Source organism: Camelus bactrianus, chromosome 3, assembly GCF_048773025.1.
Source record: "Camelus bactrianus isolate YW-2024 breed Bactrian camel chromosome 3, ASM4877302v1, whole genome shotgun sequence".
Classification (NCBI taxonomy): Eukaryota; Metazoa; Chordata; class Mammalia; order Artiodactyla; family Camelidae; genus Camelus; species Camelus bactrianus.
In genome coordinates, this window is record NC_133541.1 from 48,001,979 (window position 1) to 48,128,604 (window position 126,626).

Here is a 126,626-nt window from a genome sequence, read left to right on the forward strand (position 1 = left end):
TTTCCTCCTGTTTTAAGCCTCTTTCTTAACCTTGATGCCTCAGATAAACCTGAGAATGCTCAGGAGAAGTCCAGATCGTACAGCAAGTGAGCCTAGACTGAGGGTTTGGAGAAGCCAGGTGACCAAAGAGGGACGATGAGTGGGGTCAGAATGTGGCCCTCACACCCACCACTCACACTGTGCATCTCTCGCTGTTGGGGCCACATCCAGGAGAGCCCAGAACCCTGTTTCTGGACCTCCAGCTCTTTCCTGGGGTATCAGAGAAGGCCTCTTAAGGAGGTGACCATGGAGCTAAAGTCTAAGCAATGAGGAATCAGGTCTGGGAAGTGTAGGGCAGCACATGCCACGAAGCCCAGAATGTTTAGAAACGTAAAGAAGAGCCACATGGCTGGAAAACAGTTCATGGGGTCCCGTGGCTCTAGGTAAAGTTGGAGAGGTGGGCAGGGGCCAGATCAAACAAGACCTGTGGCTTCTGTTGGGTTCCCCTGAATCAGGCCATGAGCAAGGATTTGAATGTAAGTAGTTTATTGGAGGGAGCATATTCAGGGAGCAGGACAGGAGAGGAAGAGAGGCAGTAGAGGGTGTGTGAGTGAGCAGTTTACCTCTGTGGAAAACCAGGCTCAATCCCAGAGGGATCCTCTGGAAGACTGCAGGGCACGCCTCAGAGTTCTGCCACCTGGGGACCTAGAGAGTCGGGGTATTTATCCACCAACACTCGTCCGTCACTGGTTGGGACCTGCTCCTAGCACATTAACTCCCCTGGGCTTTCTGCCTAGGTGAGTGGCAGTCAAAACACCAAGCAAAGAGTTACCAGTGGTTGCAGCAGAAAACTGCCCAAGTACACAGGTACAAAGAGTCCCCAGGAGGTACGCTCAGGGCACCCACAGCACCTGCTACAGCTTTGTACACAAAGGTGAGGACTTTGGGTTTTATTCCAGGTGTAACAGGATACCACTGAAGGGGGTGAAAGCTGGGCATCACTATTTCCCAGTGTACAGCTGAAGATGGTTGTCCTTGCTGCTGCGTGGATTACGAAGGTGGGGGGGGAGGGCGCAGCACAGCATGGGGGTGTCGTTCCTTCTAAAACCCAGTGTAGTTCAAGGTTAAATTGTTCTCCCAGACTTTCTCATAGAGGCTGACCCCAAGCATCCCCTGACTTTGTCCACCCTTCCAGCCATCCTTTCCTAAAATCTCCCTTCCCTTTTCTTTCCCCTCACCTCTGACCATTCAGATGTAGGCTCTTCCAGAAAGACACTTGGCCCAAGCTGTTTCCTCACATAATTGACCCATAAGGTGTCATTCACACAAGGATTAGGTCCTACCTTGCCTCGTGGCAACATTCTACATCCACCAGCAAATGAGGATATGCGGAAAAGATTAGACTTTTAAAAAGTATATGAAGCAGTATTAAGCCAGACAGTCTGGGTTTGAAGCCTGGCTCCCACTTACTTCCCATATGACCTGTGACAAGTTACTTAACTTCATTGAGGCCGTAAAAAGGGGATTAAAATTCTTCCACAGAGAGTGGTGAGAAATACGTGAGCTATTACAGACATAAGTACCTGGTACATCATAAGTGACCAATAAATAAGTGTCCATCACTATCATTATTAACATGTAATGAATATTCAAGTGTGTCCTTACCACAGTGTCCCCTTATGGGGTCACCAAAAAAAAGGTGAAACACACACGCACACATGCGTGCGCGCGCACACACACACAAACACACACACACACACCTTTGTTTATTCTGATGATCTGTCTGGTTTGGAGGAATCCAGGTCAAGATTTTCACCCAATATCCTGAAAAATTACACATTGGCTGTGTGCACTGTTCCCTGAACATCTAAGAAATCATTTGACTTATTGCCTGGGCACTTCAGAACGGCAGCATGAAGAATGCCAAGCGAAATTTAAGGAATACTGAGCAAACACCTGATACTCCTAGAGCTGAAGGAAAAGAGGAGCATTTTGTTCCTGTTTTAAAGCTATTTCAGAGGGAGAGAGCAGTGATCGGGCCTGGAAATGCAAGTGTTATGAGCAAAAACTATGACTATGATGTGAACAATCGGCTCCCACCCACGCTTTCCCATGTAAGTGAACAGCAGGACTTTGACAGCAATTAAAAGCTAATGGCTTGCCAACAATGAGTTTTTCCATCAAAAAGATAAATTAGAGACTATTTGGGATTTGTTTGGTTTTGACTTCCACCCATTCCCCAGTGCCCACAATTTAAAATGGGCCTAACATCACTTTCTTCATTTATATAAACAAAAATGGAAAATTTAAATTACCATACCGACCCACATACAGGTTTACCTTTTTAACAGGTGTGATATTTGAAAAGCTAGGGTTGGGGAAAGAGCTTCTTACTCAACCACTCCCCTTTTCCCTGCCACACCCCATGATTATTAAGCTCAAAGACTGTGAGGAGACACTTCCATAAGGGAGTAGTTTATAGCACATTAAACTTGGAGCCAGAGGATTCCATCTCTGGACCTCAATTTTGTCATCTGTAAAATGAAAATGTTAAATTACAGAGTAATAAGAAGGCTTTGGATTTACATATTTGATGCTGTCAGATGCTACTAATGCAACTCAACCAATGTTTCCTCCCTAAAAAGGTGGAGGGGGGTGCTCCTAAACTTTTCCAGAAAGGAATGAAAGTAAGGGAGAGAGAGTAGGGGCAGGGCATGGAGGAGAGCACAGCAGCCACTCTTGCTAAGAGACCTTCCAGAAGCCACTATGAAGAAGTTACACAGAATAAATGAGGCATCACTTGGGTGACACGATATCCTCCCCTTTGTTGGAGAAATGAAGAGAAAGGTTGATCTTCTCCACCAGTCTAAAACATCCAAGCTTTACATCACATATTCAAGTTCCAAAGTATTTTCAAAGTCATTTCAATACTTGTCAACACTCTCTCTAAGCATCCTTCTGAATATCTAATAAATTTTAGCATCTTCCCCCAGAGTTTATATGTCAGAGCACAATACCTCCCTTAGTGTTTTATTTCAAGGAGTGTTCTGTCTATGCACAGTCTAACATTACAAGGACTGGGGGAGGCAGGGTGGATCATATTTGACAATTTCTTCTACCAGCTCCATGTTCACACAGATCCATCACCAAATTGTCAATTTCATCCCCTGCACCCAAAAAAGCAGAATGTCTTAAAAGATCAGGATGGTCACCTTTAGCAAATTCCCTTTTCTCTCAACAAATGGCCAAAGACAGAGCAGATATAGAGGAACCACCGATACACATCTGAGCTCAAGCTGTCAGCCACACTGCAGCACTGATTATGCCAGCTGTCCCACAGGTGTTTTGCTGCTGCCAGTGTGAAGCGAATATAGGTCAGTGGTTCTCAAACTTGAGTGTACATCACAATCACCTGGAAGACTTCTTAAAACATAGGCTGCTGCCCTCCACCCACCCACCAAGAGCTTCTGATTCAGTCAGTCTAGGATGGGGCCTGAAAGTGTGCATTTCTCACAGGTCCCTGGGTGTCTCATGCTAGTGGTCCAGAAACCACACTTTGAGAATCACAGGCCTGCAGAAGCCTGTGAGTATCTGGTTAAGTTAGAGCCTGCTCATCTCTAAGATCAAAAGAAGTCAGAAAAGGAAACCTGGGCTCATTTTATTTCTTCCTAACATTCAGATGCAATTAACATTTACTGAGTTAAGCAAGGCACTGGGTTAAATGCTTTCCAACACTTTTAATTCTCCCAACAGCCTATGTGAGAGCTATTGTCACCCTCAATTTAAAGAGAAGCAAATTGAGAGATGTGCTACAGAGAGATTAAGAAACTTGCCCAAGACCATAGAGCAAGTGAGAAGAGCCAGAATTCAAGCTCAGGTCTTCAGACTCCAAGTCTGTCAAGTGACCTCAACGATGCTGTAATTTCCAGCCTCTAGAAGGCTGCCAAAGGACTCTGGGCAGAGGTTGTAAATGGCACTGATGGAGGATGCGGAAGCCCTGCAGGAACTGCAGAGGGACATTCAAGGGACGCTTTGCATGCACATCTGGCAAAGTGGGCTGACAGACCAAGCCCATTCTCTGTACCTCAGCTCTGCCAACTGTGAAACCAAAGACTGAAATAGTTGCCACCCACCCCGCAGCTTGTTCCCAAGAATGAGATAAGAGCTCTCAGCTCTTACATAAGAAGCATTTTTCTTTCCAATCCCTCTGCTTGCTGAGTAGTCTGAAAGGCTCCAAACCTTATAAATGATGGGATGCACCTTTACTCTCTTGAACCTATTGCAGTGGTCACCCTGTTCTCCCATCCTCTGACACTGACCTCCCCTCTGGCCCTCAGATCGGCCAGCTGGGAACTCCAAGTTCAAAGCGTGTTGCTAAAATGATGTGCGCCTTTCAGAAACTCCATTTGCTCCTGCAGAGCAACTGATGGAGAATTTTTCTGACAGCTCGGTTGGACGCATTTTCAGGTGTTCCCTCTCCATAACTCGCAGGTCCCTGAGGCAGGTGTTGTGGGCTCTGCCTGCTGAATAACTGGCAGGAGATGTGTCACATCTGTTTTGTAAGCTTAGAAGGGCTGTGTTGAGTCTCATCTTCTTAGAATTAAGACTCCTTTAATGCTTAGTTGGTCTTGTCTAATGAACTGGGGGAAACTCAGGTTCTGAGTTAAAGACCAAACATTCCAGCGAATACCTAAGAGTTGTGCAGTCCAAGTGAGCAAATAAAAGATTGATTTCTTCTGGCTTCGTTGTCTTGGCTCTGTGTCTTGAAGGGATGGCCACCCTCCCTTTTCTTCAATCTCTCCTTGTGGGTGTTTGTTTATTAGCGGAGCAGAGAGAGACCCTGAAAGCATTCCCCTCGCCCTGAAGTTCTGATTGTAATGGAAACAGTCGTCATGGGATGAAGTGCCACTGTGGTTCTCTAATGACTAAGGACAGCATCCCTGAGAGAGAGAGGCAGACAGGGTCCCTGGCTGTCACCACATGGCTTATTCTGCCTCTACTCTCCCGGCCCCGCCAGTGACTAACTGATTTGTGAAAGCGCTTGGAGGTACTCTGAGTGAGAAAGGCACTTTATAGCTGCTTACGACAAACCCTCAGAGGAACAAAAAATCCATTTCATGTACAAATTTCCCTGCTTGACTCTTTCCTCCATTCGATCCCCAGTTAGCTAAATCTTCAGCACCCAAAGAATTAAGCAGACAAAAAAATTCTTCTGATGGCTGGTTCCTGCCAGACAGAGATTCACACACAAAGAAACTAGAATCAATAGTAAAAATGAGGAACAGAAAAGCAGGCAGTTGAGAAGGAGAGTAGCTCTGTGGTCTTTAAGGCATTAATTTAAGACAATTACCAGATCCTAAAGTCAACAAGCTCTGTTTCTAACACTGGCCAGTAATGAGGAGAACTCATGAAAAGCCAGAATCCTACAGTGCAGCCTCTTGGCAACTTCATTTATCACAAGGAAATTCTAATAGACTGATTTTTTTTTTAACCTCTGGTAACTAATCTAATGTACAGACTCAAAAGTGCTGTCAGCCTTTTGTAAATCCATCCCCCCCAAATGTACCGAAGGGTTGATTTGGGATGTCTTGCTGCCCAAGTGGGGCTGAGACTTGCATTCTGGTTTTTTGATTCAGCGTCTGCCTACAGTGCATTTGCTTTTCAATAAAGTTTGCCAGGGCTGCAGAAAGAGTTGAAGGAATATTGATAAGTGAACTAAGCTTTTCTCAAAAGCGGCTTCTTGTAAGTGAACTTGTCCCAGGTTCAAAGTTCTTCCTCTGTTGCTGACTGAACCTGGGGTATCCGTGAATAAAAGCCAGTAAAGTCATTCCTGGGCCTTTTTTCCATGCAAATGTTAAACTCTCTGGGCAGCTGGGATAAGGGAACTACATTCATCCATTTATTCACTCAGTCACTATTAAGTACCTGAAATGCACCAGACTCATATGTTGCAAAAATGCAACTTATTTTTTAACACTAATTGTAATGTTTGACCTGTAGAAATAACTGGTCCGTTGTTTGGAAGCAATGCACCACGAGACAGTGGATGTGGAGAGAAAATGAAGGCAATTACTTTTCTCCCTTCTTTACAGCCTCTCAGGTAAGTTCCATGGAGGGAGAGTTCTGAAGCACTGAGCCACTTTCAGACCACAAGCTACACTCAATTACTTTGGCAACTCCTATTCCATTGTCTTAAACCTAGTATGACACAGGAATAACACATAGCTTTCCAGAACCGTCTATATCCAGAATCCATCTTAATTGCATAGGACATTTTCTAAAATACCTACCTACACAATAGAGAATTTTTTTTAATGAATTTTGAAGACACTTAAAGGTTATCCTTCCTCCCATGGCTGGTCTCTCTCAATCGCCACAGGTGACCAAGCAGGCCCAACATCAGATACCAGTCAAAATAATACAGCTAGTCTTTTCATCTTTTGCAAATTCAGTCAAATGACCATTGTTCTTGTCCTATAAAATACATAAGTATTTCTCATACCCGGCTTCACAGGATTCAAATCTATCCTCCATTGCTGTATACACAAACTAATGCAATGATAATAAAAATAAGTCATATTTGAAAAGTCCTTACTAGTTTATAAAACATTTTATGGTTTACAAAAGCATTTTCTCATTTAATCAAATAATTTTAACATTCAGTCAACAAACACTCAACCTCCTAGGTCTCCCTGGTTCCTCTCTCAGTACTTAGTGGATGAAGCAAGATGTGGTCTCTGCCCTCAAGAAATACAGTCCAGTGGGTGAGAAAGACAAGTTAGCAATAACTACAATATAAGTGCAATAGAGAAATATAAAGGTGTAGGGGCAGATAGAAGAAAGACAACAAACATAGTAAGAGTTCAAAATTTAAACTAGTGTTTGGGGGAGTTCTGTTTTCTTATCAGCTCCTAGACATCAGGAGTATCTAGGTATATGTGCATACACAGAAACAAAATATTTTTGATGGGAGTGCAAGAGTGAGGGTGGCAGCTACTGCAGTAGAAGAGCTGTTGGTGGTAGGAGCGGGGATAATGGTAGGTTCTGGAAGACTTGGGCATTTCTTGGTTAATCAGAATTGATGTCTTTCCTGGTATAGTCCCAGTTCCCAGCCACCCCTCAAACACCTCCCTTCATAGCCTGACAGTCCATCTGTTCACCAGAGAGCCAATACACACACAACCACAGCAAACAACCATCACAAAATTTTAGCAGCAACTAACTATGTGGTAACAAATCATGTGCTGGAGACCTGACAGAAAGTGACCCCTTAAAGAGGTAACTAAATGCCAAGAAAGCAAAAGAGAAACCTTCTGCTCAAACCTGCCTTCGATGATTTGAGTACCATCTATGTGAACCAAAGAGGCAACAACCATTTTGAGGAGGATGAAAAAGCCAGGCAGGGGAGGAGGAAACCAAACATGAATTGAAAGCAGATGACACAAGTCCCTGGCTCATGTAGCCTCACAAGAAAGAGGAAATAAGTTTCTTGCAGAAGCGTGACTATCAGAAAGAAAAAATGGTTATAATAAATCCTGACAAAAGCCAACAAAAGAAAATGTTGGACAACTTGTTAGATAAATATTCAGTAAGGCTGATCCACCTCGCTGCGTTGTTATAAAGAACAGCTAATAAAAGAAGACTGTCAAGGACACTGCAAACATGGAAGAACGAACCAATAATAAGAACATTAATAATAAGGGAGGACCTAGGAATGAAACCAGTTCCATCAAGACCAAAGATGTTGAGCAACCGGCACAGAAATAAAGAAAACAGATATAAGCGCCTGGAGGTAGTCCAAACAAACAAGAACCAAATACTTTTTTGCTCTTAATTTTGAAAAAGAAGACAAGTTTACAGGGTATAAGACTATAAATAAATATTGGCCAGTGGGATCCTGCTTTTCCCTGGAGGCAGCTCCCTTTGAAATGACTTCCTGGATGGAGGGGGTGAGGGAGTTGAAGGCTCCTACCCGCCTCCCTAGAACTCATGGTCCACGACAGGAAGGCTTCCCTCCCTAGCCTTGATGATTTGGGGTTGGGAAAAAACACTGAAAGGAATCCAAAGCTGTGGTTCATTTCATTCTTTCATTTCCTGCCTTTGCCAAATGCTGACAATTACAAACAAATGTTGTCTTCAAACTACTTTCTTCTAGATGAACATCCTGCTCATTTCAGTTGCTTATGTGTTTGTGACTTGAGAAACACTTTCTAAATCCCCAAGGTGACAGGATTTCCACGTAATGATAATGATTATTTAATGTCATCAACACAATGGGCTGCCTGGGCAAATGAAATGCTTGCTGGGTCTAAAGCATTCACTCAAGTGAGGTGAATTAACGCTTTCCAGGGTATCAGACTTCCCATTGGGACCCTAAAGAAGGCAATTCATTACCCAGGCATTCTCCACCCCCAGCACTGCTCTCTACCAGCAAGTTCTTCAGCTGCTTAAACTGTCAGACTTCTCAGCCAGAATGAGGAAGTCCAAGAGAGATAAGAATATGCTGACGGTCCAGGCTGGGTGGATATTTTTAGTCATCTGAAGATAGTCCAGGGGCGATAATCGTCATCATCTTAACCCACGTGAATACAGTCCATCTTTTTTCAAAGCACTTTCATTGCATAAATCATCTCCTTTGATCTTCACAATAATCCCTGAGGTATGCGAAGCAGGTATTATTACAGTCTGCACCTGGCTATGGCAGCAAGAAGGGCAAAAATGGCATGAACGTAAGCCCTGAAGACCCAGGGAAGAAAGAAAGGGTGAAGCAGGAAGAGGGGATAAACTCCAAAACCAGTAGCATCAAAAGCACTGAAGGCGGGGAGGGTCTAGTTCAGTGGTAGAGCACATGCTTAGCATGCAAGAGGTCCTGGGTTCAATCCCCTGTACCTCCATTAAAAAAAAAAAACACTGTGGGTCTGGGACCAGGGGCCATGTAGAGTGAGGACACACAATCGCACATGGAGGCAGAAATGTGAAGAGGCGTCGGCATCTGATTGGATAGACTAGGATATCTACTGTGTAGAACATTACTTTTTCTGAAACCAAAATCAAGAAAGATGGAAACTAAAATGAACCAAGCATCTACTATTTTCCAGGTGTTTTCCTGTAAGATATTAACAGACTTAACCTTTAAAACTAATCTGTGCAAGATAGATATCATCTACCCATTTTTTACAGATGAGAAAACTGAGGCTCAAAACAGTAATGTTATTTGCCCAAGGTCACATATCTGCTACCTGGAGAAGATGAGATTCAGGGACAAGGAGAGAGATCAAGCAAAAGAAGGCTGGGGGTCCTGGCCAGGGATGATTAGCGACAAGCTCAGGGCACATTACAGCATCAAGAAAAGAGTTGAAGAATAAGGAACAGAAGCTTCCTGAGCTCAGGGCTCCTGGTATACTTTGTGCCCTGGAGGCTGGGCTCACAGTGCCTGGTGAAAAGGCATGTCTAACTGAGGGGGAAGAGGTAGTGTAACAAGCAAAGTGGTTCCTGGCAATTATGCCCCTTTCACAGATGTGGAAACTAAGTCCTAGAAAGGAAAGGTCACAAAGCAGTTGGGGAGAACATGCTTTTCTTCTGCAGGAGCAAGAGGAAGGTGCAATGTCTAAAAACACAGAAGTCTTGAAGGATCATGGCAGCCAGCATGAGTTTGCCTAAGGGATTAGGTTCATGCTGATGAAAGGCAGCAATGGTGGATATAGACCATCTACAAAATAAAAACAGACTATGGTTACTGGGGAAAGGGTATGGGAAGGGATAAATTTGGGAGTTTGAGATTTACAATTGTTAGGCATTACATACAAAAACAGATTTTTTTAAAAGTTTCTTCTGTATATAGCACAGGGAACAATGTTCAATATCTTGTAATAACCTTTAATGAAAAAAACTATGAAAACAAATATATGTATGTATATGCATGACTGAGACATTGTGATGTACACCAGAAATTGAGACATTGTAATTGACTGTACTCCAATTTTAAAAAAAAAATTTTTTTTAAAAGAGTAATTGTAAGTGGCAGTAGACCGGTCAGAGCCAACAGAATAAAAGAAGAGCCAGGGGTAGTGGAAAGGAACACCCTATAACTGCTTTGCTATGGTACCTTGGACAAGATATTTTTCTGAGCTTTATCTGTAAAACAGAGTCAATAAAATTCACCTCACGGTGATTCTGTGAGGGTTAAATAATATATTTAAATAATTTATATATTATTAAGCATTTGAAAGAAGTTTTCATGTTGAGATAGATGGTCCTGGAGAGGGTAACATAACAGACTAGAATAGTATTTGGATTTGGAATGATTCCTTCTGTGCATGTAATAAAATATTTCTATTGAAAACCTACTTTCCCCAAACCTCATGAATTCAACCTATGTCATACGTGAGACTTTTGATTCTAAGAAGCACACGAAAGCCATTTCAGCGGCCTTTTCCTTCTGCAAGACTTATTTAATATGTTTCTTCTGACAAACTATGAACCGTTCTGCTTTAAATAAAGAAGATTCCTCCCGGAGGGACAATTCATCAAGGGCAATAACATTCTGCCTGATCCTTATTAGCATGTCAGGGTCACATCCAGGAACAGGACATAAAGCCTTCAACCAAACTGCCTCCAGCTTCTCTAAAAGATTGGCCCAAGAGAGCCCATATGCATTCATTTCTGCAATGACTCCAGGCACCAAAGAGAGCCATTCTCAGGGAGAAGGTGTAGCCATTGTGATTAATGTCATTTGTAGTTTCACCTGCAAAGGTGATTAGAAAATTTCACCATAGAAGTCCGGGATAATTCAGAGAATCTTAGAGTTTACAAGAAATTCATTGGCCACCTGGTCTAACTCCCAACTCTAACTCCACTGATCAGTGTCCTTCCAGAGCTAAGGTGGGGATTCTTTATTCAGATCTAGGTTTGGGGAGGTTATTGCTAGGAAGTGCCCACAGGACTGTTGGATATGAACACAACAGTACCGGAAGCCACTAAGTGACTCATTCAAAATGTCTTCCATTTCCCTAATCCTCTTACTCTATCATGACTTTTCAATGTCCATATTCTATATTAATGTATCCTTATGCACACAACCAGTCAACGCCGTGACAAGCTGCTCAGTCCCCTGGATCGTCTCAGCTTATCCTTGTCCCCATCTCCCTCTCCACCAGGCCCCCTCCACAGGATACAGCACCAGCTCATCTTCCAAACACTAACCCAGTATGGGCTAAGGACACTGGCCACAGCAATAACCTCCTTTCCATGCTGTCCCCACTTGCCAAGTGAGAACAGGGCAGGGCTGAAGTCTAAAATCAGACCAGCTGGACCTGAACTTACCCTGCCCCTGCCCTTCTGTCCCATCACCTGATCTGAGAGCGTTGCTCCGTCATTGGGCATTGCAAGTGGACGTTAGTTTACTTTAGATTTCAAATGGAAGGCTGCCCAGCTACCCTGAGCTGGGAGGAAGGAGGACCCCTAGCAGGACATAACCAGCCTGCAGCAAAGCCAGAGAATCCGAAAGAGGCTACAGAATGACACTTTGGTCTCCCAGCTTTACAATCAGATGCAGGATGCCTGGTGCTTCCGTCATGAAGTTAGGCAAGTGAGCCTATGTGATGCTATTCAAGTGAGAAGCCGGCCTCATGCTCAAATTCTATCCAATAGGTGAGCCAGGAAAATGTCACTGAAAACATTTGGTGGAATTTAAGATTCCCAGTCAGCACAAACTATTAAAATGAAACAAAGTCGTAGCTTGCCCTTCAGTAAGTCTCAATCTTACTGTCGTCTCAGGATTTCCCATGATAGGAGGATAAGGATTATGCAACATCGGCTCCAGGTGACTTAGTCATCATCAGAAGTGGAGAAGGGGGTAAACCTCACTGGCTTATCTCTCTGTCTAAACGCCCTGAAGCAGCCACCTCTTGGCTGGGCTTCACTTAAACTAGAACCGGGTTTTTCTTTTTTTCAGAATGAGTGGCTCTCCACACGAGACATGGGGAGAGGGGCTTGGAGGGTAGGTGGTACTGCTGCCAAGAAGTCTACAGCAGAAACCATCCTCCCCAATTTCACCACTGAAGAGGAGAAGCAATTGTCCAAACACAGCCTTACGCAGAATAAACTGTAGGGCCAAGTTTGCAGGGAGCTGGAAAGCCCAGCCGGAACTCTCCCCGGCGGCCTGAGCAGCCTCTGCGCTGGTAACCAGCAGTTCTCTCCTGCCCCCCAGTGCCCTTGGCTGCCCGAAGTTCCCACTGCGCCCCAGACTCCAGATCTTTCCTCCAAGTCAGCTTCTTCGGTGTCTTACTCCCTCAGGGCACAGCACTGTATTTTCCAAGGTAACACCTAGCTAATCTAATATAATCTAATCTGAAAGAGTTAGTGAGTATTATTGGATTAATGCACTATTACTCCTCGAAAATACAATTTGCATTCCAGAGACACACAGCCTTAAACTGAAGGAGTGGGAATTTCCATTACCCTGGCAGGCTAGGAAGGGAGATGATTTTGCCTGGCAGGCTAGGAAGGGAGATGATTTTGCAAAGGGTGGGAATTTTCAAGCCCAAATTTAAAAACTTGAAACAGCCTTGCCTATTCCTACAGCTGGGAAGGTTTTGAGTTTCATTTTTTTTTTAAAGTTACCGTGTAATCTTCTTTCTAACTCTCCCCACCCCGACCCCCACCACCCCACCACCCCACCACCCTCTAGGACTGATGTGCTCAGAGGCCTCGAGCTTTCTTTTCACCTCAGATAATAATAATGATTGGTAATGCCTGGGCTGTACTTTCTAAGTGGGGACTTTAGAGCTTCTTAAAATAGAAAAAAGAGAACTCCCCAATTATTCAATTATTCAAGTCATCATGCCTTGTAGCTCATATCTCATTGTTTTTACTTTAGTCTCTTTTTGGTAAATTTAATAAGCTACTTCAGAGATATGCAAGAACTCTTAAGAAGAAGCGCTACTACTCAGTGTACACAGACTATATGTCTGTATAGCGTATGATCTAAACCAGTTCTGCCCATCGTCTCACTCCTCATAACAACTCAGTGAATAGACGCTATTATTCTCACTTTTTAAATGAGAAAACTGAAGTACTGAAAAGTTAAATAAATTGGCCAAGGTCACACAGTTGAAAGTGTCAGGGAAGGAGGAATCCCAACGCGATTCTCTGAGTCCAAAGCTTGCCCTCCTCACCACTGTCTTCTCACCGGATACAGGAGGGAGGGGATGGGGAGAAGTAGCAATATTTCTATTGTTTTGAGCTTTTCCGCCTTACAGAGCAGAGTCAGTGATGTTCAGTGTACGGTCTCCAGACCAGCAGCATCATTCAGCAACCCTCAGCAAAATTGGGGGCCCAGGCTAGACTTAAAGAATCAGAAACTGCAGGGGCAAGGCCCTGCAAGCTATGGTTTGACAAACCCTCCACGTGATTCTAATACACACTGCAGATCAAGAGCCCCTGGACTAAGCCATCAGTGCAGATTCTTCAAGTTGTGGGAACAGGTCAGCAGTAACTCCTTTTTAACATCCATTCCTTGAGTAATTCCTTTTCAGCTAGAAACTTCCATGTATTTTTATTGTAACCCTAGAGGGATTTGAACAAATGAACATTGTTGGCACATGCTTGGCAGATGGGTAACACTGTGAATGGAAATGAGGTCATCAGTGCAAAAAATAGTTTCTCAAAATCCTGTAAGGTAGTCTAACAAGACTGGGTGTAAAGGCAGCGTAAAGAGTATTCCTGAGTTCAAAAAAAAAAAAGGGAATGTTTATCTAAATCAGCTCTATCTAATCGGCAACCATTAGCCTGTTTTCTACTTGTGCAAAATCACACAGGGCGCCATGAGAAGCACCAGCAGGATTCACCTGACCAGCATCTAAGCAGCTTTACCTCCCCCTTTCTCTCCATTCTGTGCTGCTGCTTTCTCAAACCAAAATAAGACTGAGGGGCCCCCTTTGGCCTGGGAAAAGCCCACCACGCTGAGGGCCCCTACCCCTCCAGGGGAACAACTGTGGCGGGAGGGCAGGAACACACCTGTGTGTGCACCTGTGCTTAATGACTCAGGGCTGAGAATAGGCCCTTTTCCAAAAAGCGAGTTCTACCCTCAGTTTCTCAAACCCCATATGTCTTCTGTTTCCTTGGAGCTTGTTCAATATTAGCCTAGGTGTACCCTACATAAAAGAAAATAGAAATCCATTGTTCTATCTTTATCTGAAAAAGAAAAATGCTTTGAATTGGTTCTCAACTGGGCTAGAGGTCAGAACGAGGGGAGAACTTTTCTTACCAAAGCTGAGTCAGGGACCTCGACTTCTCAGACCAGGGTGAAGCCAGTCCCGCCCTGCAGGGAGGGAGTTGTTCTGCTGGAAAACAGTTTGAATTCTGTAGTCACGTTGGCCAGCCATGTAATTTCAGCTGGGGAACTAGCCTCTAAGTAGCAGTTCCTAGTTGTGTGACTTTGGGAAATACACTTTACCGTCTTCCAGAACTGTTTTGGAAAGGGGGGCAGGGGAAGTGCGGGGGTCAGAGGGAGCACAGGGGACAATAATAAAATCCACCAGACAAGAATGAAGAGAAATAGCGCATATTGGCCCAACCTGTCCAGATCTACCTCAGGAGATTCTCAATTAACCCCCACTCTGTTCCTCTTCCCCTCCAAAGTGCCCAGGTGGATTTTCACCTGACTTGGTGGGAGCCTTAGCCTCAGAGCAGTCACCGGGGTTATATGGGTTATATAAACAGGGCTTGATAAATAGGGGTTAGTGCGCTGTTAACAAGTCTCAAACAGAGCCCAGGGATCCTGGCAGGAATGAGTGTTTTCTAATCTCAAAATAGAGAACAAGGCCAGGATGCCTCACATCCTAAAGATGGGAAAAGCTCTAATCTTCCAATCTGGGTCAGATCACAGGCCTTCCCCTAAAACCCCTGGGGAACTCGTTTCCTCCCCACAACCCCTCACACATTAGCCCACCCTAAAAACTGACAAAGGCTGTACTCAGTTAATCCCTAAACATTCAGGGGAATGACACAGCAGCCAACTACAGAGGAGAGAAACACCATACTTGGTGTCTGGGTATTACATTTAAACCCTTTCCCGGAGACGTTTAATTTTTTCCCAAAAGGAGAGAGCCCTCTACTGGCAAGTCAACACTCTGTTGGGAAAGGGCCTGAGTCCGGAGCGTCAATCCAGAGTTAGTCAATCGCCAGGGACTGTTTCCTCCTTTTAGGGCAGCAAATGCGTAAGTGATTTCCAAATGCCTAAGTTTTCATCCATGCTAAGAACAAGTATGAATTCATGAAGCTTGATGGTATAAAACCCAAATCCCGTAAGACCGTCTCAGCTGACCTGCTTACAGTTGACTAAAGCAAACAGACAGGATAAAAAGAGGTACAAGAACCTTCCCCCATCTCCTCCCTAATACGTAGATAATCTTCTAGAAATGCTTCACACAGAAAGAGGGCTCTGCTCAGCACACAGGCTGTAAAGACATCACATCAGACAGTCTGAAAGAGATGGCAGACACCCTAAGTAGCCATCAAAAGCAGATGAGAAAATAAGTTATTGCAAGCCTAAACCACAGAATACTATGCAGCTTTAAAAAAAAATGAGGGGGGAGGGTAATAGTTCAGTGGTAGAGCATGTGCTTACTGTGCATAAGGTCCTAGGTTCAATCCCCAGCACCTCCATTTTTTAAAATTTTTTTTAAAAAGTGAGGAAGCTTATTCTATAGCTATAAGGAAAGAGCTCCCTAAATTTGAAAGAAAAAACAAAATACAGAAAAAAATGTATGTAAGACACTGTCATTTGTGTAAAAATCAAAATATATTTGCCTTTGCTTTCACATGCATAAAGCAAAATATTTCTAGGAGTTGGAAGAAACTAGTAACGGTGGTTATGTTTTATAGGATTGTGAGAACTATAGGAATGGTGGACGGGGTGAAGAGAAACTTTCACTTGGTTATATATTTTGATCTTTGATGTGAATGTTTTAATGGGTCAAAACATTAAGCAGGCGGTTTTTCAAATGACAGCCTGCGTGGGCATGTTTTCCTTTACTCAACACTTGAATAGCGGTTACCTTTTATTTACCATTTATTACGTGCCATGCACCACGCTAAATGCCTTAACGCGTATCCATTTACATATTTTACCCTCCCAATCACTCTGTGAGGTAGGAACTATTCTTGTCATCCACATTCTAGAGACAAAGAAACTCGCGGACAAAGAGGTTAAGTTACTTGCCCAAGTTTCCACAGACAAGGCCTCCAGGCAGGCTGATTCCAGAGTTCCTGCACTTAACCCTGAGCTAAGTGGCTGCCCCAGAGAAAGTTTCTACAACACAGTAAAGCTGACAGTAGAGAGTGTTGTAAGCTAAAAACCCAGGGACCCCAGTTAAAAGTTCGGCGAAGTCCTTTACTAGTGGTCTTATACCGGAGCTTTCCATTGACTGGATACACACACATCCCCATACTCACAGACACACACTCATATTCACACACTCACTCACCTATGCTCAGACAGTGCCACAGACTCCTACACATACACTCTTACATCCTCAAACACACTCACGCACGTACAGTCTCATATACTGATACTCACTTTCACACATATTTGTACACTTGCACACAGTAACGGCCTTCTCTGGCTCCAGTCTAACTCCTCTGTGCTACCTGGTGCCCCAGAACATCCACCCTGTTACACTCCAACCCGAGGGTCCAGCCCCCTCTCCTATGCCCATCCTCTCGGTGCATAAACCCTTCCCAAAGGTAACAAGGAGACCCATACTTCTATCTCACCCAATGCATGTATGCTCCAAAATACACTCCAAGCGTCCAATTCAATCTTTCTTCTTGTTCTCCTGACAACAAAGATTTTCTCCTCCTCAGGACCTAAACAAGGAAAGGTTATTTTTCCATTCTACTTATGCTTCCAGCTTCTATGCTTTCCCAGTAAATGAAGAATCTCATGCAATCTGATTTTTGACAAGAAAGAGGTATGACCCTCCATCTCTCTAGGACAGCCTGCATCCTCTTAGGATGAGCATAAGCACCAGCCCCGGAGGACACGGAAGCACTGTGGAAACAATGTGTGGGGCTGCCAACAAGTCATTCAGTGTCCCTGGAGCTCGGACCTGCAACTATTCTAGATGCAAAGCCACCTCAAAAGGAGAATGAGATACAGCATTTGACATACACTCTTTTAGTTCCTTTTTCAGTTCACTCTCACCTTAGAACACAACAGTTCTTAAACATTTGACTGCTGCCCCAGAACTTCCTATTGCTGTACGGTTTCAAATACTGGAGGAGCAAGATACTTTCTACGTGGTAAACTGTCTTATTATACAGAAACTGTAAAATAATATCAAAATTCCAGTCACTCTTCTGAGATTTTTCCACTTATAATAAATAATAACATTAGAAAGTCCTTCATAGTCATCATTTCATTTAATCCTCAGTGACAGTGATGTATTCTTCTTCTCATTTCACAGATAAGAAAATTGGGGTCACAAGAGGGAAAGTAATGGGTCCAAGCGTTGGAATTAACGAGATCTAGGAGCTGAAGCCAGATCTGTTTTATTATAAATCCACCCACACTTAACTGCTCTTTGGGACCCAACTCAAGTTCTACATCCTCACTAGTCCAAACTCTCAGCTCTTGCAAATAAAGTAATCCAGGAGAGGGTGTGGAGAAGAGGGAACTCTCCGACAGTGTTGGTAGGAATGTGAACTGGTTCAGCTACTATGGAAAACAGTACAGAGGTCTCTTAAAAAGCTAAAAATAGAGTCACCATATGATCCAACAGTCCCACTCCTGAGCATGTATCCAGAAAAGATGAAAACCCTAATTCAAAAAGATAGAATCACCCTAATGTCCATAGTAGCACTAGTCACAATAGCCAAGACATGGAAGCAACCTAAATGTTCATCAATAGATGAATGGATAAAGAAGATGCAGTATAAGTATACCATGGAATATTACTCAGTCATAAAAAGAATGAAATAATGCCATTTACAGCGACATGGATGGACCTTGAGCTTATCATACTTAGTGAAATAAATTAGACAGAGAAAGACAAATACCATATAATATCACTTATGTGGAATCTAAAATATGATACATAAAACTTGTTTACAAAACAGAAACAGACCCACAGACATATGAAACAAGTTTATGGTTACCAAAGGGGAAAGGGGATGGGGGAGGGATAAATGAGGAGATTGGGATTAGCAGATAAGAACTACTATATATAAAACAGATCAACATGGTCTTTCTGTATAGCATAGGGAACTATATTCAATATATTAAAATAAACCATAATGGAAAAGAACATATCTATACGTATACAGGTATATAAAAATGAATCATTTGCTGTACACCAGACACTAACACAACATTGTAAATCAGCTATACTTCAATTTAAAAAGAAGCAATCCAAGGGAGAAGGGCTAAGATGGCGGAGTAGAAGGATGTTCACAGCTCACCCTGCTGCACAAATACACCAAGAGTGACAACCCTGGACCTACCCATCCAATCAGAACAACTGCTGGAATTTGACAGAACATCACCTTCTTCAAAAGACAAAATACGCCACAAATCTGGTAGGAGAGAAGGAAAAAAGCAAGAAGGAAAAGCAGAACAGTGCGGGACCGGTCCTGCAGGGAGGGAGCGGCGAAGGAGGACTAGCGCTCGTTCGCTGGGTCTCCCCCTCTCCAGTGGAGAGGTCAAAGGGACGGAGGGGCAACATCCGAGGCTCGGATCTGTACAGAATAGCCTTTGACTGACAGAACGAAGATAAATGGGCACAGAGGGTCTCCACGCCCCCTAGCCCTGGACACAAACCGGCAGGTGGGGGACGGGACAGGCTGCCCGAGGCGGGCAGGGGACTGGGGCCGGCTGTACAGAGGCAGCCCCGGGGGACTGCAGCGGGCTGTGCACCGTGGCTGGGAGTGTATACAGAGCAGAACAGCCTGGGTCCCCCATAAAATACAAAAAAAAAAAAAAAAAAAGTAAAGCAACACTGCTGGTGTGCCCTGGGGGAGGGGCACCACAGCCTTTGTCTCCTCAGCCCCGCGGCGCCATTACTGACGCGTTCTGGGGAGAAGAGAGGCGGGGCTCAGCCAAGGCCACTATATTCCCTGGTGCGCAGCTCCCAGACTGAGGTGGGGTCAAAAACTGAATACATACCTAGGGGCTCCGCAACCTCATAGGCAGGACTGGGATTTGTTTACAGCTCCAGGCAGAGGGGACTGTTCTGCCCTGGTTCCTCTGTGAACTCGGCCTCTAAGACAAATGAACAAGGAGCGGAGCTCTGGCACAGAGCAGGGCGAGGGCTGGTGCGCCCACTTTCTCCGAGACCGCCTCCCGAGTGCGGACCCTACGCAGCGCGGGGGAAAGACCCGCCCACCTACTGCGCACGAGCGTGGCACCAGGATGCAGCGTTGGGATGGGGCACGACCCGCCTGCCTACGGGCACTAGGAGCAGCACAGACCCGAGGCGCAACCGGAGGGCCACTGGAACCAGTGAGTTGAGTTCGCTCAGCAGGCGAGGGCAGGAGTTGCGACAACTGCAAAACAAAAAGGAGGCCCCATTCAACAGCCACGGCAGGCGCTGGCCACTACAACATCAGCCACACCCCCAACCAAAGGGAAGATAGACTAAAGGCATGGAAGGAAGACTTGGCAACCACCCATATTTAAGAAGGACCTCTCAACAAAATTATTCAGGGTGCACAGTCTCCACAAGAACACATCCACCTTTTTTTTTTCTTTTCATGCCTTTTAAATTTTTCTTTTAAACTTTTTTATTAATTTTTTTAATTTGTCTTAATTTGATTTTTATTTCTCTTTGTTCTGTTCTGTTATTGATTATACTCTGTTTTCAAATCTTTTTTTCTTTTAAAATTTTTATAAATTTGTCTCAATTTGATTTTTATTTCTCTTCATTTTGTTCTTTTGTTATTGATTATACTCTGTTTTCATTTTTTTCTTCTTTTAAATGTTTTTAATTTTATTTCTGCATCCGCTTTAGATAAATGAATAAATAAATAAACCCTTTTAGGACCACAATAGATAACTGATACTCCATAATCCATAGTGCCAGAGAGATATTAGTAAAATTAAGAAGCAGAGGAACCACTCCCAGTTAAAACAAGAGAAATCCCCTGAAAGAACAATCAATGAAATAGACCTTGATAGTCTACTAGATCATGATTTAAAAAAAGGAGTGATCAAAGTGCTGAAAGAACTAAAAGAGACTGTGAGTTGAGACAGAATATGTCAAAAGGGAAATTGAAACTATAAAGAGGAGCCAATTAAAATTGGAAAACTCATTTGCTGAGATGAGCTGAGCTAAAGACTGTAAAAAATAGGCTAGATAATGCAGAGGAAAGAATAAGTGACTTAGAAGACAGGACAACAGAGGTCATCCAATCAGAACAGCTGAGAGAAAAACAAATAAGTCCAGTGAAAACAATATAAGGGACCTATGGGATAATATAAAAGCCTGCCAACCTACACATAATAGGGTCCCCAGAAGGAGAAGAAAGAGCAAAAGGGATTGAAAAGGTATTTGAAGAAATCATGAGACTGGATAGTTCAACATACACAAATGAATCAATGTGATAACACCACATCAACAAGAGAAAGGACAAAAATCATGATCATCTCAATAAATGCTGGAAAAGCATTTGATAAAATTCAATACCCATTAATGATAAAAAAAAAAAAAAACCTTGCCAAAGTGGATATAGAGGGAACATATCTCAACATAATAAAAGCTATTTATGACAAACCTACAGCCAGCATAGTACTCAGTGGTGAAAAACTGAAAACCTTCCCACTAAAATCTGGAACAAGACAAGATTGTCCCCTCTCACCACTCCTATTCAACATAGTCTTGGAAGTCCGAGCCACAGCAATCAGGCAAGAGAAAGAAATAAAGGGGATCCAAATTGGAAAAGGAGAGGTAAAATTGTCACTATATGCAAATGACATGATACTATACATAGAAAACCCTAAAAGCTCCACACAAAAACTGCTAGAACTAATCAAAGAATTCGGCAAGGTAGCACGATACAAGATTAATGTACGAAAATCAGTTGCATTTCTTAACACTAACAATGAATCAACAGGAAAAGAAAGTAAAGAAACAATCCCTTTAAAATAGTACCCAAAGTAGTAAAATATCTAGGAATAAATCTAAAGGTGAAACACTTACACATGGAGAACTACAAAACACTGATTAAAGAAATTAAAGAAGACTTAAAGAAATGGAATGATACCCCATGCTCCTGGATTAGAAGAATCAATATTGTTAAAATGGCCATACTGCCCAAGGCAATTTTCAGATTTAACGCAATCCCTATCAAATTACCCAGGACATTTTCCACAGAACTAGAACAAATCATAAACAAATGACAAATGCTGGAGAGGCTGTGGAGAAAAGGGAACCCTCCTACACTACTGGTGGGAATGCAGTTTGGTGCAGCCACTGTGGAAAACAGTATGCAGATTCCTCAAAAGACTAGGAATAGACTTACCATTTGACCCAGGAATCCCCCTCCTGGGTGTATATCCAGAAGGAACCCTACTTCAAAATGACAACTGCACCCCAATGTTCATAGCAGCACTATTTACAATGGCCAGACATGGAAACAGCCTAAATGTCCATCAACAGATGACTGGATAAAGAAGAAGTGGTATATTTATACAATGGAATACTATTCAGCCATAAAAACTGACAACATAACACCATTTGCAGCAACATGGATGCTCCTGGAGAATTCTAAGTGAAGTAAGCCAGAAAGAGAAAGAAAAATACCATATGAGATCGCTCATTATGTGGAATCTAAAAAAAACACACAAACAAAGCATAAATACAAAACAGAAATAGACTCATAGACATAGAATATAAACTTGTGGTTGCCAAGGGGGCAGAGGATGGGAAGGGATAGACTGGGATTTCAAAATTGAAGAATAGATAAACAAGATTATACTGTATAGCACAGGGTAATATATACAAGATCTTATGGTAGCTCACAGAGAAAAAAAAGTGACAATGAATATATGTATGTTCATGTATAACTGAAAAATTGTGGTCTACACTGGAATTTGACACAACATTGTAAAATGATTATAAATAAATAAAAAATGTTAAAAAAAACTTTTCTGATAAGAAATACTTTGTAAATGAATAACAATGATATTAAATTATACAATAAATGATTATATGATCTTTATGCAGTTTTCATAACAAAGATTTTAGAGGGAATGACGCTCTGTCGACTAAGAATGGAAATTTTTGTGGCATTTATATCTTTTAAAACTCTACAAATCTCTCCTTTCTTTTAAAAACTAAGCCTCTGTTTATTGTATATTCAGTGAATTATTATAAAATGGTTCTCCACAGATGATTTAAGAAAAAAGGAAACTGATCTACATTAATAATCTAAATAATTCAGCTTTTTTTTTTTTAAGTGAAATGAGAACTAGACTTATCAAAATTACAACTTCAGGGCTCCTCTTGCTTTGCTAGTCACTCAGTCACTGTGGCCCAGAAGGGCCAGGCATGACAAAGAACTCATGACCAACTCGCTGAGGTAGCACTGCAGGCCCTACATGGGGCAGGGGCGGGCCACACGGGTGTGGTTACAAGGTCAGCCAGTCTTCTCACCTGGTATGAGCACCTCCAGGATCAAAATGCCATGCAAAACAGCCCTTCCAAGTGCAGCATGGGCTCCCACAAGCAGGTTCCATGTCCGGAACCCTTAACTTGGAACCTGGTCCTGCCCAACTCCCCAGGGTGACTTCTCCCCTTCCTCCCTCAACCATTCTCCATCACATTCACCTCTAGTTGTGACAGCCAAAGCACTGGGTGAGAGTCCATCTTAAAAGAAGCCACCTTCACTTCTACACATGCATTCAGCACCCATTCTGTGCCCAGTATCAGGCACCTCCACACTTTCTTTCAAACCAGAGTAACTTTTACACTTAGTTCCCCTCTCCATTTCTTCTCCTTTCCACTCAACCCAGTCATACATATGACGTCATTGTCAGTGACCAATATCCCCAGGTCTCACCAAAACTTTAGTGGTATACGTTCTATAAACCAGGAAGAAAAGAACCAATCTCAATCACCAAGTAACACTTCAGCCCCGCAAAGTTCTTTAGGAAAAGCCAAACTTCCTACATGACTACAAGTCTTACTCCTTTAAGCTTCAAAGCTTTTAGGACTCTCATGGTTTTGAACAGAAATCCTTCTCCATTATAGTTGATGCACTCTGCTCCCTTAAACAGATTACACTGAATTTAAAATCTTCGTGATGACTCAGCCTCTTGCACATCAGTGACTGCCTCCATGGAGGCTGTTGCACAGGGTAAGACCCTTTGCCCATAGATTTACTAGCCCCACACTGCTCTTTTCTGAGATTTTAGTTTTTCTGTTTCTTTCCTTTGAGGAGCTCACTGTTTCTGCTTGCCTCCAGCCTTCCCAGCTCCTTTTTCTAATCCACTGTTTGGAATCCACTGATCAAAATTTGTTGGTTTCAGTGCATCATAAGAGTAGGGTCTGAGGGCCTCTCCCATGAGTAAAATGCCCACCTCAGCTCATCAACTTGACACTGCCTATACTGGCTGCTCTGAGCCTTGTCAGCCCACTTCCTGGTCCTGTGTTCTGGGTAAATGGTTCAAAACAGACATTTCAGAAAGTTGAAGCTTTCATTGTATTTCAATTTATACCTGGGAACTATATTTAAATTAATAACATTCAAATAACCCTTGAAGGAACAAGTGGGTGACTTGACAGGACTGGAAAGCAAAGCCTGGAAATTAAAAAAGAGAGCGAGAGGAAGATTTTTACATTATTTTTTCTTTCCTAGCTGACTGATTGCTCCAAATTGTCAAATATTTACCTCCTCACTTCAACCCTGTTCCATAACCTCAATCAGAGGATAAAAAAAAACCACTCCCAAAGTACATGATGGAAAATTGGAAAAGTTCATTTGGCACTAATATAATAAAAGGAGATAAAGATGATTCCAGACATAAGAGTGGGCATAATGTATTCTGAACTCATTCAATCATAAAAATAAAATTTTATTTTGTTTCAGGACTAGACTGGATAAAAGGGCAAGACTTGTTGCTGTGAAACATACTTCCAGGTTTTCAAGCTACACAAAAACTCTTCTTCAGGGACAAAGTTGTGTTTCCCAGTTGTCTCCTAAGACTTCAGAGCTATTTGTTTTCCCTTTCATCTTACTAAAACGCCTGGTGCTAGCTCTGACATTTTGTTTATTTAATAACATTTACCAACATTTACCAGGTCCTACTACATGCCCAGTGCTTCCCAGGGTATACAGTCACAATAGCCCTTCCCTCAGCCTCTATCTCCTGACTGAAGATAATCAAAGAGTCTCTAGAAATTTTGTTGTCAAATCCTTCCTGTTGGTTCACAAACTATACACAGAGGGCAAAGACAGACCAAAAACAGAGGCACCCACTCCAGATTGGTAGGTGCTGGTTTAAAAAGCAAAGGAACTTCCTTAAAGGCTTGTCTTGGTGGGACCTAATTAAACTTACAAGCTTCTGCACAGCAAAGAAAACCATAAGTAAAACAAAACGACAACCTACAGAATGGGAGAAAATTTTTGCAAACGAAACCGACAAAGGCTTGATCTCCAGAAAATATAAGCAGCTCATACAACTTAATAAGAAGAAAACAAACAACCCAATCCAAAAATGGGCAAAAGACCTAAACAAGCAATTCTCCAAGGAAGAAATACAAATGATCAATAGGCACATGAAAAAATGCTCAGTAACACTAATTATCAGAGAAATGCAAATCAAGACTACAATGAGGTATCACCTCACACCAGTCAGAATGGCCATCATTCAAAAGTCCACAAATGACAAATGCTGGAAAGGCTGTGGAGAAAAGGGAACCCTCCTACACTGCTGGTGGGAATGCAGTTTGGTGCAGCCACTGTGGAAAACAGTATGCAGATTCCTCAAAAGACTAGGAATAGACTTACCATTTGACCCAGGAATCCCCCTCCTGGGTGTATATCCAGAAGGAACCCTACTTCAAAATGACACCTGCACCCCAGTGTTCATAGCAGCACTATTTACAATAGCCAAGACATGGAAACAGCCTAAATGTCCATCAACAGATGACTGGATAAAGAAGAAGTGGTATATTTATACAATGGAATACTATTCAGCCATAAAAACTGACAACATAACACCATTTGTAGCAACATGGATATTCCTGGAGAATGTTATTCTAAGTGAAGTAAGCCAGAAAGAGAAAGAAAAATACCATATGAGATTGCTCATATATGGAATCTAAAAAAAAAAACATAAATACAAAACAGAAACAGACTCATAGAGATAGAATACAAACTTGTGATTGCCAAGGGGGCAGAGGATGGGAAGGGACGGACTGGGATTTCAAAATGTAGAATAGATAAACAAGATTATACTGTATAGCACAGGGAAATATATACATGATCTTATGGTAGCTCACAGAGGAAAAAAAAAAGTGACAATGAATATATGTATGTTCATGTATAACTGAAAAATTGTGCTCTACACTGGAATTTGACACAACATTGTAAAATAACTATAACAATTTTTAAAAAAAGTTTAAAAAAAAAAGCTTGTCTTGGGAGGCTGCAAGACAAGTAGATCTCCACACCCACCCATCAGAATCTGAAATGTTTATAAAGAGCCTCCAGAAGAGAGGGCTAAGAGGAGGGGCTGGAGGATCCCAGGGCCCTTAGCCCCAGAGCCCTACGACCTCCCAGGGCCCATGACCCCACTCACCCTCTAGCCCTTCCCTGGGCAGGCACTGGAGGAAAGCCCAGGGTTGGCATGAGCAGGCCCTCACTGTGTGACCTCGAACAAGCTCCCTAGCCTCTGTGATCTTGGAATCTTCTTCCAAACGGGTGACCTGCTGGGGCAGAGCACCAGGCGCCGGCAGCTGACACTACAGCTCTCCTGGAATTTACCTTCCATCCAGTACTCACAGACCAAGGAGCCGCCCTTCACCCGGCCACAGCCCCCATCATTCTCTCCTCACCTTCTGTTACTTCTGTCGGAATTCATGGTCTCCCCAAACATGCTGAGGTTCCTTGAAGATGCCTTGACAAACCATGAATCCTCTCAGTTTCTTTTTAAGAAGATGAATGAAAATTTCAATAGCATGTACCACAAAAGATCCTCTGGAATTGAATCGAAAGGTATAATGTCCTTGAACAATCTAAACATGGCACAAACTTTAGCTGTAAGTTTCACTGTGGCACTTCGTATATTAAATAACGTGGATTTTACCACAAATGCTCATTTTAAAAAAAAGTTTATAAAGAGGCTTTATCATGATTCAGTCACATATTCATTCCAGACAGTCCCACCAACATCTTACCCTCTCAAGGCTGCGTCCTTGAAGCTGTGGGAATGGTGGGTGGTCAGGGAAGAGGGAGGAGCCTCTAACTGCCTGGTTCCAGCTCAAGGGTCAACTAGTGGTCACGTCCTCTGGATGACCTCCTCCAACACTAACAACTGAACAAAAATACATGTATAATCTTATTCACTTTGGTATCATTTAAAATAGAACATTGGAAAGAATCTAAATGGTCTAAAACAGGAAATTGATAGAACAGAATACGATGTAGAGTCCATAAGTAATTGACCGAGGAATACACTCACCTTGCATTAATAAATGAGAAATATATATATTTTACCAGTAACTATAGCATAATCACTTTTATTGTAGTATATTATTTATTAACATATAGATGCATTTTGGGGCCCAAAGGAATATCCACCAAAATGGATGTCAGAATTGTGAACGATTTTTCTTTCATTTTTGTTTGTCTGTATTTTCTAATGTTTTTCTAAATGATTGTGGGTATGTGAAAATAACAAAAAATTTTGTCACAAAATTTTCTCTAATCAAAAAAAAAGATTCCATTGTCTTGTTAATCACTGCAAACCTTACTAAAGTTTGAGACAGCCACTTCCGAAAACCAAATGCATTAAATCCAGGAGATAGAGACAGAGATCCCAAGACTGAACAGCCTGTCCCTTTAAACCACTGTGCTGTACTGCCATGTGAAACGTGAATGGCTGAAGCCTCCTGCTCTCCCAGACTGAAACAATGCAAGAAGGCCTTTTGGCGTATAACTGCAAATGTTACTAGAGAGCAGATGGTGAATGTACGGAATAGTACCCTAGAGGGATTCTGCCATAAATTTCCAGCAGCAGAAGAATGGGACCTCAAAAGCCCAGAACCTCCCAGAGAAGATAATACTAGCTAGAAAGGATCTACATTCTTCAGAAACCTCAAAAATGCTAACCTAGGAAGTAAAGCACAGATAACTGACCAAATGTAATTGACATCTATCAACTGGTCATTCCTGTATTATGTCTTCGATAAGCATTATAACTCTATGTAAGTATGTAAGTTAGGGGAAAAAAGCCATAGAGACTTTAGAGTAGTAGTTGCTAAACAAAACAATAAATACTGACTTCCCATCAAGATGGTGCAATGAATTTATGCTTTGATCACCCCCTTTATGCTCCAAATATATAATAATATGTGATAACACATAAAAAGACAGAAAGATTCCAGATTCAAAAACAAGATAAACATCTCCACGAAACAGACTTGCAAAACTGAGAGGCAAAATTGAAGCTATATCTGTGCTGGCCAGGAGCTCAGCTCTTTAAGGGTCAGAGAGTTTAAAAAGTTCCACAGATGATAGGGGATAAGGCCCACTACTTAAGAAAGTAGACCGAACAAAACATAGCTGACTTCTGCCTAGAGCTATAACAATGTTTTTCAACTTTTTTTTCATTATTATCCTCCTAATAAGAAAATTTTAATTTAAATTTTCTCTAAAGAGAGAAATTAAATGCTGAGAAATAAGATTTTAAGCATAGGGATGAGCTTTGAAGGGCCACTGTATATAAGATTATTTGCCCTCCAAAAATCAGTTTTCACCTTATTGGGGGCAATATCACCTTCATTAAAAATGCATGAGCTGTAGCTTTAAAACCGACAGACTTAGCAATCAGAACTGAGCCAAACTGCTTATGGCCATTTGACTGATTCTTGGTACTCCACCATCACCATGTGGCAGGAACCCCAACTAGCAATTTGCAGCCTGATTACAGATTAGGGATCTGAAGAACTGTTGTCAGGGAGGGGATTGCAAAAAATGCTGGGCAGAGAGGCAGATGGAGAAAGATGGGAGAAAGACATGTGAAAAACAAAAAAGTCTTATCTAAAATCACTAGTAAACAAAAATTCCAAAACAGTAATTGGTTGCTAAGAAAGAAAATTGACAAAATTAACAAACATGTATTCACTCTGGAAAATTAATTTCATAGACAGCTTAACAAAGACTTTAAATTAGAAACACTGAGTTCTTGGGGAAAAAAACAGAAAGAGAGAAAGACAATGCAGCATAAACACTTTTCTCAGTGGAGGAATACCAAATTTTTCAACACACGTTAAAAAATAAAAAAGAATAGGTAGATATTTAAAGAAGCAATTAGAAATTAAGAAAGGAAATATATAGTAATTGAATTAAAAATACAATAAACTGTAGGGGAGGTATAGCTCAGTGGTAGAGTGTATGCCTAGCATGTGCAAGATCCTGGTTCAATCTGCAATATCTCCATTAAAAATAAATAAAGAAACCTAATTACCCCCCCCAAAAAAATACAATAAACAGGACTGAATTGTTCACCCTTCTAGACAGGGCTAGATGACAGATAGATAAACAGATAGACTGATTGGTTTAAATGAGCAGTTACAAAACATGGAAGATGGATTGAAAAATTCTAACATTTTAATGAATAGGAATAAATTAAAGAAAGTTATTCCAAAAGAATTCAGTTATTTCAGAAGAATAAACTGAAATGAATGATAGGAAAGCAATATTGAAAGAAATTGTTATCATGATTTTCCAGAATTAAAGAGAGAAAATCTGGTGAACCGTCAGATCAGTAGAATCCAAATATTAAGCTTAATAAATACAAAATAAAACCAAACTTGAACACACTGAAGTAAAACAGTAGAAATCAAAAGTAAAGAGACAGTCTTAAAACCTATCAGAGAGAAAAGGCAAATAATTTTAAATGGAGTGACAACTGTACTGACAGAGGATTCCTTATTAGCAAACATAGATATCATAAGTTGATGAAATAGTATCTTTAAAGTGAAGAGAGTTGATCATCTAAAATGTTAACATAAGGGAGAAAATGGGTGAGGTGTATAGGAAAACTCTGTTATCTTTGCAATTTTTCTGTAAATCTAGAATAATTTCCCCCAAAAGTTTATTTAAGTGCAGAGAAAGAGAAAAAAACTATTAAGCTAGAATTTCATAGCCAGCTAATTCATCTGCCAAAGACATGAAAGTAATTCTTAAAAGATACACATCAGCAAGAAGTACAGTGAACACAGAGAAAAGTCATAGGATTACAAAAATTGATGAGCCTAGAAACTGATCCATTTCCTTCCTTTCTCCCTCTTTCCTTCCTTCCTTCCTTCTTTCCTTCTTTTCTTCCTTCTTTCTTTTTCCTTCTTCTTTCTTTCTTTCCTTCTTCCCTTCCTTCCTGAATAACTCATATCATATGCCACCTGATAAGATGCAGTGAGACCATAGAATCCCTGTCATGATAGGTGTCATGTTAGGTGTGTGAACTTGACCAAATAACTCACCTCTTTAGACCTCTGTTCCTTCATATGAAAAAGGAAGGAAGCAGACGAGATAATATCTAATTTCCATTCCAACTCTTAAGTTCCTACTGTTGTAAAACTTATTGAACTAACCTGAATAGATGTCATCATGTTTAGAACTTGGCAAGGAGAAGTGGAAACTCTTCTCCCGATTTAGGTGGCTGATGTTCTTATATAAGCAAATCCAGTATAAGACGCACATTATGACATATATAGTAAAACTCATGAACTTGGACTAGTTTTATAGGGAGTACTGGAAAACTCAAAATTTTAGTTTTTAAAACAATAATGTTCATTCCTTTCAAGGACATACCTGAGTTCAAACTAGGGTAGGAAAGCAATTATATGTAAATGAGTGCTTATATAAATAAGTGCTTGAAAGCATTTTTCCCTTAAGAAAGTGGAACATGCCTCCTCCCACTTGGTGAACACCATCCAGGAGCCTAGCAAAATCTCTGAGGAGTGGAAAAAGCTGCAGGCATTTCAGGCATAGCCCTCACACAGCCCAATCACCGAGAGTATCTTCAGTAGGGGACAGAAATCTCTACTTGGCCACAAGTCACTGCTTCCAGAGGGGTAAGATTAAAGTCATTTAGTCAAGCAGGAGAGAATGGTTCTGTAAAATAACTCAAGCCTTCGTAGGGCAATTCAAATTATCAGCAACCTCATAAATAAATCCAGTCATATCAATATTCAACTGGCAAACCATCAAAAAGTGACATCTGAACGGATCTTAATATACCATTTGGCTTTAGCTCTCAGCTTTTATGCAAAAAGAAACACATTAATTGGTTAATTAGCAATCTTTTAAGGATGGAAGAGCCAATTTGCTATCATTATTTTTACTAAATTTTTATTATCCCTTCAATATATACAGAAACAACTATATAAATTCAAACTATTAGAGTTACTAATAGTTCTGGGAAAGAATGAGTTACTAGCTCACAGTGGATTTTTTTTAATTATGCTTCCTTCCTACAGTAAAAACATATCTTATTATCGTACCTTGAGTTAGTTGGGCCTCTTTCCTCCCCTTCATCACCTGTATCCGGTGGGTCACAAAATCCTGCCAACCGTTCTTTTCAAATGTCTCTGGAATCCAATCCTCCACTCCCATGGCCACCATTCTCGGCCAGGCCTTCATCACCCCATGCTTGGTTTAGCACAACAGACACAGAGCATCAACTATGGCTCACCATGTGTTTCAAAACCTACTAATCAATCTGGTGTGGTAACTCTCTCTCCATCTTTGCATCAATGCAAATCTGAACCATATTCTTTCTGCTCAAGAGGTGTTTTAACCAGGTTCCTGAGACAGGGGCAAGATCTGAGGTCCTCTCCCACAGATCTTCAAGTTCCCACTAATCCATTATTTGACACTACTTTGGTACACACAGTCCTAACCCACCTACCTTACCTCTATACAGCCCACATTCTTCCATATTCCAGCCTTCCCTTCTAAATGATTCTATTAAGCTGCTTGCTAAAACTCAAGTCATACCTTCAGCATTTCCTGCACTAATAACTCCTGGGTCTCACTTGCTGGCCCTTTCCTCTGTAGGCCCTCTAAAAGATGGAGTACTCTAGACCCAGACGTCAGCATTCATCTTCTTTCTATAGTCATTCCATCTCCAGATGATCTCATCCAGTCTCATAAATATCTTTCTACTGACAACTCCCAAATTAATATCTTCAGCCTTGCTCTTTCCTGAGCTCCTGACTCAAATACCCAACTGAACACTCAGAATTTTCCCTTGGAACCAAATAGAGCTTGTCCAAAGGCTTACCCCAACTCAGTAAATGATTATCACCATCTATCTAAGTATTCAAGTCAAAAACTTGGAACTCATTCTTTACTCTTTCCTTCCCTTTCTCTCAACATCCAATCCAACAGTATATCTATCTCTCTGAAATATATCCCAAAGCCAACCTCTGAAACCATCTCTATTGCTGCCACCCTAATTTACGTCATGAACATTTCTCATCTGGACTATTCCCATAGACTCTCAACTGGTAATGAGCTTCTGTCATTCATCCAGACATTCATTCAAAATGACAGACATCATTGAAAAAGACATGAAGGTTCACTTGACATAATGTACATTTAATGAGACTCTATCGCTGTTGGAAGTGATCACCTTGTTTCTTCATTTTCTTGTTCTCTTTCTGTACTTTCCTCTGTGTTTGTCTCCCTCCCTCTTCTAACTCTTTTTCCTTCTCTCCCCCTCTTCTCAATTTCTTCTTTCTCTCTTCCTCTCCCTCTTGTTTTACTGAACAACTAGGTACATAGTATAGTGAAAAATGCTAGGAGTTAGACTTAGAAGGGTTTCTTCCTATGGTCATGGGGAAATACGGCAATTATGACAAAATCAGTTTATATTTCTGATCCTCAGCTGCCTCATCTATTAAATAAACAGATTATACTGGATGGTCTCTGAGGTCCCTTAGAGTTCTAGAAATCTATTCAAGGTATTTATTGAGTAAAGAGCTATGTTCCTTGTTCTTAAAAGTAGGTAGAGTCAATATTTTATATTTCCCTGAGGAGAAAAAAGCAAATTAGTTTTTTAACAAGGCCTTCAATCGATCCTTTTCTATCAGGGGTCAGTGGCTCTCAATAGAAAAAATATACACCTCTCCCTTGGTGGAGTCTAAATGTTCAATATCTCTGTAGTTATTTCTGTCTTTGGGCCCTCCTTGGGACTAGTAGATTCCAACAGTCCACTTAATATGAAGGCTGTCATTTATCAGGCACTTATTGTATTCTAGGCTCTGTGCTAAACCTTTTTTTTTTTTCACTTAATCCTCAAGACAAGTCTACATAAGGTTAATATTAGATTATCACTCCTCTTTTACAGAAGAAACTCAGATGCAAAGAGGCTAAGAAATTTGTCTAAGAGCACACAGCTAATAAATGGTGGAGCCAAAATTTGGACCCATATCTATCTGACTTGAAAGTCCATGCTCTGAAAAATTATACTATACTACCTCCCTCCTGAAATGCTGGACCCCTGAAGTCTGTCTTGCAGGTCTCTAAATCCTCTTGGACTGAAAAAACATGTGACCTCTAATGTCCTAGAGACCACACCCTAGCCTCTACCTGACCCAGCAAGGTCGAGTAGAACAAGAGTTCCAAGAACAGAAACTTCTAATTTTTTCTGGTACTGGCACCAGCCATGTGGGCACTCACATACACTTGAATGAGGAAGGCCATGGTGAGAAGCAGTTTATACAGCTAAGGTTGCCTAATGCACGTTCTGGTGATGCAAATTAAAAGGTTAAAATGAGGGAGAGATTGGTGCTAGGACTAGAGATATGGTCAGGATTCCCACGAAGTCTAATTTCCATGGCCTCATGATCATTTGCAGAGAATAAAGAGAGCTATTGATATTCCTAGAGAATTGCTTTAGAGAATGGCTGAAAATTTTGTTGTAATTAAGACTCTAGGTATTTGAGTGAAATATCAGATCAGCACATTTGTGGAAGAATTTCCTTTTTCAGAATGCATCAAAAGATCTTCAGAAGGAGGACTGAATTTACATGACCCTCTCTTTTTTAAATTTTTTTTTTTTACTGAAGTACAGTCAATTACAATGTGTCAGTTTCTACTGTACAGCACAATGTCCCAGTCATGCATATGCATGTATTTATCTGTTTTCATATTCTTTTTCATTAAAGGTTATGACAAAATATTGAATAGATTTCCCTGTGCCATCCCTTGAGCAACATCAGAGCAGGATCAACTCTCAGGGAATCTTTGGTACCTGAGGAATTTAGGAGTTTCCTGGCCAAGAGGACCAATTGGCAGAGTCTCTGAAACTCTGCCTCTATCCCAACCCCTATCTCTAAGAGAACCTGTGTTTGGGTAGATGGAAAACTCTTGCTGAAGCAGGAGGTTATTGAAGCACCTAGATGGCATCCGAGATGGGTCACTGGTTTGGTGCTGATAAAAAGATGAAATACTGTAGCACCGTATGGTGACATTGTAATGTCCTCAACCCATCCTTGGGATTGGTTGTCTAAATCTCCTAAAACAAAGAGTTTTAGAAGGACCCCCAAAGATCCAGACTACCCTCTGGGATGTTCTTCACTTAGAAAACTATAACACTGGTGAGAAAACAGAGTGAGAGGCATCGGTAGATACGCACAAGGCCAAGAAAGTGGTGGGCAGGAACTCCCGGGAGGCTAACCAGCCCCGAGACAGAGCTCAGTACAGGCAATAGAAGAACAGGTGTTTGAGAGGCTGAGGGTCTCCAAAGAGAGTGTGTGCATCAGCCAGGGCCAGGCCCAAGGAAGGGAGAGAGATTGGAGAGTGGAAGAGAGAGGGCAAGACTGAGGTCCTAATGATGCTCTCTGGCAAGTGCTTAAGGTCTAAAGTATTTGCGATCATCATCCTCACCTTGGTTTTCTAAGCCTGTCCCCTCAGATTGATGTGACCTGGAAAAAGAGAGTTAGAAACATTGTTAAGTATCAGTACTGTATCTACAGAAGAAATATTGATTCTGGATATTTCTCCCTTTTCTTACGCTTCCTTGGGAAGAACATTTTTCCAGCCTGTCTAAGACATGGCACCAACTGAGCCTGTTTCTGATTTATTTTATCTAGTCATCTGCAACACACAACTAAAATAAAAGAACTCAGCCAAAAAAATCCCAATGACAACAGACATGAAATTAAGGTAAACAAACATAGTTTTTCTTTATCTTTACTCAAGAAAGGTAATATTATTGACTCTACCCACCAAAAGAACATTAAGCACTTCATCCCACGGAACTCTCGTTTTTTTCTGCCTTCCTTTCAAAAAGAACTTTAAAATTCCAATTTTCTTAAAAGTATATCGAGACGTGACATTCTAAGCAATCACTGAGAAGTGCAAAGGAGAGTATAATAGCTGTAATTAGCTCTGTTTATATCCCAGACAGACTCACATTTCCCTATAAATATTCCACATGAAAATCTTTGAAAGAGGACCGATTATGCTGAGAGCTTTATCTATATGGCATTTGTCAAAGAAAAAAAAATGCTGCAGTTTCTATTTGAAAAAAAGTATTTCCTGGGATAATGCAAGACAGTACACTTATCAAGGGGGAAAAATGAGGAGTCTTGAGCTAAAATGATAAAGTGCATCTACTTTAAGCTGTAGGCTTCTGCCTCTGCACCCCTAACATACCAAAAATCACAGAGCCCATACAAGGGAGTGCTAGTTCATATTAACTTAATTCCAACGTGAGTGCTGTTCACTGAGGGAATATCAGCCAAAATAGAAGATCTCTCCATCACATGTGCTCTGCTGCAGAAAACGTTCATTGTGTTCCTAACCTTGCAGCTCAAAATGAAATTACTGTTTGAAACTAAAATCTATCTTGCCCTTATAATTCTTACTTAGCATGCATTGCATTCATTTTGTTCTTCCTCTGCGACTTGTCACGTTGTTAATCTTAGTTTTTAAGGGAAGAAAAACAAATTTTTTCAGTGTTCCTGTTTGCTTTCCTATGCTTTTTGCCCGCAAGGCTCTTGAATACAAATGTGGCCTTCAATCAAATTTAACAGAAGAGTTGCATACATTTTGCAATGCTAGTTATAACTTCTGTGATCTGGTCCTTTTGGGGGCCCTAAAAGTCCTACTGATTCAATCTTCAAAAATCGGGTCCTTTGATCAAGGTATTTCTGAGAAAAGCACCCATGTACGTACGTATGGCAGATAGTCCTTGGCAATGGGAACAGGACTGTTTGTCACTGATATGATCTGACCAGTTGTTTACAGCCAGCATCTGTTCTAGTAGGTTACAGCTTCTATCCTGATTAATCAGTGCCCAAGTCATCTCAGCTATTAAATTTTTTTAAATTTTTTTTTTACTTCATTACTTTTTGGGGGGTTAGGTGTTTTGTTTTGTTCTTTAATGGAGGTACAGGGAATTGAACCCAGGACCTCATACATGCTAAGAATGCACTCTACCACTGAGCTATATCCCTCCCTGTTAAATATTTTTTAACACCCTGAATACAAGTCAAAGAAAATCTTTATCAAGTTTATCTATCAGGTCCTTCAAGAATAAAACACACCTACCTACCAGATCACTGATTGATTCGCTCTGGGATTAACTTCAATAGCGCTTCATCAAAAGCTTTATAACGTGACTCCGCCACATCAGAAATGAACAGTAGTTTTTTCACATACCTCCTTAGCTACCCTCAAACCTTCAAAGCAAAGTTTTTGGCAAGACTTGTCCAAATGTACTACCTTCCCTGCCTCACCTTCCATTCACTCTTCCAACCCCATTTCTCACCATTGCATCTCATCTCCCAGCAGCATCCACTGATGTTGCTCCCCTAAAAGTGATCTCAGGAAGTCACCAATGATCTCCAGATTTCTCACTCAGTGAGCCCTTTGCTGTCTAAATCCCATTTGATTTCTCTGCAGTATTTCACCCTGTTGATCACTTTTTCCTTTTTGAAACTCTCTCCTCCCATGCCTTCTATAATATTTTCTCTTGATTTTTCTCATATCTCTCTCTCTCGACCTGATAACCTTCCCCTTTCTCTGCAAACCCCTGAAACATGGTATTCCACAGATCTTTGCTCTGTCCACACCCTCACTTAAGGGTGAGCACATCCATTTCTGCCTCTATATCAATATGCAATACTGCAAAATTAAACTCAATTTTCCTTTCAATCTTGGATTTAGTCTACAACTCCTAGTTCAGCAATGACTCCACCAATCAACCCATCACCCAAATCAGAAACCTAACAATTATTCCTGACTTCTAATTCCCCATTAATTCCCATATTCAATAACTCAACAAATAACTCCAGGCTATTTTACCTTCTTAGTATGATCAGGGTCTCCCACACCCATCCCCTCACCACTGACACAGCTTCAGTTCAGTCCCTAACATTTCTCCCATTTCTCTCTTGTGAAAACAGATCAGCTTCCTAACTGGTCTCCTTGCTTTCTCTTTATTCTCCAAACTGATGCCAGAATTATCTTCCTGAAATGACTTCATACACACACACACACACACAAAATCCTAGGGCTTGCTTTTTCCTATAGACTTCCTTAGTCCTCTGTTCATAGCATTATCCTGACACTTATCATACTGTATCCTAATATGCTGAGAGTTATTTGTCTCCCCAACTAGACTATTAGCCTGTCGAGGGCAACTTCTAGGTCTTAGTGAACATTTCTGATAACATGCTTAATGAAGTAGATGCTTATTTAACATTTGTTGAATGAATTAATGGAAAATGCTACTAATATTAAATGAGAAGACTTTAAGAAGTGAAATGGGAAGTTTGGAAAGGAATATAGAAACAAAGCTGCCTTTATGGAATTTCCCCATGAAAGGTGGAGGAGAGAATGCAACACAGGGCTTCTTAACCTTTTTCGACCACACATCCTTCCGAGAATCTGATGAAAATTAAGGGCTCTCTTCACAGGAAAAAAATACACCTATACACATCACACACAATTCTGCATACAAATTCAGGTATTTTCCCTCCAGATGTCCTAAAAATCCGTAAATCTATGATGCCACAGGGCAACATTTGGGATTGGATCAGAGTTGGATGTGTCTGGAATGAGAATCTGTTCCAGAAAACAGGGAAGTTTCCCTACCTCACATAATACACAAAACTATACAGTAGATTCACTAAAGGGATAAATAATTTTTTAACTACAAAATATTAGGGCATTGGTGGTATAGCGGTTAGCATAGCTGCCTTCCAAAATATTAGGGAAAATATTTTTATAATGTTGGAACAGCTATAAAGTTATTAAGCCATAAGGGAAAGGACTGACAAATTTGACAACATAGATCTCTGAACAAAATAGGACACTGTGGATCAAGAAAAAAGACAAATTTCTAAGTATATAAAACACATGAAGTATATAAAATCTGAGAACCTTATATCCAGAAGCTGCATAAGGAGTGACTGTGAGTCAATAAAATAACAACACAATAGAAAAAAAAAAGGTGCAATGGACAAGGACAGACATTTCACAGTAGAACAAATGCATATGGTCACTTAGTACAGGAAAAAGTGTTCAACCTATCCTAATCAAGGAAATATAAATTAAAACAACTAAGTCATTCCTCTTCATCCACCAAGCTGTGAAAAATTAACAAGATTGATAGTATACAGAATTGTCAAGGATATGGGGAAAATGGAGACTCTCATCCACTGATGGTGGGAATGAAAATCAGTATTCCTTTAAGGAAGGCAATTTGACAACATCTATCAATATGGTGAATATCCATAAAATTCTACCCAGAAATTCCATCAGTAAGCCTCTATTCTAGAGAAACGCTTACACCTGTGCACAAAGAAGCATAAATAAGGATACTCACTGCAGTACTGTTTATAGTAGAGAAAGCTAAATGCCCACTAAGGGAGAATGATACTACAGTTTAAAAGAATGCAGTTGATCTGTTTATAATCTCTAAGACCTATTGCTAAATGACAATACAATGGATCTGACATCATCCCGTTTACTTGAAAAAAAATACACACATATATACTTGGGTATAAAAAGTCTACACATAAAGAAAACAACAAACGGTGGTTACCTCTGGGGAGGGGAGTAAAAATCAGAAGAGATGAGAAGTTAGGAGGTAGGGTTTTATTCTATATTCTTTTAGAGTGTTGGAACCAGGATAAATGGAAGTGGGGCAAATGTTTAAGGGAGATATTCCATCAAATTGCCCAATTTCCTCATTCATTCTGGCCTCTGGAATATCTCACAATTTTGCCTAATTTCTGCTGTTTACAGACACTTCATGTAATCCAGAAATTGTATGTGCTCTCCTAGTCAACACCCGAGCCTGTGGGTTCATGTGGGTGGCCGTCACCAGCCCTGCCTCACGGGGGCAGGACCCTAATTACTCACCCACTGTAAAGTCATGGTGGCATCATATAGAAACAGGAGACTTTGAATCTGTGTTCTGTTTATGCCATTTAGTTTGTTCTCTTTGAGGATTTTGCAGAGGGAACCATGATTCTGTAGAAATGGGTGGTGTTCAATGACAGGTCTATATTTGGTTGTTAGTTAAATGACATTGCTTTCAGAACTTAGTGTGTGGGCTGTTAAAGATGTAAGTTTATGAGAATGTTCTCGTAACCAAATGGGAAATAAATATGATAAAATAAACCAAATTGCTGCTAGTAGATATCACTGTAGTAATCGGCCCTTAATCCTTCTGCATCACAGGATTTAGCCATTAATTTCCCCTCTGGATTTCCTCCAGATAATCAGCTTCCAATCCACAAGAGTTCTTTTCCTCTCACCTCTATTGCCAGCTTGCTTCTGTAGCTCTTGGGAGACATTTTACTGACAATGCTTTAAATGCTTAGGAAGATGTCACCCTCCTAATCTACCCCACCCACTATTCTGTTAATACTGTGGACCCTTAATAAATTTATTTAAGTTATATATATATATATATATATATATATATATATATATATATACACACACACACACACACACACATATATATATACACACACACACATATATATATACACACACACACTTAGGTGTATAGATACACACACTTAGATAAGTGTATCTGAGCTATTTTTCTTTTTTGTTTAATTCTTATTTTTTATTGAAATGTAGTCGATTTACAATGTTAGTATCAGGTGTACAGCAAAGTGATTCAGATATATATAGATATAGATACAGATATATAGATACAGATATAGATACAGATATCGATATTTATATTCAGTTTCTTTTCCATTACAGCTGAGCTACTTTTCAATCAGCCAGATTTCCCCAACGATTAACTCTTCTACTAAAAAAACTGATTTAAATCATTATTTTCAAAAACCTGGATATATGTCATGTACACAAGAAGTATTACAATAATATACGTGGGGATTACACCTTAGCATTAAGGGTATCATCAGGGTTAGCATCTCCTTTTATGAGGAGAAAACAAGAGTCGTGCAAAGTCTTTGCTTCCTGGAATTCACAGCAAAATCTGAACTTGGAAATATTACCAGGTTCATTTTCCACTTTCCTATTTCCAAAACTGATGCCCATACCTGGCTTTAGTACATTCCTATAGTAATCACCCAGGACAGCCCACAGGTTCAGGCCATCCCTGCACTGACGCTCGGGTGCTCACCAAAATATTTGCTGGATGTTGGCCAAGTTCAGCCCAGGCAAGGAAGAACATAGAACTCCAGGCCTTTCACCTTTGTTTCCCCTCCTGGATCCAAGACTTTTCAGGGCAGGCAGGGTATCGGAGGCAGTGCGTTACTATAAAGGCAAAAAGAGAAATGTCCTTTTTCCACATTTGATGCCAACTGATAATTTGTTTTCTTAGTCTATCCCATAAACACAGCTAAACTGTGCCGTGCCAGGAGTTACCCGGGAGGCAGATGAGAGTCCCATGTTGTGTTTACCCAGCCTGCTCAGGCTACAGACTGATTCCAGTGAACGGAGATCCAGTTTGCTTAGTGCAGTTCTCTGCTGCCTCATTTACACAGGCCACTCTGTGCAGTATGTGTTATTATAAGCAATGCACCCACACACCACAGATTTTAATGCATCCTAGAAAGCAAATTACTGTCAATGATAAGTTATATGACATTCCTGACCAAATTAGTTGGTTATTCATCTAAAAACCAACAAACTCAGCCTCTGTTGAACTGTGAAGGAAAGGGAAAAGCATCGAACGATTATGCAGACATTCTATAATGAGGGGTTGGGAACTGACTATACTGGAACCCTCTCCTTGGCACGATTAAACTGCAAAAGGTCTGGAGAGGTCACTCAGTGCAGCGTCTTCCTCAGCCTGCTGCAGACTTCAGGGATCCATTAGCATTGTCCAACGGAAAGAAAAAGATACACACCAAGAAAATGTGTGTCTTGTTACACATTTGACAGCTACATTTTTCCTAGGGCTACTGTACTGGAAGTAGAACAAGATGTCAAGGATAACTTAGGAGAAGTTGAAAAAAAAAGTCCTAGGGATATATAAGAAAGATGGCTACAACTTGAATAAATGATGCAGAAAAAAGACAAAAGGGGGACACTCAGCGAGTTCAGATCACCCCCAACCTGGCCAACACAGGCTACTCACCGGCTGATTCCAATGCCATAGCTGGCAGATGAAGGAGAAAACGGGGTTTGGGAGCTTTTAATCTATTTCCATGCTTCTAATTGTTCTTAAGCCACACTCCCTAGATAGCTTAAACATTAACAGGCTGACGCATTACACTGGGTTAATTATGCTCTTTGAGTTGCAATGGACGGAAATTTCACTTAGGCTAGCTCCACTAATGCGGGCTCACTGTTCAGTTACACAGGGTAATATGTGTGGTGTCCTCTTCCTCTATCTCTCCGCCCCGACTCTCACCATCCCCTTAAGCCCCAATCCAGCTGGCAGAATCTCCCCCACATTTCTCAGTTCAAATTCCAGAGAGTATGTTTACCATCATATTTACTTAACTCCCATTGGTCAGAAGCTTTTCCAGTCAGCTACCTTACAAGCTACTCATGAGCCTATGAACTGGCTGCCCTGGGAGCAGGTGTCTACCTCTCATCCCATCAGCAGGTGCCCATTGTACAAGGTAAGGTTTAGAGCAGCTTCTTTAGCAAAGGGTTATGGACCAAGGCACCTTTTCTCAGAAATCAATGAGATGTGTCTCAACCACATGCAAACTACCACCAAATAGGTAAGCAGAAGTCAAGCATTGATTTGGAGGCAGGATCTTTATAGGAGTAGGACCAGCTTCACTGGCTTACGTGTGGTACACAGGGTCCCTGTGCTTAGAGGGGCCACACTTAGCTTAATGCTCCATTGTGGCGATCTTGACATTCTTAATGATTTTTGAATGGGGGAGGGCCTTACCTTTTCATTTTGCACAAGGTCTAGCAAATTATATAGCTATTCCTGTATAGGGGTTTTTATTGTATCATAAAAAGTGAAAGGAGTTTCATAGAGTTAAATAATTTTGGATCCAGTGATTCTTCTGAGATCATTCACTCCAAATACTCATTTGACAAACAAGAAACCTGAGGTCAAAAAAAAAGGCTGATTGGCTTCCTCAAGATCCCACAGTGAGTACTGGCCATGTCAGACTGGAAACCATTTCTTATATTCTCATTACTCCATGTGGCAGGCTTCCTAGTAGAGAAGACTGCCTGATGCTTGGTCTATTTTGCCAAAATATTTGGTAAACTACTTAAAAATCTCATTTTATTAGGCCGATGTAAAAACACAAATGTCAATCTTTCCTTGTTCAACCTTACATCCTGTTTCCTCACCTATGACTTCCTCAAAATAAATGCCACTGTCAGTCCTCAGAATCTAAAATGAGAGCTGGGTAGAAGAATATAAATTAATAGAAACTCATGGAGGTTTATTTGGTAATAGACATAAAAATTACAATGTTCATACACCTCACTCCACAATTCCATTTCTACATGTAGTCTTGTGTATGCACAAATATTATTGCACACCCAAGACTATTCATTGCAGTCTTGCTTATTATAAATAGCAAAAGGTTGGCAACAACCTAAATATCCATCAACAGGAGACTGGTTTAAAAAAAAAAAAGACGATACTCTGTTACTGCAACAGAACATTGTGTAGCTCTTAGGAAAAAAGAGGTTAATCTGTATTTACTAATATGGGACAACTTTCAATGTGTTGTTTCATGAAAAAACAAGGTACAAAACAGTTTACAGCATGCTTCTCTTTGTCAGAGGAAAAGATACAGGAGTCTCTCCTTCTCTGCAGGAAATAAATTTCAAGACCCCCAGTGGATGCCTGAGACCACAGGTAGTACTGAACGCTTTAAAAACTATATTGTTTTTTCCTATACATCACCATAGATGTGTATGTATAGGAACTATGATGAAGTTTAACTTATAAATTAGGCCCAATAAGAGATTAACAGCAATAACTAATAATTAAACAGAATAGTTATAACAATATACTGAAATAAGTTGTGTGAATGCAGTTCTACCCCTTTTTTCTCTTTCTCTCTCAAAATTTATTATTGTACAAATTTAATGCCTTTTCCTTCTTAACTAAGCACTTAGTTACATTGTGACCATAAGTTTTGCAGTTTGAGGCAGGACAGCAAAATTATCACAGATTCCTATTTTTTCTTCACAATTTCCCAATAGACTAGCCATTCTTACCTAGATCTTAGCAAACCCAGTATCCAATTTTTTTTCTTTACTTATTAAGTCAAGAACTTTCATCTTTTCAACTAAAGGAAGCAATTTACAGCATATCTGAATTGCCAGCATCACTACCCTTTTTTTAAATTTTTTACTGAAGTATAGTTGATTTACAATGTTGTGTTAGTTTCTGATGTACAGAATAGTGATTCAATTATACATACATATATTCTTTTTCATATTCTTTTCCATTATGGTTTATTACAGGATGTTGAATATAGTTCCCTGTGCTATACAATAGGACCTTGTTGTTTGCCTATTTTATATATAGTAGTGTGTACCTGCTAATCCCAAACTCCTAGTTTATCTCTCCCCTGCCCATTTTCCCTTTTGGTAACTATAAGTTTGTTTTCTGTCTGTGAGTCTGTCTCTGTATTGTAAATAAGTTTCTTTGTATCATATTTTAGATTCCACATATAAATGATATCATATGGTATTTGTCTTTCTCTTTTTGACTTACTTCAGTAAGTATGATAATCTCTAGGTCCATCCATGTTGATGTAAATGGCATTATTTCATTATTTTTTATGGCTGAGTAATATTCCTATATATATATAGGAATATTATATATATATATATATACACACACACACACATACACACCACATCTTTATCCAGTCATCTGTTGATGGACATTTAGGTTTATTCCATGTCTTGGCTATTGTAAGTAGTGCTGCTATGATCATTGGGGTGCGTACCTTTTTGAATTAGTTTTCTCCAGATATATGCCCAGGAGTGGGATTGCTGGATCATATGGTAACTATTTTAATTTTTTTGTTTCTTTTTTATATTTTTTTCTTTTTTTCCTTTTTTTTCCTTAATGGGGGGGTAATTTGGGGGTTATCTATTTGTTCATTTTATTATTTTAAACAGAGGTACTGGGAATTGAACACAGGACCTTGTGCATGCTAGGCATGCACTCCAGCACTGAGCTATACCCTCCCCCCAACTTTTTTTAACTTTTTGAGGAGCCACCATACTGTTTTCCATAGTGGCTGCACCAATTTACATTCCCACCAACAGCAGCATTACTACTCTTGCACTTGGGCACGATTATTAAGTAAAATAAGAGTGACTTGAACTCAAGCATTGCAATCCCAAAACAGTCATCTGGTAACAAAGACAGCCACCAGGGCAGGATACGATGAACAAAGGGATGATTTGCATCCCGGGTGGGACAGAGGGAAATAACATGAGATTTTATCATGCTACTCAAACAGTGCACAATTTAAAACTTATGAATTGTTTATTTCTGGAATTTTCCATTTAATGTTTTCAAACCTCAGTTGACCACAGGGAACTGAAACAGAAGAAAGCAAAACCATGGATAAGAGGAGATTACTATATTTAATTATATATCCTATAATTACACACATAGACATATGCACACATGTTGAAGCTATTTGTACATGCACAGAATTTGTCTGGAAGTACAAACATAAAAGAGCAGCTGCCTCGGAGAAAGGGACATGGAGGACTCAGGTATAGGAATGTGGGGGAGATGTTTATTCTATGCCCTTTTGTTCCCTTAAACTTTGTATATCTTTTTCAAAAACTAATTAAATTAAATGAGTGTCTGAAAGAGGACCCCATGACACTGCTAGTATTGTATCATATCTACAATTGTGAGAAACATACCATCACTATCACTTGTTACTAAGGCTTTTGCTAGACTCTTGTACTGAATTTATAGACAAAGGAAAGTTTAAGTAGTTCAATTAGACTAAAAAAAAAAAAAAACCAATTCTCTCTTTCCCCTCCTCTGCTCTACATAAAAAGAAAAATCTGAAAAGTTTTCAAAACCTGCTTAACCCATTGCTTGTTTTGTCATTGGCACAGCTATGTGACACAGTGGAGAAAATGAGAAATGTTCCCAAATCTTCCTTTGGAAACTTGTCAATAGCATCTCCAAAGTGTCCTTCAAACATTATCCACTTATGTTTTTCCAGTGCACCTACCATCACTGTTCCTAAGCACTTTAGCAACAGCTTTATTTTGAACCAAAGCACAAAAGGGGACACAAACCTCAGTACTGCCCTAGTTCAGCAGAAGTACATTTTCCTCAGGTGGCAAAGGAGGTGAGCTTCGTCCTTCCTGTGAAGCCACCTCCCTTAGAAAAACTATGGTTCCTATTTACAAAGCAAAACTAGAGAGCATCTTTTCCCCCACCCCCCAAATCCTCTATTCCTCCACTTTCACACAATCTACATTTATGCAACACACACATGGTAGAGCAAAGATGGCCCCAAATTTTCTGATGCTCCTCTCCTTGGGAGGTGGGATCTATTTCCTTTCTCCTAGATTCTGGGCTGCCCTGTGACTGCTTTGGCCAATGGAGTAGAGCAGTGCTGTTGACCAATTCCAAGTCCAGTCTATAAGAGAACTGGCAGCTTCCTCCTTGTCCTTTTAGAGTCCTAAGCAAGATACTGGGTAAAAATCCAACTGCACTCCTAGGGAGAGCACGTGAAGATGCCCTAAAACTGCATGGAGTAGGAAAGGGGCCCAGAGCCATTCCTGTCAAGACATCAAGCTTGTGGGTGAAATCATCTTGAACCCTCAGCCCATCCCAGCCACCAACCGAAGAGCACCAAATAACCCCTGTCAATGCCAGATGGAGCAGAAGAGCCACCCAGCCGAGCACTGCCCAAATTCCCCACCCACAAAATTATGAGATACAACTAAATGTTTTTGCTTTAAGACATTAAGTTCTGGGATTGCATGTTATGCAGCAATACATAACCAGTATACCACACTATCAACTGTTAAACACTGACATCTTCAAACCTTTCATACTCAAAATTCAGTCTTTCATAAATTGCCTCGAAATAATGGTAGAACCATCTCATACCAGGCAGCCATGGCTAATGGGAGAAGGACCAGGTCCAAATGGAGACAACAGAAGAATCTCCTCCCCAGCACTTCCTCCCCAGAGTGCCAGAGATGGATCTACACGGCCAAGTTGAAGGGCCGTCGCCTGCCACTGAGGACTCCAGAGAATCATGAGCCAGAGTCTGGAGTTTGCCAGCTCACACAGGATCCCCATCCCTAAGGGTGTCCTTGGACCAACCCATCCGTGCCAATGCTCCACCAAACCCATGTCTACCCTCTTGGTGGTGGGATGAGAACCAGACACTCTTACTGCAGCTGTTGCCCTTTCGGGCTGGGCTCAGAGAAGGAAAGCTAAGTCTTGGAAGGAGAGATTCCTGGATCAATTTTCCCAGCCGACAAAGACTGGCAGCTGCCACCCACTCCAGCCCATGTGCCTGTTCTCACCCACCCACAGGGTTGCCAAGGCCTGAGGGAGGTGGCACTGTCAGAAACCATAATTAGGGATTTCATCATATACTTCAGCTCCCTGAGAACAAATTCTTCCTTACAACATGCAAATCTTTTGTTCAACTTTCAAACGTCCAACTAACTTTCAAACACATTGTTGGGAACCCATTCGGTAGAAAAGTAAAGACATCACCTCTTCTGAATTGTAGACATGACCCTGAAATGCAGAAAATGGCATTTCTAGGACTGAAGCAAGAATGAAGGATTTTAAAATAACATGATGAAAGAAGACAATGAGGCTGGCAAACATGATTTAGCAAGGTCCAGGTTGTCCAGAAGGGAGCATGCACAGAGAAGCAATGAGAGAGGGATAGGGGAAATGAAAAGAGAGTCTTCTCCCCTCCTGGTTCCTGGCTTCAAAGGAGGGAAGTCCCATTCAGTATCATTAAAGACCTCTCACCATTGTCTGTATAGACAAATTTAAATGGTGAGCTAACCATCTGAATCATCTATTGTCATAAACCAGAAAGTCTAAATATTACTGGAGAAGGAAGGTGTTGGTTTAGAGGAAAGCTTTTTTTTCCTCAAAAGCCAAAGGAATACATGTTAGGATTTTCCTAAATTTTCTCAATACTTTTCTCTATCACTTACTTCAGGCAAAATATTGAAGGAAAAACTATTTCCAGAGCATTCTTGGGTCGGGTCTATCGCGGCAGAGGAGAGAGGAGGGAAGGGTAGACCCACCCAGATTACCTGTCTGGCTGCTTAGACTGGTCCAGTTTCACTAAGAATCACACAAACCTCTTCATGCCTTCTGCTGTGTTCACCTGACCTTTTTCAATTTCTTTCTCCTTTCTCCATTACCCTCAGGGAGTAATCTAGCCATTCTGGTTTTCTTTGCATGCAAAATGTAACAGTTCTTTCTTTCTTCTTTCAGATAAAGGCAGTCTTGGGGAGGGGGAAAAAAAGAGCCTGGCTTCTTCAAATTAGCTCTGAAATAAAAGTCACTGCCAGATGTTATATAAAAGGTGACGTAATCCTAAAGTACTTCATTACATATGCAGCTCTGCTCTTCAGCCCAGGAGGAGTTTATTACATTTTGTCGATCCCATTTTCTATACCCACATCATTTTTACATAATTTTTCCTGCCTGACAGACATCTTCACATTTTCACAGCAACCCATCAAGATAGCATTACAACAGCACAGGGAACCAGGTTAGCCGTTTACAAATAATGGTGCTAATAAGCCAGATTTGTCCCTGAGATACAAATCAGAGGTAAATGGTCTATTCATGCGTGTGAGCAGCACATCTATTTTAGAATAATAGGGAAGAAAGCAGAGCATCGTTCCAGCTGACACCGTGTTCTTTCAGAACAGGTACCAAATCTATTCTTCAAGTAGGAAAATGGGGAAATGCCAATCTAATCTTAAACTTGCAACTGTCTTCCTTTTCCTAATAAATTCCTGGTTCCTAGTGAAACAGATAGCCATGGCAAATGCATTATGATCAAACTTCCTTCCTTTTTGGATTGGCACAAAATTTGGAAGAAAACGTATCACTTGTACCAATGCAATATCTAGCTACTGAGATGCTTTAAGTGCAAACACTGCGAGACACTTCCGCCCACTCCCCAGGTGCTAAGCATCTTTCCCCTCATTCCCCAGGCACTCGGCGCCCCACTGCCCTCTGATGGTGAAAAGCAGCAGTGCAGGCTGGACGCTTCTTCGAGGAGGATTAAGGGCTTGCTGGAGTGAAGAGCCCAGAGGGCCTCTGCCTTAAGATCAGTGTGAGAGGCCAAGAGTACACACAGCTCTCAGCTAGTCGGAAGTGAACGTACCTGATTCAGGATTCCAGTGGAATAAGAAAGTGCCCATGATTCCCACTCCAAGGAAACATACACTAATGCTATTCAGCTTGAGAACCTTTTTCAGTTTTAAAGAAAGACTTTAATTATAAATTTAAAATGAACTTTATGGTTTTAAACTGTAATTACAAACTTGGGGTGACAGAGGTTCTTATTCCTTTCTAAGAGCAGGATTTGAATATGGGACAAAGAGAGACATGAAGGTTTTATAGAAGAACTCTGACCCTCCTCTGTGTCCTCCTCCCCCACTGCCCAGGAAACAGATATGGATCTGTGGATAAGTGGCCCCCAAGATAAATTTATTCTGTTTTCTGTTTTTGCCCAAGGTCAGCACATTCCTGAGCTCTACAAATAATTTGCTTCATAAATCCAAATTTTCATTTCCTTTTTTAAGTAATTATTCTTTATGTGAAGTTTATTCATGCACATAGTATAAAGAGGCAAAAAATTCTGCAAGTCTCATTCCAAAAAACACAGCAGTAGTGGGGAGGGTATAGCTCAGTAGTAGAGCGTATGCTTAGCATGCACGGGGTCCTCGGTGTGATTCCCAGTACCTTCGTTAAATAAATAAATAAACCTAAGTACCTCCCCCCCACCAAACAAACAAAACAAAACAAAATCAAAAACAGCAGTCCCCACAGTCCCTACCTCCTGTTTCCTGCTCCCAAGAGGCAACTGCTTTCAGCAGTTTTAACTCAATCATTTACTATTTACCTCCATGTTTCTAAACAATATGTGTATTTTGCTTCTCCTTGATATTTCAGTTTAGGCATTTTATGTTGACTCTGCACTATGGAAGATGATTTCATACACACACACACACACACACACACACACACACACACACACTCACACACACCCCACCCAGTATATTATAATTTTTGTAAGATTTAAATTCAATATTTACAGTACTATGGCTATTAAATTCTTGACTGCTAAGTCATGTGGTGTGTTATATTTACCTTCCCTTTCCTGAACAAGTTCTTATTTTCCTTGGAGTTTTGAAAAAAAAAAGGGGGGGGGCTTTTTTTCACATGCTAAGTTTTCTATACATCTATTGTATGCTTCACAGAGCTGCCACAACAAAGTACCACACCCTCAGTGCTTCTAAACAAGAGAAGTGTATTGTGTCACAGTTCTGGAGGCTGCAAGTCTGAAATCCAGATGTCAGTAACGCCATGCTCTCTCAGAAGGCTCTAGGGGAGGGTTCTTCTTTGCCCCTTCCCAGATTTTGGTGTTTGCCAGCCATCCTTGGCATTCCTTGGCTTGTAAGAACATCTCTACCTTGATGGTCACATGGCCTTTTTTCCTGTGCGTGTCTGTGTTTTCACATGGCATTCTCCTTGCTCTGTATGTCTCTCTCTGTATCGCTTCTCCTCTGTTATCAGGACATCAATCATCTAGGATTAAGAGCCTACTCTATTTCTGTATTATCTCACCTTAACTTACCCCTTCATTACATCTGCAAAGACTTATTTCTAAATAAGGTCACATTCTCAGGAACCAAGTGTTGGAACCTTAATGTATCTTTTGGCGGGAACTATTCTACCTGCATTTATCTTCACGAATGTATCTCCAAACTTTGTCCAATGGTCTAACTCTCCTCTGAGTATATAAACATTTTCTATTTCCTTTCAGGTTTCATCTTCTGCGTTGATTCACAGTCAAATGGGCTTTCCCTCTGTGACTGACTATAACTTGAGGTTCAAGTGCAGAAACAGTGCGTGTTCCTCTCTCAACAGCCTCACTGGCTCTACAGGGTCACAAGCCCATCTCAAACCAACAGTTGCAGGCAGGAGAACGCTATGTGCACAGTGGCTTAAGCCTGGGTCAGATGCTCCAGCCCTGGAGCTGGGAGTGGGGTCAGCTTTATTTAACTACATGATCTGAGCATGGGGAAGAGGTGGTTCCACAAAGGGTAAATAGATTCTGGTCACCAGAAATAAACCAGTGTCCACTATAGTGTGTTAACAAGCACTGTATGAGGTGTCATTTTCCCCAAGCCAGAACGCAGACCTTGGCTGTCTAGGGAATTTTATTATCTCTACTCACTCCATGAAGGTTAAGAAAACAGAAAAGAAATTGAACAAAAATACATTTAGATCTACAGTTTATTCTTTTTCTGCTTTTATAGGAATTGGTTTGGTAATATCTAAGGGAAAAATGCATGTCACTTTAATACATTTTGACATGCTAAAATGTTTGGGGAGAAAGTATTATTCCAAATACAAAATGTCCTACAAATGGAAAGAAATATCCTCTGGTCAAATCCTCATGATTTCAAATAGAATGATGCAGAAAATAAAAATTCCAACCAGGCAAGCAATAACCATCCTGTTGATAAAAATGTTCTCCTGCTGAGATGCCACAAGAAGCTTTCTTCAAATGCATTTTCACACTACACTCTAGTTGTCCGAAATCATCTGTTCCCATCTCTGAAGAGTTTTGAGAACACCGGCCTCATTCCCCCTCCACCTTACAACATCTGCCTCTGTGAAGGAGTTCAGAAACTTTTAACTTTGGGTTTCCTTTTTATTCGTTTCCTTATTAATTTGTTCTACCTTTGACCAAATTTTCTGTACTTTTGAACTACAGATCACAAACTTTAGCAGTCATTTTATTCACTGAAATGGATTGTTTGAGCCTTAGAATTAATCTTTTCCAGTCTGAGTGCCTCAGTCACGGCAAACACAGGCTTAAAGACATAAGACATAATGAGACAAGAAGGAAGGTGGGCAGGACACAGCCATTAAAGGAATGACACAGTAATGAGCACCAAGATGGTGGAAAAGCAACTCCCAAGAGACCTGGAAGCCCACGATGGCAGGAGATTCCACCTCCAGTGGACTTGGAGCTACATTATACACCCTGTAGTGTACTAGCCTGGTGAATGACACACCCACAGGTAGTTCTGAGGCTGACCATGAAAGGTCAAAGAGAGGGCAGTGGCTCAGTTCCTGGGAATCCCTGCCCTTTCCCCAAAGCAGTTGGAATAATCCCCTCACTTGTTAGCATATAAAAGCTAGCAACACTGCACCTCAAGGTCTCTCTCTCTCTCTCTCTCTCTCTCTCTCTCTCTCTCTCTCTCTGTCTCCCTCTCTCCTGCCTCCCCTCTCTCTCTCTCTTTCTCTCCCCCTCTCTCTGGCTTTCTGTGTCTGCCTGTCTCTCTTTCTCTCCCTTTTCCCCCGCCCCCCATCGCCGTCTGAGAGGCCCGCACTCTGTCTGTGGAATGTGTATCTACCTTTACTTTAGCCACCCCCAATGCGTACATCTCTCTAAATAAATCTAATTTTACTCAACTGTGGCTCGCTCTTGAATTCTTTCCCGCACAATGCCAACAACCCAGGGACTCAACCAAGACCTGGGACAAGGCCATCCTCTCATGCTCCACATTTTTTTTTCCTGTATCAGTAAGACAACAAAATCAAAAAGAAAAAAAATGGAGCAAATAGGAAAAGGTGGTGCTGTGGTTAGTTTTACATGTCGACTTGCCTGGGTTACAGGACACCCAGATGTCTGGGTAGGCATTATTTCTGGGTGTGCCTGCGAGGGTGTTTCAGGAAGAGATTAGCATTTGAACTGGTGGGCTGAGTAAAGCGGACGGCCCGCCCCACCGTGGGTGAGCACCACCGAACCCACTGAGGGCATCCATAGTACCAAAAAGCAGAGGAAGGTTGAATCCTCTCTCTGCCTGAATGCTTCAAGTGCGACATCAATTTATGTATTATCTCCTCTTATATATCCTATTGATTCTCTTTCTCTGGAGAACCCTGACTAATACAGATAGAGTCAGGAAAAAAAAAAAAAAAAAAAAAAAAAACAAGAAAAAGAAGGAAAAGAAAAAGAGAAGGCCAGGAAAACAACAGAACAAAGAAAATGGACCAAATAATATAAGCTGGGAAAAGCCCTGCCCTGGGTATGAGGACTTGCTCTATGGACCGGCTGCTCCATAACTCACTGCCTAGCCTTGTTCACCTGTCTGGGGGTTATCTCCTGGGACTCCAGTCTCCCCACTAAGAGGAGTGACCTGACTCATCTCTTGAGTCCCTTCAGTTCTAGCACTCTGCCACTGTGATTCCTCCATGGGGACCACCCACTCATTCAACACTCACATGATGGGTGCCTACCTGGCAGAGTCCTCCCTGGATGAAGATGACAAGCATCTCATTGTAGGGGCAGTTTTAAATGCAGCCTTTGCCAATAAAGTCGTTTTCCGATTTCTGAAATCAGAGGGAAGATCCCAGCGGGATGGGCAGCTAAGTGCTGGATGTAAAGCTGCCAAACCATCAGGCCCAAGGGAGGCGCTCTTGGAAGAGCATTTCCTAAAAATGCAGCATTTAAAATGACACATCTTGACATCCCATTCCCAGAACCTATTATTTCACCTCCTATGGGATTTTAATGGTTGAAAAAACAATAAGCTTGCTATTCTAGGTGATGTTAGCAAAAGACCTATTTCCCAGACCAATGCCCTCAACCAATCACCAAAGCGAAGATATATACTCTTTTAGGTCTTATTTGCCTTTCTGTTTGCTGCTGCCCTACATGTAAGCAGATGAGATTTTACAGTGCGATTAGTACTGAGAGATCTGGGCCAGCAGTGATCTTCAACCCTAGGACATTCAAATCACCTAGAGACGTATTTTTTTTTAATATAGATGTTTGGCCCCCTTTCCTAAAATTTTTCATTTAATTGGCCTATTGGGGGAATCCAGACATCAATCTTTTTTAAACACTGCCCAAGTGATTCTAATGTGAGGCCAGGATGAGAACTAAGGGGTTAAGAGGCTGCGATGTTTCCAGAGGGTTCAGAGCAGCAGAGAACACCTCACATACACATGCTTTACATTTTCCATTTTTTAAGCCAAGAATTCGTAGCAGAAGGGAAATTCCTCCCACAACAACTGTAGAGGCTGTATGTTTTGGTCTGGCTTGCCTCTTGCCTCTTGCCTCTTGCCTCTTGCCTCTATAGAGCTTGCAGTGGGTACAGACAATCCCCAAGACAGCAAGTGTCCTACCAAGGGTAAGAAAACCAGCAAATTTTTGCCAAACAAGTGCCTTTCTAAACTTGGGGCTGACATCGCCATTTCAGAACTTACACTAATGATCTATACACCTCCATGTAAGGGAGTGAGTTCCAATGCCAAGCAGTTCTGGGGCTATAATATATCCATCATCAAAGCCACATCTTGGGGACTGGAGAAAGTAGAATCAATGTCTGTCTGTTCCTAAATCTTAAACTTTCTCCAGTATTCTGAAAAATCTGTCTATCCATGGAGTTTAAAAGAGCTATATCCACAGTTTGAGCACTATCTCACAATTTGTTGTGGATTTTTAAAGTAAGTCATCTGTGGGGATCTAATTTGGTGCAGCCAGTATGGAGATTCCATTAAAAAACTAAAAGTAGACTTACCATATGATCCAGCAATCCCACTCCTGGGCATATATCCAGAGGGAACCATAATTTGACAAGATACATGCACCCCAATATTCACAGCAGCACTATTTACAATAGCAAAGACATAGAACCTAAATGTCCATCAATAGATGAATGGATAAAGAAGTTGTGGTATATTTATACAATGGAATATTACTCAGCCATAAAAAAGAATAAAATAATACCATTTGCAACAACATGGATGGACCTAGAGATTGTCATCCTAAGTGAGGTAAGCCAGAAAGAGAAAGAAAAATACCATAAAAGATCACTTATATGTGGAATCAAAAAAAAGACACAAATAAACTTATTTACGAAACAGAAAAAGACTCACAGACATAGAAAACAAACTTATGGTTACCAGGTGGGGAGGAGGTGGGAAGGGATAAATTGGGCGTTTGAGATTTGCAGATACTAACTACTATATATAAAATAGATAAACAATAAGGTCCTACTATATAGCACAGGGAACTATATTCAATATCTTGTAGTAACCTACAGTGAAAAAGACTATGAAAAGGAATATATGTCTGTATACGTGTGACTGAAACTTTATGCTGTACACCAGAAATTGACACAACATTGTAAATGGACTATACTTCAATAAAAATAAATAAATAAGTAAAGTAAATTATCTGGCTTCTATGGCCAACAATGTTCACTTTTTGAAATTCAGCAACAATAATTCTCCCTAAATGTACCATATATTTAGCCCATACAATATTTCAAGCACTATGTTAGACACTAAAATATAGTATATCTAATCCACAGGAAAACCTTCCAAACAAACACTGTTTTCCCATGTGTACAGACGAGAGGCCTCATGGCTAGTAACTGTTAGACCTGGGACTCAAAATCAGGTCTGTCTGGCTCCAAAATAATAGTCTTCTCACAATGCTCTACTGCCCACAGAAAATCTGTTGGAAGATCAATAACTGTAAGAAAACAACGTAAGAAGGTATTTGCATAACAAAGAGCAGGATTACCCCCAATGTTCTCTTACTCCCTGAACACTGAAAGGCATTCTTAAGTCCCAGATTTCCCATCCTCAACCTCATTAAAGTCTTTAGAGCCTCTGAGTCCTTTGAGAATGGAAATACTTCCTGATTAATTTGCAAGATACATTATAAAGTCACTTCTAAACCATGTGTAATCAGGTGCTATAGACGTTTAATCAGTGTGGTTGGTAGAGTGACAACTGGAAGGTCCAAGAGACAGATGAACATCTGTTTGAGTCAATGGGGGAAAAGACTTCCTAACAATGATGCAAGTTCTTATGCAGATTGGGCTCCTTGAGAGGGAAAGGGAACTTTGGGCAGACACCAGGAACACTTAGTTAACCACATTCAAAGCACAATAGTAAAGGAAAAGCCCAGACACACTCAGCCCCTGCCCTCGCACAGCCTTCAGTCTAACGCTGGGAGATAGGGACGGATTAAATAATCCCACAAACACGGTCGTGTGCAAAGTACCATGAAGGAAAAGCACGGGGTTCTGTGACAACATATATATTAGGGACCTGATCTAATTGGGAAGCAGGAGGAAGCCATGTACAGCGAAGAAAGACTTCACTGAAAACTTTTCTTTTTCTAGTATGAGTTTACTGTTCCCAGGTTTTGAATCAATGACAGCTAGGTGTGGTCTACTCTGCAAACTCCATCGTAAAGCCACCAACCCAGCCCATAGATCATGGACATGAGCCATGAAAATTGTAGGTACCTGCTGACTCTTCTGGTCACCTTTTCTTCTAGGGTTTAGATTTCGAGGTTTTAGTCCTCACAGCATGGACCCAGTCACCTTCCTCTTCCTCCCTACTCTTCTTCTCATCCCCACTCTTTTACACCCAGCCTAATAACACAGACCCATGGGCTAATGGTAATTCTCCCATATCTTCCAAGACAAGGAAATTAGAATTTTTGCCAACCTTTTTAGAACAAAGATCTCACTCCCCACCCCCAGCACTCTACAAGCCAAGTGAATTGACTGAGGTCCTAAAATGTTTGACCAGCTACACTCGTTCACCCAGGGATGTCTTAAGGAAGCAAGGAAGAGCAGGACCATAACAGAAAAGCCTTGTTCGGTAGGTCATGCAAAAATTGGAGAGATCTAATGGTTTGAATATTTAGATGCCATCAGTGTTGGCCCTTTTCATTGAGACAGTCTAGTCTTAAAGAAGGACTGTCCCTTCTCTGCTATTAGTAGTCAGCAGCCAACTTGCCATCCCCTCCAGAATCAGGAGAGGCTATTATCTGTCTCCTGGATTTAGTGAAGCAAATAGAAGTTTGATTTCTTTTCAGATAAAAGAGATGATGCAAATGAGAATTTTATCTTGCATGGAAGAGTGACAAAGTAGGAGAATGAATCCTACTTGATTACAATCTTCCATCATTCTGATTTTGTAATTACTGAATGGAATCAATCAGCTTTCAATTGTTACCTTAGTGAAAGATTAAAACATCATTACTTGTCCTACATATTTCACACTTTAGCAAATTTTAATAAACGGCATGCATGAGAAATGGTTATATTATCTTTCATGATATTGGGATGCTAATGACATTTCTACTGATTTTAATACATATTTGTTGGTCAAAAAGAGTCAGATTCCAATGAGGCATGGCATCCTATAATCAACACTAACAAATGAAGACCACTGAACACTGAAATGGCCCAAATGAAATCATTAATCAGGAATATCATAAAATAATTGCCAAAAAAAAACTAGGGAGGTCTTATCTTCCTAATGAACATCTTTTATGGTATATTGATTCATTTATAACTGTTACACATTGGTGATTTCTCTATTAAAATATTTTTAAGGAAGTATATAAAAAGCACTTTGAAAAGGCAACATTGGGAGAGCACCAATTTCTTAATAGAGGGGCATACAGGCATCTCCCCTAAAAGGTGAAAAAGACTCCTGAAGATTATAGAATACATTCAACTCTTCCTTCCTTAAAACAATTCAAGTCTGAGAATTTCTTAGCCCAAAAGTGGGAAGGACCATACAGAGCTATCAATAACATAGAACAGAGTAGTAGTTAAAGGTGAGGTTTCTGTCATTACACATCATGGCTTCAAATGACTTTGCCTGCTTCACCTCTTTGTACCTCGGTCCCCTCATCTGTAAAATGGGGGTATAATTGCAGTCCTCACTTCACAGGGCTGGTCTCATTCTGAGGTTCTGGGGGCCAGAATTCCAACACATACACTTGGTGGGGGACACAATTCAACCCCTAACATCAATGAAGAAATGAAGACCCAAAATGGATAGTTCGGTCATTTTAAAAGAGCAGGACTTAAATCCAGCAAATGGTGAGAATTTGCTTGATGTGTTATACAAAGAAATGTGCAAAATCCTTCTTCTGAAATTCCAGACTAAAGCAGCTCTGGGTGTGTCTTTTTATGAACCTCAAATTCAGTCCAGATTCATAAATCCTTGTAGAAAACCCAAGCCAATTTGGAAGTTTCCGACAAGCTCCAGAGGCTGAATGGATCAGACAGAATTTCACTTGGTATTTAGGATTATTGAGTCTAACCTGAAACTTAAGGCAACTTCATGGAACACAAACTCCTTACAAATTGAATAGAAGCCAATACGAAGGGCTCATGGAGCCATCTGGACTGTGTGCTGAATAGTGAGGTTTTCCATCTCAACAACATAGGGGGAAGGGAAAAGCCAGGCTGGCAAGGTCTCACCATCAGCAGCTCTATAACAGTATTTGTGTCTTGTGTGAATTTGAATGATTTCATATAGTGTGGACACCGAAACAATAATAAAGTCTTACTTTGTGAGCAAAATTTAAAACAATGTGAGTCTGCTTCAGGATGAAAATTTGTCAAAACTTGCAAAATTTCAAGATGCACAGGCTGAGTGACTTGCAAACTGAGTGTTTATTAACAGCACAGGAGGTGTCGCTCTGACTGGTTAACTGAAATACCTGCAGCCTTTAAGCCGCGGGCGCTATCACACATGTGCGTCCAAAGCTCCACCGGGGGTTTTAGTAAGCCATTGTGCTCCCACTCTGAATTTGACAGTTGCTAAGAATTAAAATCCTTTGAATAACAGTGCCATCCAGGGGTTCATTTAAGGGATGGCCCTATTTCTACAAAATACACTGGAAAATCAGTAGCTCTGGACTAGCAGTTAGATGTGACAAAAAGCTATGGAAGCGGTCCAGATACCAACCTCAGTATACCCTATGGTGAAATTAGAAGTGAGGACTGTGTGAAAGATGGAAGATTAAGAAAACAAAAAGCAGTTCAAGCAAAAATAGGTCACAATCAGTGTGGTGGTCTACCCTTTGAAAATACATCCCCTCCACTTTATACTTATCCCAATGGGAAAGTTAACCCTAAAATGTGAAGAATTCTTCAAAGCCTTCAGGAATATGTCTCTTGCATTAAAGGCCACCACTCTGTATTTTTCTAATAATTTTATTGAAATATAATTTATGTAACATGAAATTCACTCCTCCTAAGTGTACAATTCAGTGATTTTTAGTAAATTTTCTGAATTATAACCATCATCATAACCTAGTTTTGGAGCATTTTTATCATCCCAGTAAGATTCCTTATGCCCATTTACAATGAATCCCCATTCCTACCTCCAGCCCCAGGCAACCACAGATCTACTACTTATCTCCTTGGAGTTGCCTTTTCTGGACATTTCATACAAATGGAATCATACAATATGTGGTCATTGTGTCCAGCTTCTTTCACTAAGCATGGTGTTTTGGGGGTGCATCCACATGACAGCATTTATCAGTACTCTGTTCCTCTTTATTGCTGAATAACATTCCATTGTATGGATCCTGTAGCTGCTTTTTGGTTCAAGTTTAGATGTCCCCAAGGTATAGCCACATCTTACTGTGTGTGTCGAATGTGATTATGAGTATATGTGGGAGACAGTACCCAAATACGGCCACCGCCATCTCCCCTCCCGGTGAACACTCCTCACATTGAGAGGTGGAGTCTGCTTCCTCAACTCCTCTCCCTAGAATCTGGGCTGGCCTGTCACTTGTCTTGTCAAATAGATGTAGCAGGAAGGACATCATAGGATGTCTAAGCCCAGTTAGGAGAACTGACAGCTTCTGCTTCCTTCTCTGAGAAGCTAGCCATCAGGCTGTAAAGAAGTTAGGGCTGGGGAGGCGGTAAAGTTCAGTGGTAGAGTGTGTTGTGTGCTTAACACGCACGAGGTCCTGGGTTCAATCCCCAGCACCTCCGTTAAAAAAGACAAATAAGAAGTAGTTAAGGCTAAACTATTGGATGATGAGACATTGCAGAGAGAGGCTCTCAACAATCTGAGGCCATCTCAGATGTTCCAGCGCCAGCCAAGCTCCCAGGTGATCGCAGTTGCTTGAGTGACCGCAGTTGCACAACATGGAGCAGAGAAAACACCCAGCTTAGCCCAGGCAACCCATATCATGAGAAATAACAAATGATTGTCATTTTAAGCCATGGAGTTTTGAGGCAATTTGTTATGCAGCAGTAGGTAACTGAAATATTATGATTTAACGAAAGTCTTTCTCTTCCATTTTTTTTGGGGGGGGGAGGTCATTCAGTTTTTATTTTTTTATTTTTAGTGGAAGTGCTAAAGACTGAACCCTAGACCTTGTACATGCTAGGCACATACTCTACCACTGAGCTATACCTTCCCCACTCTTCCACTTTAATTCTTGTTGATTTCGTTCTTTTCGAGTTTTCACAGTTGTATTCTACAGAGATTTCTCATGAGTCTTAACTTTAACATCACTTCCTTGGCTATTTGTGGTACACTGAAGAGTTTTATGTCAGTCAACCTGCTTGCTAATATTCATATGCTGAAATACTGAAGCAAATTTTTTTAAATGCTCTGAAGAGAAACACCTGGAGAGCTTTATAAAAATGGATTCTCCATCCTCCTCTCCACTCCCTCACCGTGATGGATAAGGCATCAGTATCCAGCTGCTCCCATAACAGTGTACAAGTTAATTAAATAATCTCAACAGGAAAGCTGTTTCAATAACTCAATTAAGCATTTCCTGAATTTTGATTAAAGGAAAATCAGTATGTCAAACCCTGTGTATAAGGACACAAAAACTATCAAACTATAACCCTTACCCTTGAAAACTTTAGAATCTGGTTACCAAAAAAAAACTCATGTCAATATGATTATGAATATGCTAGTATGACTTAACATTCAGTCAACCTGCTCTCCAAGTTGCACAATTCTAGGGGGCACCATTCACATAGAAAATAACGTGAACGGTGTCTCCTTGGAGCTGTTTAACAGATTGCACTGGAGATACAAAACTCAGTTATTGTTACATATCAATTATGTCTCAATAAAATGTGGGGAGGGGAGGGAATGCCCCCTTCACCTGTGGAGGGCCATCCCTACCCCAACCCCATGCATTCAGTCCCTGAGTTATTGTCTCCAGGCTGGATAACCAGAGGACCACATCCTTCTGGCCACAGTGACTGGCTCAGGGATGAACCTGTGATGCAGTCTGAGCCAAGGAGACACAAATGTCTAAACTTTTGCTGGAACTGTAGGAAAGATACTCTCCTTTGTCCAACTGGATTTAGAGCTCAGAATGCAAACTTAGAGCTATTAACAACCATTGTGTCACCTAACAGGGAAACCCTGTCTTAGAAGAAAACATTGTACTCAGGAAAAAGAACTGGGAGCTGTCAAGAGAAATTGGACCCTGATAGTATCAACTGAACATCTCTTCCAAGACACACTGAAAGCTAGTTTCTGTTATGAACTTTTCAATTCTATGAGCCAAAACACACCATTCACAGGCACACACACTCAGAGAAAAACATATACCTTTTATTATTTAAGTTGGATTTTCTGTTACTTATAACACATTTTTTCTTAGAAGCGTGTTTTTCACCAATAAAATGAGGATGGTACTTGCTATCGGGAGTTGGTGGGGTCTGAGTATTTTGGAAAGCATAGAGCCTATTCACACGTAAAGCGTTATTCCTACTAACTTCCTCTTTTCTGCCCCTGCCTGAGTTCCTTGCATACTAATACTCTGAAACATAAAACATAATATAATACCAAAAGAACATTTTCATTACTAGATATGCCTATTCTGTGTTCAGGGACTTCTGATCCCATCTGTTCCACAGTATTTTTCATATTATAGAATTCTTTGAAACCAGATCAGCAAAGTTCTGTTTCAATGAACCGTTTGTTCCCCAGGCCACGAAAATAGCTTCTGCAAATAAGATTCTATGTTAAAAATGATGTTTGTGAAAATGTTTTACCTATGATATATGCCAACGTCCCTTGGAAATGAAATTGCCTAGTAAATTTGTTTTTGATGTTTAGTAAATTTTCATTACTGCTAATTAGTTAAAGTCGGAGTTCCTTCTGGCTTCTTGATCTTGGGATGTGCTGCTCAGAAAAGACAGAGTCATGTGGGCAACCAACAATGAGAGCCCTTTGGTCTTTATTCAAACAGCAGATTTTCTTGTCTATAATCAACTGCTCATTTTACTTCTGTAATTCTCCTTTTCCTTCATTTCTGCTTCTCCTTCCTTTTCATGACTCTTAATCCAGCTTTGAAATATGATTCTTTGATTTGATCCATCTGCAGTATTTATTCCTCAAAGCCATTATCAATGCCTTTGCCGAAATTCATCTGATGCCTGTGAACATTAGAAGACAGACGTTAGAAGACAGGGAGATGTCAGAGGACAGGGAGATAAAAAATTAGCAAACAGAAACAATATTTTGGTATGTGAATTCTATCTCAATAAATCTGTTTCTTAAAAAGAAAAAAAAAGAAAAGCAATGAATTAATACTGACTCAGTTCCCTAAAGAACTGACACAGAGTCACATACTGCTCCTCCCCAGAAACAGTGTCCAGGGTTCATTAGCATGAAAGATGGTGACATCCTTCCCTTGGTATCCAAATAAAACGCAGCAAACTCTCTTTCAAGTGCTACAAGTGAGGCGCATGGAATCACAGTGAACTGATAAAGACATTTTATCTACCAGCATTTAAATGTGCCCTTTAAAGACTAAAATCAATTCCAATGTCCCTATTTCTACTCTGGTAGTACATATGTGTACATATAGCCAACCAACCATTAAGAAAGGAGCTTTGCATCTTTCCACGTAATCCAAAATGATGGCAAATTATGATGTGGTAATCAAATCAAAACCTTACAAAAGAAAATATATATGGACTGGATATATTCAGAGCTACCTTCTTTTTAAATTTTATTTTCCATTAGTTATGTTTTATCCCACTTTGCCGGTGTATTCTCTTTGTAATTCATTCTCTAGCTAGGCTGAACTTACTGCTACTTAGAATGGCAGATGCGACAGCAAAATGATGATGTCACCCTTTAGCCAAATTGCACTATTATTACAGAACTGCTTGTACTCTCATTCATTTATCTCTGCCGACATCGCTCCCCGGGAAGGTTTTCCGGGCAGATGTGAGCTCCCCGGGCAACAAAAGTGGTGGAGAATGCACATTCATTTTAAAATCCTGAGAGGTAGAATTTAGTAAATCTTGACATTTTAGAAATATATTCTGAATAAAGGAGACATCTAATGGCCTCAAACCTGTTCTGATTGAAAACCTCAAAGACTCTTGAGCATAAAACAACCCCCAAATTTATTCTCATTACAGAAATATTTTCATCTAAAAAGCATGTTTTGACCCACAAAATTATCATGCAGACTAGTCTCTTTTGTAAGTAAATGCATATATGCTAAGAATTGACTTTACACTTTAGTTGTCATTTGATTTGGAGTTGGGTGAAAATTAGTAAAAGATAAATAGGCAGGTTTCCATTAAGTGCACAAAAACAACTTCAAAATATAATGCAGACATTAGACATAAAGGAAGGAATTGTGAATCGGGAAAGCAAGTAATGAGAGAAATGGTATAAAAGAAAAAGCAACCCTGGAAATGAGTGTAAAAAGAGAGAGGAAAACTCAGGTTCATTTCAGGGATGCTTTCCCCCATACCACTCTTCCTCCTTTCTTCCCTGGTTCTGAGGAGCAGTAGGTAACTTTTTAAAATATATTTTCTCTTTTGTTTTATCTTATTATAATATAACCTATGCACATACCTGAAATTCCAATAGTACACAAATGTATACAAAGAGAAGGAAATCTCTCTCCCACTCCTGGCCCCAGCTCCTGAGTACCTGCCTCTCCCTCACCTCCTTCCTGAATGTCTTTATTTTTGTGTGTGTACCATGGACCCCTCAGCTATCTGATGAACCTGTGGACACCCCTCTCAGAATAATATTTGAAAATATGTACTTCCTATCAAAAAAAAAATGAGAGAGAAAAAAATAAAATACGTAAAATGAAGAACAGAGGATTACAAAGGGAACCAATTACAAGGAAATACGGTTCGACCATGACATCCTTAGGGATCCACGGACTCCAGGCTAAGAGCCTTTGCTCTTAGAGTTCCCATGCATGTGCAGTCATACGTATGTGCCTATCTATCCTTTCCCACAAATGGCAGCGTGCCTTCTGGAGTGGGTGCTGCTGGAGCTCTGCCCAGATCCCCTGTACAGCCAGGGCCTCCATGCCCCAAGGGCTGTGAGTGTTGGCAGCTGATGGTTCACAGTTGCCCCTTCCACAGAGTCTCCTTCACCCCACCCCCGACCCTGTGGCACACCAATGCAGGGGTACAAATGGTGGGATCGCTCTCTGGTGCAATGCCCACTCCAGTGCTCCATACGGGATCAGGCTAAAGTTGACGTCCACAGCCTTAGTCTTTTTTTTTTTTTTTTTTTTTAATTACTTTATTTTGGCAGGGGTGGGGGAGGTAATTAGGTTTATTTTCTTTTAGAGGAGGTACAGGAGATTGAACCCAGGACCTTGTGCATGCTAAGCATGCGCTCTACCACTTGAGCTATACCCTCCCCCTGCTTAGCTTTTTCCCCTGCCCTACCCCAACCCCCTCTCCCCTTCTCCTGGGAGCCATCCCCCCTAAAAGCACAAAAATCCCTGTTTCAGTCTTTGCTTTCAGAAACCCCTACTCAAGTCACTTATCTACCATCCCTTTACCTTGGCTTTTCCATTTATTGATTTCTTGGAAGAGATTCCATATCTGTACATAAGGATCTGTCGCATTCCCTTAACAGCCACAAACTAATCCATTAAATGGATTTACCATAATTAATTTAGCACACTTCCAGCACAGTCATTTCCAATAGTTCCTCTCTGGGAACTTAAAAATCTAATTTTTACACACTTAAATGTAATTACTGGCTTACCACATTTTAAGCACAGACGGTCCCCGATTTAGGATTTTTCGACTTCACAGTAGTGCAAAAGAGATACACCATTCAGTAGAAACCATACTTGGAGTTTCGAATTTTGATCTTTTCTTGGGCTAGCGGTTCATGGCCAGATACTCTCTCCTGATGCTGGGCTGCAAGCTCAGCACCCAGCCAGCCACCTGAGCCCAAGGGTAAACAATCAACACACTTACAACATTCTCTGCCCACGCAACCACTCTGTTTTCCACTTTCAGTACAGTATTCCGTACATTACATGAAATATTCAATGCTTTACAATAAAATAGTTCAGAAGATTTTGCCCATCAGCAAGCTAATGTAAGTGTTCTGAGCACGTTTAAGGGAGGCTTGGCTAAGCTGTGATGTTCCAAAGATTAGGTGTTTTGTTTTTGTAGGTTAGGTGTTTTAAATGCATTTTCAACAAATGATATCTTCAATTTATGATGGGTTTATGAGGATGAAACCCTATCGTAAGTTGAGGAAGCTCTTTTAATAGTTGCTGAGGAGCCTTTCTTCAACTCCGTTAGCTACAAAACTTTAGAACCTTGCTATCTTTTTGGACTAAAGCTTTGTTCTCAAAGCAATTTATATTTAAATTTGACAAACTGTAAGGACTCAGCAGGCTCCTAGCCCTTGCACCAATCAGTCCCCACAGCGCCAGCGTCTGTAGCACCAGATCAAGGAGCAATCTCCATTCTAAACAGGAGAACAACTAGGACCTGCAAATGCTTCCCTTGGACCCGAGAATCGTTGGGCCTCACCACATGCCTCACCGCCAGCAAGAGGAGTAGGTGCTCCCTGAAGTCTGGTAGGAAGGCCCTGGATCTCAAGCCCTCACACACCACTCCCATCCAGGAATATTCCTTCCCAAGGACAGAACAGCCTAAACCCCTAGGGGTAAGAGAGGCGTTTCATCTCTGCTTCTCCAATTGAAAGGTGGTTCGCCCCCCAGGGTAGTACTTGAGAGTGATTATTTGAGGCTGACCCTCACCCATTGAAGAGCCTTCCTGTATGTTTTCCCACAATGTAAGTTCCACTTCCCCGGCACCAAAACCAGAACTCACTTTTCCTGCCTAGCAGCTGCTCACAGTGTGCATCATAATAAACCAAGAATACAGCAACACAAGGAAGCACATGCTGCTCAAAACGCTCTTTCTGGTCAGAATGGAAGGAGTGGCTGAGAGCCCTGGAGATCCCCAGCCTGGGAGTGGCAGCAGGGTCTCCGCTGGATTCATTTAGCAGGGTATATTCTGTTGCTCACATCTAAGAATTAAGACTGATCATTTACTTCACACTTTCTCTTTTCTCTTTCCCTCATAGGCTCCCCACTCCTCCAACCATAAAGAGATCCTTGATTTCACTCAAAATCAGAGAAATGCAAAACAAATCAAGAGAAATATTGTTTTCTACCTACCAGACTGGCAAAGATTAAAAAGTTAAATGAACTACATTGGTGGGAACACAAGAAAATGTACTGCCGGTGGGAGAATAAACCAGTACAATCCTTACAAAGAGAACTGGGCTATGAACTATCAACTATGAAACACAAAACCCTTGACCCAGCAATTTCACTAACAGGGATTTATCTTATAGATCAGAGGTGAGCAAACTTTTTTCTTTAAAGGACCAGGTAGTAAACAGTTTAGGCATCCAGGCCAGATATCACTGCTCCAGTTACTCAACCGTGCTGTTGTAGCTTTCATGCTTAAGGAAAGACCTTAAAGAAGCAGGTGGGCAGGGCTGTGTTCCAACAACACTTTGTTTACAAAAACAAATGGCACATCATGGGGGAGGGTATAGCTCAGCAGCAGAGTGCATGCCTAGCATGCATGAGGCCCTGGGTGCAATCCTCTGTACCTCCATCAAATAAGTAAATCTGATTACCCCCTCCCCCCACCAAAAAAATAAAAATAAAAAAGAGGCACCTAGAATTTGGCCCGCAGGCTGTAGACCCGCTAACCCCTCTAGGTACCCTTGAATAAAAAACAAAAACATGTATACTGTATTCTTCACAACAATAGCCTAAGAATGGAAACTACTTTGATGTCCATCAAGAGAGGACTGGATAAGTAAATTACAACACATCCATTCAATAGAACACTTGCAGCCACTAAAAAGAAGGGGACAGTTCTATGAGCACTGATAAGGATTAATATCCAAAATTTATCAAATTTTTAAAAAGCAAGGTGAAGAGCAGGGTAGAATATACTTCCATGTTTTATAAAAAGTTTAGATACATACATATATATATATGTATATGTATATGTGTATATATATATATATTTGCTTAGCTAAGCATAGCACATAACTGATGGACACAAAAGAGACTGGAAAGGGGAATTGGGTGGCTGGGAGATAGGAGCCTTAGGGAGACTTTTTTCACCATATGCCCTTTTATACCCTTTGGATTTTATACCATGTGCTTTACCAATGAAGAACAAATATATATGATTTAGTTTTTTTTAATGCATCTGTTTTTTTAGTATTTAGTTTTGAATCACCAAGTACAAACAGGGAAACAAAGCAGGGCTCCAGACAGCAGATCTAGCTATTTCCAAAGTCCCCTCTCGTGCCCAGAGGCTGCAAGTCGCCCATCAAAGAGCATCACATCAGGGATCAGGAGACCTGGCTCCAAGTCCGACCTCTGTTACTGACTCTCTGTGCTGTGCTGGACCAGTCACCTCGTGTCTCTGATCATCCCTTTCCTCTTCTGTAAAATGGAGGCAGTAGTGCTATTGAGCTATGGGATATAAAATAATATCACTGTTATTGGAGAAATCTCTTAATGTCTCTGGGCCTCTTTCTTGATCTGCAAAATTTGAAAGGGGACAAAATGAGCCTTTAACTCTCAGATACATTCTTCCTTTAATAAACAAAGTTGTCATTTACAAGAATTCAGGCAGAATTGTGAACTTGGCAAGCCAGTGAGGATCTCTTTTTACTTATCTCAAAAGAGTGACTTCCAAGTCCAAAAAGAAAATAAGAAATATGTTTGCACTTACAGATCCAGTCCAACCTGGAGATGGGAAAGGGCTGCCTTCTTCTAAGGACACCACCTCTCCCTTCCTTGGCCCAGCCCACCCAGCAGTTGTCAGCCAGGCAACTTCTTTTTTTTTTTTTTTTTTTTTTTTTTTTGAGCTGCCACTAGGTACAGAACAAGCTCTACTGGAAAAAAATTCAGAAATGTCACTTCGATGGATATATTCATAATGTCAAACAGTAGACCCATGAGGGCTGGCAGGACAAAGAAATGGAGGGATCGTGGTCTAGGGGGCCAAACAGGGAGGGCTCCCTGCCCCATCCTGACTTCCAGCCTCTGCTAAGAGCTATCATTTGTATTGTTTCAGGAACTCCAGGCAGATGACAGAGTGATGACAAGGAAGAGCAGCATCGCACTATCTTCCTATTTCTGAGAATTTCTGGTTATTGTTAAACAAATGTTTGGAGACGTTAAACTGACAGGAAAGAGTACTCGTGTAGTGTTACAAGGTGGCAAACATTATGAAATCTTTTCAGAAAAGTTCAACTGGATGAGAGGGTGCTGATGTGAAAACCAACAGCACTCAGCACCATCTCAGCTAGTGGAAAACCCCTTCCCTTCCTTCTGCATTTCCGTGGGCTTGGGAGCAACGACCCAGCCACTCTGAAAAGAATGTTGCAAAGACTCTTCGTGTCCTTGGCTTCAAAGAACATTTTACTCTTGAATAAACCACGTTCACCCTCTCAAGCTTAGAACCAAGGCAGCCAATCAAATCTAAGACATTTCAGCAAGTCACAGCCTCTCCCTGGACATGCAGAGAGCCTGGTGTGGATACTCCCCCAGGTTATGGGCTGAGACAAGGGAGCTGGACGTGGGCCTTAAGGCAACAGAGGGAAATGGGGGTGGGCTTTCAAGTGGGAACTATAGAAGTGCACTTTCTCTGTGAGAAGTGGGAGGAAGACACAGGACATAAAGGTTTGGTAAAAATTGTGGTGGACTATGGGGCAAGTAGAAATAGGATGGAAAAGAGAAAGGGAAGAAAAATAGAAAGAGTGAATTCAATGTAAGAACTTGCCAAGTACCTACTCTGTGGGCTGCCGACTAAAGAAAGCTTCTTAGTCAGGGGGGACTTTGTGCTGGAGAAGAACCGGCAAGCCCTGACTGGGGGGTGGGGGTGCTGAGGAAGACCATTCAGGATCAGCCTGAATGGTGAGTCCCCTTCATTCCCTCACCAGTCCCAGTCCTTCCCCAAGCTCCCCAGAAAGAGCCATTGTCATAAATTAGGTTTAGTCTTTCAGCCTGTGTTTTGCTATACATACGTGCATCTATAAACAGCGGATACCATTGTTTGTGTGGTTTTTGCTCATCATTGGAAACAATGGTAGCATCCAGTATACATCTTTCTGCAACTTGTTTTTTTTTTTTAAAAAAAAAAAACGTATAATTTCCTGATATATGTTGATCTAGTTTATTCATTTGAACCCCTCCATATCATCCCACCATATGAACGTACCATGCTTATTTATGCACTTCCCTATGACAAACAAGTAGCTATGTTGTCAAACCCAAGTTCGTGTGCCCGATGCATAGTGAGGCCAAACGAACCAAATCATGAGAGTTCGGAGCAGAGAAAGTTTATAAAAGCCAAGCAAGGAGAACGGGCGTCTCCTGCTCCAAAGACCTGAACTCCCCAGTGGCTTCTGGGCAAGGGTTTTTAGAGACAGTGTGAGGGCAGAGGGTAGAAGGATGCTAGGTCAGCTTGTGGACCTTCTTCTGATCGTTCGGTGGTGAGGTAACAGGGTGATATTTCCAGAATCTCAACCTTCCAGTTCCACCCAGGCTGGGATCTCCATGCTTGTGGTCAGCATGCAGTCACCATCCTACACCTGTGGGGTGGGGGTCCTAATCTCTCCTGAACAACTCAAAGATACGCATCAGATTTTTATCTGTATCCCTTCAGGAGGAACCAGGAGTCCTGCGACTTCAGCCCTAATCATCAACAGCTGGAGTCTGCTCTCTGGAACCAGAGACAGGCCCAGGAGACTAAAGGCACTTTTCTCCTACAAACAAGAAATGGGGGACACGGAGAAGTTTTTCTCCCTGAGAAGGCCCCACAGGGTTCTGCTCAGTTTCTGTTCCCCTTTTCTTATATACTCCTCAATCCTGAGGGGAACAGAGGCAGGACAAGAAAGGGAATGAAGATTTGGATACAGAGGTTAATCACAAACTCTGCAAAGAAGCTCAGTTGTAGGGGGAACACCCAGTTTTCCTTCTGCGTTTCTCCTTTACTCTCCATGACTACCACACTCACACTTCTGATGCCACACATGTAGGGGTTTCCTGACAACCAGCAAATTCTCTATGACACCAGATGGATGCCCTACAATTCAACTCAGTTTGGACACTATCTACCTGGAGAAAGCTTCAGATGCCACAGGTTAAAGGCTCAGCCCCACAAGATTGCAACCCCCCCCCATGCCAAACACAAGTAATGGATCCCCAGATCCCCACAACATCTGTCTGACTTGGCTACACATTAGGGGTTCCCACAACCTCCTCCTCCTTGGATTCAAGTACTTGCAAGAACAGCTCACCAAACTCAGAAACACTCATGTTTACCAGTGTATTAAAGGATATGATAAAGGATACAGATGAACAGCCTGATGAAAAGTTACACAGGGTGAGGTCTGGAAGGGTCCTGAGCACAAGAGTTGGGGTGCCTTACCCTCCTGGTATGTGGTTGTATTTACCCACCTAGGAGCTCCCCAATCCCCACACTCTTGGGGTTTGTAAGGTCTCCTCACGTAGGCATGGTCAATCATTAACTCCATTTCCAGCCCATCTCCCATCTCTGAAGAATGGGGGTGGGGCTGAAAATTCCAAGCTTTAATCAGGATTGGTCTTTCCGGTGACTAGTCCCCTGCCACCCCACCTCTGTCCAGGAGCCTCATTAGAAAAAATTTCAAGGGCTTCAAGAGCCCTGTGTCAGGAATTGAGATAAATTCTACAAAGGACCAGTTTCTAATTAATTCTTTGGGGGTAGGGGTTGCTGGGGGAGGCAATTAGGTTTATTTTTAGAGGCAGTACTGGGGATTGAACCACAGACCTCTTCCACTTGAGCTATACCCTCCCTGACACCAGGACCAGTTTCTAGAAAGTCTAAGAATATTTCATCACATGGTCCAATAAAACCTAACACAATAGAAGAAGCTCTCCTCAGGCTTGTTTTAAGCATTCTGTGTCAGGCAAGGTCCCCTTGCCCCCCAAAACAGAAACAGGTAGTACATTCCAATTAGGAAAATTGGAAGAGGCTTTACTAACAGAGGGATTAATTCCAAAGGGGTGTGTGGGTATAGGGGAGCCATGAGAAACAGCAGCAATTGTGCCACCACCATCCCCAAAGAGGTAAGGGGAAGGACAGCTTACCTAAAGCTAGAGATGTCACTGCTAGATTGCACGATGCTCAAAAGCCAACACTCAAGTATTGGTTGGAAAGAAAAGGTTGCTTTACTCAGGAGGCCGGCAACCTGGTGAGATGGCGAACTTGTGTCCAAAGACCAATTTCGAAGACTCTGCTGGACCATGGAAGTTTTTAAAAGGAGAATCACTTGGGGAGGGGTCAGAATGTTGGTCATCTTCCACTGTGTTTAGACTTTCTTCTGATTGGTTGATGGTGAACTAAGAGGATGGTGTTCCAGGAGTCTTGTGCTCAACCTGAAGTCACCATCCTCCACTTGGGTGGGGCTCTTAGTTCCTGCAGAAGAACTCAAAGGTTACACCTCTCGAGGAGGAACCAGGGCCCTGCCCCATTGTTGCACTATTGCTTATGGACAGCTCCTTCTTTGTTTCTGCATCCCCTCCCTTCCCTGATTAGCCACTGTTGAATCTGCCCTTTGGAACTCAAGGAAGGTCAAGGAGGCTGAATGAAGCCTACTTCCTACAAACGAGAAAAAGGGAACACAGAAAGGACTTGTACCCGGAAGGGCCCCACAGGGCCCTGCTTTGTTTCAGAAAGAAAAAAAGTAGTAGACAGTGGGCCACCCAGAAGAGAGCAGTGACCTTCTGCTGAGGGACACAGAAGCCCCTGGCAACCTCACAGGAAGAAACCAGGAAGATAAATGCCCTGACCCCACGTTCCTCTCTCCCTCCTTCCCACCTCCTGCAGAAACCCAGAGAACATAGGTGCCTTTGATGTTATTCACTCAGGACAGCCTCACAGGACAGAGAAGGGAATGGAGAAAGGTGGAGAACAGATCTAGATGGCACAGTGAAGAAATCCAACCCCTTTGCCCAGCCAGACAACTTTGGTTTCACCCCAGGTGTGGGCAAGACAGATAATTCAATAAAAATTTATAAGGAATTTTGAAACATTTTTCTTCTTCCTGAATGTGAGTTTAAATCATGAGCTGCTAAGCCAAAAGCTCCACTCTAAACTCTACAAAGCATAGACCACAGTATACCAACCCAATAAAATGCCATTTAATAAAGATCAGAAATGTTGAATAACTCACAATTTCTTGTAAACCCAAGTGCCCTACTATAAACACTCAAATGTTACAGATGACTTCTTGAGATTATATAGGCATCATAAGAACAAGAAAAGTGAAAGAATAATAATAGGGACAGACACATAGTTCATGGAACGTTTCTTCTGTTTTCCATCTTTCACCTCTGCCAAGGAGAAAGATAATTGGACAGAAAATAGTAGAACAAGCATTCGGATGAGAAACCTAAAAATCCAAACTGGTGGAGAGACTCTAAGAGAGTACCTGGATTCACTACATCAGCGCAAACCTCTGACAAACTACATCCCAGCTTACTCCTGGAAGAACTTGGGGATAAAACGAGCTGCTGTTTTGTTATCGCAAAAGAATCTTAGAAACCGGGGCAGAGATGGACGACACAACTCTCAGACAGGTTGTCAAACATCACTTTGAACATAGAGAGAGGAATGTGGAGCACGTAAACATGCCTAGGAATCAGGAAGGACAAGTCAGGATTTAATGAATTCACAGCACTTCCCTCCTGGCCCATACTCTGCCAGACTAGTAAGTCAGAGAAAGCTGTCGACACCTGCTTCAGCATTTGAGCTCTGCATTTGACAGAGACCTTCACCTGGTGAACAAGATGGAAGAAGGTAGCCTAGATGATCACAAAGACAGATGCTAACGATGAATTGGTGTCAGCCTGGAATCTGTAATGCCATGGGATTCTGTCTTAAACCTTTTTCTGCTCTTCGAGTAAATAGCTGAGTATACAGCAGGTTTCCTTCTCCTCTTCTTTGATGGCTGGAGAGGTAACCAAATATATTGAATGGCAGAGTGAGGATCCAAAGGCCATAAAAAAAATTTAACAATAAAAATCTTTATTAAAAAAGAAAAAAATTTTCTATTGGAATAAATGTAAAACCCTACACTTGCATTTTTTAATGCATAAGAACAGAATCAGAAAAACATGACCAGGCTTCCAATTAAACACGATGGGTTTTCTCCCTTGTTTTTTATTTCTTCACTCTTCTAAAATCTACCAAAATGACAGTAGACAATTTTTTAAATAAAAGTACAAATCACAAGAACAAAGAGAATGAGAGAGGAGAAATAGAAGACAAGAGATGTGGGCAATCATTTGAAAGATGGAAAGCAAATAGTAACTCATTCAGCAGAACCCACCACCAGAGTGCCTGCTAAGATAGATACCAATGAGAATGAAGCCTGTTCACCTCTAAGAACCCTGTAAAGGCTGAGGACCAGGAGGTCTAGTGCTGCAGAAGAGAGTGGTGACACAGAGTGAGACACAGATGTACGTGAACATAGAATGAGGTGCTTGGCAAGAGTGTGTTTCCATTCACTGAGAAGGTTCAAGCAGAAGTCAGACAATCGCCAATCAAATATATTATAAAAGTGATTCAAGTTTTGCGTGGAAACTTGGCTCCAATGACTTTTTAAGTCCCATGACCTCTGAAATCCTGTGATTCTAATCCAATGTAGACAGTACTCCAGCAGATTTTTTGGTTAACTTCTGAATGTAGCTCCTTAAATGCCCTAGAGGTGGCACTGTGGTATAAGATGAGACAGCAACTCAGCTACTCCTACCTGACTCTCCTGGGCTGTTCTATTGTCTATCGTAACAAGTGATAACTAGGGTGTTTCTGAATTTTAAAAAATCAGAAACCTGAACTCAGAGCTTCGGAACACCTAGGCACAGTAGTTCTAGCGACACACGAGCTGTTGTGAGCATCAGTTTGTCATCCTTCTCATCCTGCTTCATTCATATCTCATCTGTGACACTTCTCTTCCCTGTATTTGTCATTCTCCGACAGCAAAATAAGTTTTATGCCAAAGCAACTGCTCCTTCACATCCCAAGTGTCCTGCCTCATTATGTGTACCCTTTACCTCAGGGCTCCTAGGAATGTAGGGCTTTGTCTCCCTTGATTTAAAAAAGAAGAAATACAAGTTTCCTGTATAGCACAGAAAACTGTATTCAATATCTTGCAACAACCTATAATGAAAAAGAATATGAAAAGGAATATATGTATGTGTATGTATGACTGAACTGTTATGCTGTACACTAGAAATTGACTGGTCACTGTAAACTGACTATACTTCAATTTAAAAAAAAAGAGAGAGAGAGGTAACAAAAACAGAAAAAAAAAAAAAAAAGAACAGAACAAAACACTTTTTTTAAGTACAAGTTTAAGCCAGTATCTTAAATATGACTGTCTCTGTGTCTCTTCCCTTTTCCACAGCTAAAGGAGATTCACAATTTTTAAAAGCTATACTCTATTTACAGTCATTATAAAATATCAGCTCTATTTCCTGTGTTGTACAATATATCCTTGTAGCTTATTTTATACATAATAATTTGTACCTCTTAATCCCCTACCTCTATCACTTGCACATGGAATCTAAAAAATACAACTAGTAAAGATAACAAAAAAAAGGAGTGTGGGATTTCTTTTCCCATGCAACTCAATCTTTTTCTTTCTTTTTTTTTTTTTTTGTCAGCTAGACTAGACCCAACATTTTAAAAAGCAGTCTGTTGACACAACATTGTAAAATGACTATAACTCAATAAAAAAAAAAAAGTTTAAAAAAATGTTTTAAATAAATAAATAAATAAGCAGCCTGGGTTTTTAGTTGGACTAATGGCATTTAGTACCCCTGCCCCTCCTCCACCCCCCAATTCAGTGGGTTGGAAGAGGCAAGTTAGACCAAAAGTGAGTGGATTTGACAGTTTTATAGAATCCAGACTTAAGAAGTTTCCCTGGAATTGAGACCTGAATGTAGGAGCAGAGTTGTCTGAATCTATGGAATTGATGGAGACATTCCTTGGTAAGGAGCAAAATTTCCCCATGGACCTTGTAAATCTGAAGCAGATAAGAAACACAAAGAAATCAAATTTTACAGTTTTGATGAGTGGCAAAATTTGTCAGGAGGAGCTAGATGGTAAGTAGATTTTAAGAAGCAGAACATAACTCTCTCCCCATTTTTTTCTTTTTTATTCAAATCTTAATTTCAAAACAGAACTGTTTCCAAATCAGCCTATGTGCTGTCTTCTACCCTTTAATTTTTTCCCTCCCTTTTGAATTTAAGATTTATTCTTTTTTTTAAGCTTTCTCTTTTTGTATTGAAGTATAGTGGATTTAGTGACTAAATTTTCAAAGGTAATGGCATCTTTGCATCTTATTCTGAGTATGTGTCCTAAATGCCTTGGTCCTTTATAGGCTCAGGCCCCCAACACCTAACTGACTCTGGTTGTTTTGTTTTCTGAAGTGTCCTTTGTACTAACTTGATCTGAACCAAAAAATATTATGTAGTAGCTCACAACATTTTCCATCTGTCCTAATTCTTATACCAACTTTCTAGACTTGATCTTTCTGTCCTTCCCTGGAGAGATCAAAATAATTCATTTCATACTTAAAGTAATAATTCATTTCATATTTAGAGCAATTAATAAGCACTTACAGAAACACTGTTGAGTTGTTTGTCTCATAGAAGGAAGGGTAGCACCTGGCTAGTTAGTCCTCCAACTATCATTTCTCTAGTTTCAAAAAAAACGTTGTTAGCATTGCCAACATAATTTGTGCGAGTGAATACCCACTGCACCTCCATATCACAAAATGGAAAATGTTCAAAGGAATACTATGTATTGGGACATACATGTTTGTTTTAAATTTCTCATCATAGTCATAGTACAGATTTAAATCCTTAAGTGGCTTATAAAAGAGGGAGTGTAGTGCTCTAGTGATCCTTGTAATCTACTAATACCAGGCAGATTACAGAGCATGTTGGAAAGAGAAGAATTTAAACTCTGTCGATTCACATTCAAATTTAGCATTCAAGCCCCCATTTGAGCCCAGCTCATTAATGCTGTGTTGAAAACGTGTGCCGGGAGAACCTAACAATGAAACCAACCAGCGTCTCTGTGTGTAATTCACGCATTTCAAATACAGTCGTGGCTTCCATCACACCAGGACAAGGAAGAAACTTCTAAAGCTGCTCAAGAAAACACAAAAGGTCTTGGTTTCAAAGGGGGAAAAAATCAACATCTTGAGCCTATACTTGCTTCAAGGAAATCTGCAGTGAAAACTAAAACAAATAACAAACACAAATAGCGTAACAGCTGCTCCAGAATTAGTTTCTTATTAGAGTACGTGGAGGGGTGCTAGGTCTCTCCAAAAGACCTACAAAGAGATCCCCAATCTGTGACTGTTCTGGTGTTCATCTCTGATGTTGACAGTAAAAAACAAGGCCAGAAATATAAACATAAGAACTTTGACTAGGGTTCTATGAGATACCATGTGAAGTGTTCTTTTGTATAGTAGTTTACTATGTTTGTCTGCTTGGTCAATTTATAAACAATTTGGAAAGCTTAATACTGTACAAATGTAGTTCTTTGGGTCACTTCTCTAAAAAAGGAATCAAGCCCCAAAGCAAGACTATCACCTCCCTATTTTACTTTTGTTTCTATGAGAAGCTAAGATTCAGCTTGTTTCATGTCAATTTACAGAAACTTTTCCTGGTTCACACTTACCACAAGAAGGATTTCACTCATGAACTGCACACAAAGGTAAAACTTGAGAAGTGTACCAGAACGTCTGTGTGTGTGTTAGGGTTTTTGGTGTCAAGGCAACTACAGTTTACCTCGATTACTGAGGGATTTATTGTATGTTACACAGGGGATTACCAAAAACAGGGGAATCTGGGCTACACAGCCAGAAGTCATAGGCAGAGTCTAGCTGGACAGCAGGCACTACGGAGCCTGGGGGACAGTTCCCAGAACTAAAAGACACCGAGGCAGCAGCCAGGAGGAGGGACCCAGGCTGCCAGGCAGACTCCTCAGCAGCTGCGTTCATGGACTCTCCCTCCTCATGATGACTCAGCAGCTCTCGCTCTCTCTCTCTCTCTCTCTCTCTCTCTCTCTCTCTCTCTCTCTCTCTTTCTCTCTCTCTCTCCTAGACCAGCTCAACTGCTATCAGTCAAACCAGTCAATATATCGCTTCTCTGCCTCCTGGCTTACATTACTCATGGCTTCTGCTTGTTTATGGTTCTACAACCTCTTGGCATCTATGTACTGCCCTCCATCTGGGGAACCCAGATCTGCTTCCATTATCAATCACTTGTCTTTTTCCCTTTATTGCCAGCACAAATTCTTGAGAGAGAAAACCTGATTGATTTCATGATGAATTATAAACCACCTCATAAGCCTCCAGTCCAGTGGTTCTCAAATGTGGGCATGAAATTACCAGGAAGGTTTATTAAAACACAAATTGCCCCACGCCACCCCCAAGAGTTTCTGAATCAGTAGACCTCTAGATTGCTCATGTGGTCCCATAGTTTGCATTTCTAACAAATCCCCAGATGATGCTGATGCTTCTGATACTGCGATCACCATTGGAAAACAGGTGCTGTAGCTATAGGTTGCTGGTCCTGGAATAAGATGCCTGTCAGCTGTAGGGATAAGTAATATGATTTAGCATTTGGCTACCTATAAACAAGGAACTTTCAAGTGCCAGTTTCCTAAGCAAGAGGCTCTGAAAAGAAAACTTTTAATATAGCCTGTGGATGGGCAAACACACTCTGACATTTTCCCTGTCTACTCTTTTTCTAAGCGAGGGTCTACCGCATTCATTGAGTACCTACTACGTGCCACGCCTTCACTGTATTACCCTGGAGATATAAAACCAGGTCATTTTAACTTGTAACAACCAAGGACCCAGCTGAATCATTTTAATAATGTAAAAATCAAGAAAAGTGTTTGTGTTCCCTTTTGAATATGAAGATACATCAAAAGAAAGCCACAGAAATTCTCAGGTTTTCATTCAAATCATACTGTGATAGAAACAGAAGACTAAGAGGTGCTTAAGCAAGAGAAGAGTATTTTTTTAAATTAAGATAAAAGAATTAGTTACGAAGAACTCATATTTCTAACTCTGAGTAAACCAAAGTATATTATGATAAAAACAAACTAGGCTCTGTGTTCTCAAAACCCACCGGCACTCAAAGGAGTCAAGTAAGCACATCCGAAAGGGAGGAGGTGTCGGGCAGGTCTGCTGGAGACAGGAAAAAGACAAACATACACAGATTTTAGAAAAGGTCATATGTAACCAGCCTGTACAAGGGGTGCTGTGAAGAATAGTTTGCACTCTTTTTCCTTGACAGGAGGAGCCTAGAAGATCAGGCTACAAGCCTGCACCCTTCCCCACTCATTCTGGGTTGCAGGCTCTCCCTTCCCCTCTTTTTAGCCTTTTTGCAGTATTCGCTGACTTAATTCACCGCGGCTTGTGTTGTATTATATCGTCCTCTAGTGGTTTCAAAAATTTCTCATCTCCCTTTTTTAAGGGCATTATTCAAGCCATACAAGCACATGGCGCTCAACAACTGTCTGCTAAATGGACTGAAATGAATGACAGAGATCCTGCAAATTGACCGGAGGACGGGGACCAGGTAAGATGACCCATCTCATCTTCCCTGGGAGAATGAGTTTTCTCCCAGGTAGAAGTATTTTAGGCTCAGGTTACTTATGCTGCAATCACTGACTTTTCTTGAAAGTAGATAGGGCAATATAGTTTGCCATTGTCTCTTGCACAGTTTCACGAAAATCCAATATACGATAGCCTGTGAGTGCAAAATTCCAAAAATGATAGCTACAAGTTCTATATTGAGAAGAACAAATACAAGTGCAAGGGTTTGAGGCTGGTCTCTATTCCAGAATATCGTGATAGCAAGGCATTTCAGAGTGAGCCTTCTCATCTCAGTCATATCCCTAAGTAAGTCATGTCACTTACTGAACAAGGAAACTATGGGAGCTTATGGCTCATTAATCATTCTTTTTTTTCTTAACCAGCAAAATGATTGTATTTACAAATAGCAAGGAATTGCAATTTGGAATGTGCAGATCAGAGACAGGTCCCTCCTTAATCTTTCTTTTGTGTCATCTTGGTGTACTGTGTGTTTGGGTTTTGTTTTGTTTTGCTTTGCTTTTTACTTTATGTATCCATTCAACAGGTGTTTATTGTTCTGCTATATGCCAGGCTTCCTGATGTGAGTTTGGGGAGGAGATGGAGATGCAAATGGGACACACTTTTGCTTTCAAAGTGCTTACCATGTAGGGAGAAAGTGGAGTACACACAGAGAGAGAAAGGGAGTTTTAGGAGTTCAAAGAATGAGGTCTCCTTGGAAACAATTCACTTTGAATGGACGGCATCTGTCTTTCAATTCTGATTGAAGACCACTCAACAGCAAATAAACTACAGCAAATCAATAATGACCAAGAGTCTGACATCATATTGAAACTGTGATATATACTGAAACTGTGACTAAGGACAAAAGACCCCACTCCTGTTTTTCAGATAATAAAAATACTACAAGTTTTCAACCCAGGAAAAAAATATTCACCTAGTAATTACCAGTTTTAAGATACCTTACCAGATACCAAAGGGAAAGAAAAAATAGCTAAGATACTGACTTTGTTCAGAGAGGATTTATCATATAGTGGGGAAATGTGCCTAGGATTAGCAATCACGTGATGTATCAGAGCCGAGGTCCTCTGAATGATGCTGCAATTAAAGCTCAGCTTTTTGTTGTCATTGTTTTATCAAAATAATTTATGAATATCCAGCCATTAGTATTGGGATTGGGTTTTGTTTTTAAGTCTTATCTTTTTTCCTGGAAGAAAATACTGCAAAATATTTGTTGACAAAAGAATAGTATGTGCAGAAAAAAAGAATTCCTACAACTCAGTTTAAAAATACAAGTCACCACTCAACATCACTAATTATCAGAGAAATGCAAATCAAAATCACAATAAGGTATTACCTCACACCAGTCAGAATGGCCATCATCAAGAATTTTACAAATAATAAATTCTGGAGAGGGTGTGGAGAAAAGGGACCCCTCCTACACTGTTGGTGGGAATGTAAATTGGTGCAGCCACTGTGGAGATCAGTAGGAAGTTTCCTTAAAAAACTAAAAATAGGGTTATATGATCCAGCAATACCACTCCTGGGCACATATCTGGAGGAAGCTCTAATTCAAAAAGATACTGCACCCTAATGATCACAGCAGCACTGTTTACAACAGCCAAGACATGGAAACAACCTAAATGTCTATTAACAGATGACTGGATAAAGATGTGGTATATATGCAGCAGAATACTATTCAACCATAAAAAAGAATGAAATAATGCCATTTGCAGCAACATGGATGGACCTAGAGATTATCATGCTAAGTGAAGTAAGTCAGACAAAGACAAATATCACATGATACCATTTATATATAGAATCTAAAATATGGTGCAAATGAACTTATTTACAAAACAGAAACAGACATAGAAAACAAACATGGTTATCAAAGTGGAAAGGGGGGATAAATTGAGAATTTGGGTTTAACAGATACACACTACTATATATAAAACATAAACAAGGACCTACTATAAAGTACAGGGAACTATATTCGAAATCTTGTAAAACCTATAATGAAAAAGAATCTGAAAAAGAATATATATATATAGAGAGAGAGAGAGAGAGCTGAATCACTTTTCTGTACACCTGAAATGTAAATCAACTATACTTCAATTAAAATAAAATTTTAAAATACAAATAAAAATAAAAATCACCTAGTCAAAAATTAGGTGAAATACTCCAATAGATACTTCTCAAAAGAAGACAGGGAAATGGTCAATAAGCAGATGAAAAAGTGCTCAACTTCTTATTAGTCATCAGGGAACTGTAAATTAAATGAGATATGACTACACATATATCAGAATGGCTTACAATCCAAAGATTGGTACAAAAAAAAAAAAGAAAACACCGTCTGCACAAAAATCTGTACAAGACTGTTCAAAGCAATTTAATTCATCCTACCTCAAAACTGAAACAACCCAGGTATTCATCAGTAAAAGAATGAATAAACTGTGTTGTGGGAGCACAAACTTGGGTTAACAAACTTTGATATTGTAATGATTGTTTTACCAAATCATATTCTCAGCTTTATGTAAACACATAAGAAATGTATGATCAAAACCAATGCTTTCTATATATGTCATTATACTGCTACTACAAAGCAAAAAGTCCTAGAGCATAAAAGACTGAACTCTCAGTACTAGTCACCACCTTATCTAGGGAACTTAGATTAGTTGCCTTGAAGCTGCTTTGCTAGCAGAAAACTGCTACAAACTGTCTCCTTGCTGTAAAAAGCAGAGACATGCTTTGCTCGCTTTGCTTAGTTTGAGGTCATAGATTCAGGGCTGCTTGTGCTTATGGAAAACCATAACTCGTCCCCTGCCCCAACCGGCAGGACATGCTTCGCTTATCAGGTGTAAGTGGATGGTGTAGGCTGCTCTTGCTCACAGAAGACTGTGACTTAGCCCTTAGCTGGGAACAGCTGGGCTGCTTTGCATGCTTAGACGATTTCTGATCATAGTACGGAGACTCTGTGGTGGTCTGGGTTTTCGTTATCAGTTATTCAGGACACTGTAACCTTGCTCATGATTGAAAGGAGTTGTTTCCTCTGTTGAATGGGGATGCAGACTGACTGAGAAGGGACATAAAGGAAATTTGTGGGGTGATGTCCATATTGTGATAGGGTTTTGGGTTACAAATATATATGTATTTGTCAAAACTCAGCAAATGTAGAGTTAATATGTGTGCATTGCATTGTTCATAAGTTTTATATCAAAAGAAAAAATCTGTAAACAAATATTGAACTTTAATTAATAATAAACATGCTAAAGTATTTAGGACAACTGTATTGATGTAAATATTTTTAAAATACAGTTATAGTCAGGATTTGTACCATTATAGTCTACCTTTTAAAAATCTGTCAGTATTTCACACTGTTCCATTTTTCTTTATTGTATGCCTATTTATCTTTTTAAATGACTGTGGAGTAATGGACCAAAATTACTATGCAAAAATTAACTTAACTGTTCCCTTATGATAGACATTCATGGCAGATAAGACAGTAGAGCCCTAGAACAGGATCTGGTCATCCCAATCCTTCACATCCCATCTCTGCTGGTTACTCTTTATATGACCCTGTCTGGGCAGGTTACCCATCTCACCTGTTCCCTGTCTTCTCCTGTGTTTACCCAGGTACCAAGACTAAAAGAACCCTGCAGCGTTGGCCTGCTGTGCACTTTGTGCTTTGATAAGGGAGTTTTCTCATGTTTCCTTTACTATGAATAATACCATTAGGAAAATAATTTGAGTATTACTTTCCAAGTTATAAAGTAATTAACATTGAATTAATTAAATATTATTCATTAAGGAAAATTAAGGAAATGTTTAAAAGGTCAAACGAAAAAATTAAAATCATCCCTAATCCCTTCTTTCCGAAGATTATCATTGTCAACATTCCAGCATATTTCGTTCTAATTCAGATTGATCCATTCTTTTTAATGTGCCAATTTGAACATTTAAAAAAGGATCTGACACAGGTGTGTTCTCCAGGTGCAAGCACCGATTTGAAATTTGCGCACAAGATATTTATGAGGAATGGATACCTATGGAAGGGAGTGGAAGGGAGGCAGGTCTGGGCAGAGAGAAAAGTGGGACTTCCATACAGGCTGCACAGAGCCTCACCCTCAGAAGGCGCCCTGGAGCATATACAACCTATCAGAGTCGCAGAGCATTGAGGCAAAAAAGCCAGACCCTGCAACCTCGGTTCCATCAGCCCATTGCAGGCCGTCCTGGGAAGCTGAGTCACATCCAGAAGGAGTTGACAGCTAAGGACTGTGAGCTGACAACTGGACAATCCCACCTCAAAATGGGATCTGGGACACGCACGTCTGTGCCCACCACGGTATATTTTCTGTTTTAATTTGCATTTCCTTCACAATTAGTGAAACTTTAAAAATGGATTAAAATGCAAATTGAACCATGCTTTAACACATTTCCAGTCTAATGTGCAATCCAGTCTCCAAATAAGGAGCCACTGAAGGATTTGGCGGCTTGGAGCGCCTTAGAGCCCAGGTGCAGTGGAATAGAACAGATAATGATGAGGCTGGATAGAAAGGGAAGGATAGGACCAAATTAAGGAGATAAGAGAGGGATTGAAACTGATACAGGTTGGCAAGGAAACCCAAGGGAGTTAGTCACCAAATGTCCCTGATTAGGGGGATGGTGTGATGAAATGGAGATCTGCCACAGTGATTCTGCCAGAACGCGTCAGCACAACAGTCCAGCCCTAACTGACACCACATGACCCTCCTTCAGCCACACTTGGGAGAGTCTGACTTTGCTGACTTCTTCCTTGTCTAGTTTTCACCAGCCACACAGCCATCATGAATAAGTCAAGGTGAAAGACCAATGAGGGCAGCAGCAAGTGATGGACCAGAAGATACAGAGACAGTGTAAAAACTGTACCTGAGCACGGTCCAGGCAAGTAACCTAAGGCGGAATCAAAGTCAACGGAATTTCCTTAATATTGTTAGTTCACAAATTTATTTTTTATTATCAGTAAAAGACAATTCCCTTAAGAGAAAGATCAGAAAACAATTTCCAAACACTTGAAAACGAGGCAGGAAAACCAAGAAATATGTCAACATATATTCAAACTCAATGGTTTAAAAAGATTGTTTTAATTAAAATAGCAATGATATACAATTTCTTAGCCTGTAAAATTGTCCAAAATCTTTGTCCTTTTATTTTATTTTACTTTGGGGGTATCAAAAATGCATTGCTCACTTTTATATAATAGCTTTATTGAATGTAATTCACATACCATTCAATTCACCTAAAGGATACAGCTCAGTAGTTTCAAATATATTCACAGAATTGTGCAACCATTATCACAATCAATTTTTTTTTTTAATTAAAAAAATCTTTTCATTGGGGGAGGTAATTCGGTGTTTTTTGGTTGGTTGGCTGGTTGGTTGGTTTTTCAATGGAGGTACTGAGGACTGAATCTAGGACCTTGTGCATACTAAGCATGCAGTCTACCACTGAGCTATATACCCTCCCCCCACAATCAATTTTAGAACATTTTTATTCCTGCATTAACAGTCACTCCCCTTTTTCCAACTCCTTTCCCTTCCCTCTCCTCCCTAGCTCCACTACCTTAGGCAATCACTGACCTATTTTAGGTAGAGATTTGCCTGTTGTGGACATTACATGTAAATGGAATCATACAAGACGTTCTTTTTTGTGACTGACTCCTTTTACTTCGCATGTTTTCAAGGTTCATCCATGTATACAAGTCTCTTATCAGATACATGTTTTGTAAATATTCTCTCCCATTCTCTGCATTGTCTTTTCGCTTTCTTGATGGTATCCTTTGAAGCACAAACGTTTTTAATTTTGGTGAAGTCTAATTTATCTTTTTCTTTTGTTGCTTGTGCTTGTGATGTTACATCTAAGAAATCATTGCCTAATCCAAGCTCACAAAAATTTATACCTATGTTTCTTTCTAACAGTTTTATAATTTCAGCTCCTAAATTTAAGTCTACATTAGGGGTTAATTTTTGCCTGTGGTTTGAGATAGAGTTCCATCTTCATTCTTTTGCATATGGATATCCAGAATATGGCCCCAAAATGTAAATAGTACAGAAACATGTATAGTGAAAATCAAACCTCCTTCACTTTGACTTTCTCTCAGTTATTTCTTTCCTTTTATCCTTCCAGACATGTTCTCTATATTCACATAAATGAATAAATCCTTATTTTTTAACAAAAATAAAAGCATAAGACAACCCACTGTTCTGCTTCTTGTTTTTCTATTAACTACAAATACACCTACCTCATTTAACTGCATAATATTCCACTGAATTAATAGACCAATATTAGGAATAATTTCACTAGCTGTTTAGCATTGGGCATGTTACTTAAGCTTTCTGTGCCTCAGTTTCCTTACTAATAGTACTATCTCATAGAGTTGTTGTGAGGATTCAATTAACCGTTACATATAAAGTTACTTAAAAGAGTGCTTTAGACCTTATAAAAGCTAAAGAAATATTATTTATTATTAGCACATATTACAGTGTTTTGCTAACAATTATTGCTGCAATTAACATCCCTATTTTTGTGTCTTTGGACATTTGCACAATGTAGCTATAAGTTAAATTCCTAGATCATGTACCTTTTAAATTTTGATATTGCAAAATTGCCCTTGAGGGAAGTTATATGAACTTACAATTCTACCAACAAGGCATGAACTCCCATTTTTTCATACCCTTTACAACAGTGTATCATGCATTTTTTAAATTAAATTATAAATAATATTACTTTTGTGAGAAAGATGTGTCAAGAATGGTGAAGGGGACTAAGATTTTACCCTGCTTGCAAGCTCACAATTAGCCTGACAGTCTCCTGGAAGCTGGCAGAAGGCACAAGACTCCTGGGTTAGAAACAGAAGACTCTGTTACTCATGCAGGCAGCATGAACCTCATGTTTGCATCACTTTGCCTTACCTCCTCCACCCCCAAGCCCCATGGAGGTGATGCATGGCAGCCTAGGTAGATGCTAAGCATGCAACTGAGGGTTTAGAAAACCCCAGTCTTTTAAAGGGGAAGCTAGCAAATCCACCCAACGTTTGTCCTAGAGGGAGGCATTATCTTTATTACCCTGATCAGCAAACAAATCTTCCCTCTGTTCCAGAGGGAGGTATTATCTCTATCTTCCAAGGCTGTTTGCTGTAAAACATTTTTGAAAATACAGTCTGGAGCAAAAACTGTCAGTGCTTCTGCCTGGAAGACATGCAGAAACTCAAGAGACCCAGAAAGAATTGTCATTCAACAAGTTTCTTCTTTTCAGTTTATTCTCCACAATATGTTGCTACCAGCTGAATTTCTAATCAGTTTGAGAAGAAGGGTAACACCGTAATTTTTTCTACTCTGGGATATATTTGGTACTGGCAAATAGAAGGCCCTCAGTAAACATTTCCTTTTTGACTACTGGGTATATGAATGGAAGACTGTAGGGATAAATTCTTGAAAAACCTGGGGCATAATTATAATGAAACTTCAAGATCCATCATAAATTCTGATCTGCTAGTTGAAAAAGTCTAAACATGAACTATCTCCCTTCATCTCCTCATTTGCATCCTCCTGGTCATTCCTGTAGCTAACTAGCGCTTTTAATGTTTTAACTGCCCATGTTTAATGTCTGCGAAAGAGATTACACACATAGTCCATAACTGCTAAGAGCGCAAACCCTTAAAACTATTCAGCGCTTCCCTTTATAGCTTTGCAGTTGTACTGTGGAGCCAGCATCTCCCGGAGAATTCCAGAGCACACACACATTTAGTCTTCTTCCTACCTGGTCAGGATGGATATCAAATTATTGAGCATCGTCTCATTTTACTTTTCTGCTTTCAAAGAGAGTATAAGAATATATAGTTGGCATTAAGTGAAGTCATCTGATGAATTTGGGGTAGCTTTCTCCACTAAAGTGTAGCATTTTAGGAGTTGATTTTATGAGCATCATACTGTTCCTCAATCTGAAATAAAATGCGCTTACAAAATCTATGAGCCACTTATTGTTACAGAAGTTTTTCTGCCATATCACCTGTACTATTCAGAGATTTAATTACAAGCAACAACCTCCACTCTGACTAGTTCTTGCAAGATTAATTGAAGGATACTGGGTAAATCACAGAACCTCTTGGAGGACCGGCGATCAGGCTCTGGAAGCTGGGCAGCCAAAAACAAGGTCCAACTGTGCCATGCAGGCCACTCTGCCAAAAACACTACTGCCACTGTCACTTAGTACCAATGACCCCCAGAAATAGACACCAGAAGCTCTGCCACTGCTATTTCAAATGACTGGATGCCTTTTCCAGAGTAGAAAATCAGTGTCCCCTCTTGCCACCTCCTCAGCTGAAGTCAGGTCATGCCTGGATACGTCTCATTGGTGAAACCCAGGTCACATGCCTGAAACCCCAGCTGCAAGGAAGTCTGGGAATGGGAGCTTTCTGGTTTCAGCCTTGGGAAGTTAGAACATATAATGTGGGAAGTGACCAAAATATATGTAGTCTTGTAGCGGACATTATCATCGGTAAGTCCTTTGCCCATATCCTCTCCTTCCTTCCCTTTCCCATTTTTACACATGCCTGGAGCACTCCTAACAGCCAACATCTTTGTCTCTTTGTCAGAGAACTACTCTCAAAATAGTCTAATTTCCTTATACTATGGTCTGAATGTTTGGGTCTCTGCCGAAATTCATATGCTGAAATCCTAAACCCCAACATGATGGTATTAAGAGGTCGGACTTAGGGAGGTTATTAGGTCATGCCTGGGATCAGTACCCTTATAGAAAAGACCCCAGATTGTTACTCGCCCCTTCTACCATGGGGGGACACAGAGCGAAAAGGCACTGTCTGTAAACTAGGAAGTAGGCTCCCACCAGACACCAAATCTGCCAGCACCTTGATCTTGGACTGTGAGAAATAAATGTCTGTTGTCTATAATCCATTGAGTTTAGTATTTTTGTTACAGCAGCCTAGATGGACTAAAACATCATACGCTGGATCAGGACCCTCTGACATGTGACATTTACAGTATCCAAGCTCCCCAGTGGGATGTTCTGTGATATCACACCCACGCTGATATCTTTCTTTCCTGTCCCACTTTCCTACACTCCTACCAGTTTTTCCTGGGAACTCTTACTTTCACACAAATCCTCATCTCAGAATTTGTTACCAGGAAATTCAAGTACCTAGACAGGAATGTAGCACATGATAAGCACAACAAATATTTATTAGAAGGAAAGCAAACACTAAGTGACTACTCATGACAATGTCCACCATACTCTCTGATCCAGATTCCTGGAGGTGGCTTACAAAATAGGCCCTCCCCATCTGGTTCTCTTACATCCTTGGAACAGTCATCACTCATGTAATCAGCGAGAGAGCAGCAAAACAGCTGTCCCTGAGGAGCATTTTGCCCAGTTAGTGGGGAGTCTTGCCTTACTGCTTGTATAATTTTGGACAATTTACTTAACCTTTTTTGGGAGCCAGGTTTTTCACCCTCAGGGAAGACAGGTACAAACACAGAAAGGGGAAAGGCTAGGATAAAACATCTAAGGTTGGATTGTAGTTGGAGGTATCAGCATGAACTCTTGGTTTCTGATAGATAAGTAGAAAGACGTATCTATGTATACACACACACACATAGCTAGCTATGTGCATATGTGCATATATAATTCCCAACTTTGTCCACTGAGAGGTCAAAGAAGCTATGAGTACCCCAGCACCAATGTGATACCCAACACCTAGACCTTGGTTTCTAAATACCATTCTCCTCAAAAGAAACCAGAGCTCCTTGGAGAAATGGCTAATTCCAGAGCTAAGGCAGGGGAAGTATATAATAAATCTGGAACACTTTGTACCAGAAACTATGGAAATTCTGAAAGGATGAAAGGAATATGTCAAAATGGCATAGGACCCAGCCAAAGGATTCCCACTGGCTAAATTTGGGACAATTTTAGCTTCAGAAGAGTGATGCTAATTGATTATATTCCATTGAATAAAATAGGAACCCATGAGCTTAGATAGATAGATAGATAAAGTTGAGGGACAGCAGTAGGTCAGCCAAAACATGTACAAGAGATGATAGAAGGGATGATATGCATTTGGAAAACTTTATAGTAATAATTGTTTGGGTCAAAGAGCAAAAATGGATATTAATACAAATGAGTGACAGCATGATCAGAATCAGAATCTTGACATGGTCTCAAAGCATCTCCAGACAAAATACTTATTCATTAACATTACATTGCAAAATCTAGCAGATGTCTTCTTCTTACCAAATGATAAAAGTTAACTTTACCAGTTACGAGACAAATCATCATCATGTGCTTTCTGATGTGAAGCACCGAGAGGAATACAGAATCACTTCTGTGGCATTCCTGCCAAAAATGCATACCTAGAATCCAATCATGAGGAAACATCAGACAAACACAAACTGACAGACATTCTGCAAAGTGACTGTACCATTCACTTCAAAAATGTCAAGGTCATGAAAAAAAGGAGAGACCAACTGTTTCAAATAAAAGAAAATTAATGAGACATGACAATTGAATGCAATACATGATCTTGGATTGAATCCTGGACCTATAAAAGTCTTTATTAGGAAAAAAATGTAAGTTATTTCTCAAGGACCATTTTAGCTCCAGATGTCTCCATGAGGTTTATTGTGGCTTTTGTTTGACTGCACCATTTCTCAACTTCTTCTGCCCAGTTATGCTTCCTTTCCTTCCCTTTTACTGTTGCTGGTCCCAGAAGCACTCCTTAATGAATATCCTGCACACTAAACTCAATCTCAGAGTCTGCTTCCTAGAGAACTCAACCTGTAACAAGGAGAGTGAGTAGGATCTTAAGCAAGGTTGAGATGGGATGTATTCTACACACGGAAACTAGTCTCAGAAAAGTCTTGTATTTGACAATAAATAGCATAATCGAGGAGCAAAATGAGTGACGAACTCAGGGAGCAGAAGACAGTTTAATGTGAGATGAAGCTGAAAAGATACATAAGGGCAAGCCCACAAAGGATGTTGTTAGCCGTTTTAATGATTTGAGTTTGTCTTAAGAGGAATGGAAAGCCACTGGAGGGCTGAGAGTAGAGTGCAGTGGGGCAGGCAGTGCATGATAAGATTTGCAACTGGAATAGATTACTATTATCGCAGAATGTGGAAAACAGGTTGTAGAAAAGGGAAAGAGTGAACTTGGAAGGACTAGTAAGGAGGTTACTGTAGTGGTCTAAACAAAAGATGATGGTCACCTAGACTAGATGGTGGTGATAAAGAGGGGAAGCTTTGGATCAATTCAAGAAATACTAAGAAGGTAAAAAATGTCATGACTTGGTGATCGACTGGATATAGATCATAAAGAAGGGGAGGTGTTAAGGATGATACCTGAGTTTTTGGTTTGCTAAACTGAATAAATGGTGCCAACCAAGGAGGTAACAAACATTGGAAGAGGATCAGGTTTAGGGGAAAGATCATGAGTTTTGGACATAAGGAACTCGAGTTTCCTTTAACAGTAAATGTGGGGTTCTGGAAACCAAGGAGAGAGGTTTAAAGGAGGAGGAAGAGATCAAGTACATTGAATGCTCTAGAGAGGTCAGATAATACATGGCTCAAAAACATCCATGAGAGAGCTGCTTCAGAGGAATGATGAACGTAGAAGCCAGGTTGCAATGAGTTGAGAAGTGAGTAGGAGGAAAGAAAACAGACACTTCTCCTTCCACCACAAAAAAACAGGAAACATATTAGCCTAAAAGTGTTGTAATTCTAATCAAATAAGAAATATCAACTGAATTCAGGCTCCACTTCGAATAAAACTTAACCTCCATGAATGCATGTCATTTTACTTAGTCCTGAATTTCAAAGGAATGAGTTAGCTCTAGAAAAACACAATAATTGTTACTGCTGCCATTCGGATTACAAAATAATAATTCTGCAAAGAAATTGCTACCCAAAAAAATGCTACAAAAAAGGCAACTTCAAGAAAGTGAAGCCAGGATGTCATTTCTTGCTGGGCTTTAACTGATCTCCCCAACTCTTGAGTCAACAATTATCACCTAATGCAGGCAAAAGATGTGGACATTTTTGAACAAATTTACTAATAAACATAACACTATGAAATATCCTGAAATTAAAACTCCAAAACGCTGATGGAATATTGTTATCTTCGCTGTCTTATTTGCCTCAAACAGGAAAATATGCATCTTCAGCTTCTAAAGTTCATGCCTTCCTCTGTGTTCTGCACATGGGATACATCTTCCCACAATGCTTTTCTCCTATATCCAAAATCTTATCCAAGTTCCAAGTCAGGTTCTATCAGTGAGATACTCATATCATGCCCTATTCAGGAAACCTTAGCATTTGTGCCTTTAACTTGTTATGTCGCTAACCAGGTCTTGCTCTCAAATTGCTTAAATATTTTCCTCAATAGATTATGAAGTATCTAGCCCCCCGTGATTCCCCATTCTCTTACATGTTATTAAGACTCTTTATGAATTCAAATTAAATGGAGTATTGTAAACAAATCTGTACACTTCTCACAACCCCATTTTTATCTCCAAATCCCAGTCCTCAAATTTCCCTGTAATAATAATAGCTAACATTTACTGATTACTATACACCATTCACTGTCATGGACACTTCCCACGTATTAATATATATAAAATCCCCCCCCAAGAACCCTATGATATAGATATTACTATTCTTACTTTGCTGGTAAGAAAACTGAGGTACATAAAGGCCAAGTGACACAATTAGTAAGAAGCAGAATTGGGATTCAATCCAAGACAAACACCGGAGCCCACATTCCGAACAATTTAGCAACAGGAAAAAAAAAAACAACCTAATAAGACCTAGCCCTACCTGCCTAGATTTATTGATGTGCCAGGATTAAGTAGCACAGTCGGGAGCCAGAAGTTAAAAGAAATTCTATTCAATTTTATCACACGTTGTGCATTTTCCACGCTCCCCTTCTCGGCGCCAGTAGAACCCCCCGTACCCTTGATGGCCTATAGGTGGCGCTGCAGGGACAGGCTAGCGCTCAAACCGCGTCAGTGGAAGGGGCTGATAGAGGGCGAATGTTCGATCCGTAGCCCCGTGGTAGGAGGAGCCTAAGGAAGGGGAAGGGACGGCCAGTGTTGTGTTGTGCGCATGCGCAGGGTCGGGCACTCCCGGGAGAGTGAGGGCTGCTGGGCCTGATGACGTGGCCTGGCGGCGTCCGCTCTGGTGAGCCTTCGGGGAACCCGGCGCCGCCGGAACTGTCCGCGGCCTAGTCGCGACGCGCGTGTGCTCGTGAGCCGGAGCCGGGGACAGCGGCAGCGGCGGCCCGGCATGAGGGGACCCGACGGGGCCGCTGTCATGGGGGAGTGACGCGCCTGCGCCCGCTCTTCCGCGGCCGCGGAGAGACATGAGGAGACCCCGCGGCGGGGGCAGCGGCGGCGGCTCCTGATCCCCGGGATGGAGGAGAAATACGGCGGGGACGTGCTAGCCGGCCCCGGCGGCGGCGGCGGCGGCGGCCTCGGGCCGGTGGACGTGCCCAGCGCTCGGTAAGGGACGGATCGGGCTCCCGCCTCCTAAGCTCGCTCCTCGGCCGCCCGGACGCACCTTCCGCGGCCGCTGCCCAGATCGCTCCGGGTGCGCGCGGGGACCGGCGTCCCTCCGGTTCCGCTGACAGTCCGGAACGCGCTCGTGTGTTCAGCACGCGCCGCGGAGCCCTCCGTCCTCTCTTCCGCGGCTCCCAGGCCGCCGCTAGCTTTCATTGGCTCCGCGGTTGCCCGCTGCAGAATGAATGCTCTGAGATCCAGGAAGGTTCTGCTAGAGTTTCTGGTTTTCGGGGCAGACCGTTAACCTTAGAACCGCCAGCCAATTCACGTGAGAGGTTTTTCTAACCTATGAGGAGCATTTTTGTTGGCTCTTTCTCCCTGAAATAGTAGTTTGATGATACTTAACCTTTCTGACGTCTGCCTGCATAAGTTAGAGGAAGGGTCACCATCATCTCTTCAGCCGAAGAAACCAAAGTACAAACAGATGAACTTTGATGTTCAGGTTTACCCTGCACATAGAGAATTCAGCCTGTCATCTACTTTTCTTTTCCTTTCTTGGCATATTTTATTTTTTACTAAATAAATGTCTGTTCACAGTCAAAAGTTCAAACAGTACGGAAATTCACAGAGTAAAAAGGAAAAATTCCCCTTAACTTTCCCCGCAATGCTCCCACTAACTCCCAAGAGGTAAGTACAGTGACCACTTTCCAATGTGTCCTTCTTGACCTGTCCTAGCTTCTGAGGTAGTGTCAAAGATGCGTAAAATATGGCTCAACAGTTTGGTTGGGACTGGTTTTCACTGACTTTTTTTTAAATGAGGTTAAATTTTTCTTGTTTTTTTTTTTTTTTCCTTGCTCTTGAATACCTCCTTTGAGACTTAGAGATCCTTCTGATGAATTCTTTGGAACTGTAGAAATCGCATTACTAACAATTTTTTGTGTGTGAAAAGGAAAGAACACATAAAATGCTAAAACAGAATTTAAGTCAGCTGCATTTCTGTAGTACAAGTTGAATTTTATAATCTATTTTGAGCAACTCGGTTTTGTAAGAATCAGCAATCAGGTATTATTTACTGAGACATGACAATTAAATGCAATAGGCAATTCTTTTGTAGATTTAATGGAGGGGAAAATGCTGTAAAGGACAGTACCATGTCAGTTGACAAAATGCAGACTGCAGAACTGCGGGCAATAGATTTGAGTATATTCATGTTAAATTTTCTGTAGTTAACCCTATTGATTTTTATAAGAAAATGTCCATGTTTTAAGAAATACAAGTGTTTAGGGGTAAAGAAGCATGATGTATGTGACTTACTCTTAAATAGTTGAGGACAAATGTTAGCCACTATATATAAAAATAGATTTTAAAAAGTTTCTTCTGTATAGCACAGGGAACTATGTTCAGTATCTTGTAATAACCTTTAATGAAGAAAATAGGAAAACGAATATATGGATGTATATGCATGAATGGGACATTCTGCTGTACACCAGAAACTGACACATTATAATTGACTGTACTTCAGTTAAAGAAAAAAATAGTTGAGGGGGAAAAGTCTTTGTGTATTTAGAGAGAGATAATAAGGCCAGCAAGATAATATGTTAACAATTAGAGAATCTAGGTGCAGGGTATTCTATTCTTGCACCTTTTCTGTAAGCTTGTAATTATTTTTAAATAAATAGTTCAAAGTTGTTATTTACTCAAGAGCTTATGATCTTATGTGGTAAACCGTCCTTTGCCATGTTATTTTCGTACTTGCTTAGCAGAGCTGCCCTCCTATTGTAGTTCATTGCAGAGTCAAATTCAACCCAGGATTGGTTGAATTTTGAATAGATTCCAGGTTGCAGGAGTTTTCCTTTATGTCGATTAAAAATTAAATAGTGGTTATAATGTGCCACAAAAACTAATTGACAAATCCTTTAGTTATGGATATTTTTATGCCTGAATTCACAAATATGAATTGTTTTAAGTGTTTCTATGTTGGTTTCAATAAGTCCTCTTTGCAGGACAGGCCAGAGGGTGACAGCAGACATTGGCTGAGCACTTCCTGTGTTCCAGGTACTTTGAGTGCAGCGTTTCACTTAATCCTTAAAACAGTGCCACAGACTCAGTAGTTGTGTCCCTTACTCACAAACCAGGAAACTAAGTCATAGAAAGGTTAAATAATTTTCCCAAGGTCACACACCTAATAACTGAACTGGGATTCAGTTACCCTAAGCCCCATGCATAGGTCCTTCTACTCAGTAGACTCTTAAATATTTATTGAATGAATCAAACTTGACTTAACACACACGCACTGATTTTGTTTTTTAACTGGAGAACTGTGAGCTACTGCAGTGGGCAAAGCCCAAGAAGCAGTTTGAACCCAAAACCAAATTTCAGTAATTCCATGTTTAAAGAACCAGAGATTTTTCTGACCCTTCAAAGAAAAGACCAGTGATACCTTTGATGAGACTAACTAATGGCAAGTAATGATTTAGAAGTTGGGGAGGTGGATTGGATCCCCCTAAATTGCCCAAAGGGTCAGTGAGTAGGTCAGGAGCCACTGCCCACGTTTAAGAGCCTCCTTTCATCACCCCCTAGCTCTCCCCCAATAGTATATTTCCCTCCACAGCATGAACTTAGAATGTGTACTTCTTAGTATATGGTTACTTGACCTAGCTAGTGTTTTGTCTTTAGCACAACAGGAAGACTTCATTAACTGAGACTTTAAAAATCAAAGTATTCATCTTTTAGCTAAATGTTAAAATAATTTTCCTAATTTAATAATAATAATAACAAAAGAGCTTCAATATGTATTAGATGAAAAGTCACATAGCAATATCAAAATATGTGTACAATTGTGAATACATGAATGTATCTAAAATACAGGTGTGTCCATACATGGTGATGCAAAGGAAAACGTTTCGGTGTCCCCAGTTGGTCACCTATGAAGAGGAAATTGGGAATGATTTTATTTAAAACTTTTATAACAACCAGCTATTCAAGAATTACTTTTATAATCTGTTTTTTAGCCGAAAGAGAATAGTGTCAGAAAGGTCATAATAGTAATATATCATCAAGAAGTATTTTTCACAATGTTCCATATGACTGAATCTTGCTATTGAAGTGCCAAATTTTTGAGTTTTGTTAATACTTTAAATAAAAATTATCTAGAAATAATTTTACATATTGCTCCATCTCCTTAAAACAAGTATATTAAATATAATTTACCTTTTTCTTGATGACTTCTGATCATTATGAGCATAATCTTGTGAACTGAGCTTTCTTCAAAAGTTCTTCCTAGTTCTAGTGTTCTGCATATGCTGCTCTCTGTATTTTTAAATTCTCCCTCCCTTTCCTTGCTTCATAATTCCTGCTTAGTCTTTTTTTAAAAATTGAAGTATAGTTGATTTACAGTGTTGTGTTAATTTCAGGTGTACAGCAAAGTGATTCAGTTAAAACATGTATATGTTCTTTTTCAGGTTCTTTTCCATTATAGTTTATTACGAGGTATTGAATATAGTTCCCTGTGCTGAACAGTAGGACCTTGTTGTTTATCTATTTTTTTTACAGTATATATAGTAGTGTGTATCTGTTAATCCCAAACTTCTAATTGATCCTTCCCACCCCTCTTGCCCCTTTGGTAACTGCAGATTTGTTTTTTATGTCTATGAGTCTGTTTCTGTTTTGTAAATAAATTCATTTGTATCATTTTTTTTAATTCCACATATAAATGATATCATATGATATTTGTCTTTGTCTGACTTACTTCACTTAGTATGATAATCTCTAAGTTCATCCATGTTGCTAAACATGGCATTATTCCATTCTTTTTTATAGCTGAGTAATACTCCACCATATACACATACATCTTTATGCAGTAGTCTGTCGATGGACACTTAGGTTGTTTCCATGTCTTGGCTATTGTAAGTAGTGCCACTTTGAACATTGGGGCGTGTTTGTCTTTTTGAATTAGAGTTCCCTCAGGATATATGCCCAGGAGTAGGATTGCTGGATCATAGGGTAAGTCTATTTTTAGTTTTTTAAAGAACCTCCATAGTGTTCTCCATAGTGGCTGCACCAACTTACATTCCAGCCAACAGTGAAGGGGGGGGGGTCCCCTTTTCTCCACATCCTCTCCAGCATTTATTATTTGAAGACTTTTTAATGGTGGCCTGACTAGTGTGAAGTGATAACTCATTACAGTTTTGATTTGCATTTCTCTAATAATTAGTGGATGTTGAACATCTTTTCACGTGCCTGTTGGCCATCTGTATGTGTTTTTTGGAGAAATGTCTGTTTAGGTCTTATGCCCATTTTTTGATTGGGTTTTTCCTACTTAGCCTTTAATATACATGTATGCATCTCAGACTCTGAAGACGACCTTCGCTTCCCTAGTTAAAATACTTGCTTCCACATATATTTCCTTAGAACTCTGTTGCTTACCTAGGTCTCATAAATAGTTGTTTCTTGCTTATCTTTCTGAGACCTCAAACTCCTTGAGGGCAGGGCCTCTATTAAGCATTTAGTTTCTTGGATGGCACCCAGAAATGCATTTAGTTGTAAGTAACCAAACTAAGAGAGCTTTAAACAACTACAGATATATTCTTACATAAAAGAGACCAGAGGTTACTTGTATCTGTTCAGCCCTTCAGTGGTATCGCTCTGTACCACATTCTTGGTCTTTGCTCTCTGTCATCCCAAGTATAGCTCTCATATTCAGGCGTATTATAAAATGGTAACCCTTTTAGAGAATGTGAACACTTAGATAACATTTTTAAGATAAAAGTCCTCCTTTGAAGTCAGAGAGAACGCACAGCTATTTCCAGCTGCCTCGGGCCCTTTTATCAGGAAGAGGGAAGGCTGTTTTACCTGAGGGCCTCTTGAGCCACAAATGGCCCCTGACTCTGTAAGTGAGCAGAGAGTATTTGAAGAATGGCTTCATAGCCCTATGAAGGATGTCCTAGGCTCTTCGCTGACATCAGGAATTTCTAGACTGCTGTGATTTTTAATGTACCTCTGTCTGTTTTCCTGGTCTTTGCTTTTTCCCTCTCTGTCTTGTTGACAGTGTTCTTTGTGTCCTTGCTTCTGTCCTGCTGCCTTCTTCTCCCACCTAGTAAAGAACTTAAGGAGTAAAGCACTTAAAGTTTTGAACTTCCCTCTCTGCTTGATGTCTTTCTTTTCCTTCATTCTACATGCGTGGCTGGGTTGATGATAGTTTAAATTGCCAGCAGCTCGCGTGCCAGCCGTGTGCTGTGTTACTGTACTACCTGTATTGCTGTGCTAGGTATTACTGCATCACTCAGTGTAATTGCAGAGTTAGCGCTCTTTCATTTAGTAAACATTTGCTGAGCACGTATTATGCAAGTCCCTGTGTTAAGAACTGAATAAACAAAACGTTTCTAGCTCAAGTAGTACTTTTATTGGCTAATTATGAATTACTGCCATGACTAGAGTGTTTAATTTGCATTGATATAGTTAAATTTGCTTCAGTTTATATGACTTTTTTCTCTCGCTTAAATGGGCCAAAATCTAAATTAATCTTAGGTTTTAATACGCATTTTGTCTTTCATATTTAAAGATGATTTTACTGTTCGTGTGAGCCAGTGTGAATGTATAATTGGGAACAGTTTAGAAGATGGGAACCCTCAAAGCCTTTTGGTTGAACTTTGATTTTCTGTGTGACATATTAAAAGAGCATGCTTAAGAGACGTGGGCTTGATGCTAGCTAACTCTGTGGGCTTCAACTTCCAAGCCTATGACATGAGAGGAATTGGGCTAGAGGATCTCTAAGGTGTTTTTCAGCTCTTAATGTTAGTGTTCTATTTTTTCTAGCACATATACATTTACTTTCATACCTAGAAAATTGCTAGAGATTTGGTAGATTTTGCATATTGTCCTGTGTGTTTTCAGCCAGTCTACAGACAATCCAGAAACAAAATACACTTGGTCTCATAAATTTTATTATTTTCTCCATTACTCCTTTTTTCATTGACATATACTCACAGTAAAATGCATAGATTTTAAAGGTACTAATTTGCATTTTTCACAAATGTATACCCATATGACTTTCAGCACAATCAAGCTATAAAACATTTTTATCACCCCAGAAAATCTAGTTGATCTTTTAAACAGAAATTTCAGTGAAGTTTATACTGTTCTACAAGTGGATTAAGTAGGAACTTCTGTGCTTTAGGATTTGACTTTCATTATTCCACAATAACATTTTTATTAGCTTCTTGGTGATTAATGATCACAATGTTAAAACCACCAGATTATGTTCATGATAAAAAAAATCCACTTCGTTCCAAATCTGACTTTATTTAATTTAGTATGATATTACTTGGACTAAAACAGAAAGGAGCCATTCAGATGGTGAAGATGTTGGAACTGCTGAGATTCATTCTTTCAGGGACCGAAATTTATTTTAATAGTTGCATCAAAATCTCCCTAAAATATATATTTCTGTGCCTTCCTAATCAGATTACTGTTTGTTGATTCAGTGCCATGGTACTCAATGATTCACATTCATCAATTTTTATATCATTCTACATACATTGATACCACTGTGTACCAAATTGTTTTAACTCTACTGTTTGAATGACAGGTTTCCTTTAAACATCCGTGTTTATTTTTTTGAATTTTTCTCCCATTAGTAGAGAAATTCCTGCCAGTGTGCTGATCTTGGACATCCCTTGTACCTCCTTTTTAATTTATTAACAACTGTTAGAGGTAAACTTAAAAAGCAGTCTCCTGAATGACTTGCAAAGATGATCTGTTAGGTTAGGGGAAGAAATATTAGAATTTCTCAACTTTTTATCTCATTCTTTTTCATTTCTAATTTGTGTATGTTTTATAATATATAATAATATCAGTACAGTAGTATATGTTCTTTATTTACAAATAAATAATGGGTTTCACCTGCAGAATTGTTTTTATTACTCGACGTATATGATCAAAGATGACTACCAGTCTAGAAAACTGAGATGATTTCTTCTCTGTTTTCTAGCTACTTTTTCAGGAGCTCCTTTTTCCTTTCTTTTTATGGCAACCTAATTTTTTCATGGATGCACTATTCTTTCTTACCAAAGAATATTATGGTTTTTGTTGTTTTCTGCTATTTTCTATGATCTCTATATCTTTTACATTTCTTGGTTGTTTTTGTTTGTTTGGTCTCTTATATTATAGGCTTATCTTAAGGGATTGGTTATCCATATTTGGCCATTCATATTTGAGTGAGCCCTAAAAAGCTGGTTAGAAAACCTGTATGGGGCTTGTCCCCTAGTGGGCTTCTCCAAAGAAGGGATCTCCTGCTGGGAGATTGAAGCTTGGCTCTTAGGATGTTAGAGGTAAATGAGGGAACGCAAGTAGGGTGTGGTTAAGAAGAGAAGCTTCCTTTTAATCTCCATGATTTTCATCCAACACCTCATCCCTCCTTTCCCCTTTGTCTTATGTCTAGACCTCTCCAGAGGCTAAGCTTCACATGTCCTGTCATGATTGAGGAGGGATGGTTGCCTGGCTGTGCTGGATGGGAATCTGGGGACCTAACTACCTGGAAGACTTCCTAATGGTCCTTCTCTTTTCAGCTCTCCACGCCCTTTCTGAGCTGCTCAGATTCCTGAGCCTTTTCAGGACTTCTAGGTCAGGTCATTGACTTAATCTGTGATTCTCACTGCAGTCACTTAGGGAAAAGAGGCAAACCTAAGGCATTTACCATTCCTCCCTACCTTTCAGTACTGTGGTCTTCTCATTTCATGGCAGATAGAGTTTGGTTTCTGTTTTCATTCTCTTTGTTTGGATTAATTGTTTAATTGTTTAAAAAGTACATTATAAAATAGTTGAGGCAACTCAGTTAACCAAGAACATTTTTATTTTAGTTTGGCCTTTTTTTAACAGACTGTGTCTATACATAATATGTTCATAGACATACAATGAAAAGAATCTAGAAGTATATATCATAGTGTTAATGGTAGTTATCACATGGATGGTGAGTTGTTTGAGTTTTTGCTTCATTTTTTGTTTATATTTATGGTTTTACCCCTATTGCTTGTATAGTAAGAAAAAAACAAAGATTACAGAATTCCTTGTGATTCCAATGATACTGAAACTTGTTTCTGTTTTTACTTTTCAGATTAACGAAATATATTGTGTTACTGTGTTTCACTAAACTTTTGAAGGCTGTGGGACTTTTTGAATCATATGATCTCCTAAAAGTAGTTCACATTGTTCAGTTCATTTTTATATTAAAACTTGGGTGAGTATGTGGTTCTTCTTTTCCTTAATGCTTTTTAACTTCTTTGAAAATCCTCTTTAAGCTGAATATGTTTAGGAAATGTTACATAGAATATTTTGTGCAATTTATTCCTCCTGACAGATACATCATAAAATATTTTTTAAAAGAATATCTAAGGTTAGAGGTACAAAGAGACTGGGGGAAAAAAAAAGGTTTGTCATACTCTGTTAGCTTGCCAAAATATAGACTTTTACTTTAGTTTGTGTTAATGAGGCTTTTTTTCAGATTCTGATAACATCTGGCTTAATAGAAGATAGCTGGACTCTCATATCTGCATCAGCATTCAGTCTGTTACAGTATCTCACATGAACCAGCCTCTGAAAAGCTCCACTCTGTACCCCTGAGAGAATAAGAGTGAAAAGGGCAAATAATATCTTAATATGTCTATAAAAATAGTTGGACCTCACAGCTCCCTGAAAGGGTCTCAGGGGCCCTCAGGATTCGCAGACCATATTATTGGTGCAGTCTGGTCTTCCAGCAGGCATAGACTATCACCTGAGACTTATCTTGGCACAGATGTCTCTTATTTTCCAAGTTCAGACATGCTGGGCTGTGTTCACCACAGGTTCCTTTCACAGTACAGGGTCCTCATATAGTATAAATTTTACATTCTGTATATCTTAAGAAATTCTCTCTAAATAAAGCTTCTCTGGACCTTGAGATTGATAGTGACCACCTTCTGTATTAATAAGAATCTGTTAGACTCCTGGAGGTATAATTGTAGTAATTATGGGGAGTGATTCTTGACAAGGAGATTTTAAGTACCAGTTGTACATATTTTTATATAACTATTTTGGCAATGTGAAAGGTAGGGATATATGATTAGTACTTTATTCATTCCTATTTCAAAATTTGTTATTACTGAATTTTGGAGAATATAGGAATTATTTTCTTTGGTATTTCAAAGTGTGAAAAAATGTGGAGACTTCTTTTCTCTTGTGGCTTGTAAACCAATTCTGGAGGCAGTTAGAAAAGAAAGAAGAATTCCCAAGGTGTTGCAGTGGAAGCCTTATTAAAATAAGTGTTGTTCTCTGATATTATTTCTTTAGAGGCTGACATACCCTTCAAGTTCTAGTATATTTGTTTAGATGTCTTTACTTAAAGCCACACCTTGTATATAAGATTGATTAATATTAATATATTAATGTTTCAATATTCACAGGACTGCATTTTTTATGGTTTTGTTTCAAAAGCCTTTTTCTTCTGGGAAAACTATTACCAAACACCAGGTGAGTTTTTTGCAGAATCCTTTTGTCCTAGTAGCTTCTTACCCGGTGGGCCGGGAGACAATGCTCTTTCCTTGATCAGGGTTACTTAATGAATGATTTTAGGTGCACAGCAGAACGCTTCCAAAGTTAGCTTGCTCTTGGCTTAATCTTTTCAGAACTGAGGCTTCAAGAGTAAACTATCAAGTCCTAAGATGATGGAATGTTTAAAATGGAATGTAGAGGAGGGTAGAACATTTTTAAAGCATGCATATAATTATTTTCTTTAATACAGGATCCATACTCTGGAAGAGTTACAAATCCCACATGTAGACATGCCCAAGAGCCTAATATAAATGTCACTGAGAAGCAGATAAAACATAGAGGTTAAGAATGAGGCCTCTGGAGTCAGACAAATTCATGTTTGTTCTCCTTACTAACACTTACTTTGAGCAATTTACTTAATTCCTCTACCTTCCTTTTCTCACCTGTAAAATGGAGATAACACCTTCCTAATGGAGCTGTGAGGAATAAATGAATTAAAACATGTAAAGTTCTTAAAATAGTAAAATAGTGCCTGGCATACAGAGAATATGCAATACGTATTAGCTGTCACCCTGATCATCATTATTCCCTTTAAGTATCTGAGCTTGAACCTGCATATCAGAAGTGTCCTGCATTCTGCATAATCATCTCACAGTACCACCTCTTTGGACAGTAGTTTTACACTACTACATGTTTGCTTTATGCCACAACTTAGAAACCTGTGCCATGATTTTTTTTTTATTAGAATGACAAATTTAAGTACCTCTGTTTCAGAGACCAAAAATTTTTTTTTCAAATGAAGAGGGGGAGGGTATAGCTCAAGTGGTAGAGCACATGCTTAGCATTCACAAGGTCCTGGGTTCAAACCCCAGTACCTCCTCTAAAAATAAATAAAAATACATAAATAAATAAACCTAGTTACCTTCCCTCCCAAAAAATCAAATGAGATTAATATTTTAAACCCTGTCTTAGTTTTTTTCCCCCTCTTTTCAAGTAATTGAAAAATTGAATATTCCTGCTGAGAAGAATTTAAAGACTAAAACATTATGTTCCTAGCAAACTTGTGAGAACTAGTATACAAAACAGAGAAAATTGTACTCTGTAGAAAAAGATTTCAAGATCTAACATCAGACAAGAATATAAAAAATGGAAAACAATACTATCTTGCAAATCTAGATTTAGTCAAGGGGTCTTAATACTATTTTTCATTTCAAAATATGTAGTTATTTAGCCTTTAAAATATCTAACTGTTCCCATCATCTTTCCCTATGTGTTTTATTTAAGATTTTGAGATATTTAGCAAAACGTATGACTGAAATTTTTTATTTTTTTGTTTCCATTTTTAGTGGATCAAAATATTTAAACATGCAGTTGCTGGATGTATCATTTCACTTTTGTGGTTTTTTGGCCTCACTCTTTGTGGACCATTAAGGTAAATAAAAATGCATATTTTGAATGTTTGTTTATATTTCTTCACTTTGGATATTAGTTTGTGCCATTATGTTTTATATCAAATATTTGTGTTTATTATGTACAAATGCTTCTTTCACTTCTGTAACATTGGGTACAACTCAACAAGTATATTTGTACTGAGAGCCTGTTTAGTTTGTGGACTAGTTCTTTGGTGAATGCAATTAATATATTGGTTATGATCTATCATAGATACTTTACTAGGGTCCAAACAGTTTCAGAAAAATTTTAGCTTCAGTGGCTTTTTTATTATTCATTGGTGATCTCTTTTAGTGGCTGATTTTAGAAACAAAAAATCTGAAATGGCAAATAAAATCAAACAATAAGGAGAAGAGCAAAAACATTTTGAAATGCTTTTATTCCCCACCTACAACTCGGAAAATCCTCTACTACCCACAGAAACTATTTGAAAGATAGGATTATAAACAAATGTCTTGGGAATAGTGTGTCAATCATCAGATTAAAGATGAGTTAACTCTCATTTCATATTTCCGTAAATCTATATAGAATGATCTTTTCTTTTTTTAAGAGTGATCTTTTTATGTAAATGGTTCAGTTGTGGGGTGGGGAGTGCTTTAGGGTTATTTAATAGGAATTATAACATGTGCAACTGTGCTTATGCATTCTTGTAATATTTCTCTGTGTCTAAATGTCTCTAAACTTACTGAGTAAATGTGTAAGAAAAAGTACATTGCCATTGATGAAGGGGGAATATGGGGACAAGAAGTAAGGAGTAAGATGGAGGATGTTCTAAAGAATCTCACTCCAAATAGTAGGGTGGACAGAGGAGAAAGTGATCAGTGGGAAGTGCTTTGTGTAAAGCCCTTTCCCCTCTCCCAACCAATAGAATAGCTCTGGGTTTTGGGTCCCTGTTGCTTGTTTACCCTGTACTTTGTCAAATGCGAAGTATGTATGATTCCAGTGTCACATCCCTGTCTGTGACAGCAACAGCATCCTGGAGTGGTGGGAAAGCTGGCTGGAATTTCTCAGCTTGGGAAAAGCTCTTTCAGCTTATGCTTGAGTATGACTGAGAGGTAGTATTGCTTATCATCTCTAATATTTTTAATTTCTTATTCATGAAGTGTTGTTTTGGTCTATGTGTGTGTTACTAAATCACTGTCCCTACGTGTTAGGATAAGGAAGGAGAGGGAAAATTGTTAAATTCTTACTTGGCTCTTTCGTCATCTGCTTCTGCCCTCATAACCCCTCACTACCACCAGCTCCTCTGCCAACATGGCCCCACTCATTCCTTTACTAAAATCATCATTCAGTTTCTTAATTAGACTCCTTTGGTGTTTCATAGCCTGTCTTATTTTCGGTTAGTAACATTCTGCTGATATATTTATTTTTTAAAATTGTAATCTCCCACATACTAATAGAACTAAAGTTATCATTGCTGTTTTCTCATTACAGACTATTGAGTAATGAGGAAAAATGAAAAATTTTTTAATGAGCAGCTAAAAAATATGTTACCATGTAGATCCTATAAGCTCCCTTTGGCTGGTGATTATGTGTTTAAATTTTTTTAATGTTACATATATAAAAGAATAAATATAAATTAATATGTTTAAATAATAAGATGACTATTCATGTATTAACATACAGTCCCCCAAATAAAGCCTTACCAATACCTTTGAAGCTCTGTGCATCCCCTTCCTGATTGTACCCCCTCTCCCTCTACCATTGGATGTAACCAGCATCTTAGTTTTGTTTTTCATTCTTTTGGTTTTCTTTTCCATATATGTACATATTTCTTTTTTAATGTTTAACTTTGCAAGTTATTTATTTGCAGGTATTTATCTGCAGCATACTTTTTCTATTCAGTAATTTTTTTTCCCATGTCAGAACAGCTTTTATTGAGATCATGGTGTGCACACTGCAGCCTCCCATCGACCTGGCCTGGGGCTCGGGCCCCTGAGTCACCTGCTGAGCGTGGGGGCTGGCCCTCCCCGAGGGATGTCCCTGGGCTCCTCAGTCCATTCAGTATTATGTTTGAGATTTGCCCATTTTAATGTGTGTAGTATATATGTAGTTCATTCACATACCATAAAATATAATTCACATACCATTAAAATTCACTCTTTTTGTCTTAATCCGTTTGGACTGCTATAACAGAAATACTGTGGACTAGGTGACTTATAAAAAATACAAATGTATTTCTCATAGTTCTGGAGGCTAGGAAGACCAAGGTGAAGCAGATTCAGTGTCTGGTGACTGATCTTTTTTTGGTTCATAGACAGCTATCTTGTCTCTTCACTGTAACCTCACGTGGCAGAAGGGGCAAGGGAGCTCTCTGTGGTCTCTTAAGGCACTAATCCCATCATGATGTGAGGGCTTCACCCTCATGACCTAAGCACCTCCCAAAGGTGCTCCATACCTCTAATACCATCACTTTGTGGACTAGGTTCAATGTATGAATTGGAGGGAGAAGAGGACCCAAACATTGTCTATAAAGTATACAGTTCTATATTTCTTAGAATATTCATAGAATTGCATTCATTTTTACCACTGTGTAGGAGTCGAGTGGATATACTCTAAGTTATATTATCCATTCTCTCTTCAGTGGGCATTTAGATTGTTTCCAGTCTGGGGCTACTGCAGACAATGCTGATGTCTTATAAGTGTGTCCTGGTACAAGTATACAAGAAATCTGTATGATATAAGTAGTATAAGTAGTATCCTACAAATCGTATTATTGGATATTTGTAGCTTCAACCTTTCTAAGGTAGATAATGCCAAAATGTTTTCCAAAACAGTTGTAACTATCTACTTTTCCTGTAATGTTCTATGAAATCAAGGGGAAAAATTTATTTTCTCTTACTTTAGTTAAATTCATGCTTCCTGATAAAGATCAGATATATTTCATGAATGATAATGTTTTATTTTTGTAGGACTTTGCTGCTATTCGAACACAGTGATATTGTTGTCATCTCACTGCTCAGTGTTTTGTTCACTAGTTCTGGAGGAGGACCAGCAAAGGTAGAATTTTCCATTATTAGTTACTTGAAAATTGAAAGTATAAATGTAAAATACTATCCAAGGCAATAAATAGTATCCTTTACCATTTAAAAGAATGCAGGGGCTTTTTCTGCTAATTATAAATTTTTCTCACAAATGTTTTATTTTTACTTTTTATTTTGAAATCATTATACATTCCCAGGAAGCTGCACATATAGTACAGAGAGGTCCTTGTGCACTTCCCTTAGTTTCAAAAGTAACTTCTTAACCCAACTCAAGTATGCTGTCAAAACCAAGAAATTGACATTGGTACAATCCATAGCCCTTATTCAGATTTCACCAGTTTTACATCCACTCTTATGTGTGTATTTGTTTATGTGTATAGATTTGTGTAACCATCACCACAATCAAGATACATAACTGACTAATCACCACAAACATCTTCATGTTTCTTCATACCCGATTCCCTCCCCTACCTCATTCTTAACTCCTATACATCATTTTTGGAAAATACATACCTAAGAACTTACTATATTTAAAGTCTGGTGAATATTTTGCCAGCTTGGAAACTCTGTTCATCCTACATAATTTAAGCATTAGTTTCTTTTTGGTAAGTGCATCACCAGTCTGCAATTATAAATTCTTACAGCTACAGTAATTTTATTTACCAAATTAAATGCTTCCAGTGTGTGATGCACTGTCCTAGTTATAGAGAAAAGGAGAAATAAAGGTAAATAAGGTAAAATAGTCTCATTCTGAAAGGGTCTTTCAGACTAAGTGTTGGAGGCAGATGAATAAAATAAAGTAACATGCCAAATAGAGCAGAGTGTATCTAGGCAGCCTGTAGATTTCAAATTGGATCATGGATATTCAAGTATATGCTACTATTTAATCTTTCCCCCTTACTCACTGAGTGCTCCAAAATAAATGTCAAGTGGATTAAAGATTTTTGTGGTTAAAAAAAAAAAGATATTTGTAAAAACATAGAGTAATATATAGATAGATGATTAATCTATGGGCAGAGAACTTTCCGAGCAGACAAGCCATGGGGAAAAAAAATCACAAAGGGAAAACCCAGTACATTTGACTTCATAATGATTACAAACTTCCATGTAACAGAAATTATTGTGCTAACAACAAACTAATAACAGTAACAAATTGCCACAAATAAAAGTTTTACATTTCTTTTAAAATATAATCACTCAAATCAGTTAACAAAATGCTTAAGATCTTCAACAGAAATAAGCAAAGGACAGGGAAAGACAACTCACAAGAGAAATACAAATGATTTTCAAACATTAAACAAAAATTTTGCTGCACTAATAATCAGAAAGGAGAGTACAGATCTTGCATCTCTTCTCTTTAGTGTCAGTAACGAATCTAGGCATCTGACAAGGTCTGTAATTTTTATTTTTTCCTCAGTTCTGACTCTGAAGCACTGCAGAATTCTCATTTGCCCTCTTTGTTATCAAAAGATTAAATTATATTCTCCATATTTGGGTATTGTTAATGTTACCGTATCCTGATCCAATGAAAATGATGAAATTTTAAATTGTGTGGTTTATGTATACTGACTTTAGTCAGAATACCTACCACATTAATAGAGAATTTATCAAGTGTAGTAATCATGTAATGAATAAACTAGATTAATCGTTTTTCATTTAAAATATTTACTTTATGGAAGTATCTGGTGTTACACCTGTAAATTTGTAAGTAGGGACTGTGTAAATAATGCTTTTTAGATTGCTTCTGTACCCCAAATTCTGAAATATTTGCATAAACCTTGCTAGTATGTTCTTTCTATAATTTTCTTTTGTCACACTCCTTTCCCTGAAATGAGAACGTAAGTTTATCAGCTTTTAAGTGCCTTATACCTTTACTGGATATTAGAAATGGCTTTGCTGATTTTCTTAACATGCCTTCTTAGTTCTTTTATCCTAGAAGAGTGGTAACTAGAATATTGATATTACTGTAAATCAACTGTCTTCTCTATCACTTGCATGTTGTAGAATAAAATAAGTCACTACTAATTATTCCTTAGCTAATTGGGTTTTTCAAACAGAAGCAAAGTAACATTTAAGATTAGTTCTGTGGGCATTTAATGGTTTGTGTATGGTAACATGCCTATCCATATTAGCAAGGAGACAGTTGGAAGTTGTCATTAATATATGTTTTAAGTGCCCTTAAAATATCCTGCAAAATTTGTTGGAGCTCTTTACTTATCTTAACTGTTAATACTGTAAATTTGTATTATATAGTATAAGGCCTTTAATGTCGTGTTATTTTTTTCTTTAAATATTTATTTGAAAAAATTTTTCTTTAGCATTTGTATAGTTGTAGTCTTAAAAATTAACTCTTGAAATAGCCACTTAGTATTATTCTCTTCATTTTCAGACAAGGGGGGCTGCTTTTTTCATAATTGCTGTGATCTGCCTATTGCTTTTCGACAATGATGATCTCATGGCTAAAATGGCTGAACATCGTATCCTTTTGCAAAAGATCTGAGTTTTTTAGTCTGGCAGAAAAATAGAAGACTGGCAGAATGGGAAATGAAGGTATGACTGAATTAAACCGATCGATCATGAATGAAACTCTCATAGATTAATGTAGGTATTCTAAACAGGGATTCAAATAATGAATAAATCCATTCTAAATTAAGTATCGTATAGCATCTCAATGTCTTTTCAGCACCCTAAGTTTTCAGAAATTTAGGGATAATGAAAGAGTATTTTGGAATGTCCTCGTGCTTTTAAAAAAAAAAAAGACTTACCACTCAAACAAAATCAGTCTCTTTGCTCCCTTCTGATTTAACAGTTTAAATGCTCCCTTTAGAAGTCAGTGGGAACTATTAAATACAAACTTTTGAGATTAAATGAAAAACCTTGGCATCTTCTTGCCTGAAAGAAAAAGTTCTAATTCCTTAATCTGGTATTCACTCTCCTCCTCTAAATTCCACCTCAGCCACCACTCTTCTCTTAGGTAACCCCAGTTTTCCAATCAAATATGTCTACTCATTTTCCTCTACAGACATACCTTGTTCTTTCCTATCCACATACCTTTGCCCACTCCATTTAGCAGAACTGAGATCATCAGTTTTGATTCTTCTGCTTCGTGATACTGCCCTAAAACTGCCCAGTTTACTTTGTTACAATGAAAAAGGATGGCATGACTTTGCAGAACTCCAGGTTGATTGTTAGACAACTGTTGCCACACTATCCTCTTTTGCTTGCTGCTTGCTTTGCTGAGGCTTATGTGGTCAGTGATTTAGAAATAGATTTAGGACTGCTTTGACACACCATTCCAAAAGGTCATCCTTAATTCCATTGGATAGGAGTGGTCTAAGGAGGTTCTTTGCTCTTGTCCCTTGTCCTACTTATAGTATGTATGCCTGTGTCTTTTGGAGGTTGTGTACTAAAATTTAACAACTGTGTCTTAAGTGCTATTGTAATTGTTTTGGAGACATCAGAAGAAGTATAGGCCATTCCAATTTATAAATTATGTCCCAAAATTAAATTTTAAATTATTTCCTTTTTTTAACAGAAACATTGTTGAGGGTAGTCAGGTTTGAGGCCCTCAGACTAGTGTATAGTCAACCCAAAATAATGTAACTAAAATTTCAGAAGAACTTCAGGATTAATATTTGGAATTCTTTTCCTTTACTCCAACTTACTTAGCTGAAGGACATCATGACAGTGCTCTAACTCACATGCTTTACACAGCCATTGGCTTCTTAGGTGTGGCAGATCACAAGGTATGTTCTTACCTTTGTTTCTAAAAAGTTACAGCAACTATAACTTTAAAAGTTCATTTAAAATAAGTTATCAGTAATTTATAATACTGCCAGCCATTTATGTAGTTCAGTAATTTGGGTTATAGAAAAAACATACTAGGTCCATTTCTTTAAATACTGTGTATTTAAGGGTTGGGTAGTGGACTGTGTGTTTCTAATGAGACTTACCTGCTTTTGTTCATAGGGTGGAGTATTGTTGCTAGTACTGGCTTTGTGTTGTAAAGTTGGTTTTCATACAGCTTCCAGAAAGCTCTCCATAGATGTTGGTGGAGCCAAACGCCTTCAAGCTTTATCCCATCTTGTTTCTGTGCTTCTCCTATGCCCATGGGTCATAGTTCTTTCTGTGACAACTGAGGTGAGAGCAGGAATTTACTGGTAATGAGTAAAATGAATTGCTATTATAAATTTTAGTTCAGTATACTGTATTTTGTTTCAGTTTGATGTTGCAGGTGGCTTAAATTATCTTTGCATTTTCTTTGTAGTTTTTGAATTTTTTTTAGAGTTAACTTTATTGTTGATAGAAAATACAAATCAAGCACTATTACATTTATATATCCCTTCCATTCCTATGACCCAAAGGAATTAGTTATAGAAGCAATTTAATACCCACAAACCCAAGGATTGGGTGTCACCAAGTATTTATAAAATTATTAAACAATAATGTTTTTGTTTTTTAATACTTTAGGGAGCAATGGGAAAAGTGCCAATATCTTATAGCTCTTATATGTTGGCATTTTATAAATCATACTGAATCATGGGAATATTTGTTTATATGTAAAGGGATTAACTAAAGCATAAGATATGAACTTTATACCCAAATAGTATTGACAGTTTTTTTTTTTAATTTCTAGAGTAAAGTCGAGTCTTGGTTTTCTCTCATTATGCCTTTCACAACGGTTATCTTTTTTGTCATGATCCTGGATTTCTATGTCGATTCCATGTGTTCAGTCAAAATGGAAGTTTCCAAGTGTGCCCGCTATGGATCCTTTCCCATTTTTATTAGTGCTCTACTTTTTGGAAATTTTTGGACTCATCCAATAACAGACCAGCTTCGAGCTATGAATAAAGCAGCACACCAGGAGAGCACTGAACACGTCCTTTCTGGAGGAGTGGTAGTGAGTGCTGTATTCTTCATTTTGTGTAAGCATTTTTCCCCTTAGCAAATTTATTCTTATGGATTCTGATGTTCAGTCATTTACTTAATTTGGGAATTTGTTCAGTGGTTACATTTAGTACTGACAGATACTATGTTGGGTTTTGGTAGCTTAAACTTTTAAAACTTTTTGTAATATTCTTTTTTTTTTCTTTTTTTAGCTGCCAACATCTTATCATCTCCTTCTAAGAGAGGACAGAAAGGTACCCTAATTGGATATTCTCCTGAAGGAACACCACTTTATAACTTCATGGGTGATGCTTTTCAGCATAGCTCCCAGTCAATCCCTAGGTTTATTAAGGAATCACTAAAACAAATTCTTGAGGAGAATGACTCTAGGCAGATCTTTTACTTCTTGTGCTTGAATCTGGTAAGAGTTTTAAATATCAGAATTCTCTTAAAAGCTTAATATTTTAATTTTGACAGTTCTGATACAATTTTAGTAATTCTCAAATTTCTAGTAATTAGAGATGGGCTAAAATTATATTTTCTCTGAATAGTAGAAAGATTACAGGATCATAGTCACACTGCTTAAAGAAATGATTTTTGAGGTATTTTAGAAATGTTAGTTTAGTGTGCTATTTCAAATCAGTAGAAAATGTAGCTTCTAAAGGTTTTTATCTATTCCTGATAGGATCTCACTGCCAACCGGATTACTAACATTTTATAATCTAGTGTATTGAGTTCAACAGGCATGTAAATAAAACTAACTCCTTTTAAATAATTTATAAGATGGACATATCTGATTTAGCTTTGTTTCTTACACTGTATGAAATGAGGATTCCTGTATGAGTGTCAGTTAAATAAAGAGTAAGAATAACCTTTAAGTAAGGTTTGGGTAATTAAGGGTTAAAATCCTTATGATTAAATTCTGATAAATCTCTCTTGAAATAGTATTTCCCAACACACTCCTCCCCTATTTTTTCTTAAACATGTTTTAGCTTTTTACCTTTGTGGAATTATTCTATGGCGTGTTGACCAATAGTCTGGGTCTGATCTCAGATGGCTTCCACATGCTCTTCGACTGCTCTGCTTTGGTCATGGGACTTTTTGCTGCCTTGATGAGTAGATGGAAAGCAACTCGGATTTTCTCCTATGGGTAGGTACACTGACTCTCAGGGTGACACAGCGAATTCCATCTCAGGGAATAAAGTTTTACTACTTTTAATACAAATAATTTTTCAGAGCTTCATTTTTCAATTTGAAGTAGGTAAGAGGAAATAAACCAAGCAGTTGATAAGTACTGAATGGCAATAGCTTAAGATTACACTCCCTGACAAACCCCTCTCATAGGTAGGGAGCAAAAATGCCCAACATGTTCTTTGAGGCAGAGGAATTTGTGTGGTCATTCACGTCTTTGCTGTTAGGGCATTCAAAATTTGAAGTGGCTATGCATGCAGTGTCCTTTCATTAAGTGAATCATTCAGTTCAACCAATAGTAGAATCCCTATTTGTCCAAGGTATTTTGATAAGACCTGTTGTAAATAGATTAATAAATTCAGCTCTTATTTTCAATTGTGTATATTTTGAAAGATGGATGAACCAAAAATACAAATAATTTTGATACAAAGCTGAATCTGTGTGCTGTAACAGAGATACAGAGACTATCAAGGGCTTAAAGGAGTGAGAAATAACTTCTTGCTAAGAAATTAGGACAGGCTTTGTGTAAGAGGAAACACTGAAGAACAACTTTGATAAATATAAACAATTTCAACAGATACACATACGGAAAGAACCTTCCAGCGTTACTATTATATTTAAAACCTTGGTAATTTTCTATCTTGCTATTGTATAGTTGAAAATCTAGACTTATTTCCTCATTTGTAACATAACAATGTTTATATTTTTTAAATATTTGTCATTTTCCTTTTCTAAAAATATATTCTGCATTTTTAGGTATGGACGAATAGAAATTCTCTCTGGATTTATTAATGGGCTTTTTCTAATGGTAATAGCTTTTTTTGTGTTTATGGAGTCGGTGGCTAGATTAATTGATCCTCCAGAATTAGACACACACATGTTAACAGTAAGTCTTCATTTTCCTATTTGAATTTCTACTCATACAGCTCTTTCCCTGCTAAAGTTTAACTACTTGTAGCTTGACCTAGGAAGGTTTTATTTTTATTTTTGATTTAAATCAGTTAACTTCCTATCTTGCTGTTTACATTTACACTGCTGACTCTTGGAAATTAATTAATCCTTTTCTCTAACACGTTGTCAAAATAATAGATGACATTCCGTAACATGCAGATTTTTTTTCTGACTTACTAGATGTTTTTGTTTGAAGATTTGTTTTTGAATACCTGAGGAAATTTGCAGAGGCTTTACTCCATATTAAATTACTGCTAAGGAAACTTAATGTTCTTCTCCCTACACCTCCAAACCTTTACATGTGCCATTCCTTGTAGTTCTCATGCCTTTCCCTCACTTCTGCCCTTTCCGCCTTCCTCAATACTTTGCTTCTAGTGTTGCCTCTGGTGGGATACTTTGCCTTAAACCTTCTCTTCCCACCTCAAAATTTGTACATTTCCCTTTCTGAATATTTCCATTGTATCTTGAACTTTCTTCTTTTAGCAACATTGACTTAAAACCGTTGTTTAATTTGTCATTCTTTCACAGTTAAGATGTAAGTATCTTCAGGACCTGAACTGTATATATTAACTCTTAAATTCTAGCACCTGGCTTGTAGTAGGAAGTCAGCTATTAATTGTTGAATGACTAAAAGCGGTTGAGTCTTCTTGGTGGAAGTCTATATTAGTAAAATGTTTTTGGTTTATAGTTTAGAAATATATCTTGGATTTTAAATACTCATATCCTTTGACCTTTAATATTTATTACAGAAATATTCACAGAAGGGTATAGAGGACCATCATTCATTTTACCATTGTTTATAATGGTGGGGGAAAAAAACAGTGTTCACCAGTGAAAGGACTAGTTAAATTTGGCATTCATATAATAGAATATTATGTGGCCATTATAAAAAATGAGGTTTATCAATATATACTGGCATGGAAAAATTTACAAGAGATACTAAGTGAAAAAAATGACAAAACAGTATTAATGTGATCTTATTAGTTTAAAAAAAGTATGTGTCTATCTATATTAGTATGTGCATAGAAAATACACCATTTTCTTAGGAGTGACTAACCCTTGGTAAAATCACAAGGGACTTTCACTTTCTGTGTTTTTTTTTTTTTATTCTGATGAAATGTAGAAAAATGCAGCATTTCTCAGGAGAAGAGAAGGTGTGTTTATGAAGTGATAAGATCTCCATAAGCAGTATTTCATTTCATTCAAAATTCATGAACAATCTTCAGAATCATAAAGCTGACTGAAATTTTTTAATCTGACAGACAGATGGTCTGAGTCACAGGAATAAATGAATAAGCTCTGTACATGTTTACTATTGTAAATCTCTTCTCACTACCTTTACTTTTAATTAAAAGTAATTAAAATGATCTGTCCCCTTATTTTTATATGTTCTTTTTATAAAACAATGGATTTCTCTAAAGGAGAAATTGTAGACATATATAAATTAAATAGCACCCTGAACTACTTTTCAAAGTTGTTTTGTAAGAGGGAATAATCAAGGGTAACTAACTTTATTTATTGTTTGGGGTGTTATTGTGGTAACATCAAATCAAGGTAATTCCATTTACGCTGTTTTTAAAAAATGAAAGATTACTATTATATATTTGCTTTTCCATTGTACTTTTTTTACTTTGGGAAATTTTACTCTATTTAAGACACAATAAGACTGTATTTGGAATCCATTAGTTAGTAAATTACAATCATTGCCTTTTAAACTGTTAAAGTTTACCAAGTAATATAAATGAGATTTCAGATATGTGTGTATTTGCTCTAGCAAGCAATACTTTCAAACTTTATTTAAATAAACAAAATAAAACTTTGGCATCATTTATTTATTCATAAGCCATGAATCAAGTACATTTTTTATTCGTAGTCATTTAATTAAAGCAATCTAAGTCCTTCTACTTGTCAGCACTTTGGTATTTGTAAGTTAAATGCTTATTCTAAAATATTGTAAAATTCACACTTTTTAAATTTACTTATTGAACTTAGGTTTTATTATAAGTACTTTCAGAACTGTAAATCAAAAACATATATAGCTATATAGTAACTTTTAAAAGGCAAATTTATTTTTTAAATTACAAATTTAAAGGTTTTTTTTTCTCTTTTTGCTAGCCAGTCTCAGTTGGAGGGCTGATAGTAAACCTTATTGGTATCTGTGCCTTTAGCCATGGCCATAACCACAGCCATGGAGCTTCTCAAGGAAGCTGTCACTCATCTGATCACAGCCATTCACACCATGCACATGGACACAGTGACCATGGGCACGGTCACAGCCACGGATCTATAGGCGGAGGCATGAATGCTAACATGAGGGGTGAGTCTTTGCCAAATATTGTCCTACTTTCACCTGTGTTCTGAATTGACACTGTTAATTTGTATTAAGTACTGGGCTTCTGGTACAATTTTATTTTAAAAAAGCAATCTGTAGCTAAAAAGTCTGAAGCCATCTGCTATAGAAAATGATCACGATTGTTCATAAATCCATTTTTAAATAAATAGTTGTAATTATAGAGTCCTTTTCATGGTGACAGTTGATTAAATATTAGTTGCAAGGATAACTGAGTGTGTGCTGTTATGTATTTTCACTACAAAAGAACTAGGAAATTTTTATTGCCATTTATGTTGAGCTGTTTATTCTGATATTTTAATATAAGTAATTCGGGTAATGTCAAAACTTGGCTTATGTATGATTTCTAGGAAGCCTTCTCAGACAAACCACACCATCATAAGACTCATCTCATTGTTATAGTTGCCCACATCCTTACCTTCACCACTACACTGTGATGAAAGTGATGGAAGTGATCACTACACTTGATGGAAGTGATCATTTTTAGTCATTTTGAAGTACTAGCCCCTACGAGAGTACCTGGTGGATAGTAGGTACACAGTAATATTTGTGGAGTGAATAAAAGAACTAAATTACATGTGCTTTAATTTTTAATATTTTCTGTATCTTACTTGTAGGTGTATTTCTACATGTTTTGGCAGACACACTTGGCAGTATTGGTGTGATCGTATCCACCGTTCTTATAGAGCAGTTTGGATGGTTCATTGCTGATCCCCTCTGTTCTCTTTTTATTGCTGTATTAATATTTCTCAGTGTAGTCCCACTGATTAAAGACGCCTGTCAGGTTCTACTTCTGAGACTGCCCCCAGAATATGAAAAAGAACTACATACTGCCTTAGAAAAGGTACTGTATATAATTTCTTCACTATTTTTCTTCCTTTTATAATAGTATTTGAAATTGAGTAAGTTGACCTAATAAGAAATGAAAATGAAAATGACAGTCTTGTAGAAAAATGGACTGAGTATGAGTAGGCAGTTCATGGAAAAAACAAATACAAAATAGAATGTATTCAGCTTGTGGTTTGCCATATCATATTAAAGTAATTAGGATCTGCTGGTGAAAAGTCGGCATCTTGAATATTTAAGGTATAGCATCACAACCCACTCGTTTCATATATAAAATTAGTAAAGTTTTCTCAACTCATAATTTGTGAAATACTACATCCTACCAAGAAAAAGTTTTTTATTTCAAAAATAATATACGTCCGTTACAGAAAATTTCAAAGTACAGAAAAGTACAAAAAAAGAAAAAGATCACATATAATTCTACCACCTGGAAAGAAACACTTTTGAAAGTTGTTTTTCTATACAAAGATATTTTGAAAATAAAATGGCCGTAAATGTTTTGTACTGCTTTATAAATTTTGCCCCACTTAACTATGTCTAAATAGTCTAATACTTTTTTAATGACAGTGTAGTGTTACATGTATGGGTAGTCTGTAACTTATTTAACCAGTCCTCTGTGGTTGAATATGGAGGATAACTTATGAACATGTTATCTCGAATATAACAAATAATACTTGAATGTTTATATCAGTGTAAAGGGAACCTCATAGATCACTGAATGTATCCGATGTTTAGAACAAAGTACATCTTACACAGGTGAAAATGAGTGCAGCAGTTGGGTGTAAAGGCACCTGTGTAAGCCTATTCCCTTTCTATTCCAGACTTCCTTCTGTGGCGTCACTGCCAGGTCAAAATATTTTAGATACTTTTACCTCAAGTTAGTTGTTCCTCCTATTCATTTCTCATTTCTGGGCTCTCCTATTACTTGTTTTTATAAATCAGTTTAATAATGGTTCCTGGACCAAAAAGATTGCTTTATGTTAAATAAATTAGTTTCTAAGTCCATTCATTAATCACATCTCCTTTTATTTGACAGATACAGAAAATTGAAGGATTAATATCATACCGAGACCCACATTTTTGGCGTCATTCTGCCAGTGTTGTGGCAGGAACAATTCATATACAGGTGACATCCGATGTGCTGGAACAAAGAATAGTACAACAGGTAACAATCTTATGTTTTTAAAGTAATTTCAGTTGAGGTAATTCATTCATAAAATTACACACATTGTAAGTTATACAGCTCAATAGTCATTTAATTGTTCAAAAATACCAATCTTTCAACTGTCCAAGTATGTTATTTTTTACATCTAGATGTGTTTTATATCTGAAAATGGTAAAAATTAAAGTTAAGTGTTTTAGGGGTTTTGTTTGGTTTGGTTTTGGTTTTGGTTTTGGTTTTTGTAGGGGGGTGTTTTTGGTTTGTTTGGGGTGGGGGATTGGGTTATTTATTTATTTTTAATGGAGTTACTAGGGATTAAACCCAGGACATCGGGCTTGCTAAGCATGAGCTCTACCACTGAGCTATACCCTCCCCACTAAAAATCAAGTTTTAGTATTTAGAGGACAAGCTTAAGTTAACGTAAAAAAAATTTCATTTATGATCTACTTTGGTTCTCAATAGATTGTCGAGAAGCAAGTTATAAATGTAGCCCTAAATTAATTAATAATAATAATAATAATAATAAAGTTGGCAGGGTACATGTCATGGTTGGAGATAAAGATCAGAAGAGTGCCTGTATCCCTACTCTAGACCCACTGAATAGGAAACAATAGCTGTTTTCCTTTTCTACTTTGAATGTCAGGTCAGTGGTTTACTGGCCTTCTGAAAGATTCTATGTAATATTTGACCAGCTGAATAATAAACATTACTTTGAGGACATATCATTGACTATCTGTGGCTATTTAAAAAAAAGTGGTATCAATTACTTAGCACATATGCACTAAATGCATTAATCTAAAAGCTTTAAATGTGTGGATTTTTATAACAGGTTACGGGAATACTTAAAGATGCTGGAGTAAACAATTTAACAATTCAAGTGGAAAAAGAAGCATACTTTCAACACATGTCTGGCCTGAGTACTGGATTTCATGATGTTCTGGCTATGACAAAACAAATGGAATCCATGAAATACTACAAAGATGGTACTTACATCATGTGAGATAACTTGAGAATTACCCCTGGGGTGTGAACAATGAAGAGTAAATGACTCTATTTACAGTATCGCCAGAAGGAAGAAAATTGTACAAAGACATTTTGCCGTATTTGGAACAGATTTTAAAGCTGCCTACTGTTGGATCAAGGAATCTTTCTTAAATGAAATTTAAATACAGAATGAAGCATTAATTGTACAAGTAAAATAATTATTTAAATTATGTATAAAACAGGAATCTTAAAATTTGAGTGAACATGATATATCACATCTTTGAAAATGAACATATAATGATGGATCCTGATGAAGCCCAAAATTACTTCTGTGTGTTTACTTTGTCAGAAAGCACCTCCATTGTAAATAATGTATTTACATGTTTATTACAAAGACCCAAATGAAAAATTTTTAGTCAATTTTTTGCATAGCCCTAGGATAAAATAGGAATAAAAGTTCTATATTTATGGATTTTCTGTATATAAAACTGGTTTCTAATTATAACTTAAGTCCATTAAGTAAAATCTGTATTGCCACTTTAAATGTACACTAAATTATTTGAGAGAAACTTCTACCACTGACATGAGGCAGCAGTGAGAATAGAGAAGGATAACATTACAGTTTTGATGTATTACAAAAGCCAACCACTCTGTAAAATAAATTTTTTTACTTTTGGTAATATCTGCAAATGAATAATTACTTCATTAGGGTAAAGAACTTAAACTAAGTTGTGTCCATCACACACTCACTTGTCTTCTTCCACTCAAGTAGGATATTCCATTTCTTACTATGCATCTGGCATTCCAGTTTGCTTATTAAGCTGGTATCCAAGCAACGCTAGGCTTTTCATCTTTTCATTTAGCTCCGTATGATGTGGAACAGCCAGTTGAAAGAGTCATAAACAATTGTCAACTCAGAGTTGAAATTTTGCCTCTAAATGTATCTTTTTTTTTTTAATTTCTGGAACATGTAGATTATATAAGAAATACCAAAAACAGGTGGTTCTTTTAAAGCTTGGTAAGTAAATCTTGTTCACAAACCTTTGGGCACTATGAAATTGAAATACCCTATAACTACTTTCTAATTTCTAGTAATATCTAATTTATATTTTTTGATTTCCAATTTAAAGTGAATGTATAGTCTGAAAAGACTGATAAATAGATATATAGTAATATATGCAGTTTTATGAACACCAAAGAATGTTGTCTGAAAGAAACTTTTGAATACCTATCTATAAGCATCTAAATATTTTCATTCTTATACCTAGGAATTTTGATAAGTAGGATGGATTAATTTTAGTATGGGTACTATTTTCTTATCTATACCATAATGGCAAACCTGTATTGTAAATCATATTTTTGTCTTACCAATTTTAATATGTGAGAGGTTTTAGAAATTTGTTATAAGTTATTTTGATATTCCTGTCTTCTCTTTACACATTTTCTGGTCCAGAATCTTCAATACATATTAAAAAATTTAAGTGGTGGGAAAATAATTGCATATTGATGTTTTAATGTAATGTTTATACATTTTAAAAAATTTAAGTAGAGAGGTACAATACATATTGCAGAATTATAAAAATTGTCATTTTCCTTAGAAGGCATACAAATAGCAGGAAAATTAAATTAAGTAATTGAGAGCTATCAAGATGAGAGAGAAGGCAGCGCTGAAAAGTAGGAGGTACAGGTGGAAAGTAGGGAAACTCCAGTATTGAGAGCACCGGGGTACTGGTTCCAGCTCATACAAACCACATGACTTTAGGCAAATCAGCCTCTCTGGGTATCTTCTTTTTTTTCCCCCCTCATACATAAAATCAGAATAAAATCTGTTCAAATTTACAGATATGGAGCAACTGGAACTCACTCACTGCTAGTGGGAGTATGAAATGATACAGCCACTTTGGAGAACCATTTGGCAATTTTTTTAACGTTAAACATACATCCACCCTGTGACCTAGCAGTTCTACTCCTGGGTATCTACCCAAGAAAAATGGAAACATGTCTACAGAAAGGCTTGTACAAGAATGTACGTGTTCATGATAGCCAAGAATTAGACAACATGTCCATCAACAAGAGAATGAATAAATTGTGGTGTATTCATAATGAACTATACTACTCAGCAGTTTTTTAAAAATTACTGTTACTAAATAAAAAAATTAAAATTACTGTTACAAACAGTACCAGGTGAGTCTCAAAAACATAAGTGAAAGAAGTTGGCCACAAAAGAGTTCATACTATGATTCCATGTATATAAAGTCCAAAAACAAGACTAATCTATAGTGATAGAGCACAGAGAGTGGTTTATATTAATTTTTAATTGCTGTCATAACAAATTACCACAAACTTAGGGCTTAATGCACACTTATTATCTCACAGTTCTGTAGGTCAGAAGTTCAGTATGGGACTCACTGGGTTAAAATCAAATTGCTGCAAGGCTGCAGTTCTTTTTGGAGGCTCTCAGAATCCATTTCCTTGCTCCTTCAGGTGGTTGGCTGAATTCAGCCCTCGTGGTTGTAGGACTGAGGTGCCTGTTTCTTTGCTGGTGTTCCCAGCTTCTAGAAGCCACCTGCGTTTCTTGGCCTGTGGCCTCCTTCCTCCATCTTCAAAGCCAGCAACAATAGGACATGTGCTTCTTACCCTCCAAATCTCTTCTGTCTCTTCTTCCACTGTGGCATCTTTCTCTGATCCACTCTTCGTCATCCTCTTCTGCTTTTAAGGACACTTGTGGTTACCCTGGGCCCACCCAGTAGTCCAGGATAATCCCCTATCTCAAAGTCTCTTCTGCCGTGTAACTTATTCACAGGTATGTTCATATTCACAGGTTCCGGGCATTAGGGCAAGGACTTCTTGGGGGTGGGGGCAGTCGTTATTCTGCTTGCCACGTGGTTGCCTTGGGAAGACAGGGAGTTTGTTGGAAGAGGGCAGGGAGATCTTTTTGGAATGCTGGGAGTGTTCTATATCTAAATCAGGGTGGTTACAGAGGTGTATACAATTGTCAAAATGTTTTAAGTTATAATTTAACTTCTGTATTGCATTTTCTTTTTCAAGTGTTTTCATAATTTGCTAGTAATTATTTATTTCAAAGCTACTATGTGCAAGGCACATAATTAATCTCATCCATTTTTTCCTCCTAGTTTTCTGGTGTTATCACATAATGAGTTTGCTTTAACTGATCTAGCACAATAATACAACGTAGTGGACTGAATTTTTTTAGGTACATATTGTTCCTCTTTGTGGCTATTTTCTGCTTGAATTTAAAGTCCAAGGAGGTTTCCCCTGCAACAAAATATAGTACCTAGACCTGTCGGTATTAAGATTCACAGTTACGGAAAGCCTGTATAAGAAAATAATACAATTCAGTGGTTTATTTATGGTTTTTTAAAATGTTGAATACATCCATCCATACTCAACAGAATTCACTGAAGTTCTTTGTATGAAGACACGGCTCTAGGAGCTAGGAATAAAGTCACTAATAAAGTTCTGCTGTGAAGGAGCTTAGTTTCCAGTGGAGGAGACAGACTAATATGTGAAAATGTCAGATTGTGATCAGCACTGTGAGGAAAAACAGTAGCTATTGAACCCTTGCTCTGTACCAGGTGGGCACTGTTCTAAGCAATAAATATGTAAAATTATTATCCCCATTTTACTGATGAGGAAACTGAGGAAGAAAAATGTAAATTAACTTGCCCTAAATCCTACAGCTAGTAAGTGGTAAAGCCAACTTTCCAAACCAGCCACTCTGATTTCAGGATTGACACTTTTTTTTTTTTTTTTAGGTTTTAAAACTTTATTTGCATGTTTTTTAAATTGTGCATTCCAATAATTAAAGTCATTTGAACAGTTTTAAAAATCACACTTGGATTAAACTGCATTTTACAGCCTGCAGGACACCTTGGATCAGCTTGCTTTTTACTCTAGATTTCACTGTCGACCCACACAGCTTCCTCCTTCACCAACATACAAGTTCTTTTCCTTCCCTGCCAGCCAGACAGGCAGATGGGAGAGGCAGGGATTGACACTCTTAACAGGGGTGCTAGAGACTGGCCAAAGAGGATCTCTGTGGAGGAAGACAAGACCCTGATCTGAGTAAGAAAGCAACCAGTACCGAGTATCCTACCCATATTCTACTAATACCCACTATTCGTCCCTGAAAGAACATCAAATGCAAAGACGTCTGAGGCAGGAGATGGTTACCATGATAGAAGCAAAGCAAGAAAGCCAACGTGTTAGCAAAATTAGGCAGAAGGTGTGGTGTGGATGTGCAAAGTCTGTGGAGGGCTTTGAGTCACAGAGCTGTCATGTCTCAAAGGGATCAGGATAAGAGAGTGAGTGGAACCCAGGGGAGAGTTAGCCGGCCTGCGGAAGCCCAAATGAGAGAGGATGGCGACTTGGACTAAGCAGCATGTTCACTGCCTCTTACAAGCTTGCTGTTTAAAGTAAAAAATAAATCAGACACAAACTCTGCCTTCATGGTGCTAATTACAGTAGGGAAAAATAAAGTGTAAATAACTATAATTCAAGATTTAGAGAGATCTGGTGCCAAAAGGAAGAGGCAAAGTTCAGAAAATGGAGAAGTTAACTTTTAGCTGAAGGGAGGAGAAGGCTTCACAAAGGAGGTGGTGCTTGGTAGATGGAAGAGACCAGTGGGGTCAGAAATAGAAGGCAAGGGGATTAATTCCCTCTGGAGTAAACCCTTTAGTAGTTCAGTTTTGCCCGGTCATGCCTTTTGGGTGTGGAATTTGTAGGCCTATGATTAGAAAGGAAGGTTAGCAGCAAGCCATTGAGGGTATTTGAATACCAGGTTACAAGTTAACCACAGACCTGTTAGGTAATCATATGGAGGTTAAGTGTCTAGCTCTTAAAAAGCATCAGGGAAGTTACAGTGACATACTTTTCCAATGCCTTACTTCAAATAGGGTTTCCCATTGTTGGTTGCCTTCATTGGCCATAGGAGCGGGATAGGAATGCCTAATGTGAAAGACTGCAAATCAATATAGTAGGCGGGACGCTGACTGGTCTAGGAATCAGACTCTCCACCATAGCTGTGATCTCAGGGCCAGTCGCTTAATCTCTGACTTAAAATGATAGAGTCTGGATCCCGTGACTATAAGGTGATCGATCCCTTGCAGTCCTATCCAATCAAGGCAATAGTCCCAAATAAATCTATGGGAACCATTTGTTAAAGCACCTATTAAGTTTACTGATGCATTAAATGCCTAACATGTATAAAGCAGGGTGAGTTATATAAAGAGGTCCGATATGGTCTCTGCCCTCACAGGAAGGCAGTAGTTACTAAGCATATAAAAATACGTAAAAGAGCATGGTGATATGCACTGGAAGAAAGGTAGATGTGATACTGTTCTGAGTTCAGAGGAGGAAGAGAACTCTTTCTGCTGGAAGATTACAAAAATCTTTACAGAGGATGGGGCATACGTTTTCAATAACCAGGAAAAATCTGTGCACTTAACTATGATACTGAAGTGTGACTTGTCCACATCCTGGCTATGTGAAAAATTAACTACGCTTAAACTGTGAGCTTCATGTTTCTCAGCTAGGAGCACCATGGAGTTTGTGGGTGATCAGCGGCCGCTTTCATCCACTCCCATTTCTGACCCCACCAAACAGCTAACTGTAAAGTACAGCTGGGTGCCAACGCAAGGCTATTAAGTTGTGCTTTCAATTTCGCTCTGTACCCTACCCCATGTTACTCAGCCCCAGTCTTAGAGTTGCAGGCTACTCAGCCTTCTAGAAAGACTATTCACTATGCAAAGACTCTTTACTGTACCAACCAAGTAAGGACTGGTATAGCAGGAGTGGTGTGTGGGAGAGAATCCTTTCTTCAGTTTCCAGGACCTCTCATTCTCCATTGCTTTTCTCCCAGGCCTTCTTTACTATTTGCCCTTCCTCTTCTACATTCCTTTTCATCTGCCTCCGTCTTCTTACCATCACTTAACTCAGCAAACTGAAGTTCCTATGAGGTCTGAAGGGAAAAAAAAAAACGTGTTTCCCTTGCTTGACTCCTATACTCAATCACAACTGTCCACAAAAATGCAATTAACAATCAAGTTAAGAAGAAAAAAGAGAATTTTATTCAAGCCAAACAGGATTATAACCCAGGAGACAGACTCTCAGAAAGCTGAGAGCTGTTCTGCTGTTAGAAGTCCAAGTCAAATCACACTTTCAAAAGGTCTTACATCAAAATGTCATAATGATATTTTACGTAAAGTTCACCAGAGACACATAGTCCAGGTAAGCTCATACAAGGCAAGCAGCAAGTCACCATGATCCCCTGCAGAGTTGGGAAAGAATGCTGCTCTTTAAAAAAGTTAGCATCAGAAGAAAGCGGAAAAATTTGTCTTTATGGTCGAGCAGACATTCCCATCTTTAAGAAGGTCTGGTGAATGTGTAATGCTGAGGCATACTGCATATTAGGGAGGGAGGGAAGAGGCCCAAACAGAAAGGAGAATTTAAATTTTTTTTTGTCCTGCCTTAAAATGTAAATTTATTTCATTACAATAAATGGAGCCTCAGTGATAAGATGTTTTTACATGAGGGCCAATTCAAGGAAAATTTAAATAAGTACAGACTACATTCTAAATAGAACAAAAACAATTTTTCACTACCTTCTCAAGTCCCAATTCTTTAACACTCTTCCCTCTGTAAACCAATTTGTGTGTTCTCCACATCCACACACCCACAGTGTTAGATGAGGGATCAAAACAACAGTAGATTTAAACAGTGTTCTCTCCCTCTGTTCAATCTTTAAAACGGAGGGCCCTGGGGCTTGCTCCTGGGCATCTACCCGCCTTTACATTCCTTCTCTAGATGACCTCATCTGTATCAGAGTTTAAATACTATCTAAAGCTAAGGAAAATTCTGCTCCCACCCTGATCTTTGCTTAGATCTCCCCTGTTGTATTTCTCTAAGCATTCCAAATGTGACAGAATTCTTGATCTACCCCAAACTACTGCTTTCTAAAAGCTGCTCTTCTGTTTGTTTGTTTTTTAATTTTTTTGTGTGTGATGAGAACTCTAGGGATTTACTCTCTTAACAACCTTCATATATAACACATAGCGGTATTTATTACGTTTATCATGTTGTATATTACATCCCTAGTAAATTATCTTATAATTGGAAGTTTGTACCCTTTAAAAATTTTCTTTTGTAAAATTTATTTTTATTTATCTATTTGGGGTGGGTAATGAGGTTTGTTTATTTATTTAGTTTTTAATGGAGGTACTGGACGAGATTGGGCGTGTTCAGGATGGTATGGCCATAGGCTTAATGGAGGTACTGGAGATTGAACCCAGGACCTCATGCATGCTGAGCATGTGCTCTACCACTGAGCTATACCCTCCCCTTACAAAAAGCTGCTCATCTCTTAGTCTTTTCTTTTTCAGTTACTCAAGTCAAAACCTATGAGTCACCCTTGACCCCTTTTCTCTCACACCAGGCATGTAAATCAAGACTCAGCAAGTCTATCTCCAAAATATATCCAGAACCCATCCCTTTCCATGTAGTGCTGCTAGTACCATCCAACCATCATCTTTTGCTGGCCTCCTACAACAGCCTTTGAATGGCTCCCCTGCTTCTCTCCTCCTCCTTCTTCCCCTCCTCCACCCAAGCTACACCCATTCTCTCCACCATAACAACAGAAATCTCTTGAAAAAATAGATTATGCCACACTGTGGCTTAAAACCCTCCAAAGCCTTCTACTGCACTTAGTATAGCCCAAACCCTTTACCTTGGTTTACGAGGGAGGCCTTGTGTAGCTTTACCCTTTCCAATTTCTTAATCTCATCTCTACTCCCCTCCTCCTCCCATACTCTAGCCACACTGGCTTTTTTTGAACATGACAAGCTCTTTCCCATTGTAAAAATTAATAAGCACATTAAAATAGAGTGGGTCGTCAGAAATAGGAGCTTGCATGTTCTGTGACTACAACAGCCCAGCAAAAGAGAGACTTCCTCTTCTTCCTTGATAAAAGCTCAGCCAATAAAAAGCCACTGTACTTCAAACTCTCAATTCCACCAGTGGACTCTGCTTACTACATAGCTCTCTTGACTTCCTTTTCCCTGTATACAAGAGTCCTCTCCTTGTGGCATGGGGACTTTCATGGCTTGCCATGGTGGTAGACCCCAAATTGTAATTCTTCGTTGATCCTGAATAAGCCTATTTTTGCAGGAGAAATACCTGGCAGACTATTTGTTTAAGTCAACACTATCTTTGGGTTTTCACAGGCTGTTTCCTCTACCTAAAATGTTTTCCTTTTAGTCATTTAAACCTTAATTTATATGTCAACTTCTCAGACTGTCCGTGACCACCAAATCTCAGCTAGCCACCAAATCACTCTACCTGCTTCACTATCTTTATTCTCTGCCTACCACTTAGTACTACCTGATCTTTTTTTCCATTTTACTTATTTACTTATTTAGTCTCTCTCCTACTGGACTCTATACTTTATAACAGCAGGGAGCTCATCTGTTTTGTTCAGAGCTATATTCCTAGCACCTAGAACATTGCCTGGTATGTAGTTGGCACTACTGACAGGGCCAGGGGAGAGAATACTGTGTAGTTCACTGAAGAGAAAAGTCAAGTTTTTTGTTTTTTGTTTTTGTCTTTTTTTAATTGACATATAGTGACTTATAATGTTGTGTTTGTTTCTGGTATGTGTGTGTGTGTATATATATATATAATTTTTAGATTCTTTTCCATTATAGTTTATTATAAGATACTGAATATAGTTCCCTGTGCTATACAGTAGGTGCTTATTATTTATCTCTTTTATATAATAGCAGTGTGTATATGTTAATCCCAAATTCTTCACTTTTTCCTCCCTACCCCTTCCCTCTTTGGTAATCATTTGTTTTCTATCTCTGTGAGCCTGTTTCTGTTTTGTAAATAAGTTCATTTGTATCATATTTTAGAGTCCACATATAAGTGATATCACATGATATTTGTCATTTGTCTTTCGCTTAGTATGATAATCTCTAGGTCCATCCATGTTGTTGCAAATGGCATTATTTCACTCATTTCTATGGCAAATATTCCAGTGTGT

General features: G+C 39.3%; 1 protein-coding gene and 1 long non-coding RNA gene across 3 annotated transcripts; one reads left to right on the forward strand and one right to left on the reverse strand.

Annotated features, from left to right (window-relative positions):
• Positions 1-60,283: 60,283 nt before the first annotated feature.
• LOC123615115 (uncharacterized) lies at positions 60,284-70,483 on the reverse strand. The gene is made up of 2 exons (XR_006722674.2): positions 70,167-70,483; positions 60,284-61,131 (listed from the first exon to the last, which is right to left on the reverse strand). It is a non-coding gene; the product is annotated as an uncharacterized LOC123615115 (long non-coding RNA).
• A 20,349-nt stretch (positions 70,484-90,832) lies between these two features.
• SLC30A5 (solute carrier family 30 member 5) lies at positions 90,833-118,250 on the forward strand. Of its 2 annotated transcripts, XM_074359239.1 has the most exons (16): positions 90,834-91,245; positions 99,353-99,475; positions 100,677-100,743; positions 102,111-102,196; positions 105,126-105,213; positions 107,587-107,674; positions 108,867-108,943; positions 109,167-109,337; positions 109,834-110,122; positions 110,297-110,505; positions 111,077-111,234; positions 112,032-112,161; positions 114,342-114,543; positions 115,194-115,420; positions 116,459-116,587; positions 117,414-118,250. In XM_074359239.1, exons 1-16 carry the CDS (start codon positions 91,157-91,159, stop codon positions 117,582-117,584), a joined length of 2,304 nt encoding a protein of 767 aa, XP_074215340.1. In that variant the 5' UTR covers positions 90,834-91,156; the 3' UTR covers positions 117,585-118,250. The 2 variants fall into 2 exon arrangements, with proteins under 2 accessions (XP_074215343.1, XP_074215340.1); XM_074359242.1 differs by lacking the exon at positions 109,167-109,337 and having other exon boundaries at positions 90,833-91,245.
• Positions 118,251-126,626: the final 8,376 nt, after the last annotated feature.

Coding starts and splice junctions, on each gene's coding strand:
- SLC30A5 (XM_074359239.1), top strand. CDS start 91,157: ATGGAGGAGAAATACGGCGGGGACGTGCTAGCCGGCCCCGGCGGCGGC. Junction 110,506..111,076: donor ACTTCTTGTGCTTGAATCTG/GTAAGAGTTTTA, acceptor AACATGTTTTAG/CTTTTTACCTTTGTGGAATT. Junction 115,421..116,458: donor TACATACTGCCTTAGAAAAG/GTACTGTATATA, acceptor TTTATTTGACAG/ATACAGAAAATTGAAGGATT.